The following is a 144,179-nucleotide window of genomic DNA, read 5'->3' as shown; positions in this document are numbered from 1 at the left end:
GGCCAGGTTTTTTTTTTTGTTAAATCATAGCATTATATCTAGCAACACTGCTAGATATAATCATAACAAAAGCATAAGGACATAAACATATGACGGTGTCCGGAGAGCCTGACGAGGCCGCAGTTGGTGAAATGCATGTCGAGGCTCACACACACCATCTGGATGCTCCTGTGCTTCTCGTGAGACATGGTACTGGTGCACATACTTTATGACTGATTATCTTCGGGCTCTCCTGATACCATCATATGTTTATGTCTTTATGCTCTTGTTATGATTATATCTACCAGGGTTAATTGGCTTCATTATTTTCACCTGCACCCCATATTGGGGATTAGCATCTACTGCGGCCATCTCGTCTTTTGACCAACTTCTGATTATTATATAGATATTGCAGGGGTATTATACAGGCAAAGTTTAAAGTTTTGCCTTCCTGCTCTCTACTATGTATTTATTTAACTGACTGCAATGCACGCCACTTATAAGACACTAGTGCTGTAGAACATCAGGGTTGCTTCACCTATATTTTGCGTACTGTTAAAACGTATTATAAACATCGAGCCTTTTTTCCGGGTTCTTATTAAAACTACGGCCACTCACAATTGATCAGCTAAACTCTCTGATATTTATACCTTATATAATTGTCAGTTAGCTGTGAGGTTTTAGTATTTAATTTATTTAATTATACCGGATTATATGCTTGCATATTCTACTTGTTAGTATACTTCTTTTGCAGGTATATTCATATTTTTTCCTGTTTTTTATAGACTATTCATCATATTTCTTAGTCTCGCAGTTTGCAGTAATTACTAGCCCACCTTAATTGTGTTTGCCCCTAGAACTCTAGAGCATTTTTCATCTCACAGGAGCTCCTCATTATCTGGTTCTATCCTTATATTCAGGGATTGTTTCCATCCTCCCTGTTTTTTAATTGTACTTCTCCCCCTTACCTTGTATTGTTGTATTATTGGTATTATATTTATAATTGATGTACAATAAAATGGTTTATATATTTAACAAACCTTTGTTTTCGTTTGGGTCTCCGTCTCCTCCATATTTATTAACATTATATATATTGAGCGGTATTTGACTAGGATTCCCTTCTTTTTGGTTTTGATATCTTCTTAGGGGTACAACACACTTCTCTTTAGTGATATCTCTTATGTAGGTTTACATGTGTAGATACAGGTCTGGTGACGAATTCTGTGTTGCTCTGTAAGTGTGCTGCAGTAATACAGTGGGTACGGAAAGTATTCAGACCCCTTTACATTTTTCACTCTTTGTTTCATTGCAGCCATTTGGTAAATTCTAAATAGTTCATATTTTACTCATTAAAGTACACTCTGCACACCATCTTGACTGAAAAAAACAGAAATGTAGACATTTTTGCAAGTTTATTAAAAAAGAAAAACTGAAATATCACATGGTCATAAGTATTCAGAATCTTTGCTCAGTACTGAGTAGAAGCACCCTTTTGAATTAGTACAGCCATGAGTCTTCTTCGGAATGGTGCAACAAGTTTTTCACTCCTGGATTTGGGGATCCTCTGCCATTCTTCCTTGCAGATCCTCTCAAGTTCCGTCAGGTTGGATGCTGAACGTTGGTGGACAGCCATTTTCAGGTCTTTCCAGAGACGCTCAATTGGGTTTAGGTTAGGGCTCTGACTGGGCTAGTCAAGAATGGTCACAGAGTGGTTCTCAAACCCCTCCTTTGTTATTTTAGCTGTGTGCTTAGGGTCATTGTCTTGTTGGAAGGTGAACCTTTGGCCAAGTCTGAGGTCAAGAGCACTCTGGAAGAGGTTTTCATCTAGGATATCTCTGTACTTGGCCACATTCATGTTTCCTTCAATTGCAACCAGTCATCCTGTCCCTGCAGCTGAAAAACACCCCCATAGCAATGCTGCCACCACCATGTTTCACTGTTGGGATTGTATTGGGCAGGTAATGAGCAGTGCCTGGTTTTCTCCACAAATACTGCTTAGAATTATCACCAAAAAGTTCTATCTTCATCTCATCAAACCAGAGAATCTTATTTCTCATAGTCTGGGAGTCCTTGACTGGTGGAGGACTGCAGTGATAGTTGACTTTATGGAACTTTCTCCCATCTCCCTACTGCATCTCTGGAGCTCAGCCACAGTGATCTTGGGGTTCTTCTTTACCTCTCTCACCAAGTCTCTTCTCCCATGATTGCTCAGTTTGGCTGGATGGCCAGGTCTAGGAAGACTTCTGGTGGTCCCAAACTTCTTCCATTTAAGGATTATGGAGGCCACTGTGCCCTTAGGAACATTGAGTAATACAGAAATTCTTTTGTAACCTTGGCCAGATCTGTGCCTTGCCACAATTTTGTCTCTGAGCTCCTTGGGCAGTTCCTTTGATTCTCATTTGGTCTGACAAGCACTGTGAGCTGTTAGGTCTTATATAGACAGGGGTGTGCCTTTACAAATCAAGTCTTATCAGTTAATTAAACACAGCTGGACTCCAATGAAGGAGTAGAACCATCTCAAGGAGGATTACAAGGAAATGGACAGCATGTGACTTTAATATGAGTGTCTGAGCAAAGGGTCTGAATACTTATGACCATGTGATATTTAAATTTTTCTTTTTAATAAATTTGCAAAAATTTCTATATTTCTGTTTTTTTTTCAGTCAAGATGGGGTGCAGAGTGTACTCTAATGAGTAAAATATGAACTATTTAGAATTTACCAAATGGCTGCAATGAAACAAAGAGTGAAAAATTTAAAGGGGTCTGAATACTTTCCGTACCCACTGTATACCAGGAATAAACCAGAAGGGAACAGTAAGCACTGCTTATTACATGTACCTAGCTTTTCTTTTAACCTACTCCTACTCCTTCAACATGCTTACATATGCTCACAGTTTTGGCTCCACTAATCCTCAGTCTCCTTCGCTATCCCCAAACCTCAGCACCCTCTAACCAAATAATTATCTCTCCTTCCCTCTTATCTCCACACCTGTCCTCATCTGCCATACTGCTCTTCAACCTCAGATCTATCCTACTAAAACATGAAAAAACAGTCACTCTCCTTCTCCCACCTGCTCTACCTCTCTCTGCTTCTCCTCACTGCAGGCGACATATCTTCCAATCCTGTTCCCCCCACATCCAGGGCCGGTTTTAGCCAAAGTGGGGCCCTGGGCAAAAGTTTAAAGTGGGGCACCAAACGCTCATATATTGTACCATCACACAGAAACATTTCAGTTGCATTTACATGCACAGAGTTCAGGCCGTTAAGCGAGTGCAATTGTCAAGTCGTTCTGTGCTTGATATTGGCGTCTTTAGACAGGCTGACTAACAATGATGAGCGCATGATGAACAGTGATGAACAATTACTAGTGATGTGCTGCTGAGAATAATGATTTTTGTTCTGCCATAAACAATCCAATCACCCGATGAATGAGCAGCATTTTGCTCATTCATTGGGCAATTGCCAATCTTTACACTTATTAACTTTTGTCTGTGCTGCCGGGATTTATAACTGTGGATGCTACATACACATAGTTCAGTTTTTCTATTATATCAAATACTTATTTCAAGCAATAATATACAAATTAATTATGTAAAAATGTAAAAATCATACAGTCTGATTTTCTAGATTACTTTTTATATTCTGTCTCTCACAGTTGAAGAGTACCCGCGATAAAAATTACAGACCTCTTCATTCTTTGTAGGTGGGAAAACTTGCAAAATCAGCAATGTATCAAATACTTATTTTCCCCACTGTATATATGAGCACATAGATATAGACTTGTGTTTATATATATATATATATTTATTAAGCACATATATATACAGTACAGACCAAAAGTTTGGAAACACTTTCTCATTTAAAGATTTTTCTGTATTTTCATGACTATGAAAATTGTCCATTCACACTGAAGGCATCAAAACTATGAATTAACACATGTGGAATTATATACTTAACAAAAAGTGTGAAACAACTGAAAATATGTCTTATATTCCAGGTTCTTCAAAGTAGCCACCTTTTGCTTTGATGACTGCTTTACACACTCTTGGCATTCTCTTGATGAGCTTCAAGAGGTTATCACTGGAAATGGTCTTCCAACAATGGTTTTCACTTCACAGGTGTGCCCTGTCAGGTTTAATAAGTGGGATTTCTTGCCTTATGATTGTGGTTGGGACCATCAGTTGTGTTGTGCAGAAGTCTGGTGGATACACAGCTGATAATCCTACTGAATAGACTGTTAGAATTTGTATTATGGCAAGAAAAAAGCAGCTAAGTAAAGAAAAACGAGTTGCCATCATTACTTTAAGAAATGAAGGTCAGTCAGTGCGAAAAATTGGGAAAACTTTGAAAGTGTCCCCAAGTGCAGTTGCAAAAACCAGCAAGTGCTACAAAGAAACTGGCTCACATGAGGACCGCCCCAGGAAAGGAAGACCAAGAGTCACCTCTGCTTCTGAGGATAAGTTTATCCGAGTCACCAGCCTCAGAAATCGCAGGTTAACAGCAGCTCAGATTAGAGACCAGGTCAGTGCCACACACCGTTCTAGCAGCAGACACATCGTTTCCACAACTATTAAGAGGAGACTTTGTGCAGCAGGCCTTCATGGTAAAATAGCTGCTAGGAAACCACTGCTAAGGACAGGCAACAAGCAGAATAGACTTGTTTGGGCTAAAGAACAGACGAAATGGACATTAGACCAGTGGAAATCTGTGCTTTGCTCTGATGAGTCCAAATTTAAGATCTTTGGTTCCAACCACCGTGTCTTTGTGCGACGCAGAAAAGGTGAACGGATGGACTCTACATGCCTGGTTTCCACCGTGAAGCATGGAGGAGGAGGTGTGATGGTGTGGGGGTGCTTTGCTGATGACACTGTTGGGGATTTATTCAAAATTGAAGGCATACTGAACCAGTATGGCTACCACAGCATCTTGCAGCGGCATGCTATTTCATCCGGTTTGCGTTTAGTTGGACCATCACTTATTTTTCAACAGGACAATGACCCCAAACACACCTCCAGGCTGTGTAAGGGCTATTTGACCAAGATGGAGAGTGATGGGGTGCTACGCCAGATAACCTAGCCTCCACAGTCACTAGACCTGAACCCAATCGAGATTGTTTGGGGTGAGCTGGACCGCAGAGTGAAGGCAAAAGGGCCAACAAGTGCTAAGCATCTCTGGGAACTCCTTCAAGATTGTTGGAAGACCATTTCCGGTGACTACCTCTTGAAGCTCATCAAGAGAATGCCAAGAGTGTGCAAAGCAGTCATCAAAGCAAAAGGTGGCTGCTTTGAAGAACCTAGAATATAAGACATATTTTCAGTTGTTTCACACTTTTTTGTTAAGTATATAATTCCATATGTGTTAATTCATAGTTTTGATGCCTTCAGTGTGAATGTACAATTTTCATAGTCATGAAAATACAGAAAAATCTTTAAATGAGAAGGTGTGTCCAAACTTTTGTTCTGTACTGTATATATGCACAATACTTACCAGTCTGTCTCTTCCTCTTCACTTCTTCTAAACTCCTGCACAGTACAGGACCTGTGATGATATCATGGTTACGACTGTGGTGTCATCAAAGATCCTTAAGCAGTCCCAACAACTGTATTGATAACGCAGAGCTATTATGTAGTTTTTGCGGTAGATGTTTGGTGTCAGTGGTGTAACTTGGGCTGCTCTGTTGCCAGGATGTGACTGTCAACATCATGCTAATTGAGAGACGGCTCCCCGCAATGAGGCAGCGAGGAGCTGGCTGTCAGCATGACATCAGCAGTTACACCCTGGCTACAGAGCGGAAGAGAAGCTGTTGCGACAATGTGACGTCAGCGGAAATCTCAGAATGATCGTCAGGAATGGTCTGTGACCACTCTGTGCTAGGAGAGATCTGCGCTGGGTAGAATAGGCAGGTAGTTAGTAACCACCTGCCTGTCAGCACTTATGCCCATAGTAAAAAATTAATATAATTCTAGATAAACCCTTTGAGAGGGGGTTCCCTAGTAGTTGACAACCCCTTTAAATCCATTACCTGAGGTTGAATATGACACAACAAAATACTAAACTTTTCTTTGTGCACCTTTGAGAAATGCTGCAAATGGCTGGTCTCCTTTCTGCACAGTGGTTCTGCGCTCCTCCCCTCACCCTCTACAGCAACTATTGGTTGCTCAAGTCAAGTCAGCTGGGTATTGTAAAGAGAGCCTGTCACCAGAAAAAAACGCTATTAATCTGCAGATATAGGCTTAATCTGCAGGTTAATAGTGTTACTAACCTGCCCGGTGCCCACACATATCAGAACGCTATGGGGAGAAAATGTCCTTTATTCACTCCAGCAACGTTCAGTTTCAGTCATGGGGGCACAGGATCAGTCACCGATCTGAGTTTACAGTACCGTGCCCCTGGCCTTGACTGACAGCCGGCCCCAATGCAGAGCGACTGTCAGTCAGGGCCGGGGGCGCAGTTACAGCCACTGCTCTGTATTTTCAGACCGGTGACTGAAACCGCGCCGGCACCGCCCCGTGACTGAAACTGGAACACTGCTGGAAGGAATGAAGTTCATTTTCTCCTCGCAGCGTTCAGCTAAGTGCAGGCACCAGGCAGGTTAGTAACGCTATTACCCTGATGATTGACCCCATATCTGCAGGTTAATAGTGCTTTTTCTGGTGACAGGTTCCCTTTAAAGCTCCCGCCCAGGACTTATCAAATCTTCTTATTGTGTAATAAGCACAGTAAACAGGACCTCTTCAACAAATTTGAACTGCTCCAGATGCTCCCCCTGTCATCACACACTTGATGTGATTCTGCAGGCTGACAACCAGGGTCGGACTGGGGTGGCTAGGGCCCACCAGGGGAACTGACTCTAGGGGCCCACACTACAGCCCACCATAAATGGTTTTATTACTTGTTATGCTTTTCTATAATGTTCTATAATTACATGATTGGCCGCGCTGTGGAGCACCAAGTTGCAGGACTATATTCGAACAGTCATTCCGTACTGCCAGAGTCCCTTTAATGGTAACTTGTCACCTTGAAAAACGCTATTTATCTGCAGATAAAAGGGTAATCTGCAGGTAAATAGGGTGTAAAGCCTGGTTAGACGGCTTATTGGAAAAGCATTGGCTACACAGAGAAAATTACATTTTATTCTCCCTGCCGCCACTCGCTTCCTGTTATTGGGTCGGTGCAAGGAGGGAGACATTACAGTCACCACGAACTACAAAGTGAGGGTGCTGCAATAACGTCCGGCACCTTGATTGTGACATCTTCTATGGAGCCCAACCTCAGGCTGAGCTTCATTGAATGACTAACATGGAAGCAACACCAGGCAACTAGTGCTGAGTGAGTGTGGTCGGATAAGGTGTGATCCCAGCATGTTCAGGTGTTATCTGAGTATCTTGTAGTGCTCTGCTAATATGCTCGAGTCCCCGGGGTAGCATGTTTTGCGGCAGTAGACAGACGCAACACATGCAGGAATTGCCTGTTTGTTAGGTAATCCCTGCATGTGTTGCTTCTGTCTACCGCCGCAAAACATGCTACCCCGGGGACTCGAGCATATTAGCAGAGCACTACAAGATACTCAGATAACACCTGAGCATGCTGGGATCACACCTTATCCAACCACACTCACTCAGCACTAGTTGCCAGGTGTTGCTGCCATGATAGTCATTCAATAACGCTCAGCCTGAGGTTGGGCTCCATGGAAGTGTCACAATTAAGGTGCCTGACGTTATTGCAGCACTTTGTAGCTCGCGGTGACTGTAATGTCTCTTATCCGACCACGCGCACTCAGCACTACTGGCAACCCATCAGCAACCTGCAACTGCGTCACAGGGGGCTGAAGGGAACAGGTGACTGCATATGACGCGCCCCCTGGGCCATATTCTTTAGGGGAATACCCAGAGCCGGATCAGATGGGGGTTGTAGTCTCCGAGTGGCTGTGACCCGGTCCGTGCCCAGGGTGTCAAGCTCAGTGTGTGGCAGTCCTACAGATGTTATTAAAGTTCTTTATGTTGACTACGCCACCCGTTGATGTGCGGTCAATACGGCCGCCGCTGCAGCAGGGTCCGCTGAGGCTGGTGGTGTTTGTGCAGCTCTGGTATTATAACCCCCAACGGGAGGGGTATAGCCTCAGGGGGTCAGGTGCAGAGGATGGTGGTTGTGGAGGTGCAGTGAGGATGGTAATGAGAGACAGAGTCGGGTTCTGCAGTTCAGGGTTTTTACTTACTGCTGTTGTTCCGGTCACTCCGGCCTTGAGTGACCACCCGAGCCGTGCTGCGTCCACCAGGTCCTGGACTCGGCCAACCCCCAAGTAGTTCTGGAGCGTGGTTCTGAGCTCCCTTTCTGTCCTGTCCTCGTCTCTGGCCGTCCCCACCAGGGATCCACCTATGTCCGGCTCCCTCGGGCCTTTTGGTGGTAAACCCTTGTCTCTGGGTTCCCTGACCCTATTCTTGGTCTGCCTTCCGGGTGGATTTAGTGGGTGGTCGTGGCAGATGCTGCCCACGACCTCCGGTCTCTGGCTGAGGTGTGCTGTAGCCTCCACCAGCTTGGGATCCGGTACCCTGTTGCCAACTCTTCACCCTCTGGTCTAATTTGGGCTCTCAGAGTTCCTTCTTTCTCCCCCTCTGGGTCCTTCGTTCTCCTCTCTCTCTCTCTGGGCCTTGGAGTTGCTCCGCTTCTCTGCTCTGCTCCTCAAGTTACACTCTGACAGACTGACTGACCGACTGACCAGCCTTCTACAAAGGCTCCTCTGCAAAGACCCTGTTCTAAGATGGTTCCCACCTTATATACTCCCTCTATGTGTGAGCTCAGGTGACCAGCACCCAATGAGCTCCTAGCATTACCCAGACTGCTCCCCCTATCTGCCCCTACACTACTGGGATGTTCCACCCCCCCTCCCACTCCAGCCAGGAACAGACACTGTCGTACCTGCACATTTCTCTAGTGGGAGTACCATCGGTCTGTTCCCCGGAAATGGGATGTATGTAGTGCATGCAGCTAACTGAGCTCAGTCCCACACTCCATCCTTACCCGGGAGTGGAATATCACACCTCTGGGTTGAGGTGCAATACCCCTGTAGCAGCCGAATCCTCAGGGTGCTACATTCCCCCCTGGTAAATCACAGCACGTCCTCGGGCTGAAAGACAATAAAAACATAAAACATACAAAATTTTTTCATAAACATCAACATATAAACATATAAAACATCATACATATATCAGCAATAAAACTTTTTCATAAATAACATTCTTCTTGTTTCTGGTTCCTCCGGTCACGGTGCGACTTGTGACCGGGAAAAGTGCAACAGTTTCTTTAAGAAAATGGTTTTCCTATAAAACCGGTAGGGGGCGCTTTAGGAAGTGCAACTATATACAAAAGGGAAGGTGGCCGCTCTCAGTCCTCGGCCAGGTATTAGGAAATAGGGTCACACGGGTAACAGTTCAATTCGCTGGTCCCAACGGGGACTATAATAGCAGCAACAGTTTTTGGTACCCCGACGGGTAACTATATACAGTTTCTTCTCTACCGTACTCAACGACGGCGTCCTCCTGCTCTTTCTTTGTGGACAGTTTCAGTTTCAGACCCGTCCGGGTCCTCTTGCTCCTCCTCACACCGCAGCTCCTCCTCCGTCAGGCGATGCACATGGAGGGCGTAGGGTCCTTTGGCACACTTGTGCCGGGTGAAGGTGACCTCGTCCCCTATATAAAGGTCACGACCTCTGTGTCCCTCCGGTAGGTGGGACTCAACGTCTCTCCTGGTCACGAAGACGTCGCCTGGGGTGCGGTGATCCCTGATGAAACCCCACCCATGCTGCAGATTAAACTTTATCACAGTCCCAATGGTACGGGGACCATGCGCTGCACGGGGGTCTCTCCTGGTCCGGCTCTTCTGCTCCGCGCTCCTTACTTGGGCTTGCTGTTCCCGGACCCGCCTCTCTCTCCGCTCCCTCTCGAAGACCTCAAGCTGCTGCCGGCAGCACTCGGCACGCTCCGCTGCGGCTGCCCGAGTCTCCTGAGTGAACCCCATGAGATCTTCTCCGGTGGGGTCCCACTTAAACTGGGTCTCTTCTAGCGGGGGCGAGATCCTTTTTACGGGCTTTGGAGCCGGGATCAGGGGTTCGCACATGGCCCTTGCTTTTTGCAGCTCCAGCTGGATGTATTCCTGGGGCCATACGAAGGGCTGCCCATCCGGGCACGTATGTTGGGCGAACAGGTCTTCACCCAGGTGCGGCACTCTTGATGTTGAGGGCGCGTTGATGGTAGCGGCACCCGGGTTGCCCAGGCCTTGCGACCAGGCTTGGGGCACTTTGAAAGTAAAGGGCACCGTAAGGACGGCGGCGCCCTGTGTTACTTGGCCCTGCGACCAGGCCGGTGGCTCCGCGGAGGTAGGGGGCGCTGTTGGTATTGCGGCGCCCGGGGGTACTAGGCCTTGCGACCAGGCCGATGGTACTTCCTGCTTGGTCACGCTCGAGGTCGAGGCGTGTGACGTCACAGGGGTCGCGGCTTCTGTTTGAGGCCTAGTCTGCGGCGGTGACGTTGCAGCGACGGGCACGGCAGGGGATACTTCGGGCTCTGCGACGGGGAGCTGGGGCAGGTACGCGGTTTCCCGGCTTGGGGTAGAGACGTCCCCTTTACCTGCCTCCTTTCGTTCGGCTCCCTTCTCGGCGCCGTCTCCGGCCTTCAGTCCTCCTGCGCCATCCTCAGAGGCGGTCTGTCTCCTCGTCTCGGGTGGCGTGCTCCGCTGACGGGTCTCGGTCTGCTGGGCCATCTCACGGCTCCATTCTGCTAACGTCTCTCGCTGCACCCGGGCCATCCTCCGTGCGAGGCCCTCCAGCGCAGTCTGTGCACACTCCCGATCTCGGGGGAGCTGTGCTAGAATCTCCAGCAGGCCTTCTGGAGTGGCGACCGGCAACAGGCTCCTGACCACTGGGTCGGTGCTGCCTGGAGTGGCGGCCCGCATCAGGCTCCTGACCACTGGGTCGGTGCTGCCTGGCTCTCCCTCCATCTCCGGGTAGGCTTTCTCTGGACTCTGCTCCAGGCTTCTTGTCTCCGGGTGTGCTCTTTCTGGACTGCTCCAGGCGACACCCATCTTTGCTCTCTTGTTCTCAGTCCTCCCACTTCGAGGGCGGTCCCGGGGCAACTTGGTGATTGTCAGCTCCAGGGGCAGTTCTTTCACGCTGACAGACACCTCTAGCATCACAGTCTCTGTTGGTGGGGGCGGTTTCCACTTTTGGCGCCATTTTCGGTCCTGGCCCACGATGGGAGGCGGCCTCTTGCCATCCTCTGGCACGCCCATAATGGCGTCCGCTCTGGCAAGGCGGGAAACCTTTGGAAATGGCGGGAATCGTCTCCCAGTGGCGGGAAACTCTGCAGATGGCGGGAAAAGGCTGTTAATGGCGGACAACCGGTGGGAATCGATCTGTGATGGAGTCCGATGTCGGGGACCCTCCGGGACCGGCGGGAGACTTCTTTTTGAGGTAAACTTGTTCTTTTCTTCAGGCACGCAGTACCCGGGTGTTGCGGGCACGTGATCCTGCCGACTACGCCAAAGTTGACGCGCCCCCTGGGCCATATTCTTTAGGGGAATACCCGGAGCCGGATCAGATGGGGGTTGTAGTCTCCGAGTGGCTGTGACCCGGTCCGTGCCCAGGGTGTCAAGCTCAGTGTGTGGCAGTCCTACAGATGTTATTAAAGTTCTTTATGTCGACTACGCCACCCATTGATGTGCGGTCAATACGGCCGCCGCTGCAGCAGGGTCCGCTGAGGCTGGTGGTGTTTGTGCAGCTCTGGTATTATAACCCCCAACGGGAGGGGTATAGCCTCAGGGGGTCAGATGCAGAGGATGGTGGTTGTGGAGGTGCAGTGAGGATGGTAATGAGAGACAGAGTCGGGTTCTGCAGTTCAGGGTTTTTACTTACTGCTGTTGTTCCGGTCACTCCGGCCTTGAGTGACCAACCGAGCCGTGCTGCGTCCACCAGGTCCTGGACTCGGCCAACCCCCAAGTAGTTCTGGAGCGTGGTTCTGAGCTCCCTTTCTGTCCTGTCCTCGTCTCTGGCCGTCCCCACCAGGGATCCACCTATGTCCGGCTCCCTCGGGCCTTTTGGTGGTAAACCCTTGTCTCTGGGTTCCCTGACCCTATTCTTGGTCTGCCTTCCGGGTGGATTTAGTGGGTGGTCGTGGCAGATGCTGCCCACGACCTCCGGTCTCTGGCTGAGGTGTGCTGTAGCCTCCACCAGCTTGGGATCCGGTACCCTGTTGCCAACTCTTCACCCTCTGGTCTAATTTGGGCTCTCAGAGTTCCTTCTTTCTCCCCCTCTGGGTCCTTCGTTCTCCTCTCTCTCTCTCTGGGCCTTGGAGTTGCTCCGCTTCTCTGCTCTGCTCCTCAAGTTACACTCTGACAGACTGACTGACCGACTGACCAGCCTTCTACAAAGGCTCCTCTGCAAAGACCCTGTTCTAAGATGGTTCCCACCTTATATACTCCCTCTATGTGTGAGCTCAGGTGACCAGCACCCAATGAGCTCCTAGCATTACCCAGACTGCTCCCCCTATCTGCCCCTACACTACTGGGATGTTCCACCCCCCCTCCCACTCCAGCCAGGAACAGACACTGTCGTACCTGCACATTTCTCTAGTGGGAGTACCATCGGTCTGTTTCCCGGAAATGGGATGTATGTAGTGCATGCAGCTAACTGAGCTCAGTCCCACACTCCATCCTTACCCGGGAGTGGAATATCACACCTCTGGGTTGAGGTGCAATACCCCTGTAGCAGCCGAATCCTCAGGGTGCTACACATGCACCGGCCATTGTGCTATCTAAATGCCGCTGTCAGTGATTGACAAGGGCACTTAAATACTCAAAACAGCAGCAATCAAGGCGAGCTCTGATCACTGCTGTTACAGGCAGACGCCGGCTATGTAACACAGCCGACATCTGCCCAGTATGGAGCAGGCTCAGCTCCTGAACCCGTGTCCATACAAGCACATCCCTATGGTGACAGTTTTGTCAGGGTTAGCATATTTCACTTGTCTGTTCCTAAATGTGGAAAGACAAATGGAATTCCCTAACACATGTGAGTGAGTCCTAACAGATTTAGTAAAGGTGCCTCAAGCATATGAATGTTATTACACACCACAATGCACAGTTACATACACGCATCTTACAAAAATACATATTATTCCAGATACGCAGACGCGCACAAACACGCAGACGCGCACATACACATCAGTACACGAATACATCATCTGAACCACCATCAATTGTAATGTCAGGTCAGACCCATATATCTTTGTATCGCATAAACCTACAACTCCCAGTATGTAATTAACAATAGAGATACTGGGAGTTATCAGTCATCATCAGACTGCAGACCATACAGGAACCACATTACTGATGAGACACAGGCAGGATCACAAATGAACATTTACATGCAGGTATCTTACCTGAGACGGCTTCTCTGATTAGAGTCGTTCTCTTTCTGTTCTTCCTCTTGTCCAGACTCCATGATGAGTTCCACAGCTCGTCTCTGCAGACTTCCATCTTCTCCGGTCTTCTGCAGCACATCCCCACACGATGCCCTTAAAGATAGCAGTGTCATTATGATGCTCCTGAATAAAAATATCTACACTGAGCCCCTAAATAAACCTAACTCTTACAATGCTCCCTGCACAAAATATGACATACACTCTACCACTCTTATGGTACATGCTCTCCACACTGTCCTCTCCTTACCATACTGGGCCCCCTCTTCACACTGTCCTCTCACACTGTGTCCCCCCTATACTACCCAGTCTCTATACTGTGCCCCTTCATCACACTCCCCCTCCTCAGCATACTGTTACCTCCTTTCTGTGCCCTCACACTGTTTCCCCTATACTGCCGCATCTCTATACCTTCCCCCTCACTACCTAGTCTCTGTGCTGTGTCACATCACACTTTTCTCTCTCCATACTATCTCCTCACACTATTCCCCCACTCTCCATACTGTTTCCTTATACATCCCCCTTCCCCATTCTGTTCCTGCACTCATTCCCACCCCTCCTCTAGTTCACCATACCGTTTCTTCACACATCTCCCCATTTTGTCTCCTAAAATTTCTCTCCCCAAATATAATAAATCATCGGAAGACCACACAGACATGCAGAAGCGCGCTTACACACACGAAAACAAGCGCACACAGACACATACTAAGGGCTCTTTCACACGTCAGTACATGCGGTGACAGTTTCCTCATGTACCACAGACACTGGTACACGTAGACCCATTCAAATGAATGTGCACACGTCAGTGTGTTTCCACTTTCCACAGACCATGTGGTGTCCATGGGCAAAACACGCTGACATGTCTGTTTTTTACCTGCTGCACAGGCCGCAAAACGTCCCGCACACTGATGACAGTTAGTGCTCTTCCCAAGCACTGGGTGCTGAGCGCTGCCCTCATCATAGATCCCTGCTGGCGCTGCGATCAGCAGCAGCAGGGTCAATGATGAGAGTAGTAGTCTACTCCAGCAGTGTCCAACTGTAAAAATAGGAATAAAATAAAAAAAATCCTTATACTCACCTCTCCTAAGAGTCACCCGCTGTAATCCGTGCGAGCACTCACGCCGAGGAGAATGACTCCTGCAGCGAGTGGACCCCGGAGCTGCGCTCAACAAGCGGTGCCCTGTCAATCACTGAGTGCAGCTCCGAGGCCCGCTCGCTGCAGAAGTCATTCTCTTCGGCGTGAGCGCTCGCACAGATTACAGCGGGTGACACTTAGGAGAGGTGAGTACAAGGATTTTTTAATTTTATTCCTATTTTTACAGTTGGACACGGCGGGAGTTGACTACTACTCTCATCATTGACCCTGCTGCTGCTGATCGCAGTGCCGGCAGGGATCCATGATGAGGGCAAGCGCTCAGCACCCGGCTCTTGGGAACAGCGTTAACTGTACACTGATTCCCAAGCACTGGTATGTGTCACACGGATGACACACAGGTGGACACATATCTCCAGTCCCGTAAATATCAGGACATGTGAAAGAGCCCTAATATACACACGCAGATACACATACCCACAGAAATGGGGACACGTACACACGCAGGCAAGCACACACAGAAATGCACACGCAATCATGCACAGACACACTCAGACAATCACACACAAAAATGCAGACAAGCAGGGAAGCACGCACAAACGTGTGAAGACACATATACACGTAGGCATGCAGGCACTCAAATACATACACATGCTGGCATATACACACACACACACGCAGGCATATACACACACACATGCAGGCATATACACACACACACATGCAGGCATACATACACACACACACAAGCAGGCATATACACACACACACACACATATATGCAGGCATATACACACACACACATGCAGGCATACACAAACACACATACATGCAGGCATATACACACACACACATGCAGGCATATACACACACACACATGCAGGCATACATACACACACACAAGCAGGCATATACACACACACACACATGCAGGCATACACACACACACATGCAGGCATATACACACACATGCAGGTATATATACACACACACATGCAGGCATATACACACACACTGTACACACATGCAGGCATACACACACACACATGAAGGCAGGCATATACACACACTGTACACACACAGGCATATACACACACAAATGCAGGCATATACACACACACAGGAATATACACACACGCAGGCATATACACATACAGTCATGGCCAAAAGTATTGAGAATGAGACAAATAGTAATTTTTCCAAAGTTTACTGCTTCATTTTTTGTAATGGCAATTTGCATATACTCCTGAATGTCAAAGATTGATCAGCTTAACAGCAATTACTGTACTTGCAAAGTCAATATTTGCCCAGAAAATGAACTTTAACCCCCAAAACACATTTTAACATCATTGCAGTCCTGCCTTAAAAGGAGCAGCTAACATCGTTTTAGTGATTGATCCATTAACTCAGGTGTGGGTGTTGATGAGGACAGGGCTGGCGATCAATCAGTCATGATTAAGTAAGAATGACATCACTGGACACTTTAAAAGGAGGCTGGTTCTTGGTATCATTGTTTCTCTTCAGTTAACCGTGGTTATCTCTAAAGAAACATGTGCAGCCATCATTGCAATGCCCAAAAATGGCCTAACAGGGAAGAGTATCGCAGCTACAAAGATTGCACCTCAGTCAACAATCTATCGCATCATCAAGAACTTCAAGGAGAAGCATGTCAAAAAGGCTCCAGGGCACCCAAGAAAGACCAGCAAGCACCAGGACCGTATCTTAAAACTGTTTCAGCTGCGGGATCGGACTACCAGCAGTGCCGAGCTTGCTCAGGAATGGCAGCAGGCTGATGTGAGTGCTTCTGCACGCACTGTGAGGCGGAGACTCTTTGAGCAAGGGCTGGTTTCAAGGAGGGCAGCAAAGAAGCCACTTCTCTCCAGAAAAAACATCAGGGACCGACTGATATTCTGCAAAAGGTACAGGGAGTGGACTGCTGAGGACTGGGGCAAAGTCATTTTCTCTGATGAATCCCCTTTTCGATTGTTTGGGACATCTGGAAAACAGCTTATTCGGAGAAGAAGAGGTGAGCGCTACCACCAGTCTTGTCTCATGCCAACTGTAAAGCATCCTGAAACCATTCATGTGTGGGGTTGCTTCTCAGCCAAGGGAATCGGCTCACTCACAGTCTTGCCTAAAAACACAGCCATGAATAAAGAATGGTACCAGAATGTCCTCCAAGAGCAACTTCTCCCAACCGTCCAAGAGCAGTTTGGCGCCCAAAAATGCCTTTTCCAGCATGATGGAGCACCTTGCCATAAAGCAAAGGTGATAACAAAATGGCTTATGGAACAAAACATAGAGATTTTGGGTCCATGGCCTGGAAACTCCCCAGATCTTAATCCCATTGAGAACTTGTGGTCAATCATCAAGAGACGGGTGGACAAACAAAAACCAACAAATTCTGGCAAAATGCAAGCATTGATTATGCAAGAATGGACTGCTATCAGTCAGCATTTGGTCCAAAAGTTGATTGAGAGCATGCCAGGGAGAATTACAGAGGTCTTGAAGAAGAAGGGGCAACACTGCAAATATTGACTTGCTGCATTAACTCATTCTAACTGTCAATATAACCTATTGGTACTCATAATATGATTGCAATTATATTTCTGTATGTGATATAAACATCAGACAAACACTAATAAAAACCAGAGGCCAGCAGATCATGTGAAAATATAATTTTGGTGTCATTCTCAAAACTTTTGGCAATGACTGTACACACAGGCATATACACATACACAGGGATATATACACACACACACACACACAGGCATATACACACACAGGCAGGCAGCATATACATAAAAATTCATACAAACACACACTATATTACACAATCTGTACAGTACAGAAGCGCTCCTAAGGCGGAAGACTGCAGTGCAGGGCGCGCTGTGACGTCACTTTCAGCAGACGTGCGGCCCTGTCTGCTAAATGTGACGCTGCAGTACAGCCCCTGCTCTGCTCTTCGGCTCTCCTGCTCCCAGGCCACTCCCGCTACTGTTCTGGGCATCGCGGCGGCGGTGAGGGTGTGTGCGCGCGCCCTTAAAGGGCCCGCGACCACTTTTTTTTTCCTTTTTTTTTTTTAAATTCTCCTCTGCCTTCTCTGCAGGGGGCCGGGGCCCACCGGGAAATTTCCTGGCACCCCGCCAGGCCTGTCCGAGCCTGCTGACAACCCCCCACTCTCCTATCTCCCAGCCTCCCTCATCCCCGCTCCATCAGCTACTAGTTACCAAAGTGTTTTCTGCTTGGTGAGCTCAGCTGACATCAGTCTGACAGTTTCCACTAAGATATATTGCAGAAAAGGCAGCCCACCGCACAGCCTGGAATGCCGGCTGCACTTTTCAGTAAGATATCTTGCTGTTGTCCATAATAGCATGGAACATTAAAAGATAAGCTTCAAGTCACGGACCATGAGCTGGGAGTCAGAGGGAACAGACAGAGGCTGCAGTGCTGGGACGAGGCACAGGTTTTGCCTCACACACTTGTACGTGTCAGCGCCTCACCTGATTCCTTCAGCATCCTGTCACATGCGCAGAAAAAACTAGCTCAGTCTCAGACCAAAGTCACTGGCAGGGGCTGGAGGGGATGGAGCGCTGCCTGGCCGTTTCTATTGAGAGTGCAGGAACGACGTAGCTCCTGTCTCATTGATAATTGGAAAGGAGCCCCCAACACAGCCCCCAGTGTGACCGCAACCATTATGCCCCCACTGGGGGCCCCTGAGGGAGTGGGGGCCCCAGGCATTTGCTTTGTTTGCCTCCCCATAATGTCAGCCTGCCCACATCTGATACTTCCCATTTATTCCCCCTCTTATCGCTCTCATCCTAATATGAATTACCGCAATCTCTCCTATGTAAAACCTGTGTCCTTGACGACCACCCCTCTGCTCCCTCTCTCTGGAGCACTCTGAAATGCCCACTCTGTCTGTAATAAGCTCCATGTGATTCATGACCTCCTTACCTCTCACAATTTCTCCTTCCTGGGCCTCACCGAAACATGGCTGACACCCTCCAACACTGCCTCCCTTGCTCCGCTGTGTTATGATGGCCTCCACTTTGCCCACACTCTTCTCCTTGGCAACATACATGGCGGAGGAGTGGGTCTTCTTCTTTCTACCAACTGCACCTTTAATCCAATCCCACCTCTAACCTCCCTTATCTTCTCTTTTGAAGTCCACTCTGTCCGCATCTATTCTACCTCCAAGTGGCCGTCATATACCGACCTCCGGGCCCGGCCACTACCTATATTGACTAATTCTCCACCTGGCTTCTTCACTTTCTTTCCGCTGACATTCCCACTATCATAATGGGTGACTTCAGCATCCCTACTGACACCCTCCAGTCAGCAGCCTCCAAACTCCTGTGTCTTACTTTATCTTTTGAACTTACTCAATGTTCCTCCTCAGCCACCCACACAGACGGAAATACATTAGACCTTATCTTCACCCGTCTCTGCTCCCTATCTAACTTCACAACCTCCCCTCTCCCCCTACCTCATCACCATCTACTCACTTTCTGTTAGCAGAGGATTAATCCGCGTGACATCCAGAGTTTAGAACACAGAATGTAGGTTTATTCATATCCAGCATAGGCACAGCATGGAGTCTGGTGTTACTGCAGCATGAGGAAATCAAATCAGATATATAACAACAACACAGGAAGAGAAGGAGGGGGCATCCTGTCTGTGGGAGTTTTTTTTTTTTTTTAACTAAACTTTGTTAACAACCTCACAATATGCACAACATATGAAACAGCACAGTAGTTGTTGCAATACACATACAGATTAATATGTATTATTCCAACACCCCCACTCAACAACTACTTATCCTCTTAGTCCCATTGTGGTTCTCAATTCTTTTAACCTAGCTCGTGGCAATGGCTTTGTCATAATGTCAGCTACCATCTTATCAGTTTCACAATAGACAAAGTGAATTATCCCACGATCTATCAAATCACGTAGATGATGATGTCTGACGTCAATGTGCTTGGTTCTATCACTGATTTTTTCACTGCATGCAAGTTTAATGCATCCTTGGTTGTCCTCATAAATCACCGTCGGCTGAGTTGTCGGTTTGCCAAGATCGTCCATCAATTGTCTTAGCCAAACAACCTCCTGGCTTGCATAGGCTGCGGACACATACTCCGCTTCTGTAGATGACAAGGCAACAGACACTTGTTTCCTACTAGACCAGGAGATTGAACTTTCTCCAACTTTAAACAAGTATCCACTTGCGGATTTATGATCACGCGAATCACCAGCCCTATCCACATCTACATAGCCGGTAAGTTCTAGATCTCCTGCTGCAGATAGTTTTAAATTTACATCTTGCGTTTCTTTCAAATATCGGAGAAGTCTCTTAACAGCATTCCAGTCTCTTTGGCGCGGTTTTTCCACATATCTGCAAAGGATTCCAACTGTTGTTGTGATATCCGGTCGAGTCATAGTTGATATGTATAGAAGTGTCCCCACTGCCTGACGATATTTCTCATTGTTAGGCAACAGGTCATCTTCTCCTTCCAGCTTCAGGTAGGATGGTTCCATTGGGGTTGATATACCTTTGACCTCCGACATTTTAAACTGATTCAGAATCAAATTAATTTTTGCACTTTGGTTTAGAAGAAAACTTCCATCTTCCTCTCTCTGGATTTGGATTCCTAGATAATATGTCACACTTCCAAGGTCTTTTGATTCAAAGTGCTGATTCAGAATTTCAGTCATTTTTCCAATTTCTGCGTCGTCTTGATGAACAACAATCACGTCGTCCACATATAAGACAATATACATCCACTTTCCATCTGTATATTTTGTCTTCCAACAAGACTTTATTCATCTTGGTGTTCCATGCTCTTGCTGATTGCTTAAGACCTATAGAGAGATTTTTGTAGTTTGCAAACAAGATTCTCTTGACCTCTTTTTACATAACCTTCAGGTTGAGTCATGTATAAGTCCTCCTCAATGTCACCATTTAAAAAGGCAGTTTTTATATCCAAATGTCTGACATACATGTTGTGCACAGCAACTAGAGCTAACAAAGCTCTGAACGTGGTCTGTTTAGTGACTGGAGCAAATGTAGCATCGTAATCTTCGCCATACTTTTGAGAATATCCTTTTGCGACCAACCTTGCTTTGAATCTGTGGACTTTACCTTCTGAGTCATATTTGGTTTTGAAGACCCACTTGCACTTGATTGCCTTTTTGCCCTGTGGTAGCTTGGTGAGTTTCCAAGTTTGGAGTTGATGAAGCGATTTGATTTCCTCATTAGCGGCATCGATCCACTTTGTTCTTTCATGGACAGGTAGTGCTTGCATTTCATCCCATGACTGCGGCTCTGACTCAGGTAGTGTCTTGACAATGTAGGATAGACGTTTAGCTGGTATACCTTTGCTTGATCTTGACGATCTCCTGATTTCAGATTCACCTGATTTTTCTGTTGTTCCTTCATTAGTTGAAGAATCCAGCCAGACCTCTACATCCTCCTTGTTGCTGTCTTGTAATTGTGACTTCAGCTGGACTACTGGCGTGATGTCACAAAACTTGGGTGATACAAAGTTCTCATCAATCACTACATCTCTACTTATTGTGATCTAGTTTGTTTCTGGGTGTAGAATCAAAATGCAGCAGCAGGGGTTTTAGAAATAACTACACAAAAAAATAAATGTAAACACAAGCAGGTGTAGTGCTATAGAAATGTAAAACTTAACATTTATTACCACTAGATAAAATATGTGCAAAATACAAGGACCTAAAAACACAGATGTACTGTCTGTGATATTAGATAGCCAAAATACTTCCATGTATTGTTGCGTCCAAAGATATACCGTATATTCCGGCGTATAAGACGACCTGGTGTATAAGACGACCCCCCTACTTTCCTGTTAAAATATAGAGTTTAGGATATATTCACCGTATAAGACTACCCCTTTTCCAACGCATACCAAACACCGGTAAAAATTAAAAAAAAACAGATTTGAATTTAACATGGTCCTTTTTTAATTTAAATTCTTATGACATGCAGGTATATAGCAGGAAAACTGTCACTCATAAACATATTAAAATAGGGGGGACCCCACGTCATTTTTTGGGGGGGTCCCCCATTCTAATAGCTAGTAAAGGCTATGTATTCAGCTGGGGGCTGATATTAGTAGCCTGGGAAGCTCCGTGGGTATTACCCCCCTTCCCAGACTTCAAACATCTGCCCCAGCCGTCTGCTTAACCTCCGCTAGAGACTATAATGATGGTGGATCCCACGCCAATTTTCTTTTTAAAAAATCCTTTATTTTAAAACTAAATGACAATTGAGGGGTTAATAAAGATGCAGTCCCTAAATTATTATTAATTTTGTAATTAATTTTTCCCAAAAATGTTGACGTGGGCTTCGCCATATTTTTGTGTCCAGCCAGGTACAGCAGGCAGGAACGGGCTGCCCCCAACCACCAGCTGCCTATTTGTACCTGGCCGGACACAACAATATAGGGAAGCCCTTTTTTTTTTAATTATTTCATGAAATAATTAAAAAAAAAAGACGTGGGGCTTCGCCCTATTTTTGTGTCCAGCCAGGTACAACTAGGCAGCTGGGGGCTGGAATCTGCAGCGCAGGGAGACCCAAGCTTTCTGGGCCCCCCCCGCTGCAAATTGCAGTCCGCAGCCACCCCGGAAAATGGCGCGTTCATAGAAGCGCCATCTTCTGGCGCTGTACCCAACTCATCCAGGGCCCTGGTGCGGTGGCTCACTGGGTAATAAAGGGGTTAGGGCCAGCTTGGCATTATCAGCTGGCCCTAAGCCCGAAATTCATGGGGTCACGCCAATATTAGACATGACCGCCATGAATTTCTAGTAAAGTAATTAAAAAAAACACAACACCCAGAATAAAGTCCTTTAATTGAAATAAAGACACAATTTTTTAATGTTCTAAATTAAACCATACTTACCATCACGCCCATTCCAGCTGAAGCCAACGATCTCCTGCAATAAAAGTAAAATAATAAAGCAACCTCATCCTTACCTCTCCATGGTTCCCAGGACCGGTCCAGCTCTGCTACATTCACATGACAGGCTGCACCGCAGCAGAACGCTGCCGTTCAGCTTGCCATGCGGCAGACACTGAGAAGCGCAGGCATGCTTGTGCTCCTCAGTGTCTGACTGTGACGGCATCCAGATGAGCCGAGATCATGTCCAATGAACTCGGCTCACCTCATGCACGTCACTGACAGCGTGGGAAAATTCTCCTGCTCCCCGCATGCGCAGTAGAAGTTTCCCACGCTGTCAGTGACGGACGTCCAGGAGGTGAGCTGAGTTCATTGTCGGCTCATCTGGATGCCGTCACAGCCAGACACTGCAGAGCGCAAGCAAGCCTGCGCTTCTCAGTGTCTGCGGGATGAGAGGCTGGATGGCAGCGTTCTGCTGCGGTCCAGCCTGTCATCTCGATGTAGCAGAGCTGGACCGGTCCTGGGAGCCATGGAAAGGTAAGGATGAGGTTGGTTTATTATTTTTCTTTTATTGCAGGAGATCGTTGGCTTCAGCTGGAATGGGCGTGACGGTAAGTATGGTTTAATTTAGAACAATAAAGAATTGTGTCTTTATTTCAATTAAAGGACTTTATTCTGGGTGTTTGTGTTTTTTTTAACTTTGACTATGGGGTTAGTAATGGGGGTGTCTTATAGACGCCTCTCCATTACTAACCTGGGCTTGATGTCAGCTGGCATTATAAGCTGACATCAACCCCAACCCTATTACCCCCTGCCACCGCTACAGGGCAGCGTGGAAGAGCGAGGCTAAGTGCCAGAATTGGCGCATCCTATGGATGCGCCATTTCTGGGGCGGCTGACGGCTGGTGTTTCTAGCCTGGGAGGGGGCCAATATTCATGGCTCCCTTCCTGGGCTATTAATATCAGCCCCCAGCTGTCTGCCTAGCCTTTGCTAGCTATTAAATTAGGGGGGACCCCACGTCATTTTTTTGGGGGGGTCCCCCATTTTAATAGTTAGTAAAGGCTAGGTATTCAGCTGGGGGCTGATATTAGTAGCCTGGGAAGCTCCGTGGGTATTACCCCCTTCCCAGGCTTCAAACATCTGCCCCAGCCGTCTGCTTAACCTCCGCTAGAGCCTAAAATTAAGGGGAACCCCACGCCAATTTTTTTAATAATAAATCCTTTATTTTAATACTAAATGACAAGTACAGTAACCAACACTGTCACTGTACTTCATATATATGTGACTGACATGTTTCTATCTATCTAATCTATGTGTGATGCTCTATTCTGTCTGTTATAAATTGTCGGGTACCGATGCTGAATTGCCGGCCGGCTTTTTTAAAGAGACGGTGCATGAAAACACTATTATTTGTTTTAATAAATCCTTTACACTAAATGACAAGTACAGTAAGCAATACTGTCACTGTACTTCATATATATGTGACTGACATGTTTCTATCTATCTAATCTATGTGTGAAGCTCTATTCTTTCTATTCTAAATTGTCGGGTGCCGGCTTATGCCGCTGCTGAATTGCCGGCTTTTCATATATTGTCACAGAAGCGATGCGAACTTCCCTGCTCCGGACACAGCGCAGCGCTTCTGTGACAAGTGAAAGCTGTCGGCACAGAAGCCCTGCGCTGTGTCCGGAGCTGGGAATACGCAGCGATGTGTCCGTTTCAGCACAGAAGCGCTGACTGTCTGGACCTACCGCCGCCGTATTTTAACTCCCTCCACCTTATATTAACTCCGACATGGCAGGGATACGGCCACGGCAGCTTATTAACACCCCCAGAGTATCCCCGCATGTCAATTTCTGAAAGTTTAAAAGCATTACCGGCGTATAAGACGACCCCAGACTAGACAGAAGATTTTTCAGTCTTCAAAAGTCGTCTTATACGCCGGAATATACGGTAGATATATGTCATATAAGCATATTGTATCTCTGACGCAACCAAGAAAGTGTGGCAAAAAGAAAATGATGGAGCCTACGGGACACTATAACAACTTATTGTGTCTCAATATGTGAGAACGCAGAAACATTAACCCTATCAATGGTAACCATTTAACCTTGCTATATATAGAAATGGAACATCCTCACCAATTTTGATATCCGTTCCTGCTCTCAGACTTCAAGATAGCTCCATATGATGGGGGCAGACCAAGTCTCATAGGGTCACCAGCCCATCACAATATACCGCTCCCGACGCGTTTCTTTGCCTTAGCTAGTCATCAGGGGGAAAAAAGAGAAGACATGCGGTATGCACGCTGCCCACAATCGCGCAGCTCATTCACCAGACAGCGCCATTTGACACTCTGATAAGTCCTCTTTTAAATCCTAGTCGCGCTATACTCGCGATCGTGTCACTTCCGGTTCCGGTCAGCTGACATCCGGTATGTGGAACGCAGGTGCCGGGCGTGACACGCAAGCGTCACATCCGGTGTGCGCATCACAGACAAGGAAAAACCGCACACTACGGAGCGACGATTAAGGGGCACACAAGGTAACCAACTGACATCTTGTGTTGGATGGTGACATGAAGCCCTCCCATCCATAAGTACCCCAGGCCAGGGCAAATGTCCAAGTTATACAGTAGCTGACACCCATCCAGGCACATACCGTATGTACCGCGGTATATACTAACCGCGTATATTCTGCCCCAATGGTTCATGAGCTGGAAATACCTCATAGGTCAAAACCGCACAGTGGTGCCACGGCCCAGGTCGAGAGCGCACTTAAAGCCCAAACAAAAAATTATTATGAAAATAAAAATGGAAATAAAGGTGAAATTATGAAAAAAAAAAAAAAAAAAAAAGGGGAATATGAAGAAATATGAAGAAATATGAAGAAAATATCTTTGGACGCAACAATACATGGAAGTATTTTGGCTATCTAATATCACAGACAGTACATCTGTGTTTTTAGGTCCTTGTATTTTGCACATATTTTATCTGGGTGTAGAATCCTATAACCTTTCTGGGTTTCGCTGTAGCCTACCAGGATACCTTCCTTAGCGTGAGATTCCCACTTAGTTCGCTTTTCTTTGGGAACATGTACAAATGCTTTACTTCCGAATATTCTTATGTGATGTAGTTTTGGCTTTCTGCTATTCCATTGCTCAAATGGAGTTTTGTCTGTAGCTTTACCTGGTAGTCTGTTCTGAAGATAGCAAGCTGTCATGATTGCTTCACCCCAATATACTGTGGGCAGATTTGCATCAAATAACATGCTTCTTCCACTTTCACATAGTGTTCGGTTCCTTCTTTCCGCGACACCATTTTGCTCTGGGTTGTACGGTACAGTGGTCTGAAATAGGATTCCATTTTTCTTTAAAATGCTCTGTGTCTCATTACTTGTATATTCAGTCCCATTATCTGCACGTAGAATCTTTGACATTCTTCCAAATTTATTATATACTTCAGCTGGTATATTTCAAGTTTCTCTGGAACTTCCTTCTTGCTGTGAAGCAGGTGGACAACTGTAGATCTTGAATGATCATCAATAAATGTGAGAAAATATCTCTTCTTCCCTGGGGTCAGAGTGCTCATTGGACCACAGACATCTGTGTGTATTAAATCTAGTGGCTGTGCTGTTGTTGTACTAATTCTCTTAGGAAAAGCTTTCCTAGACATTTTCCCTTTGATGCAGCTAGTACACTTCATTGTCTGGTTACATAGATCAATTGTAATATCCTCAGCTAGTTGCTTTTGGACTAACTTTCTTATTGCTTCTGGGTCTTTGTGTGCCAGACGCATATGCCACACATGAATACAGTTTTTATGCTCTTCTTGTTGCGCTGTATACACACACTCTTTGCATTTCAGCTGATAAAGTTCATCTGTGATGTTTCCCTCTACTAGTGTGTGACCTTCCTTTGACATGATGCAGCTATCATGCTTAAATGTAACTTCATTTCCTTGTTTTGTGAGTTTCTTCACAGATAGTAGATTACTTTCAAGACTAGGCACATACAGCACATCCTTTACTGGGATCTTCCTGCTTTGTGTTGGTGAGATTTGACAATCAATATAACCATCTCCTATGCCTTCTGAAGTCATGTACTGACCATTAGCCATAATCACTTTCTCTGATTTACTTTGGTTAAGCTTAGAAAAGAAGTCTCTGTTATTAGTCATGTGACTAGCTGCTCCAGAGTCTATACACCATGCATGCTTTGATGTATTTGCACTGACAGTAAATGCAGTTTCAGTATTCACAGAATCATTTTCTCCAGATACAGCACTTTTAACCCTTTGATGACTGCTTTGCTTTTTCAGCTGATTCATTCTAGCTTTCCAGACTCTGCAGTCAGCTTTCAAATGTCCTGATTTCTTGCAAACAAAACATTCACGTGTTTCTTTTATGTGCTTCCTGTTATCAGTTAGGTTTTGTGTCTGTAAAGCAGATTCTGTGTTGCATGTCCTACTGTTTACACCTTCTGCCTTTCGCTTATATTCATTTATGAGCTTCCCCCTGACATAATCCAGTGTAAGCTCATCATCTGGACGCGCATCTAGTGCGGTTACAAGCGTATCATACCTCTCTGAAAGGCCACTAAGCAGTAATGCGGCCACATGAAAGTCCTTTAGATCTTCCCCAATGACTCTCAGGCGTTCTACAACTTCCAGAACACTTCTTATGTAATCCTGCATATCCTGGCCTTTCTGTAGCTTAGACTGGTACAGCTTTCTCATGAGATAGAGCTTATTGCTTAAATTTATCCTCTCATGTACCTTTTGCAACTGCTCCCACATTTCCTTTGCAGTATTACATTTACACACATGCACAATCTGGTCATCATCTATACTGAGTGATATGGTACTTTGTGCTTTCTGATCCATCTCTGTCCACTCCTGTGGCACTGGGTCAGGTTTAGGCTCCTGTGTGTATTTCCACGTACCTTCTCTTATTAGCAGCATTTTCACTTTGAATTTCCAGGATTGATAATTCTGGTTAGTGAGACTTGGCACTGTAAATTTCATGGAGCTGCTGCTGGTGGCCATCTTTGCTTCTTCTCAGTTTGCTGTCTTTCTTTCTTTTCTTTCCTCTGTGTTCTGGGGATCTGTGACTCTGGGACTCTGGTACATCTGGGCCCATAACCTGTTAGCAGAGGATTAATCCGCGTGACATCCAGAGTTTAGAACACAGAATGTAGGTTTATTTATATCCAGCACAGGCACAGCATGATGTTACTGCAGCATGAGGAAATCAAATCAGATATATAACAACAACACAGGAAGAGAAGGAGGGGGCATCCTGTCTGTGGGAGTTTTTTTTTTTTTAACTAAACTTTGTTAACAACCTCACAATATGCACAACATATGAAACAGCACAGTAGTTGTTGCAATACACATACAGATTAATATGTATTATTCCAACACTTTCTCATCTCTGTCCTCCTCACCTGTCACCCATGTCAGCAAATAGCACACCCCTGAAGAAACCTTGCATGTCTCCACACTCACACACTCTCTAATTCTATTCTACCACTGACATCCATATCTTCACTCCACGACACAGACAGTGTCACTGCCTTCTACAATGCCACTCTAGCATAGCACCAGCTATTGACTCGGTTACCCCTCTCATGCATGACAGAGTGTGACGAATCAATAGACAAAACTGGCACAATAGCATCACTAAAAAGCTTTGGCAAGTGTCCAGGGACGTGCAGGGCTGCTGCTAGGAATTTCGGTGCCCCATACTGGCAAAATTTTGGGGCCCCCTTGAAACTCCACCCAGGCTTCACCCCAGCTCCGCCTCCACTCCTCAAACCTTCCACAGTCCCACCGACCACTCTTGGAAAAACTCTACTTTCTGCCACACTGTGACCACACCACATATTACCACCACATAGTGACTGAATAATACCACATACAAGAGACAAATACTGTCACACCATGACCAGATCAAGTCTATGAGAGCATCGTTCAGGCTTTCAGACTTGCATTGAGAGATTGTGACATAGCTTCTGACTTCCAGTCAGTCAGAAGCTGCGTTCACAAGATGGCGCCGCAAGACCGAAGCAGTGCTGAAAATTGATGAAGACGCCAGAAGATGAGTATGACTTATGTTTAAAGGGACTCTGTCAGCACAGGATGACTGTTCAAATAAAGTCCCACCACTCGGTACTTCACGGCAGAGCCAACCCTTTAAATTCACCTGCCCACCTGTTTGTTCTCCCTCTATCTCCACACCCCCCCTTCTGGCTGGGAGTCTGCATTTCACATCCTTGAAGCCAAGTGATTGCCATTCCTGGCTCTGACACCAGCGAATCCTCACAGTGCTTACGATGTGTGGATTCACAAGTCTTCAGTCAGTGACACAGAGGGACTGCTGGCTTGTGGATTTAGACTGGACAACCCCTTTAAGGCTCCTTCAGCCATCAGTGAATATCGGTCTGTGCTCGGACCGCAATGCATGGACTTGCCGCGGGTCTCCTGACCTCAACTCAGCAGCCTCACAGCATGTATGAGCATGCGGGTCAGCATGATTGGTGCCCAGTCCAAGCACTGCAGACTGAGAGCAGAACGATTTCTCACTTCCAGTATTTACACTGTCATAATAATAAAGATGTTTCCCAATCATATACAGTGCATTGTGAAAGTATTTGGCCCCCTTGAACTTTTCTACCTTTTGCCACATTTCTGGCTTCAAACATAAAGATATAAAATTCAATCTTTTTGGTAAGAATCAACAACAAGTGGGACACAATCGTGAAGTGGAACGAAATTTATTGGATATTTTAAACTTTTTTAACAAATTAAAAACTGAAAAGTGGGGCGTGCAATATTATTCGGCCCCTTTACTTTCACTCCAGAAGTTCAGTGAGGATCTCTGAATGATCCAATGTTGTCCTAAATGACTGGTAATGATAAATAGAATCCACCTGTGTGTAATCAAGTCTCCGTATAAATGCACCTGCTCTGTGATAGTCTCAGGGTTCTGTTTCAAGTGCAGAGAGCATCATGAAGACCAAGGATCACACCAGGCAGGTCCGAGATACTGTTGTGGTGAAGTTTAAAGCCGGATTTGGATACAAAAAGATTTCCCAAGTTTTTAACATCTCGAGGAGCACTGTACAAGCGATCATATTGAAATGGAAGGATTATCAGACCACTGCAAATCTATCAAGACCCAGCCGTCCCTCTAAACTTTCATCTCGAACAAGGAGAAGACTGATCAGAGATGCAGCCAAAAGGCCCATGATCACTCTGGTTGAACTGCAGAGATCTACAGCTGAGGTGGGAGAGTCTGTCCATAGGACAACAATCAGTCATACACTGCACAAATCTGGCCTTTATGGAAGAGTGGCAAGAAGAAAGCCATTTTTCAAAGATATCCATAAAAAGTCTCATTTGAAGTTTGCCACAAGCCACCTGGGAGACACACCAAACATGTGGAATAAGGTGCTCTGGTCAGATGAAACCATTATCAAACTTTTTGGCCACAATGCAAAACGATATCTTTGGCGTAAAAGCAACACAGCTCATCACCCTCAAAACACTATCCCCACTGTCAAACATGGTGGTGGCAGCATCATGGTTTGGGCCTGCTTTTCTTCAGCAGGGACAGGGAAGATGGTTAATATTGATGGGAAGATGGACGGAGCCAAATACAGGACCATTCTGGAAGAAAACCTGTTGGAGTCTGCAAAAGACCTGAGACTGGGACGGAGATTTATCTTCCAACAAGACAATGATCCCAAACATAAAGCAAAATCTACAATAAAATGGTTCAAAAATAAACGTATCCAGGTGTTAGAATGGCAAAGTCAAAGTCCAGACCTGAATCCAATCGAGAATCTGTGGAAAGAGCTGAAAACTGCTGTTCACAAACGCCCTCCATCCAACCTCAATGAGCTCGAACTGTTTTGCAAGGAAGAATGGGCAAGAATTTCAGCCTCTCGATGTGCAAAGCTGATAGTGACATACCCCAAGCGACTTTCAGCTGTAATCGCAGCAAAAGATGGCGATTATTAACTCAAGAGGGCCGAATAATATTGCACGCCCCACTTTTCAGTTTTTAATTTGTTAAAAAAGTTTAACATTTCCAATAAATTTCGTTCCACTTCACGATTGTGTCCCACTTGTTGTTGATTCTTTCCAAAAAATTTGAATTTTATATCTTTATGTTTGAAGCCAGAAATGTGGCAAAAGGTAGAAAAGTTCAAGGGGGCCAAATACTTTCACAATGCACTGTATATGATTGGGAAACATCTTTATTATTATGACAGTGTAAATACTGGAAGTGAGAAATCGTTCTGCTCTCAGTCTGCAGTGCTTGGACTGGGCACCAATCATGCTGACCCGCATCCTCATACATGCTGTGAGGCTGCTGAGTTGAGGTCAGGAGACCCGCGGCAAGTCCATGCATTGCGGTCCGAGCACAGACCGATATTCACTGATGGCTGAAGGAGCCTTAAAGGGGTTGTCCAGTCTAAATCCACAAGCCAGCAGTCCCACAGTTTTTAATTTGTTAAAAAAGTTTAACATTTCCAATAAATTTCGTTCCACTTCACGATTGTGTCCCACTTGTTTTTGATTCTTCCCCCAAAAATAGAATTTTATATCTTTATGTTTGAAGCCAGAAATGTGGCAAAAGTTAGAAAAGTTCAAGGGGACCAAATACTTTCACAATGCACTGTATACACTTATATCAATCATTCCCTCCCCTCCCCCCTTTCAGGAGCAGAGGGAATGATTGTATCATATAATCATGTACTGAGATGGTGGACAAATTAATACATGAACTTAAAGGGGTTTTCCCACGAACAAAAGTTAATTTTAATCAATAGATCTTTGAATAATGTAATGGCTGTGTCTGACCGTGTACAGAACACGGTCTGATCATACCATGACGCGCCCTCTGGGCCGTGGGGTACCCGGTGCCGGGCCGGTAAATGCTGGGGGATGTCACAGTAGCGGTGACCCGGTCCGTGACCCAGGGGTTATTGATAGGGGATTTATGGTGATTGTATAAAGTTTGTGACGCCACCTGTGGTATGCGGCTAGGGGAGCCGCCGCTGCGGAGCAGGTCCTCTGGAGCTGATGTTACTGCAGCAGGGATAGTGTGGCTCTCCACAGGTAGAACTTAGCTCCAGGGCAGTGTAGATGTTATGGGTCATGCTGGACGTTGTAGTGCAGGGGTTGATGGCGCAGCAATAATCAACAACTCAATGGCGGTTTCCTCTTATCTTTACTGGTGGTGATTAGACAAGCCGGGACTAGGGTGCTGGCTAGAAGTGGAAGTCCGGGCATCCTGGAAGCAAGTAAAGAATCCTCCTTGCCAGGTGAAATTGGAGGCCTTCCCTTTACACTAAACTCTTTGGCCCTGCTGCTTGTAGCTGTGCGCGGCCCTCGTCCCTGAGTGCAATGTTTCTGTGCTCACCCGTATGGCAGGCAGCTCGGGCCTTGCTGGTGCGTCGCTCTCACGTGGCGGTGCTGAACCCTGCGGTGCTGCTGAGCCTTTGGGCGTCTGATGGGGCCAGGAGACCTGCAGTCTCCTGCCCTCCGGTTTCTACTGCTGGGCCTTCGGTGCCCCACAGCCTCGGACTCCGGTGTCCGGTTCTTCTGTGCTGGTTCTTCTGGGGTGAGCTGCCGCGCAGCTCCAGTCCCCAGCTCCTCTCTCCTCGATGTCCTGACTTCAACTCCTCACACACTAAGTCTCACTAACCACGCCCCCAGATCCCAGTTGCCAAGAGGAGGGACTCCCCTTGCTGGTCTGGAGCCAGGAAAGTGTTGCATGCTTAGTAAAACCTGATTAGGGGACTCCTGCTTGCTTCCAGGCATGGCATCAACTCTTGTGAGTGAGGCAATGCCACTGTGGCAACCTGACCCCTGGGGTGCCACAACCACATCTCATGCTAAGGGGAAGAAACAAAAGAGTATACAGACATTTCAGCATGGGATCCCAACTGTTTCTTTCTTTGAAGTAAAACATTGTTTAAAAACAGGCAGTGAAATGTTTTACCTCACAGAAAGAATCAGCTGTGATCCCCTGCTGTAATGTCTGTATATTCTTTTTCTTCCTCCCCTGCCCAGGAGATGTGGTATGATCAGACCATGTTCCTGCACGGTCAGACACAGCCATTACACAGTACACAGCAGGGGCACATGTATAAGATTATCTCAGCACAGGAACATTTTATTTAAACACATCCAATTGTGGAAGTTATTATTATTCCAAGGTCTATTGATCACCCTATTTGTCAACTACTCTTGTTCCTCCTACCTGTCCACAGAGGTTGGCATCATCTTGATATGCAATTGGCATATCCTTGTCGACTAGCCCTGGTCGTCCTCGCCACCGCCTCCTCAGCCTCTCGCTGCCGGTCGCAGCCTTCCCTCAGCACCAGCCTCACCCTGCCGGACGCAGCCTCCCCTCAGAAACAGGCCCCCCTCAGCACCAGCAACAGCCTCAACTCAGAACCACCAGCAGCCTCCCCTCAATACCAGCAGCAGCCTCCCCCCAGCAGCAGCCTCCCCTCACCACCACCAGCAGACTCCCCTCACCACCACTTGCAGCCTCCTCTCACCACCGCCAGCCGCCTCCCCTCATCACCACCAGCCTCCCCTCATCACAACCACCAGCAGCCTCCCCTCATCACCAGCCTCCCCTCATCACCAGCAGCAGCCTCCCCATCAGCCTCCCCTCAGCACCAGCAGTAGCCTCTCCTCGGCACCAGCCACCACTCAGCACCAACCTCCTCTCATCACCAGCAGCAGCCTCCCCTCATCACCAGCAGCAACCTCCCCTCATCATCAGCAGCCTCGCCTCACCACCACCAGTAGTCTCCCCTCACCAACATCAGCAGCCTTCCCTCACCACCTCAGCAGCCTCTCCTCAGCACCAGCAGCTGCCTCCCCTCAGCAGCTGCAGCAGCAGCCTCCCCTCATCACCAGCAGCAACCTCCCCTCTCCACCACCAGCCTTCCCTCACCTCCAGCCTCCTCTCACCACCAGCAACAGCCTCCCCTCAGCACCAGCAGCAGCCTCCCCTCAGCACCAGCATCAGCCTCACCACAAGCCTCCCCTCAGCACCAGCAGCCTCTCCTCTGCACCAGCAGCAGCCTCTCCTCGGTACCAGCAGCAGCCTCCCCTCGACACCAGCACCAGCCTCCCCTCGGCACCAGCACCAGCCTCTCCTCGGCACAAGCAGCAGCCTCCCCTCGGAACCAGCACCAGCCTCCCATCGGCACCAGCACCAGCCTCCTCCCAGCAGCAGTTTCCCCTTGGCACCAGTAGCAGCCTCCCCTCAGCACCAGCAGCAACCTCCACACAAGCCTCCCCTCAGCACCAGCAGCCTCTACTCAGCACCAGCACCAGCCTCCCCTCAGCACAAGCCTCCCCTCAGCACCAGCAGCCTCTCCTTAGCACCAGCAGCAGCCTACCCTTGGCACCAGCACCAGCCTCCCCTCAGCACAAGCCTCCCCTCAGCACCAGCAGCCTCTCCTCAGCACCAGCAGCAGCCTCCCCTTGGCAACAGCACCAGCCTCCCCTCAGCACCAGCAGCAGCTTCTCCTCAGCACCAGCAGCAGCCTCCCCTCAGAACCAGCAGCAGCCTCCCCTCACCACCAGCAGCAGCAGCCTCCCCTTGGCAATAGCACCAGCCTCCCCTCAGCACCAGCCTCCCCTCAGCACCAGCAGCAGCTTCTCCTCAGCACCAGCAGCAGCCTCCCCTCAGAACCAGCAGCAGCCTCCCCTCACCACCAGAAGCAGCAGCCTCCCCACATCACCATTAGCAGGCCCCCCCACCGTCATCAGCAGGCCCCCCCACCACAATCAGCAGGCCCCCGCATCACCAGCAGCAGGCCGCCCATCACTAGCAGCAGGTCCTGCCATCACCAGGCCCCCCACAACCATCAGCAGGCCCCGCATAACCATCAGCAGGCCCCCTCATCACCATCAGCAGGCCCCTCTGAGCACCACCAGGCCCCACTCACCACCAAACTCAGCAGCAGCTTCCTCCTCCTGCTACTCACACACTAGCCACCGCCTCCGAGACATGCTGCTCTGCTCAGGAATGAAGATGAGCATGCAGTGTGTCAGGAGATTGGAGTCAGGACCATGATGCACCTTGCCGCTGCTTAAAGGTAAAGCACCCATTTCCGTCTGCCGGGTGCATCGGGCATTTAACTGTTACCCCTGAGGCCCGGTAAGAAGAAGCAAAGAGAGGGGCCCCGGGCTGCCAGCGTGCCTGCCCCCCCTTCTTGCTTCTTTTCACCGGGCCCCATACAGTAGTAAGGGTAGTAATGCCCTGATGGCGGCCCTGGGGTCATGGAGCGGCATTGGAAGAAAACACATTCGCAAGATGACTTCTCGGCATTCAAACAAGCAACACTCGCTTTCAAATCAGCCCTTACCTCTGCTAAACAGGCTTACTTCACAACCCTCGTATCTTCCTTATCCAGGGTCACACTGGGGTGTCTGGGGCCCACAGGGGAAATTGACCCTAGGGGCCCACCCTACAGCTATATGCACATACTTGTTAGCCGTTATCCCTGTTATTGTTAGAACCTTGCTGTTAGGTTTTTTTTCCTTTGCTGGTCACATGACCTTGTTGGCCTATTTAATCCTGCTCCGCCCTTCTGGCTTTGCTGGACTTCATTGTATATCTACTTTCTAGCTAGCCTGTGCTCTGTATCTAACTCTGTTAGTTTGCTTGGTCTACGGACCTCTATGTTCTATCTATTTTGTTTGTTCGTCTGTCTGCTACTATTTCTGTTAGGAGGTGTCCCATATTCCTCCCAGTCCTTAGTACTTGTAGGGATTCCCTCCCCACATCTATAGGTCTCCGTACAGACTAGATTAGGACTTTAGCAGGTCTGATCGCAGGATCAGGTTCCCTGTTACATCGTAGGGATTCAGCTGAGTCCTATAGTAGGGACAGATCTCCTCTCTTTCCTTAGCTTTGGTAGCAGAACATAACAGTAAGTCCAGCCTGCAAATTCTCTAAGGAAAGAGTTTTTTTTTTTGTTCCATCATGGTGTCGGTTCAGGATTTGGCTAAACACCTGCAGGGACTCTCTCTGGAAGTGGCCGAGCTCCGTCAGCACGTGAGTAACTGTCCTGGAGCATATTTCTTGGAGCCTAAGGTATGTTTGCCGGATTTATTTTTTGGTGAACATCGAGAATTTTTTTCATTTAAAAATGCTTGCTTATTGTATTTTCGTTTGAGACCCAAGTCCTCTGGGGATGAATCCCAGCGCGTAGGGTTCATAATGTCACTTTTGCGCAAAGAGCCTCAGGAGTGGGCCTTTTCTTTGCAACCTAGTGATACATGCTTCAGATCAGTGGATAGTTTTTTTTCTGCTTTAGGACTATTATATGATGATCCTGACCGTGTGGCATCAGCTGAGACTGAGTTGAGACGTTTAAAACAAGGATCAGGTAATGTGGAAAAATATTGTACTCATTTTCGTCGTTGGTCCACTCAAACAGGGTGGAACGATTCTGCTCTGAAAAGTCTATTTCTTGCTGGGCTCAGTGAAAGGGTTAAAGACCTGCTAATTGCTTATCCTACACCTGAGGATTTGCAACAGGCTATGCAATTAGCTATACGGGTGGATAGAAGACTGCGTGCTAGGGTTAATGAGAGCAAATCCTCTGCTATGTCAGTTTCTGGTTATGATAATGTGTGTACTAACAGTGGTGAACCGATGGAGATTGGATCGGTGGCACCTCGCTCTCAAGAAAAAGACCGTCGTTTTTCGGAAGGCTTGTGTTTCTATTGCGGAAAATCTGGTCATTTGATTAAAGGCTGTGAGCTTCGTATGAAGAAAGAAAAAAAAAATGGTCAGTCACGCCCGTATTGCCTGTTTAAATTCCAAGGGTATATTCTTAGCTGCTTCCACGATTGCTCAGGAAAAATTAATGGAATTTCGGGTGTTTGTTGATTGCGGGTCTACACTGAATGTAATTGATGGGGGATTCGTGGAAAAACTCAATTTAAAACCTGAACCTTTATCATCCCCCATTGCTGTGGTTTCTGTGGATGGCTCCCCTTTGAAGAATATTACTCTCAAGGTCAGTGAATTTCCTCTCACTATTAATGGTGTTCACCATGAGAAATTGGATTTGGTAGTGTTGAATAACTTGCCTTCTCCAGTAATATTGGGTTTGCCCTGGTTAAAATTTCACAATCCTGTACTGGATTGGTCTACCAGTGAAATTAAATCCTGGAGCCATAAATGTTATGACAAGTGTTGTAACGGGCGTATTGCAGCTTTGGATAGGGGAGAATTGCCTGTTCCTATTCAGGATTTTTGGAGACTTTTTTCTGAGAAAGAATCGCAGGTTTTGCCTCCCCATAGAGACTATGATTGTTCTATTGAATTTGTCCCTGGAGCGACTCTTCCTAAAAGTCGTTTATTTAACCTTACTATTCCTGAGAGGAAGGCTTTGGAGGAATACATACAGACAAGTTTGGCCGCCGGTCACATTAGGCCCTCTAAGTCTCCTGTGGCGGTTGGATTTTTTTTTGTAAAAAAAAGGACGGCGGTTTACGTCCTTGTCTGGATTTTCGTGAGATTAACAAAATTACGGTACGCAATCCTTACCCACTGCCATTGATTCCTGATCTGTTTAACCAGTTATTGGGGGCCAAGTGGTTCTCTAAAATTGACCTTAAGGGGGCATACAATCTGTTGCGCATGAAGGAGGGTGATGAATGGAAGACTGCTTTTAACACTCCTGTGGGTCATTTTGAGAATCTGGTTATGCCTTTTGGTCTTACTAATGCTCCTGCATTTTTTCAGAATCTGATTAATGACATCCTTAGACCTTTGATCGGTAAAAATGTGGTTGTGTATTTGGATGACATTTTGATTTATTCGCCAGATCTGGAGTCTCATTGGCGGAGAGTGCGTGAGGTATTACAGTTATTAATGGACAATTCGCTTTTTGCTAAGCTGGAGAAATGTGAGTTCGCTGTACAGAGAATTAGTTTTTTGGGCTACATTATCTCCAGCAAAGGTTTTGAGATGGATCCGGTTAAGGTTCAGGCTGTGCAGGAATGGCCTAGGCCTATTGGTTTGAAATCGATACAGAGGTTTTTGGGTTTCGCCAATTACTATAGAAAATTCATAAAAAATTTTTCTAGTATTGTCAAACCTCTGACTGATCTCACCAGGAAAGGTGCTGATGCGGTTCAGTGGTCTTCTGAGGCCATTGAAGCTTTTGTGTATCTCAAGGAGAGGTTCACCTCTGCTCCCATCCTTATGCAGCCTGATGTTACTAGGCCGTTTTTGGTTGAGGTTGATGCTTCCTCTGTGGGGGTTGGCGCAGTATTGTCTCAGGATAACGGGGATGGATTACATCCCTGTGCCTTTTTTTCAAAAAAATTTTCGGAGACTGAATTGAATTACGATATTGGTAATCGGGAATTATTGGCTATTAAACTCGCATTTGAACACTGGCGCCACTTCTTGGAAGGTGCGGAATTTCCCGTTCAGGTTCTTACGGATCATAAAAATCTGATATATCTTGATGCTGCCAAGCGCCTGAATGCCCGTCAGGCTAGGTGGGCACTGTTTTTCTCGCGGTTTAATTTCTCCGTTACTTACATCCCTGGTACTAAGAATGTTAAGGCGGATGCCTTGTCTCGCAGTTTTTCTCCCATAGTCGGTGCTGAGAAAGAGGAAAACATTTTACAAGAAGGTGTTGTGATAGCTGCTTTAGACTCCGTTTTGGAAGATGAGATTCTTAAAGCTCAGGAGAATGCCCCATCTAACACTCCTCATGGGAGGTTGTTTGTGCCTGGGACCTTTAGGAGAGATTTGTTTGTTGAGTGTCACGAATCTCGGTTGGCAGGTCATCCCGGAATCTCTGAGACCAAGAGACTGGTGGGTCGCAGTTTTTGGTGGCCTGGATGGCAGAAGGAAGTCATTAAGTGGGTGCGCCAATGTACTATATGTGCTAGATCTAAGTCCTCACATACTCCTGCTGCGGGGTTGCTTTGTCCTTTGGAGGTCCCCAGTGCTCCTTGGACACATTTGGCTATGGACTTTATAACTGACCTTCCCCCCTCTGAGGGTTTTACTGTCATCTGGGTGGTCGTGGACCGTTTTAGCAAGGTGTGTCACTTGGTTCCCTTCGTCAAACTGCCCTGCGCTAAAACTCTCGCTAAGGCCTTTGTCAAGGAAATTGTCAGACTTCATGGCGTTCCTACTGACATTGTTTCTGATAGGGGTCCTCAGTTCATGGCTCGTTTTTGGCGTGCCTTTTGTGACAGGTTGGGAATTCATTTGTCGTTTTCGTCCGGATATCATCCTGAATCTAATGGCCAGACAGAAAGGAAAAACCAGGATGTTGAGCAGTTCTTGCGTTGTTTTGTGGCAGACAATCAAGAGGGGTGGTCTGAGTTTCTGCCACTTGCCGAATTTGCTCTGAACAATCATACATCTTCTTCTGCTGGTTGTTCGCCTTTTTTTTGTTGTTCTGGGAAACATCCGTCGTTTGGGTCGTTCTCCAAGTTGGGATCTGCCGTGCCTGAGGAGGAGAATTTTTCCGGTGATTTGGAAAGAGTTTGGACGGATGTGCGTGGTAATCTTCAGGAGGCCAACAGAAAATCTAAAGACTACTTTGATAGGAAACGACAGGAGGTTTTGTTCGCTGTTGGTGACATGGTTTGGTTGTCCTCTAGGAATCTGCGGTTGAGGATTCCTTCTAAGAAATTGGGTCCCAAGTTTGTAGGGCCCTTTAAGGTGCTTCAGGTTGTCAACCAATCTGCTGTTAGGTTGGAGGTTCCTACCTCCTGGAGAATTAATCCGGTCTTTCATGTCTCTCTGTTAAAAAAAGCTGTTGTGTCGGATGGTGACGCCTCTGCCTCTGTTCCTCCGGTGGTGGAGGACGGGGAATATGAAATTTCTCGCATCCTTGACTCTAGACGGTATAGAGGTAGTTTGCAGTATCTTGTGGCCTGGAAAGGTTTCGGACCCGAGGATAACTCTTGGGTGAGGTCAGATGATGTTTCCGCGTCCAGACTTATCAGAGCGTTTCACAGGAGATTTCCTGATAAGCCTGGTCCTAGGGGATCCGGAGGATCCTCTTAGAAGGGGGGGTACTGTTAGAACCTTGCTGTTAGGTTTTTTTTCCTTTGCTGGTCACATGACCTTGTTGGCCTATTTAATCCTGCTCCGCCCTTCTGGCTTTGCTGGACTTCATTGTATATCTACTTTCTAGCTAGCCTGTGCTCTGTATCTAACTCTGTTAGTTTGCTTGGTCTACGGACCTCTATGTTCTATCTATTTTGTTTGTTCGTCTGTCTGCTACTATTTCTGTTAGGAGGTGTCCCATATTCCTCCCAGTCCTTAGTACTTGTAGGGATTCCCTCCCCACATCTATAGGTCTCCGTACAGACTAGATTAGGACTTTAGCAGGTCTGATCGCAGGATCAGGTTCCCTGTTACATCGTAGGGATTCAGCTGAGTCCTATAGTAGGGACAGATCTCCTCTCTTTCCTTAGCTTTGGTAGCAGAACATAACAGTTATAGTGGAGCGTCGACTGTAAATCACAGGCGGCTCCTGCACATCTACTGTGCGCCACCATAACTGGGATGTACAATTGCTGTAGTCTTGACAAAGAACGCATCTTTAGCGTTCGAAACGCGTTGCCCTGGCTACACTATGTGACTATGGAATCTGTTTTTAAAGAGCTTTTGTCACAATAAAGAAACCTATTTTTTGAACTATTCATGAAGCTGGTAATCCTTTCTCCTTATGCATTGCAAACCGCACTGATTGAAAGAATGGGGAACTTTTATCCCTGACAGGACACTTTTATCCCCATTTTAAAATGGAGCGGCATGTGGTATGTCTGACCGTAGCTCCATTCATCCTCTTTGGGGGCTTCCAGAAAAAGCCAAGTGCAGCCCCTTAGGGAATAAATGGATCAGTGGTCGAGTCGTACTTGCCGCTCCATACTAATGGGGATAAAGGTTGCACATTCTCCAGGTCACAGCATTCAATAACTTATTTATCCTTTGGCCACGTTCACACGATCAGCATTTGGTCAGTATTTTACATCAGTATTTGTGAGGAACAATCAGAGGAAAAGTAAAGTAGAAAGATGTCACCACTTCTGCATTTTTCACCCACTCCTGGTTTTGTCTTACAAATACTGATGTAAAATACTGACCATATGCTGAACATGTGAACATGGCCTTAGGAGAGGTGATTACTTGTTTTCACCGTAGAACCCCTGTAAGTGCATATTTGCTACTGTGCAATAGCCACAGGACAGGGAGGCGTTAAACATCCAAGTATTTAATCTCCATTGGAAATCAAGAATCTTCCCCTTATTGATATCAAAGGGAACAAGTGACCTCCATACACAACACAATCCACTATACCAAGACCAATACCACCACATACAAGAGATAAATACCGCCACACCATGACCAGACCACATATTGACCAAATACCACATACAGGCAATTAATACAGTCACACCATGACCAGACCACATATTACCTCCACATAGTGACTGAATAATACTGTCACACCATGACCAGAGCATGTATTACTACCACATAGTGACCGAATAATACCACATACTGTACAAGGAACAAATACCTCCACACCATGACCAGATCATATATTACCACCTCAGTGAACGAATAATACAATACTGATCATTAATAAAAAACACAATACTAATAACATTAATATTACCACTGGTGACATAATACACAGGAGCTCTGTATATAGTGTCGGTGTACAGGTAATACAGTGATCACCAGAGACATTACAGCATATACAGAATACCTATATATGCTGTAATACAGAAATATACAGGTAATACAGTGACCACCTCCATACAGAATTATGGGCCCCATGTAATGCTGCTCCATAGAGTATACTGGCCCAATGTAATGCTGCTCCATACAGTATATTTTCCCCATATGATGCTGCTCTATACAGTATATTGGCCCCATGTAATGCTGCTCCATACTGTATATTGGTGCCATATGATGCTGCTCCATACAGTGTATTGGCCCCATATGATGCTGCTCCATACAGCATATTGGCCACATGTCATGCTGCTCCATACAGTATATTGGCGCCATATCATGCTGCTCCATACAGTATATTGGCCCCATATGATGCTGCTCCATACAGTATATTGGCCCCATGTAATGCTGCTCCATACAGTATATTGGCCCCATGTAATGCTGCTCCACACAGTATATTGGCCCCATATGATGCTGCTCCATACAGTGTATTGGCCCCATATGATGCTGCTCCATACAGTATATTGGCCCCATGTCATGCTGCTCCATACAGTATATTGGCCCCATATGATGCTGTTCCATACAGTATATTGGCCCCCTGTCATGCTGCTCCATACAGTATATTTTCCCCATATGATGCTGGTCCATACAGTATATTGGCTCCATGTAATGCTGCTCCATACAGTATATTGTCTCCATATGATGCTGGTCCATGCAGTATATTGGCTCCATGTAATGCTGCTCCATACAGTATATTGGCCCCATATGATGCTGCTCCATACAGTATATTGACCCCATATAATGCTGCTCCATACAGTATATTGGCCCCATGTAATGCTGCTCCATACAGTATATTGGCCCCATGTAATGCTGCTCCATACAGTATATTGGCCCCATGTAATGCTGCTCCATACAGTATATTGGCCCCATATGATGCTGCTCCATACAGTATATTGACCCCATATAATGCTGCTCCATACAGTATATTGGCCCCATGTAATGCTGCTCCATACAGTATATTGGCCCCATATGATGCTGCTCTATACAGTATATTGGCCCCATGTAATGCTGCTCCATACAGTATATTGGCCCCATGTAATGCTGCTCCATACAGTATATTGGCCCAATGTAATGCTGCTCCATACAGTATATTGACCCCATATAATGCTGCTCCATACAGTATATTGGCCCCATATGATGCTGCTCCATACAGTATATTGGCCCCATATGATGCTGCTCCATACAGTATATTGGCCCAATGTAATGCTGCTCCATACAGTATATTGACCCCATATAATGCTGCTCCATACAGTATATTGGCCCCATGTAATGCTGCTCCATACAGTGTATTGACCCCCATGATGCTGCTCCATACATTGTATCGGCCCCCATGATGCTGCTCCATACAGTTTGTGGGCCCCCACGATGCTGCTCCATACTGTATGTGGGCCCCCATGATGCTGTTCCATACAGTATACTGGCCCACATGATGCTGCTCCATACAGTATATGAAGAACAAATAAAGTAGCACACTGTAACACTGAGTATATAGATATGAAATATGAAATATGAATAACATAACTGCTGTAGAAAATAGAAATAAATGAAAAAATTTTTGAAAATTTATTTTTAGCGCATGTAAATATGAAGTATGAAAAATGAATAGCATTACTGCTGTAAATAAATGAGAAATCTTAGCGTATAAATTGGCCAATTCATGTGTCCCTGACAGCCGCGGTAAGGCGTTTCTCGATGTCAGGACCTACCAATGTGAATACCTCTCTAAGAGACCTCTGTCTGATTATGTGTACCTCTTAGAGAGGTATTCACATTGGTAGGTCCTGACATCGAGAAACGCCTTACCGCGGCTATCAGGGACACATGAATTGGCCAATTTATGTGCTAAGATTTCTCATTTACTTACAGCAGTAATGCTATTCATTTTTCATACTTCATATTTACATGCGCTAAAAAAAAATTTCCAAAATTTTTTTCATTTATTTCTATTTTCTACAGCAGTTATGTTATTCATATTTCATATTTCATATCTATATACTCAGTGTTATTTGTTCATTATATATGGAGGTAGCTGCTCTTAGTAAGCACCTGTTCACACCTATTTTTTGTAGTGGAAGTGCCGTCATTTTCTTTGTTGTCCATACAGTATATGGGCCTCCATGATGCTGCTCCATACAGTATATGGGCCCCCATGATGCTGCTCTATACAATATATTGGACCCCATGATGCTGCTCCATACAGTATTTGGCCCCCATGATGCTGCTCCATACAATATATGGGCCCCCATGATGCTGCTCCTTACATTATATGGGCCCCCATGATGCTGGTACATACAGTATATGGGCCCCCATGATGCTGCTCCATACAGTATATGGGCCTCCATGATGCTGCTCCATACAGTATATGGGCCTCCATGCTGCTGCTTCATACAGTATATGGGCCTCCATGCTGCTGCTTCATACAGTATATGGGCCCCCATGATGCTGGTCCATACAGTATATGGGCCCCCATGATGCTGCTCCATACAGTATATGGGCCTCCATGATGCTGCTCCATACAGTATATGGGCCTCCATGATGCTGCTCCATACAGTATATGGGCCCACATGATGCTGCTCCATACAGTATATGGGCCCCCATGATGCTGCATACATAAAAAAAATCAAATACCTCTCCCGTTCCCTGCAGGTTTGGTGTACTCAGCACGTCGTCTTCTGACTCTGCAGTGCTCAGAGCAGAGTGCGGTAGTGATGTCACCTCGCCCTCTGCCCTGAGACGTCAGAATCAGAAGACGCTAACATCACTGGAGCTGCAGGGAACGAGGAGGATAGGTAAGTATTTGAGGAGGAGAGGTGGGGGCGGGGGCTCTCCCTCCTGAAGGGGGCGCTCCCCCTCTCCGTAGGGGGCTCTCCCTCCCCCGACTCATAGGCCCAGTAGCGTGCCGGTGTCCCTCAACCCCGGGGCCCCAACACTTACTTGGGTGCGCCTAGTGGCGGTGACGCCGGCCATGGTCATCACGGCGGGTCAGGTCTGCATGCGCGTTCTCCTGCCACCCGCACTTTTAAAAGGCCCATGTCCTTACAAAAAAAGTTTTTTTTCCTCTCCTTCTGTGGGGCCCACCTGGCATTTCACCGGCATTCCGCCAGGCCAGTCCGACCCTGTCCTTATTTTTCAAGTCCAAATGGTTATTTAATACTTTTAACTCCTTCCTCTGCCCACCACTGCCCCCTCCAACCCCCTCATCTCTGCCGAGGACAAGACAAATGGGCAAGGCACGTGGCAAGGGACGGGGAACTGGACGTGATGGTGATGGTGCATGCAGAGGCCGAGGACAAGGCCGTGGGCAAGCTGAAATTGTGCCACAACAAACACCCACATCTTCTCGCCCGACCTTACTGTCCCAACTGCTAGGGGACCGCAGCACACCACTATTGAACCCAGAGCAGTGTCAAAAGGTTGTTGGTTGGATAGCGGATAATGCTTCCAGTCACTTAGCCGCCACCACCACCCTGTCTTCCACACGGTCAAGTCTCAGTAGCCGTGAGTCTGGACCGCATATTCCTCACCCTGATCCTCCTTCCTCCCACCATGCCAAGCGCCCAGAGACAACTGATCCCACACATGGACACTCTGAAGAGCTGTTCACTTTTACATTCATAGATTCGGGCCTCTCACCCGGTCCACTTGAAGCGGGGCAAGATGCATACCAGGATGGGGGTTCAGAGGGTGCCATGCATACCAGGATGGGGGCTCAAGGGGTGCCATGCATACCAGGATGGGGGCTCAAGGGTTGCCATGCATACCAGGATGGGGGCTCAAGGGGTGTCATGCATACCAGGATGGTGTATAAAGGGGTGCCATGCATACCAGGATGGGGGATAAAGGGGTGCCATGCATACCAGGATGGGATGGGGGCCACTTATACCAGGAAGGAGAGGCCATACATACCAGGATAGAGGATATTAACAGAATTGAGGGACATTACCCCAATGCCAGTGTCACCAGCAGACCCCCTCCCCCATAACAGGGCATCAGGACCACATTTTTTGCTTACATTTTTTCTTCCTATTTTCCTCCTTTAAAACCTAGGTGCGTCTTATGGTCCGGTGCGTCTTATAGTCCGAAAAATATGGTAGTTAAAAATGCCATTGCATCTTACTGGAAAAAAACGGATGTACCTATCTTTTCAGTTATTAAAGAAAAAATGGCTCTACATAAATTATATGAATACTGATTTGCAAACTCTAATAATAACCTTAACAAATATTTCAAAAAATGAACAAAGTGGCCTGAAATATATTCCTGATTGTTACTTAAATTATTAATACATATACTTATTAGATTTAATTGGATATCTATTATATTACGACTAAGTTGTTCTATAACCAAATTTTGATTTTCATCTTAATTTACTTGTTGTAATACTATATATTCTACTGTTTATTCAATTTTGAGTTCTCCTTCCCCTTATCCATTTTCCCACACTTATCCATTACTCTCCCGTCCCCCATATATTCCTCTATTCCCTAACCATATCCCTACCCCTTGAACTGTTATAAAATATTAATAAAAATGATTGAAAACAAACATAGTGTCACAGGGACAACTGTAAATCAATGTACAAGGTAAAAAATCCTACGATGTGCCACGTCATATCCTTCACAACACTGAAGGTTTAAATCATGTGATATCTAGCCTCCGTCAACCATTGGTACAGTGATCACTTAAAAGGTCCAGCGTCCCTCTCCTCTGACACGGCCCTGAGGAAGTGTGGACAAAATGCGCGTCGGGGAAGAGGGATGCAGGACAAACCCTGTCTCACACTCCACTGTGTAAGTGGCACAATGCTATTAGCAATACATTTTACCAGGGGCGTACATAGGATTCATGGGGCCCCATAGCAGAAGTTCAAATTGGGCCCCCCCCCAAAAAAAATGTAAATAATTGTCGGTGTCACAGAAGAGCAGATCACACAACCTTCCAGCCTTTACATAGTAATTTTCCTCCTGCTGACGTCCTAGACCCCTCTTTCATTGTCCCACGAAGTGTGATACCAACAAAAGTGTCCCCCAAACACAGTATGATACCCCCATGGTGAATTCTTCCACATGCGCAGTATAATGACCCTACTGTACCTCACCTCAACTACCAGGGCAAAGTTTGCTGATCCCAACACAGTATGATCCCCCAATTGTGAGCTCTAGAACTAGAGAGGATGGTAGGTAAAAAGGGAGGGTGTTATATATAATAAAAGATGAAACTATATAACTAAGGACGGCGCTATACATAATAAGCGAGTACACTATATACTAAGGGCGTATGCTATACATAATAAGTGATTACACTATGTACTAAGGGACTGTGCTATACATAATACGGCTATATTCCTGCATTTGTGTGCAGTGTCAGTGTGCTACCCTGTTTTACAGACGCATTGAGCATGTCCTATTGTAATCCTCAAAATCGGATCAGAACAGGACATTCTCTGATCCTCACAGATCTCATTCTCAGATCCGTGATCCGTGATCTATAAAACTCTACAAGTCCGTGGACCATCCGATAAAAAAATCTGACATTTTACACAAATGTGAGAATGCAGCCTAAGGGATTTTACATGTAACATTATCACTCCAAGTCATACAGCGCAGATACAGAATAATATTTACATCCAGGCACTTACCGCTGACGTCTCGCCTGATCAGAGTCGGTTTCTGCTGCTTCTTCTCCATCTGGTCAGACCTTCATGTCGACATCTCCCAGTCACGATTCGTCTTGTCATGATGATCTCCAGCCTAGATAATAACAAGGTCACATATATTGTATATATACATGTGTCTCTCCTGCACTGCGCCCCTGAATACAGGTCTGTTATCCCCCATTAATATACTAGGGGTAGCCACTTAGTAATCAAAATATAAAGTGATAAGCAGCACTGTGCCCCCCATTAACTATAATCTCCACCTGCCAATAATATAAATTATTCAGTCTCTGTGACTCTCCCCAATTAACTGTAAGGCTATGTGCACACGGAAAATATACAAGCGCCCCCATCATTGCTCTGTCCCAGCACCTCCATCATTGCTCTCTCCCAACACCCCCAACATTGCTCTGTCCCAGCACCCCAGTCATTGCTCTCCCAGCACCCTTGTAATTGCTCTCTCCCAGCACCCCCATCATTGCTCTCTCCCTGCACCCCCGTCATTGCTCTCTCCCTGCACCCCATCATTGTTGTCTCCCAGCATCCCCGTCATTGCGCTCTCCGAGCACCCCCATTATTGCTCTGTCCCAGCACCACTATCATTGCTCTCTCCCAGCACCCCCATCATTGCTCTCTCCCAGCACCCCCGTCATTGCTCTCTCCCAGCACCCCCGTCATTGTTCTCTCCCTGCACCCCGTCATTGCTCTCTCCGAGCACCCCTATCATTGTTCTCTCCCAGCAACCCCCGTCATTACTCTCCCAGCACCTCCATCATTGCTCTCTCCCAGCAACCCATCATTGCTCTCCCCATCCCCGTCATTGGTCTACTAATCCCCATCATTGCTCTCCCCGCCCCATCAGTCCCATCACTGCTCTTCCCAGCCCCACCATTGCTCTCCCCAGACCCATCAGCGCTCTCCCCAGCCCCATCAGCCCCACCATTGCTCTCCCCAGCCCCACCATTGCTCTCCCCAGCCCCATCAGCCCTACCATTGCTCTCACCAGCCCCATCAGCCCCACTTTTGCTCTCTCCAGCCCAGTCATAACCATTATTGCTCTCCCCAGCGTTTCAGTAAAAATAAAAAAAAAAACACTTACCCCTCTGCCCGTTCCCCCGCAAGCTGCATCATCACTGCTCTTCCCAGCCCCACCATTGTTATCCCCAGCCGCACCAGCCCCACCATTGCTCTACCCAGCCCCATCAGCCCCCTTATTGCGCTCTCCAGCTCCATCAGCCCCATTATTGATCTCACCAGCGTTTCAGTAAAAAAAACAAAAAAAAAAACACTTACCTCTCTGCCCCCACAGGCCGCTGCAATTTCCTCCCTCACACAGGCCCGCGCTGCATGATGATGTCATCAAGGAGCGCGTGCCTGTGTAAGGGAGGAAGCGGCGGGCAGGAAGCAGAGGATGGATCTCTGCAGCTCCGCTGCCATTCTGTCCTGTCAGCAGCGGGGATGCAGGGATCGCTCCCTGCCCGCCACGAGCAGGGAGACGCTGCACCGGCGGGCCCCCCGGCACAGCTGCACCAGCAGCGATATGTCCGCCCCTGGACTGCTATGGGGCCCCCCAGCTCACGGGCCCCATAGCAGTCGTGTGGTCTGCCTCCATTAGTGGTACACCACTGCATTTTACCTATTTTTGATTGCATCTAGCAGGGCTTTTGTACGTCAGAGGCAGTCCATGTTTTCCAGGCGTGCGGTATTGCATGTATAGCCATACATGTTGTGAGTTTCTAACAAGCATATAAACTGCTTTTCACCTCGACTCTTTCGCTTCTGTGAACACTAAGTTATATACATGCTCTGTAGTAGCCCTGTCATTTCCAGACATTGGTGTATTATAATTCTGTGCATTATAATTCTCCATACACATGCACTTTAAGGGTTTATTATGTATTTATCTCTTGATTGGTGACTTTGAAGCAGGGTTTATTTTGTTTTTGTTTAACCACTGGACCACCCCAATTAATGAACAATTTCCTTCTTTGACATGCACATGCACTTTGGATAGTTTCAATCCTTGGAATCGTTGGATTATGTAATGGTATAGGTTACTCTGCAGTGACTATCTCTGCTAGGTTGTTCTATGCTATTTTGTGGGGTGCACCAGGAGATAATATTCATGCATACTGGGTTGGCATTTCTTACCATCCCTCAAACAAGAGGCATCTGTTTTTATTTTATGTATGTGTTTGGTAATGTCTATGATATTGTTCAGTAAAATCATTTGTTTTTTATACACACTAACTTGAAGTGCTCACTTTTGTCTACTTGGTCTCCTTGATGTAAGGATTTTTACCTAGTGGTACAGATTGATTTACACATATTCATTATATATCTGCAAACTTTCTCATAAAATTCAAACCTGATAAATGCTTCTTGCACGAGTATTCAAACTCTACAGACTAGTATATGGCAGAGGCACATTCTGTAGCGATTCTAGCTTTATGTTTATTGAAGAAAAATAATTACAGGCACATATAAATCCCCCTATTAATAATCATTTATTACACATAAAAAAATTACAATCAGTAATATGATACCATGGGGACCCCGTGCAAGAAATATTGATAATCAAGATAAAATATAACATACTGTAGAAATGTCAGTGATTCCCATATACAGCACTAGGAATGAATGTGTGAACTGCCGTTACATTAAAGATGGGACAATTGCAGAAATACACTTGCATTTTTTTGTTGGGTGCATTTTAAGGTGTGAAAGTGAAGGAGTTATAGATTTAATTCAGTGCCCATGTTCAAAGCAATATATTGGCAGGACTCTGAGACCTCTTAAAAAAGGAGAGGAGAACAGATTAATAAGAATAGAAATTTTTTTTTGTTAAACATGCACTTTCAATCATTTCAAAACATTTCATAACAGCAATTCAAATGGCTATATCTATATACGAGTATAGGAGGAAATAATCTATCACAAATGTCCGGAGCTGAATCTAGAAAGAAATTAGGCTTTAAAACACTAGCGCCGAAAAAAGGGAGTTGGTATTGCTGGAAGCTGCTGATAGATTAGCGGGTCCTGTGTGAAAACCCGTAAGGAAGAATGGCTACTAGATAAAGGATTGATACTATCACGCTAAACAGCGGCTGAACAGAGCAGGATGAATGAAAGGAATAACAGACATAGAAATAATGTTTCACCAAAATGAGTTGAATGTCCCCCTTTCTTGGTATGTAAATTTGTCTTAAGATTACCGGATAATGATTTGCAGCTATGAAAGTTAATAGATGATTCCCTGGGTTGCGATGATCTTTGGATAATTGGTCGGGTGGTACCTAGCTTCTGGTACAGATAGAGGCAGCTAGTGATTGGACGTTTTCCATCTATATATCCTCCTCTTACCATTTTTTTTCACCCTTCCATTGACACGACAACATTATTACTGAACACATAAGCTCTATCCTTTATATATACAGTATATAATTGCAAGGGAAAATGCTTTTTAAAAAAAGGTTTTAAAAAATTAATTATTAATTTAATTTAATCTTTTTTTATTTTTTATATTCTATATATATTTAAATTTTTAATGATTTATTGTACTACAGTGCTGCTCACCATTCTTGTCACGCCTTCATTTTTTCGTAGACTGTACAATATCTTCAGAAATAAATGGAAATGTACCAAAGTTATATCCTCAGGATTTGTGGTCCAAAGTAATACAACAATACAATATTGTTTTTCAACTTCAATGTTGCAATATCAAAGAAAAAACTGAATGTGCCACAATAATGGCACCCCTAATTAATACTTGGTTGCACACCCTTTGTCATTGCTGACAGCCTCCAGACATTTCTTGTAGCCATCTGTAAGCTTCTTGCACTTCTCAGCTGGAATTTTCTCCCACTCTTCCTTTGCAGTTTGTTCAAGCTCTTGAATGTTTGCAGGGTTCTTTTTCCCAATGGCAGATTTCAGCTCACCCCTAAGATTTTCAATGGGATTGAGGTCAGGACTAGTATTGAGGGATACCTTCCGATATCAGGAAATATCGGATCGGATTGGATCGGGCCGATACCCAAAAAGTATCGGATATCGCCGATTCCGATACCGGAAACCAATGCAAATCAATGGGACACAAATATCGGAATGAAAATAAACCCTTTCTTTCCTTGTAGGTTAATTCTACATGAAGGAAAACAACTAACAATAATGTAGAATGTATTGGTGGAGGTGGTTGCCCAAATCGATGGGAACAGTGCTCACAGTGAAACATGAAAAGCCGGCAATTCATCAGTGGCATACACCGGTACCCGACAATTTAGAACAGAAAGAATAGAGCTTCACACAATGATTAGATAGAAACATGTCAGTCACATATATATGAAGTACAGTGACAGTGTTGCTTACTGTACTTGTCATTTAGTGTAAAGGATTTATTTAAAAAAATATTAGTGTTTTAATGCACCGTCTCTTTAAAAAAGCCGGCCGGCAATTTAGCAGCGGTACCCGACAATTTATAACAGAAAGAAAGAGCATCACACATAGATTTGATACATAGAAACATGTCAGTCACATATATAAGAAGTGCAGTGACAGTGTTGCTTACTGTACTTGTCATTTAGTGTAAAGGATTTATTTAAAAAAATCTTAGTGTTTTCATGCACCGTCTCTTTAAAAAAGCCGGCCGGCAATTCAGCAGCGGTACCCGACAATTTACAACAGAAATAATAGAGCATCACACATAGATTAGATAGATAGAAACATGTCAGTCACATATATAATAAGTACAGTGATAGTGTTGGTTCCTGTACTTGTCATTTAGTGTTAAAATAAAGGATTTATTAAAAAAAAAATTGGCGTGGGGCTCCCCGTAATTTTAGTCTCTAGCGGAGGTTAAGCAGACAGCTAGGGCAGATGTTTGAAGCCTGGGAAGAGGGTAATACCCACGGAGCTTCCCAGGCTACTAATATCAGCCCCCAGCTGAATACCTAGCCTTTACTAGCTATTAAGATGGGGGACCCCCCCAAAAAATGACGTGGGGTCCCCCCTATTTTAATAGCTAGCAAAGGCTAGGCAGACAGCTGGGGGCTGATATTAATAGCCCAGGAAGGGTGCCATGAATATTGGCCCCCTCCCAGGCTAGAAACACCAGCCGTCAGCCACCCCAGAAATGGCGCATCCATAGGATGCGCCAATTCTGGCACTTAGCCTCGCTCTTCCCACTGCCCTGTAGCGGTGGCAGTGGGGTAATAGGGTTGGAGTTGATGTCAGCTTATAATGCCAGCTGACATCAAGCCCAGGTTAGTAATGGAGAGGCGTCTATAAGACACCCCCATTACTAACCCCATAGTCAAAGTTAAAAAAAAAACACAAACACCCAGAATAAAGTCCTTTAATTGAAATAAAGACACAATTCTTTATTGTTCTAAATTAAACCTTACTTACCATCACGCCCATTCCAGCTGAAGCCAACGATCTCCTGCAATAAAAGAAAAATAATAAAGCAACATCATCCTTACCTTTCGATGGCTCCCAGGACAGCTCCAGCTCTGCTACATGGAGATGACAGGCTGGATCGCAGCAGAAAGCTGCCATCCAGCATGTCATCCCGCAGACACTGAGAAGCACAGGCATGCTTGCGCTCCTCAGTGTCTGACTGTGACGGCATCCCGATGAGCCAACAATGAACTCAGCTCACCTCATGCACGTCACTGATAGCGTGGGAGAATTCTCCTGCGCATGCGGTGAGCGTGAGAGACTCGGCTCATCGGGATGCCGTCACAGCCTGATACTGAGGAGCGCAAGCATGCCTGCGCTTCTCAGTGTCTGCGGGATGACAGGCTGGATGGCAGCTTTCTCCTGCGGTCCAGCCTGTCATCTCGATGTAGCAGAGCTGGAGCTGTCCTGGGAACCATCGAAAGGTAAGAATGATGTTGCTTTATTATTTTTCTTTTATTGCAGGAGATCGTTGGCTTCAGCTGGAATGGGCGTGATGGTAAGTATGGTTTAATTTAGAACAATAAAGAATTGTGTCTTTATTTCAATTAAAGGACTTTATTCTGGGTGTTTGTGTTTTTTTTTAAATACTTTACTAGAAATTCATGGCGGTCATGTCTAATATTGGCGTGACCCCATGAATTTCGGGCTTAGGGCCAGCTGATAATGCCAAGCTGGCCCTAACCCCTTTATTACCCAGTGAGCCACCGCACCAGGGCCCTGGATGAGTTGGGTACAGCGCCAGAAGATGGCGCTTCTATGAACGCGCCATTTTCTGGGGTGGCTGTGGACTGCAATTTGCAGCGGGTGGGGCCCAGAAAGCTTGGGCCTCCCTGCGCTGCAGATTCCAGTCCCCAGCTGCCTAGTTGTACCTGGCTGGACACAAAAATAGGGCGAAGCCCCACGTATTTTTTTTTTAATTTTTTCATGAAATTCATGAAATAATTAAGAAAAAAAGGGCTTCCCTATATTGTTGTGTCCGGCCAGGTACAAATAGGCAGCTGGAGGTTGGGGTCAGCCCGTTCCTGTCTGCTGTACCTGGCTGGACACAAATATAGTGCGAAACCCCACATCAATTTTTTTTTAATTATTTCATGAATTTCCTGAAATAATTAAAAAAAAATTGCCTATTTGTACCTGGCTGGACACAAAAATAGGGTGAAGCCCCACGTATTTTTCTTTTTTAAACTTATTTCATGAAATTCATGAAATAATAAAAAAAAAGGGCTTCCCTATATTGTGTCCGGCCAGGTACAAATAGGCAGCTGGGAGTTGGGGGCAGCCCGTTCCTGGATTCTGTACCTGGCTCGCATACAAAAATATGGCAAAGCCCACGTCAAAATTTTTGGGAAAAATTAATTAAAAAATAAATATTAATTTAGGGACTGCATCTTTATTAACCCCTCAAGTGTCATTTAGTGTTAAAATAAAGGATTTATTAAAAAAAAATTGACGTGGGATCCCCCATAATTTTAGTCTCTATCGGAGGTTAAGCAGACAGCTGGGGCAGATGTTTGAAGCCTGGGAAGGGGGTAATACCCATGGAGCTTCCCCGGCTACTAATATCAGCCCCCAGCTGAATACCTAGCCTTTACTAACTATTAAAATGGGAGACCCACCCAAAAAAATGACGTGGGGTCCCCCCTATTTTAATAGCTAGCAAAGGCTGGACAGACAGCTGGGGGCTGATACTAATAGCCCAGGAAGGGTGCCATGAATATTGGCCCCCTCCCAGGCTAGAAACACCAGCCGTCAGCCACCCCAGAAATGGCGCATCCATAGGATGCGCCAATTCTGGCACTTAGCCTCGCTCTTCCACGCTGCCCTGGTGCGGTGGCAGGGGGTAATAGGGTTGGTTTTCATGTCAGCGCCAGCTGCCATGAAGCCCAGGTTAGTAATGATGGGCGTCTATAAGACACCCCCATTACTAACCTGAAACATTTAAGTGTGACAAAGATGCAAAAGAATAAGAAATCAGGAAGGGGGCAAACACTTTTTCACACCACTGTATGTGTGAAGTGTAAAGTAAATTCTACAAGGTTTTCTATATATTGAGAAAATATAAATCTGATAACTGTGACTTGCATTTGTATTTATCCCTCCGGAGTAAATAGTCTGTAGGACCACCTTTCGCTGCAATTACTGCTGCAAGTCTTTTCAGGTATGTCTCTACCAGCTTTGCATCTAGAAGTGACATTTTCTCCCATTCTTCTTTGTAAATGCTCTATCTCAGTGAGATTGGATGGAGACGTCTGTGAACAGCAATTTCAAGTCTTGCCACAGATCCTCAATGGGATTTCGGTCTGGCCTTTGGGCCATTCACACTCATGAATCTGCGGTGAGGGGTTCAGCATGAGGCTGCGGTATGTGCATTGCATTACACACATCTATTGCCTGGTACATTCTCATACTTACCACAATGCTCTTCAATTCTAGAAAATGTCAATCTGACATTTACAGAGTCACTTTTATCCCAAGTTTCAGAGCTACAACTAGAAGATGATTCCAAAAGTATAGTATCCAGAATATTAGTAATATACAGTGAACAGAAAAATAAGATTATCCCAAGATAATAGGACAAAACGCCAACATAAAGTGTCATGCAGTGCTCCATCATTAGTGGCAAATGCTGCCCATGTCAGTAATGTCGTACAGAGCCCATAAGAATATATTCACCACCAATATTATAAACCCAGGTATGACAATAGTCATTATGGCACATTATACCGATACATGTGTAGGCTCCGCATGGTGCTGGAATTCAGAAGTTCAAAGTGCACATTTCTTATAGCTCCTATATTGTACATATGGCAACTATATGGCACAGTTGAATGGCATTACCCATATGGGCAGTTCATGGCACTAGTTATATTCACAGTATATGGTAACAGAATTGTATCCACCTGTATTTTATATTTAATGTGCTGTCTATAAAAGGATAGTTTTTTACATCAGTCAGATTAATTACATTATTAAAAGGCTATACGCAATTTCTTAATTGGGTAAAATTGCAAAGTGCTTGTAAAAATAGGGAACTTTGCAAATAACCCCTTTTTAAAAATTCTCTTCATTTCTCATGAGAGGAGGTATTTTGAATTCTAGAATTTGCTTGTTGCCTAGGTCAGCCACCATTCTGTCTGTCAGAGTTGACTGTTCTCCCAAACAAGGAGGACAGCGCTTACAACTTGTTTCCCATGGAGCTTGTGAGTGCTGCTGAGAAGCTGTCTAGATACCAGGATTCAGCCACCTTCAGGGTCCTTGAGCTCCTCCAATGCCTCATGCCACATCCAAGCACTGATTTTACAATACATACTGCTTATAGTATTATATATTATTATGCAAATCTGTTAGCCCAGATGAGGCTGGTGTACTTGTCAGCATATGCATAAGGATGGCTGTATAATCCTTTGTGAAACTTTTCCTTTATCACATTAAAATAAGGATAAAACGCTCCTCTTAACATCAGGATTGCACAGCCATCCTGATGTGAATTTTCAGAGTACGTACATCAGCCCCATCTGGTCCGAGATCTGATTAATAGTATTTTTACAGTTTGCTTTGTGAAACCTGGTCATATAACTGCTTGAACGTGTGAGTGCTGTTCTGTAAGAGGACGGACACCGAGACAGCTTGAGATACTGCGGAGGAGCCTTCCAGCAGGTGGTGTAAAGTTTGGAAAGTGGAAGCCCAGCGTAAATGTTTTTGCCAGTCATCTATCTGTGGTGAAGCTGTTCCCCTATTTAAGAGTATTTGTAGTTATGAAGCATGTTGGCGTCTCGGAGACTCTGTGACCAGTAAGCTTGTTGCCTCTTTTCAGTAACATTATCCTAAACTGTCACCAGTATGTGCCTGAATTACTTCTGCCGTCCTTTAGTGGTGACACCAGATACCAGTCTGCCACCAATGTCATTGTATCCTAAAGAAATGTCCTAAAGCATTCCCACCCCATAATCACACTGTGCCTTACAGGCATTTAGTGTTCATAGAGAAGGTCGTCTGCTCTGGAGCAATGGACATCATGAAGCTTCACTAGAAGAGCATCTATCCCTTCTGTAGTAAGCCCAATTATTCTATGCATTACAGCTATTTAGTTACACAGCAAATATGTAATTCTACATTGAAAGCTCAGGCCAGAAGTGGCATGCTGGGTCATTTAATAAGGGTCTGTGTTATTGAAGCAAATTGTTTCCATTAAAATTGTACTAAGTATTATTTTTAAGTCAAAGTAAAATGTATAATACAAAAGCGTCAACATGATCTTTATCAAACATTCACTGTGAAAAATAATAATGTGACATAAGAAAAAAATATGAAGAACTTCCAATATACATCTAAGACAAAATGTATAATCTAGAATATAGTGAATAAGCGAATACTATTGAGAAGCGAATATCAAGTATAAGCAAATAATCCTCATTAGGGTTTAGCAAAAAATTACAAAAACATGCTAATATGCCGAGACACTAGCAATGACTAATCTAGAATTCAGCAGAAAGAACAATCTGTGTGCACCAAATATGGAATTAAATTACAAATAACTTCAGTCCATATATTGATAATACAATTTATCACAGGAAAATAGTTATATGTGAAAAAAGTATGTAGTATAGTGTAAAAAATATAACCCACCAATATTATTACTATTGGCAAATAAAATCCTTGTGTCCGGTCTAGGAGGGCTGTATTTCCCTATTTACACTAATAAAAAGCGCGATCATTGCCTTGTCATTTCCTATAGTATTAACACCAGAATGAGTATCCACAGCGGCATCTCAAGTTCAGACTTACACTATTTTTGATGGACTAGAAGCCAAGGGCATGTTCACATGTTGCATTTTTGCCGTATTTTCAAAAGTTATTTCCGCACGTTCTTTGCATGAAAAAACGCAGTGTTTTAATGTACTAGCAAAGTCAATGAGATTTATGGAATCTCATGTACATTCTGCTTATTTTTTCCTTGCAGATTTGAAGAAGTTTCATATCTTCTGCATGTCAATTCTTGAAGCGTTTTTGCACATATTTTAGGCAGCATTTTACCCGCCAACACTCTAGTATTTCTTTTCCTCTACAAATAATAACCGTGTGCACATCCCCTAAATGCTGCAAAACAGCGTCAGAAGGAAAATGGTGGCAAAGAGCGTTCTGCAAAACAGCAAACTCACACATGTGGGTTTTCTAAGAAGCCATTATAGTAACTAGAAATTATTCTTTAGAAACCTATAGTTGTCATTACGTGTAAATATTACTATCGAGATTGCTGCAAAGTATATTCAAGTCTTAACCTGAAAATGTGAAAAAGATCTGGATATTTGAGTCTTTCTATAGGAAAAAAGGCAGCAGAAAAGCTAAAATAAACCTCTATCTGTGAGCTTGGCCTAATACTATGTGATATGATGAGAATAAAATAGAAAAACACCAATATCTGATAACTCATATATATGACTGCTTATGGTCAATTCCTATCACATGACCAGTGAGCACATTGGAATGTTGCCGGTTGGCAGTTGGAGAGTTGCGGTTGGCTTGCATGCGGATGAGGAGGAGCTGCCTTCAGCAAAGCGACATTATGGAGATTAAAGAGGAGGACTTTAGGATGAGAGGGAAGAAAAGGAGAAGAAATGTTTTGGACTCATCGGATGATGAGAAGCCGTCCATCAAGAAGAGCCATAGGAGAGGAGAGAAGAGAAATGGCTCAGAGTTGGAGATCGTCTCTCAGAAGATTGATCACCAAGGCCAGAAAGAAGAACAGGAATGTCATCAGGAGGTCCTAGCTAGAAGAAGTGGAGCCAAGAGGAGAAGACAAATCTTTGGCTCATCACATGAAAGCTCTTCAATCAAGAAAGAAGAAGAAGGGCAGAAGACCACCAAGGGCACAGGTAATACTATACATCAGCTTACCACAGGGAGCACCATGACATGTAGCTTCTCATGCCCACACTTACAGATCAGGGCAATGTTGTCACTTTACACAAGTTACACATCTTTTAAATCTGACAGGTGGAGGATGTGATACATGAGCAAGATCTGAAGCTGGAGGGTTGTAGAACTGTTCCCCAGTCCATTTATATATATGTATATATTCAGTACTTTGTTAAACCCCTACATGATCAGGCCATTTTTCCCCATTCTTGCCAAGGCACATTTTTTTCTTATTTTCATACATATGGTTTAAAAAACTGTAAAAAATTGTAATGTTTGGATATTTAAATATTTTTTTGTGAAACATCGAGTCTAAATTTTACAATATTTTAATATTATTTTATTTTTTTTCTGGTAATATCTGTAGTAAATAAAGGATTTCTGTGCTTGTGTTATTTTTATATATTAGTTACATGGTTTTTTGTTAGGGATGGGGCTTGTAAATGCAATTTGGATAGTCATTGTTTTTTTATTTATTTTTTCCTGTTTTTTTTGCTCTTTATTTCAATGATTTTACACAGGTGTTGTCTTAACTTTTGAAACATTTGATTTTTTTCTTGCTTGAATGGATAAAAAAAATTGCAATATGGTTTCATTAAAATAAAATTGAGTCGTTTGCCTCCTATAGTCTTTGTGTTGCGCTGTCTATTGCTGGCTGCAGAATTAGTTAATGAGGTTGACCATTTTATCTTTACTTTAACAGATGTGTTGGGGACATGATTTTGTGGCATTTACTATGATATACTGTAGGTATGTCAGATTCTCCTCCTGCTCTTGTTACTGCAGCTTTCCTTACAGACTGCCCAGCTCTCTAGTCTATAATATGGCTGCTGGTGGAGGAGCAGTGACCAGACCTGTCCGTCAGTCTACTTCACTATAAAAGCATCTTTCTCATGGGAGGTTCTCAATAGGACAAGGCTGATGGAGTGGTCTGGTTACATGCTCCTCCATCAGTGACCATTGTATGGACTGGAGAGCTGTGCAGTATGTGAGGAAAGCTGAACTAACAAGTGCAGGAGGAGAACCTGCCATACTTATATAATAGTAATTGTTAATAAACCTGTGTCCCAAACACATCTGCTGGTATATTGATCCTAGTTACAGGGGACATTCAACCTACTGCCTATATAGCAGGGTTGACTGGGTCTCCTAGGACCCAGAAGCTCTTGCTCTTTCTCTACACCCGGCCATCACATGATCTCTGGGTCTGGAGCAGGAAGCGCTATCTGCGCTTACCATACTGAATACACAGCACTTGTTCAGAGCTGTGTACACAGTAATTGAAAAGGCAGAGACGGTAATAAATCCTCTCTACCTTCTCTATAGGGAGTATCCAAAAAGAAAAGAGTCGGCCCCTATAAATGCTCTTCCATAACTATATAACCCAAAAAGAGAAAAATGGAAACAGGAGCAAATCCAATAAAAGTTACATTTTTATTGCAAAAATGTAAGTAAAATCAGACATAATCAAAAGAGATAAAAAATCCAAGGGAAAGAGGTGACAACAAAGTGCCACGGAACCACAGGAATAAACCAATGTAAGGCAAGAGACAATATATCTACTGTATATATATGTATATATATATATATGTATATATACAGTGCTGGCCAAAAGTATTGGCACCCCTGCAATTCTGTCAGATAATACTCAGTTTCTTCCTGAAAATGATTGCAATCACAAATTCTTTGGTATTATTCTCTTCATTTAATTTGCTTGCAAGGAAAAACACAAAAGAGAATGAAGCAAAAATCAAATCATTGATCATTTTACACAAAACTCCAAAAAAGGGCCGGACAAAAGTATTGGCACCCTCAGCCTAATACTTGGTTGCACAACCTTTAGCCAAAATAACTGCGAACAACCGCTTCTGGTAACCATCAATGAGTTTCTTACAATGCTCTGCTGGAATTGTAGACCATTCTTCTTTGGCAAACTGCTCCAGGTCCCTAATATTTGAAGGGTGCCTTCTCCAAACTGCCATTTTGAGATCTCTCCACAGGTGTTCTATGGGATTCAGGTCTGGACTCATTGCTGGCCATCATAGAAGTCTCCAGTGTTTTCTCTCAAACCATTTTATAGTGCTTTTGGAAGTGTGTTTTGGGTCATTGTCCTGCTGGAAGACCCATGACCTCTGAGGGAGACCCAGCTTTCTCACACTGGGCCCTACATTATGCTGCAAAATTTGTTGGTAGTCTTCAGACTTCATAATGCCATGCACACAGTCAAGCAGTCCAGTGCCAGAGGCAGCAAAGCGACCCCAAAACATCAGGGAACCTCCGCCATGTTTGACTGTAGGGACAGTGTTCTTTTCTTTGAATGCCTCTTTTTTTTTCCTGTACACTCTATGTTGATGGTTTTTCCCAAAAAGCTCTACTTTTGTCTCATCTGACCAGAGAACATTCTTCCAAAACGTTTTAGGCTTTCTCAGGTAAGTTTTGGCAAACTCCAGCCTGGCTTTTTTATGTCTCGGGGTAAGAAGCGGGGTCTTCCTGGGTATCCTACCATACAGTCCTTTTTCATTCAGATGTCGACGGATAGTACGGGTTGACACTGTTGCACCCTCGGACTGCAGGGCAGCTTGAACTTGTTTGGATGTTAGTCGAGGTTCTTTATCCACCATCCGCACAATCTTGCGTTGAAATCTCTCGTCAATTTTTCTTTTCCGTCCACATCTAGGGAAGTTAGCCACAGTGCCATGGGTTTTAAACTTCTTGATGACACTATGCACGGAAGACACAGGAACATTCAGGTCTTTGGAGATGGACTTGTAGCCTTGAGATTGCTCATGCTTCCTCACAATTTGGTTTCTCAAGTCCTCAGACAGTTCTTTGGTCTTCTTTCTTTTCTCCATGCTCAATGTGGTACACACAAGGACACAGGACAGAGGTTGAGTCAACTTTAATCCATGTTAACTGGCTGCAAGTGTGATTTAATTATTGCCAACACCTGTTAGGTGCCACAGGTAAGTTACAGGTGCTGTTAATTACACGAATTAGAGAAGCATCACATGATTTTTCAAAGGGTGCCAATACTTTTGTCCACCCCCTTTTTTAGATTTGGTGTGGAATTATATACAATTTGGCTTTAGGACAATTCTTTTTGTGTTTTTTTCATTGAAGACAAATTAAATGAAGAGAATAATACCAAAGAATTTGTGATTGCAATCATTTTCAGGAAGAAACTGAGTATTATCTGACAGAATTGCAGGGGTGCCAATACTTTTGGCCAGCACTGTATATATATATATATATATATATATATATATATATATATATATATATATATATATAGGGTGGGCCATTTATATGGATACACCTAAGTGATATCAACTTCCTGTTTGTGGCCCATTAGTATATGGGAGGGGGAAAACTTTTCCAGATGGGTGGTGACCATAGCGGCCATTTAGAAGTCGGCCATTTTGGGTCCAACTTTATTTTTTTCAATGGGAAGAGGGTAATGTGAAACATCAAACTTATTGAGAACTTCATAAGAAAAACAATAGTGTGCTTGGTTTTAACGTAACTTTATTCTTTCATGAGTTTTTTACAAGTTTATGATCACTTATAAAATGTGTTCAAAGTGCTGCCCATTGTGTTGGATTGTCAATGCAACCCTTTTCTCCCACTCTTGACACACTGACAGCAATGCCGCAGAAGAAATGCTAGCACAGGCTTCCAGTATCCATTGTTTCAGTTGCTGCACATCTCGTATCTTTATGGTATGGTGTGGTATATGGAGTACAAAGATAGTGGGGCCATTCTTCATCAATGGAAACCTCAATGCCACTGGATATCTGAAACTGCTACATGTTGATGTGTTGCCCTCTTTATGCACTGAAGATGGCACGTTCCCTGAGTTTTTCCAACAAGATGGTGCACGATCACATTATGGGTGTCAGATCAGAGCATTCCTACATGAACTGTTTCCTGGAAAGTGGATTGGTCGTCGTGGGCTAGTTGAATGGCCACCAAGGTCTCCTGATCTGACCCCCTTAGACTTTTATCTTTGGGGTCATCTGAAGGCAATTGTCTATGCTGTGAAGATATGAGATGTGCAACATCTGAAACAACGGATACTGGAAGCCTGTGCTAGCATTTCTTCTGCGGTGTTGCTATCAGTGTGTCAAGAGTGGGAGAAGAGGGTTGCATTGACAATCCAACACAATGGGCAGCACTTTGAACACATTTTATAAGTGGTCATAAACTTGTAAAAAACTCATGAAAGAATAAAGTTACGTTAAAACCAAGCACACCATTGTTTTTCTTATGAAATTGTCAATAAGTTTGATGTGTCACATGACCCTCTTCCCATTGAAAAAAATAAAGTTAGATTCAAAATGGCCGACTTCAAAATGGCCACCATGGTCACCATCCATCTGGAAACGTTTTCCCCCTCCCATATACTAATGTGCCACAAACAGGAAGTTGATGTCACCAACCATTCCCATTTAATTTAGGTGAATCCATATAAATGGCCCACCCTGTGTATACATTTATGTATATATATATATATATATATATATATATACAGTATATATATATATATATATATATATATATATATATATATATATATATATATAGAAAGAAAGAAAGAATATCAAGAGGCAGCACTCCAAAAATATTATAGAAAAATGGACTTTAATGAGCCCAAAGGCAACGTTTCGGTTCACAGAATCTTTCTCAAGCAGAGTTCAAGTGCATATAGTGCAATATATATAGTTACAAACAGTGATTCCATAATTATAATTAATTGATACAAAACCATGATTACATAAGAAAAGTGCAGTAGTGCATATCACAAAATATTATTCAGTTACATACATAGTGATAAAATTTTAGACAGATATATTATTATCATCAATTACAGTATCCATAACTCTCATAAAGTGATAAGTGCTTTGATTAGTATTTATCAGTGCCAGGTGTACATTATAAATCATAATATATTTGAGGTTGCGACTCACACTGCAGCAATCATGCATGACCACGTTTCTTACTTCCTCCACGCTGTCCTCGGCGTCTCAAAATCCCATCTGCGCATGTCTCCCAGGAAATCCCCATTATCTCGTCACATGATCGGGGCAAACCTGGTCCGCCCGCTTCGTGACGTCACCGGGCATGCGCATTACACTTCTAATGCTACGATCGCCATCTTTTAAATTGGCAAGCCCCACCAAAAGCTTTTCTTCAAATGTAAACAACGTATGTGCTTTAATGATTTCTCTTATCCCCTATTTACAATAAAAGCGCACTATTTCTCATTATTAGGGACAACATTCTGTTAGCAGTTTCCCAATATATTTGCATTGCAATGACAGTATTCAAATAGTGATTCCTGTGTCCATAAGGCTATGTGCCCACGATGCAGAAATGAAGCAGAAAATTTCTGCAGCATTTCTGCATCTCCCTGGCAGAAAAAACGCATGCAGATTGTACATGCAGATTGTACATGCGTTTTTCCTGCAGAATACATGCGGATCCACATGCAGATTCACATGCGTTTCCGCATGCAGATTGACAAGCGCTTTCCAGGCGATTAGCATCACTTGGAAAGTGCTTGACAACTAGGTCACACTGTATAAATCCATGCAAACAGCATGGATTTATATAGTGTGAACCGTAAAAATTAAAACAAATAAAGCTATACTCACCCCCGAGGCCCCGGTGTGGCTGCAGCGCTGCTTCCTGGCTGGTTCCCGGCTGCCAGCATATCGCGAGACAGAGCGGTGAAGGGCCTGCGGTCACATGACTGTGACGTCACCGCAGGTCCTCAAGCGATGCCGGCATTCAGAGAGAAGACGCCGTACAGGTGAATATAACTTTATTTGTTATTTTATTCTTTTTTTACAGGTACAATGGTACCCAGGTCTGGAGGAGAGTCTCCTCTCCTCCAGAACTGGGTACCATCCGCACATAGAGACGCATAGAATCCGCTTGTACAAATGTACAGTCGCGGTTTCTATGCATTTCAATGCAAGTCAATGGCGGGAGTTCCGCTGCGCTTCCGCAAAATTAAATGACATGCTGCGGATTTTTGTACGCAGCATAAACGCTGTGGAAAAATCCGCAGCATGTGCATAGAACATGCGGAATCCCCTTGGGGACCATGGGGGGCGGATTACCTAGCGTTTAACAAGCGTTTATGCTGCGGAAATTCCGCAGCATAAACGCTTGAAAAACGCTACGTGGGCACTCAGCCTCAATGAACTGAGGGATAATATTTATTACATAACCCAAACACCCTTCCATGGAATTCCCTATTCCTAGGTTCATCCATGGAGTGAGATTAATAGGTCAGAGGAGGAACCCTCAACAGGTCTCCACCTCCTTCCCAATCTCAGGTGTTTAATTGGGAATACATTACAATCCAATTCCCTCCATAAGTAGGAATACCATTTCATAATGTAAAAATATATATCTATAACTTTTTATATATATATATATATATATATACATACAGTTAAGTGTCTATAAAGAAGGAATAATCAACAAGTGTTATTAAGGCATGATTCGTCCCAAGGGAGGCAGAGAAAAATCAATAAATACGTTCAATTGATTCATTAACATACTTACTGCATCCCATGCACAAAGGTTAATGATACATTAAATTAGGGATAAGACATAGAGCAACTGGAAAAGAATGTATCAGAGTCCAGATCACAAGTAAAGCATATAAAGTACGAGTGCACAGCAGGAACTAATTATACAGTACAAGTTGCTAATATCCAAATAAGGAGAAGAATCATGCCTATGACACAGATGTCACAACATAAGTATATCTTCTAGTGAGAGTAATACACAGTGACACATATAGAAAGTTATGGTCCCACATAAAATGAGAGTACAGCCTAGTTACAACCTGTAGATGGCATGAAAGCAGCCCTGACGCGCGTTTCAAGTCCTGCTTCTCCAGGGGGCGATTGTGTATGGGTGACAGGCAGGGGGTATATATATCCAAAGTATTTTGGCACGTGTAGCAGGGGTACAGCGACGCTTCCAGTGGCGGAAGCCAGCGCCGGAAGCCAGGGAGTCAGTGTCCAACGCAGCAGGTGCCCGCCTCCCGCTAACACGTCAGTAAGGAGGGCCCGAAGTGCCGCGTCATAGGGACACATATTCATGGCAACCAGGTGCTTCTTGCCGGCTGGCAGAATGTGCACAATCATCAGGATGCCAAGAGATGCAGACATACTTAGAGGGAGAGAAAGAAATTGCGGAGAACATTACCGGCCCATACCTGGTGTAAGTTAATCATGACTTTCTATGTATATATATATACTAGCTATTGAAGCCGTTCTATGCCCAGGTGGTGAGCATTTTTATTGGTATATGGTCTCCCATGCTGGTATGTGTGGTATGTGCTGCCCCCCTCCTGGTATTTGTGCTGCCCCCATCCTGTCCGCACCATCCTATCCTGGCATGCATGGCACTCCTCATCCCTATCCTGGTATGCATGGCCCCTCATCCGAATCCCGGTATGCGTGGCACCCCTCATCCCCAATCCCGGCATGCGTGGCACCCCTCATTCCCAATCCCGGTATGCGTGGCAACCCTCATCCCCAATCCCGGTATGCGTAGCACCCCTCATCCCCAATCCCGGTATGCGTGACACCCCTCATCCCCAATCCCGGTATGCGTGGCACCCCTCATCCCCAATCCCGGTATGCGTGGCTCCCCTCATCCCCAATCCTGGTATGCGTGATACCCCTCACCCCACAATCCTGGTATATGCATGGTCCCCTCACCCCACAATCCTGATATGTGTGGCCCCCTCATCCATTTCACACTGTACACACATAGAAAAAAAAATAAAGAGTTATACTCACCTTTGTTCTCTGTGCTCCAGCGCTGCTGCGTCCTCTTCTGCCGGAGGCCAGGGGAGGAGAGCAGCGCCGGGGCACTGCGCTGTCCGGCGCCATTTTGCTGAAGACACACTGTAAATGTGTCTTCAGTAAAATGGCAAAGGATAGCGCTATGTGCACGCGCCGATCCGACGCCTCACTCCTGCCCCCGGTCTCCGGCCAGAAGAGAGGTGCCGTGGCAACGCTCCTCCCGGTCAGGTAAGTATGCAAGTATGGCGCCGGAGAACGCGGTATGCGTTCAGTGTCTACGCATACCGCGATCTCCGGCGCCATACACCTCCTCTTACCTGTAACGGCTGGATGCATGATTCTGTCTGAAGCCAGACTGTGCGTCGCGCATGCGCAGTCTATCGAGGCTTCAGACAGAGGGATGCATCCCCGGTTATATTATATATATATATATATATATATATATATATATATATATATATACAGGGTGGTCCGAAAGTAGGTGGACAGAAAGTGTAATAAGGTTATGAAGGGGGAGATTTATCAAACATGGTGTAAAGTAAAACTGGCTCAGTTGCCCTTAGCAACCAATCAGATTCCACTTTTCATTCCTCACAGACTCTTTGAAAAAAAAAGTCTATTTTCAACAAGTTGGGGCCCCTCCACATTATTCAAGAGTAATCCGCGAGTATCCTGATGAAACATTTCCTAATAAATGGATTGGCCGAAGAGGCCCACTTGATTGGCCGGTACGTTCACCAGACTTGACCCCAATGGATTTTTTCTTTTGGGAGTACTCAAGGATAAAGTTTATAGTCGAAAACCAAAAAGTGTCAGTGACTTGAAAAATGACATAAGAGATGCACTTCAAGAAATTAATACCCAAAGAGACTTGTGCAAAAAAGTTTGTTGAAGCGCAAGAGGCGACTTCAAAGCTGTGCAAATTGTAATGGAAAACAGTTTGAGCCCCTGCATTGATAACATTTAAGGGCTTTTGTGTTATTGTTCAGAATAAAATGTAATTGTCAATGTTATGCTTGTGTTAGTAAATATAATTTTATATATAAATCAAAATAAATGTTATTATTTTCTGTCCACCTACTTTTGGACCACTATATATATATATATATATATATATATATATATATATATATATAAATACACAAAGATACAAAGATGTAGATAAAAGAGGGAAAATAATATATGAAAACACACAATCAGGAATAGACATCATATTGTGAGAATTATATACAACATATGTGTATAAAGTATAATGTCCACCAAGTAATACCCAAAGTATCATTATTAAATATAAAGGAGTATATATAGAGAGAGTCATGAGACAATATAATATAATATGTACTCAATATGGTACAGAGAATATGGGAATACCATGAGTATCAACAGAACAAAGTTATAAATTGTGCATAAATGTGCAAAACTAATGGTGGTAAAAAAGAGGGGAGGGAAGGGAAAGGGAAAAGGAAGAAAAAATGAAGATGTGACAAGTGAATGAAAACATGGAAACAATAATAAACAGAGAGTGCACGAATTGTGTGAATATTTTTTATTATTATTTCGTGACCAAGCCCATGTGGTGCAGATGTCGGATGCATCCAATGGCAACCAGAATCACAGCAACGTGAAAAACCACATATGTTACGTGAAAGTGTTACACTAGTGAGTAGTGATGAGCGAGCACGTTCGTTACTCGAGATTTATGAGCATGCTCGAGTGTTTTCCGAGCATCTTCAGTGTACTTGAATATCATGTTTGAGTCACTGTGTGTGCATGATTTGCGACTGTTTGACAGCTTTAACACATGTGAGGAATGCCTGTTTGTTAGGCTTTCCTCACATGTATTAAAGCTGTCAGTCGCAAATCATGCACACACAATAACTCAAACATAACACCTCAGCACGCTGAAGATACTGGGCGAGCACCCGAGCATGCTCGCTGAAAGGGTTAACAAACCACGCTCGCCCATCACTACAAGTGAGACCAATCACAGGTAAAATAAATATAATAAATAACAATAGTATGAAGAGATAGTTAATGTCACAATACAAATGTATGTGTGCCCTTCACATACGAGTGAGCATAGACATGTGTTATATAGTAACATAGCTACTGACATCAGTATAATGGAAAATGTACAATAAAAAAATCAGAAAATTATAAGCCACAATGGGCAAGAGGAATCGAAAAAATAAAATAAAAAATATACAAGTGATAGGAATACTGACGTGTCAGTGTGACACAGGAAGTGCATCTTAAAGTGCCCTTTTTTGTGCATCCAAAATCACAGATTTAAAGCAACAATAAACAAAGAGTAAAAGCCGATGAATAACAATAGTGAGTAAAATGTTTTATAAAAAATGCTTATAGCGGATGGAATCAATTAGTGGCACACCGCACAGGAAATAGACAGGTCCGAAAAAGAGAGAGCAGCAGGGCGGGATGCTGCTGAAAGGTGAGTACATATCCATAAAAAGGGAGACGCGTGGAGCGCTGGCCCGCAAGGACGATCAGGCACCCGGTCCCCGAGGGGGGCAGAAAAAGGGAGGGAGGGAAGGGAGAAGAAGATCCTCCAAGTGAGTGGTGGTCCAGCATCTGTCTCACAGTAGAGTGTACAAAAATACTGGATACCCTGCATGTAAATAAAAAAGTGAGAAGTTATAAACAGCATAAAACATAAGTAAAACCTAAACACAATAGCACATTACAAGAAAGGGACAAAACTGAGGACCTCGTTGAGGCCTTTGGGGCATATGCAATCAATTTTCATAATCCACCAACGGTCTTTCTCCAATCCCCCCCCCCCAGTCAATTAATATCCGGTCAATACCCCGAATTTGGAGGAGGCTAGCATCACACCCATGTTTTAACTTGAAATGCCTTGGGATAGGCTTCAATACAGTATCGGCAAGAGATTCTGATGCATTCTTAATATCTTGCACGTGCTCCCTCACACGCACTCTCAGTTGGCGAAAAGTAAGACCCACATAGATGAGGCCACATGGACACAAGGCGTGGTTGATTACGCCTTCTGTATTGCAAGATGTATGCTGTGTGATTTGAAACTCCTTATGACCATCACTTGATGGGAAGGATGTACACCGCACCAGATTTACACAGGCCGCACAGTTCTTGCATGGATAGAAGCCCCATCTGGGGCCTTTTGAGCTGAAGGCTTTCTCTGGTCCCGGATCTTTATGGTAACTATGTACCAGCAAGTCCCTCAGGTTCATCGCCCTTCTATAGGTGGTGGAAGGGACTGGTGTAGTACATTTGGAAAGGACTAGGTCTTGCTTCAAAATGGGCCAATATTTCCCCAATGCATTTCTAACATCTATCACAGTAATTGAAAAGCCAGAGATGGTAATAAATCCTCTCTACCTTCTCTATAGGGAGTCCGACTGTGACTGCCGGTAGGCTCGGGGCTGAGGTAACTGCACAATCTGGTGCAGGTGTTATACAATGTAGTGTTGTTTTAGAACAGACCTGCACAACAAACAGCTCATGTACCGCATGCAGCCCACCAAAGTTTTGCTGCAGCCCATGGAGCCGTCCAGGATATGGAGCTCCCATCTTCTTATATTCAAATGTTTCAGACGCAAACATATTTGAACACTGTCATCGGGACTAGGGTAAAACAGCGCTCGTCAGTCCCAGCCTCGACATGCTGCTGCTCGGCACGCTGCTGACGTCATCACACTATTGTCGGCACCCAAACACCTCAGAGGAGAAGAGATGGCGCAGCCAATAGTAAGTCAAGGAGCCAAAGATTAAATTAATTATATCATTGTGGATGAGGAAGGAAGGGGCTAATGTTACAGTGAGGGCACATAATGAGGGTGACAATTGTCAAAGGGGGCACAATTGTGGTGGGGGTTCCTTCATTCAATCGGGCAATGTACAGGGGAATATTTTGGAGAGGGACAGTATGTGGGCATACAGTGGGTACAGAAAGTATTCAGACCCCTTTAAATTTTTCACTCTTTGTTTCATTGCAGCCATTTGGTAAATTCTAAAAATTTCATTTTTTTTCTCATTAACGTACACTCTGCATCCCATCTTGACTGAAAAAAAACAGAAATGTAGAAATTTTTGCAAATTTATTAAAAAAAAACCCTGAAATATCACATGGTCATAAGAATTCAGACCCTTGGCTCAGTATTGAGTAGAAGCACCCTTTCTATTTCAAGTGTTTATTTCTGTTAATGTTGATGACTATGGCTTACAGCCAATGAAAACACAAAAGTCATTGTCTCAGTAAATTAGAATAATTAACAAAAAACACCTCCAAAGGCTTCCTAAGCATTTAAAAAGTCCCTTAGTCTGTTTCAGTAGGCTCCACAATCATGGGGAAGACTTCTGACTTGACAGATGTCCAGAAGGCAGTCATTGACACACCCCACAAGGTCCCAGAGTTCCAATTTTCATTTGGAAATCAAGGTCCCAGAGTCTGGAGGAAGAGTGGAGAGGCCACAATCCAAGCTGCTTGAGGTCTAGTGTGAAGTTTCCACAATCAGTGATGGTTTGGGGAGTCATGTCATCTGCTGGTGTAGGTCCATTGTGTTTTTTCCAGGCCAAAGTCAGCGCAGCCGTCTACCAGGAAATTTTACAGCACTTCATGCTTCCCTCTGCTAACAAGCTTTTTGGAGATGGAAATTTCATTCTCCAGCAGGACTTGGCACCTGTCCACACTGCCAAAAGTACCAATACCTGGTTTAAAACCAACAGTATCACTGTGCTTGATTGGCCAGTAAACTCGCCTGACCTTAACCCCATAGATAATCTATGGGGTATTGTCAAGAGGAAGATGAGAGACACCAGACCCAACAATGCAGACGAGCTGAAGGCTGCTATCAAAGCAACCTGGGCTTTCATAACACCTCAGCAGTGCCACAGGCTGATCGCCTCCATGCCACATTGCCGCATTGATGCAGTAATTGATGCACGAGGAGCCCTGACCAAGTATTGAGTGCATTTACTGAACATACATTTCAGTAGGCCAACATTTCAGATTTTAAAAACATTTTTCAAGCTGTTGTTATAAAGTATTCTAATTTACTGAGATAATGACGCTTGTGTTTTCATTGGCTGTTAGCCATAATCATCTACATTAACAGAAATAAACACTTGAAATAGATCACTCTGCTTGTAATGACTCTATATAATATGTGAGTTTCACTTTTTGTATTGAATAACTGAAATAAATAAACTTTTTGATAATATTCTAATTTAGTGAGATGCATGTGTATGTAGCCTCTATTTCTTTAGTGTGGTAAGTACCATTTTGAGGGTATGTACCATTATTATTCATTGTAGCAAAATGGGAAACAAAAAATCCACTACTGTTGTTGCAGATTCATGGTTTTGCATAGCATTTGCTCTCCTGCACTGATTATGGGGGCAGAAACCTCAGGGTGAAGATCTTTTATCTTGCACCATTTATACTCAAAAAACACATTTCCAACAAATGCATATAAAATTCCCCTCCTTGCTATTTTTTTTTCTTAAAGATTACAAATAGTTTATTAAATAGTAATATGTTGCAATAATCTCATTTATTTTAATGCAGTTATAGTACTTCACATATAACATTTATTTATATTCTCTCATATACAATAAATATCCATACGCTTCAATCATCTGTTTAAGAAAAACAAAATGGAACAAATATTAACCCTTCCATATTATTCCATCATCCCTCCTCCCTTGAATCAAAACAAACCCCACCTGCACCCCCAAACTGAAGGGGAGGATACAAGGAAAACCCTTCACCCCATAACTAGCATTGCTCTACACCTGTCCATTCTTCCCAGATATGCTCATAAACAGTTGTCTGATTTTTATTATCGTAGACCACTTTCTCTTTTTTCGCTTATCAATTAATTTAATTCAGGTTGTTCTTTTACCTTCCATTTCCTCATAACTGCAAACAGAGTTTGAGACAAAATACGTATTAATAAGATCTTATTACTACTTCTTTTAAGACTCAAATATCTACATCTAATAAAGAATTTTTAGGGTCATTTTATAAATGCACTTAAACATTATTTAATACACTATTGAATTACCATACAATATCTTACTATTTGTTTTCTTAAATTCTGTGTCAGTGGCTAATCTAAGGGTTTTTGAGATGTAAATAGAGAGATATTCTCCCTTACAATTGATTATGGAAGATTCATTTATTTAAGGCAGGTTAGTTGGAGGGTGGGTGGATGTCTGGTTGAGGAGTTCTCTAAGAACTCGTTCACACTGCTGTATGACATAGTAGAGTGCTCTCTGATGTTTTATCAGACAGCACTCAGCCCAATATTATACTATGGGGCAGTGCAGATCTGAAATGTTTTTGCTCATGACGATTCGGCATGGGAAAACAATTGCAGCACGCTGAGAGTGGCTCAGCAAATCGGATCACATGCACCCATACAAGTCTATGGGTGCGTGTAAAACCTTGGCCCAGACTTGGATTTCATCCCAGTGCAGTTTGATTTATGCAGACACAGACGATGGAAAAGTTGGAGAAACGAAGTTCTCCATCTTCTCCGCACCTGTAATATGATTGTCTCAAACAAGAGAAACGGATCCCAGTAAACTGACACTCGGCTCAAACTCTGGTCAGAGCTTGAGCCTAGTGTCATTAGCATAAATGATCCAATTCTCTCACATGAGAGAATCAACACTTGTGTGACCCGGCCTAACGTGTAGTTGGGGAGCTAAGAGTGGGAGATGGTTTGAAGGGGTGAAGTGGAAGGTGGAGTGGGGGAGGTATCAGAAGAGGAGGGATATTTTAACTTAATTATTATTTTAATATGGTGAAAGTTATCTAATTTAATGTTAGAAGGGTTTAAGATAAGTTGAAATGGTATTTCTTTGCTTGGATGAGAAGAGATCTGATGTCTCTGATATGTCTTCAAAAGACACATTCAGATAGTGATTCAAGAAAGTAGCTAAAAGTGGGTTGTCAAGTACATGTATATCATGCTGTACATAATATCTACTCACGAGGGTCTTTATCCTTGTTCAAAAGGGGTGTAAATATAAGTATGTATTACACAGGGTAGAAGTAAGATATATATATATAAATATATATATATATATATATATATATATATATAAACTGTTGAAATGTAAAATTAACAACATAAGGTTAGAAATTGCAAACACCTGTATTCCTCTCCCATATAAATCTGAGCTTCACTATGAAGAAAGTGAAAACTTGCAATATCCGATTTTGATTGTAGGAGATTTTAATACTGTAATTGACTTTACCTGTAATAGAAAATCATGTAGACGTGCGTCAAAGTCTAGTGATACAACATCTTTTCCAATCCTCTGGAAGAATTTTTTGGGGAAGAGGCTTATTAATCCCAAGGATTATCAGGATTCATGTTACTCTAAGACTTAGCAATCCTGATTCCCTATTGATATGGTTTTTGGCAATGGAGAAATTTTGTATAAACTCCTTTAAGTGGGTTGATACTCACTCAGCAGCTTTTACGGGGATCTCCCTGGGCAACCCAGGCTTGCACCGACTTTGGAAGGGAGTGGATGAACCTGTCCATGATGACCTTTTCCACCATCTGTACTGGGGAGGAAGATTGAGGTTACAACCACTTTGAACCAAGTGTAGGAGGTCGAACATTTGGGACCTGGGAGGTTTGTCACTGCAATAGGCCCAGTGGTGCACCCGTTGCACCCTAACAGTCAGAGTCACTCCCAAGCGCGCCAAAATTTCTGTTTTTAATTTGGCGCACTCCTTTGCGTCCTGCAGGGCCAAACAAGTCATAATGGGCTTTCTGAGGCTGGCCCATTAAATATGGCACCAGCACCTCCGCCCACTGCTCTGGAGGCAATCTCTCCCGCTCCGCCACCCTCCCAAAGAACGTTAGGACCTCGACGTCATCACCCGGAGTAATCTTTTGCAATGCTCTTCTTACCGTCTTCCTGACGTGTGAATCATTACCTGGAGTTGAGGGAGGGACGGCCTCTCTGCTCCGAACTTTCCCCGCTAGAAGTTCCATCTGCCGTTGTTGCTGCTGAATCTGCTGCATCAGAAGTTTATTAGTCTCTTGCTGCATCTGTTGCTGCTCCCGGTGCTGCTGTTGCAGGCTCTGCTGGCTCTGCAAGTGCTGCCGGTGCTGCTGTTGTTGGCTTTGCAGCAGGTGTTTGAGTGGCTCTTTCATGGTGCCGGACATCTCTGGCTGGCTGGCGGCCTTTACCCAGGACATCCATCGATCTCTGTGGCAGGTACACGTTTTCCTGGAATCTTGCCCACATTCTCCACTAATTGTAACTGGGTTGGTACTCACTCAGCCACTTTTAAGATAGTCACAGGAGTCAGTTTCTTTAAAAATGTCCAAGGTGGGTTTATTCGGACTTCATAAACTGCACTCTCCAGGTAAATTAAACATTTTCTCGGTAATTATTTTGATTCTAGGCTACATATATACCGGGACACGAGGATATGTACTTTAAATGCCCCTGATGAAGCCACCGTGTGTGGCGACACGCACTGGGCACTGAGGTCCCATTTGCACCTTCCCATTTACAGGCTGATTTGATTGAGTATTTGCTTTCTATGATCATATTGTTTAATTGGCTCTACTATTATTTTTTGCTGGGGCAGCACGGGTGGCCACAATTGAGTGTATGTGATGGAGTGGTTATGGAGTAGTCATCTCCAGTGTGAGGTGAAAGGGTCTATTGGCAATCGCCAGTTTACAATTATACTGTTCTATAGACCTATTACCCTGTATACAGGGACACCATATTGATTTTCACACAGATACCTGTTGTTGCACTTTATATACATATTGTTTTTTATGTATTCTCTATTTATATAGAATACTTTGGGCTTGTGCAATATTGACCATCATAGATATTCTATACAGCCTGTTAGAGTTCATCTATTTGACTGCACTTTATTGTATTTTCTGTCATTATAATATGGGAAGGTCTCTAAAGTAGTGGGTTCCTCAAGCAGTGGATTCCTCCACTATTTTTAATGGTGTTTTAAAATAATTTTTTTTGTGCGTATTCTTATATATGTGTCAGGAGATACTGTAATAAATTGATGTAATTTATATTCAAATATTCCGTGATTATTTCTTCAGGTGATCACCGCTTAGGTGCATGTCTTCTTTTCTTTTTGAAATTCGTATGATGTTGTATGACATGTGGCAGGTAGATCCCAGTTATTAGATGGTGCCCTCCTAAAGTAGTAGGTGCATGGGGTTATGTCCCAGCTTTTTGTCCTTTTTATGGGCACAAGACATGGATTTCCTAATCCAAGCTGCTCTTTGCCCTACTTATTGACCATATATAAGGCTATGTGCCCACGATGCAGAAATGCTCAGGATTTTTTCCTGAGCGTTTCTGCATCTCCCTGGCAGAAAAAAACGCATGCGGATTGTACATGCGGATTGTACATGCGTTTTCCTGCCAGGGACATGCGGAAATGGAGCTTTATTCACTGACATTTCCGCATGCGGATTGACAAGCGCTTTCCAAGCGATTAGCATCACTTGGAAAGTGCTTGTGACAACTAGGTCACACTATATAAATTCATGCAAATTGCATGGATTTATATAGTGTGACCCGAGAGAGTGGTAAAAATAAAAAAATAAATGTATACTTACCCTCCGATGGCCCCCGGTGTCCTGCTTTACACTCCGTTCTCCCTTGCCGGCAACAGTGAATTGAAAGACCTGCCGACGTCAGCATCGCGTGACCCGTCACATGACTCTGACGTCAGCGCAGGTCCTTCAATTCATTGCAAAGTGCCGGGAAGCAAGTAGGAGCGCAGCGCGGGCCGACAGAAGGTAAGTAGACAGTTATTTTTTATTTTATTCTTTTTTTACAGATTTTTTAATGGTACCTGGGTGTGGAGGAGACTCTCCTCTCATCTACACCCGGGTACCATCTGCACATTGGAACGCGTGGATTACGCATCTACATATACAGTGATGCGTAATCCATGTGATCTAAAGCAAGTCAATGGCGGCGAAGACGCAGCACTTCTGCAAAATAATTGGTAGCGCTGCGTTTTTTTCCGCAGCGGAAATTTTCGCAGCATGTGCACAGCACATGCGGATTATCATTGGGGAACATTGCTGCCCTTCTACCATGCGTTTTTAATGCGTTTCAGCAGCTATAAAAACGCTGCGGAAACGCATTAAAAACGCATTGTGGGCACACAGCCTAAGGTTGTAAAGGAATAAGGGGTTCTCAGTTTTGGACTCAGGAGGAAATATTAGCGATGTACACAGGTGATTTGTTATTATTTTAATAAATGTAAAGGAAGATCTAAGGACAGATATTACATTGGTGAATGGATTTGGTATTTTTTCTGGATTGAAGATTAATTGGAATAAGTCAGATATCATTATTGGACAAGAATTTCCAAATTACAGATGGTGATATACTTATTATCCAAGAGGGCAACAGTTTGAAATATTTGGCATTAAATATATCACATAAGATGGTGGACTATATAGAAGTGAATGTCATACCGGTGTTGAGTCGTTTTAGCAGAATGGCAAAAATATGGAGGAACAAGGAAGAATCAATCTGATTAAAATGTATTTGTTTTTTTATGTATATTTAATAAATTCCCCTCTTTGCAACTTAGTGACTGAGTATAGGAAAAAATGTATATTAAAGCAACCTTATACCCTGAGACTGAAAAGTTACTACACTTTGTAAATATACAGTCATCCTTCCTGACGCCCTTCTTTTGCCTCCCGCTACCTCCATTGCTTAGATCTGTGTTCTGTTCCTACTACCTCCAAGATGGCCACCAGTTTGGTAAGTCTAAACCACATCTTCCCTGTCTTTTCTGTGCTGTGGGATGGGAAAGGAAAGGCAGGAGAGGTGAGGTTTAGATTTACCAGTGTACTCCATGCTGCTATGACCGTCATCTTGGAAGCAGGAGGAAAGGAACGCCTATCCCAGCAGAGGAGGCATCGGGGAGCTAATGGAGGGCTTCAGGTAGAGTGCCTATACATGCGAAACGTATACCCACTTCTCAGTCCCAGGGGAAGGGGCCCTTTAACACTGTTGCAGGACAATATTAGCGTTGAGCTGTAATTGTTTTCTAAGGCAGTACACTTAATATAGGACAATCACTGTGCTACCAGTATTATTCCGCACATAAATGATACTGATTCTCCATTTTGTAATAACATAATTAACCCTTTGTGCTAAACTGAATAGTAAATTATAGTCTGTTTTTCAATTAACAGCATAAAGCAATATGTTTACAAAGATGAATACTCCAATGCTGACCAAAACTGAATTCTCTGCTAAGGTTACAAAATAACCAACACTTTATACATGGACAGTAAATTCTTTTTCTAATTTCTCGTCTTATTTCTGTTTGCCATTTTAGGAGACAGTGGTGTGCGGCCATCTCTCCCCGGCAGCACAATCTCTGACAACATCAAGAGACTAGATTTTCATCAAGTGCTTGGCCGGGGGAGTTTTGGAAAGGTAAGAACCTATAACATTACGAGCCCAGATCGTATATTGTTTGCTATACAATATAAGATCATGAATGAAGTAGAGAATAACACTGTTAATAACCATCTTAGATCCCCAAATTCAGGTGTTTCTGACAAAGGCAGATGCAGGGCGGTTTCCAAATGTGTTGCTACCTATATATGTGTAATAGTGTTTTCTGATAGTCTACAGTGGGTTAAAGTATTTTTCTGGTGCCTCTAACTTCTGCACTAGGAAGTTGCAGGTGCTGCTGTTTTCCCCACATGCCTGCACCTTGGAATCTTGGATGGCCAGCAGATAACAACATCTATTTTTCAATACAGGTGCACGATCCTGTTGGCTGTGCAAGTGTGGGCCAGACACCTGTATAGACAACATCATGCAGAAGTGACAGCTGCCGTAGAAACTCTACATGCAAATATGTGACCAGAGCACTTTCATCCACCTTTATCCATGCTAGCTGTGTCACCCACATAGAATGTGGAAGAATGTGCTCTGGTCAGATGAGACCAATAATTTAAATTTTTTGCTAAATGAAAAACACTAAGTGTGGAGGAAAACTAACACTGCAGATCACCCTGAAAACACCATCCCCACCGTCAAACATGGTGGTGGAATCATCATGCTGTGGGGATGCTTTTCTTTAACAGGGACGCTCGTCAGAGTTGATTAGAAGATGGATGGAGCTAAATACAAGACAATCTTGTAGGAAAAACCTGTTAGAGGCTGGAAAAACTTGAAACAGAGATGAAGGTTCACCTTCCCGCAGGACAACGACTCTAAACATACTTCCAGAGCTACAATAAGATGGTTTAAATAAAAACATACTCGTGTGTTTATATAGCCCAGTTAAAGTCCAGACATAAATCTCATTGAGAATTTGTGGCAAGGCTTAAAAATTGTTGTTCACAAACGCTCTCTATCCAATCTCACAGCTAGTTTGCAAAGAAGAGTGGGCAAAAATTTCAACCTATAGTGCAAAGCTGGTAGAAAAATACCTTGCAGCAGTAATTGCAGCAAAAGGTGGTCCTACAAAGTGTTGACTCAGAGGGGCTGAATACAAATGCACGTCACAATTTTCAGATTTACATTTTTAAAATATTCAGAAAAACATGTATCATTTCCTTTACACTTCACAAATACTTGTACTCTGTGTTGGTATATCACATAAAATTCCAATAAAATACATTTAAGTTTTTGCATGTAACTTGAAAAAATGTGGAAAAGTTCACAGGATGTGAATACTTTTTCAAGGCACTACATTGTACATCTGCATGTACGTAGCTACATAAATATGAGTAAATATATGTGTGTGTACTGAGAATGACATTTATTAAAGATATTGTCCACAGTTAAAAAGTAATAATTCAAAAAATTCCGTGTCAGCAGTGGTGACGTCTCATACATTCTCCTGATTGCTAACCAATGACTCGTCTCAATGGTTTTGTCCAATAAATAGAGACATCCTCAATGAGACCAGTGATTGTCTGCAGCAAGGTAAACAAGTGCAGGTTTGGACTACTGTGCCAGGCTCTGGAATAGCAAAGGATTTATCAGGGTAGTATCGTTTTATTTTTTTAATCATACTACTCCCTGAAGTTAGGACAAAAATCGAATTGAGGACAAGCCTCCTAATACTATTACAGACAACTCTCTGATTTTTTAGGACATTCCTGGGAAAAGGAGAGAGCTCCTTGATTACCAGAGAAGCCAGCAAATATCCCAAAGCATACTCTTCACAATATATTCACCTCTCGTGTTTTCTGCAATTCTTATAAGGCTGGGTGCCCACGTAGCGTTTTTCAAGCGTTTATGATGCGGAATTTCCGCAGCGGAAACGCTTGTGAAACACTAGGTAATCCGCACCCCATGGTCCCCAAGGGGATTCCGCATGTTCTATGCACATGCTGCGCATTTTTCCGCAGCGTTTATGCTGCGTACAAAAATCCGCAGCATGTCATTTAATTTTGCGGAAGCGCAGCGGAAGCCCCGCTATTGACTTGCATTGAGACGCATAGAATGCGCGTCTGTACATTTCTACAAGTGAATTCTATGCGTCTCTATGTACGGATGGTACCCAGTTCAGGAGGAGAGAAGACTCTCATCCAGACCTGGGTACCATTCTTCCTGTAAAAAAAAGAATAAAATAATAAATAAAGTTAATACTCACCTTTCCGAAGGCTTCTCTGCATGCCGGCATCGCTGAAGGACCTTCGGTGACGTCACAGTCATGTGACCGCAGGCCCTTCACCGCTCTGTCTCACGATATGCCGGCAGCCGGGAACTAGACAGGAAGGAGCGCTGCAGCCACGCCGGGGCATCGGGGGTGAGTATAGCTTTATTTTATTTTATTTTTACGTTTCACACTGTATAAATCCATGCTGTTTGCATGGATTTATACAGTGTGACCTAGTTGTCAAGCACTTTCCAAGTGATGCTATCGCCTGGAAAGCGCTTGTCAATCTGCATGCGGAAACGCATGTGAATCCGCATGTGGATCCGCATGTATTCTGCAGGAAAAAAGCATGCACAATCTGCATGTACAATCTGCATGCGTTTTTTCTGCCAGGGAGATGCAGAAATGCTGCAGAAATTTTCTGCTTCATTTCTGCATCGTGGGCACATAGCCTAACTCCTGGCATCACTGCAACATAAAACCTGACACCAGAGGTGCTGTGGAGTGAAAAGGAGTTTAGGATCAGGACAAAGTGTCTGCAAATGTAGTCTCAGGTCTGTGCTGCAGATTAAGGTGCATTCACACTGCGCAGTTATCGGAAACCAGTGGAAACAGGCTGACGTTCGCCCGACAAACAAGCAAAGTGGTCTTTCATAGGGTAAAATGATCTTTTGTTTTGCTTAAATCTTTATCGATCTTGAAATAACCTATACAAAAAACTATGAGCAATAGCCAAGGTAGCATAAAAGGTATATATTTTATTAGTACAATTTAGACACATGATAAAATCTGATGAAAAAAGAGAAAATCAGATAAGGCTAAAAACACAGGCAAACCCCATGGTGCATAACAAAAGAATATGCAGCAATATTAAGTAATGTATACATAATAGGCTATTAGAAAAAGGTATGTTGGGTGGAAATAATTCCTACACACATATAAAGTGTAATAGACGCCAAATGTGATAAAGTATATATGCTGCACAAAATAACCCTAGTATAGATAGGCATACATTTGCAGCATGGTCTTTGATGCCAGCATCTATGTACAGCTGAGCTCTGCACCCCAACACAGTCTGTTTATATTGATTCTCATCTCAGCTTTTCATGGCTGACACAGGAATAATGCCGACCAGCTCTGGAGTTGTAGTTATTCCTGTCTCAATCATGCATGGTTAAGACTGAAGTAATCCTTTAACCTCCTAGCTTTAATGGGTAATTCTAGTGGGGTTATTTCCTAGTGCCCATGTTTATAGCTATTAGATCTCCTGTATGTAAGCTAGTAAGAAACTGTAGAAATATAAAATAATTATTAAAGAAATAGCAATGGTGTCACTTTCCTGCTCCCCTCCACACTTATTTCAATGAGTTGTTCGGCCTTAGGGTACAAGTCTGCAGTAACTATGTGACTACAGACTTGTGAGTCCTCACAGTGTGCAGTGTGTGTGCTGTTGAGGTTCTCCAGTGCCGGTGCCAGGAATGGGCAGGAGCATAACTGCAGGTATGCAATTTGCATACATGTGGTCATGTGCCGACGAGACATGTGCAGCTGTCCATGTCGCCCTGGCACTTTACAGAAAAATTGTGTGCCAGTTCAAATGTGCTGTTGCGTGTAGGGTGCGTTACACTCACTTGTAGGCCACAGGCCCCAGCTGTCTCCAGGTCTTCAACTTAAGGAGCTGCCGCACATAGATTAGGGAACACTCAGTTCGTTTCAACACACAGAAGTTTACTCGACAGTTCAATTGCATCAGATTGTAATACACAGTATCGGGCACAACATTCTCCATTTCTTATTTCCATAGTACAGAACATTTTCAGCATTTATTTACGTTCTAACTGGACTATCCCTACGTTCACTGATCCTGTCAGCCCCAGGATTTCCCAGTTGAGTTCCACAATACACCCGAGATCTGTTACATTTCCCATACACAATTGCACGTCCATCTTCCTCTGTATGTAAAGGGGTGAGGTGCTTGCCATAGCACCTGAATCGAGCCCTGATCTCCGGACATTGCAGGAATGTCTGCAGTGAATTTTTGTAAGGCCTCATATCACCCAGAACAATATGTACTCACTCTTGATATCAGCCCCAACTGCCCTTGAATTTGATCTTATATCACTCACGAACGCTCTACAAACAGGAAGCAGTCTCCTTTAACTGGCACTTTTCCCTCCCACTATGAGCTAGTCCTAAACATGAACACTTTCTTACACTATTCTCATCCTACCTATGTCAACTCCTAAGTCCTAAACTATGTCTTATCTTGCGCAATCCTATGCTGTACACTATACATTATACATATGACCATATCACACTCTATATTACAATTCACATAATATGACATACTGTAACTATGTAATTACACCATATATACTGAAAACTGCAGGACATCGTTTACACTACAATACAACACGATTGGTGTCTTCAGGGGTATGAATGCGACGGTCCAGTCAACACCCCCTTACACAGGCTCGCTCAATACAAGGGAATTGAGTGAGGCCGGATAAATGACCATCTGCTCCCATCACTGGAGAATCCTCATGAGTCTACACTCACATAAAGTGTCTGCAGACTTGTACCCCAAGGCCAGACAACACCTTTAATGAAGATCATCAACTAATGACCATTTTTTTCTAGGTGGTGCTGGCGGAAGATAGATATACCCGCCAGCAATTTGCTGTAAAAGTCATCACAAAGAGGAACCTGCTAGCTGAAGGAGAGGAGCGCGCGTTGGTGGAGCGGCGTGTGTTACAACTTGCATCTGGCAGCCCCTTCCTTCTTCATGGCACATTCGCCTTTCAGACCAAGGTAAAATTGTGACCTGTTCATTAATATTGGATAAAGAATAAAGTGCACTCATCTATATGCACAGGATATGTCCACGTTTATATCTGGTGTTTGTTAACATTTCAGCATTGGAAACATTTTCATGTCCTGCTCCTTGTATGTGTAGCTGTCACCTACTGTGGGAACACTGGACAAACCCTGGGAACCAGGCAATGTGCCTAGAAATATGATGCTGACGGTTAACTTTTGGGGTTTCTCTATTGAAGTCTATGGAAAGTCTTGGAGTGGTTCAACTGGCTCCCAATATCTGAAGTCATTTGTCCACCCCTATGGATGTCATTCTTAATGAGTACTTCATAATGGTGAGAAATGCAGAAGGCAACATTACAGTGAAAAGTAATGCTGTACATTTAGCACATCACATTCTACATATGTAGATATATCTTCTATATGTATATACTTAGAATAACTAATAAACACATAGTAAAAGAAGAAAGTATCATTACTGCTATTATTATGCAACTATATCTCCACGAGTAAGTGGAACAGAGATTAATCACAGAAGAAATCGCAGAAGAAATCACTGATTATTGAGTGTTAGTAAATGTATGACTGCTACAATGACTTTATCATACGACTGATTTCTACGTCTTGTCTGACAGGAGCTTGTGCTTCTTGGGATGGAGTATGTCACCTGTGGCGAATTCCACCATCTCCTGATGAGGAAGGGGTGTCTTGACATCCCCAGTGCACGGTACAGTATTCACAGTCTAAGCCATACAGCTATGTATTTTCTAAATGAGACTGACTAGATTGATTCGATTGTTAGCCCTAACGTTCACGTAAATTCATATCTCCCATTCACAGGGATGTTATTAGGGAAACACTTAGAAAAATACAGCTCTAATTTTTATTTCCAAAAATAGCACCGCACCTGTCCACAGGTTGTGTGAGGCATCGCAGTTCATCCTCATTCACATTAGTCATGTGGCGTTATTTTTTAAAGAAAGACACCATGTTTTTCTGATCCTGGATAATCCTTTAACACCATATGAATATACATTGTAATAGTAGCAATTGTGTATCCCTATAGGCAAGAAGGAACTTAAAGAGGTTATCCACTACTTTAACATTGATGTCCTATACTTAGGATGAGCAGGTCCAGGTGCCTTATAATCAATACGATATGTGCGACTGCCCTTCTAGACCATTATAATAATATAAATACTTGTATATAATAACCAGAAATATAAAATCCTGATAAGTCCTGCCTGTCTAGTCTTTTGGGCAATATATATTTCTGAGTTTCTGATTCACTAAAAACTATTTTCTCCTCTTTTCTTTCGGCCAGATTCTACGCCGCAGAACTTGTGTGTGGAATTCAACACCTGCATTCTAAGGGCATCATCCACCGGTAACTAGAAATACATCTAATCCTCCACCACCAGTGATGCCTATAACTATACACAGCAATACTGAGAATTATACAGCGGACACTGATAAGAATCCATTTGTCTTCTTCACAGAGATCTCAAGCCTTCTAACATCTTGGTGGCTGCGACGGGCCATATAAAGATTGCCGACTTCGGTCTGGCACTTGAGAACATCTATGGAGACCGGACAGCCACCGAATACGCTGGGACACCAGGCTTCATGGCTCCTGAGATGCTGGCTGCGGAGGAGTACAATGCTGGGGTAGACTGGTATGCATTTGGCATCATTTTGAACATCATGATTACCAGCAGGTCCAAATACCATCGAGGACTATTCAACGCTTCCAGCAAGGAGGCGAAGAACATCATTAAAAAGGTCAGTACATGATATAAGTTGTATTACTTTTATATTATTGTGTGATTTATTGTGATGTTAGCAGTAATTTACTATTATATTCAGCTCCATTGGTGGGAGTGGAATCTCATGTTAGGTCAAGTGTTTACGTGTTCAATATAACACGTAAACACTTGTAGGGGTGACGTGATGGTATATATTACCTGTCATGTATTATTGAAGATGTCAGAAAAAAAACACTAATATTAGGCTTTTTTTTTTCATAAATATATATAATATTTATTTATTTTAGTTACATTTTATTTATGAAGCTGTTATATAAATATAAACATTTTTTTTTCTTCTTTTGCAGCTCCTCCGGGAAGATCCTGCCAGGCGCCTCGGAGTCCATGGTAACATCAGAGCCCATAGGTTTTTCCAGCGTATTGACTGGGACTCGGTGGAAGCCCTTAGAATGTGTCCCCCACATGTTCCTGTGCCAGTAAGTATTAGAGGAGATGTTTTATACAGACTCATTTATGAATAGTTTCACATAGCTTTAATCACTTTTTCCAAATTCGTCAGATTACTAATAACAGTGAAGGTCGCTGATTTGTCAGTGGTGAGATTGTAAGCCCCCATACATGTTAAATGATCAGCAGATAGTGACAAAATCTGCCGATCATTGGTTGACATATGTAGAGAGCCTTTAGCTTTCCTGAACTTTACTATATACTGTTCTTATGTAATCACCTTCTTGTGTTTTCTTTTTCTCTTATAGCCAAGTAACATCCAGCGCGGCTCCAGACCATTCAATCTTCAAATTCTGGAAGCAGCAGAGGCTAACAACTCAGCCCTCTCAGCAGACCACCAGGCCTTGTTCACGGGGTTTTCATTTACCAACATCAGCTGGAAAACCCCAAACCATCCACCGGCTCTTTAATATCATCAGAGCAAGCTGTCTTCCTAAACCCCAAGAAGAACATCAAAATAAGAAGATCCGGAAGGGCAAGCAGGACCTGGACAAGCAAGAAATAAGCGTGTCAGGACTCAAGCCAGGATCAGGACCCCAGAAGAACACAGAAGATATTCCTGTTCAAAAGGATGGCCATAAAGATGGATGAGGCAAGGGAGGTAAGTGCCCAGTAGGGACTTTTATGTGTGGCATTATGGTGTGCCTGGGAATACCATGCACACTACATGCCCCTGACAATAAGAGCCTTATGATACTATATGTATAGTGTTACGCTATGTATATAGTACATAAGAGAAAAAATATTCTAGTTATATTTACCGGTGACTACCGGTGACTATAATTACAATTTTCCCCTTCCTCCATAACAACTCATTGAGCTGTCCTGGGCGACGGGGAAATAAGGTGTGAGATGGCTGGCTATTAAGGGGTGGAAGGAGGCCAGTTTTTTTTTTTTCATAAATCATAGCATTTAAAGCTATATTGCTTTGCTATGTAAAATAATTATATTTACCGGTGACTACCGGTGACTATAGTTACACTTTTCCCCCTCCTCCATAACAACTCATTGAGCTGTCCTGGGCGACGGGGAAATAAGGTGTGAGATGGCTGGCTATTAAGGGGTGGAAGGAGGCCAGTTTTTTTTTTTTGGTTTGTTTTTTTAAATCATAGCATTGAAAGCTATATTGCTTTGCTATGTAAAATAATTATATTAACCGGTGACTACCGGTGACTATAGTTACACTTTTCCCCCTCCTCCATAACAACTCATTGAGCTGTCCAGGGCGACGGGGAAATAAGGTGTGAGATGGCTGGCTATTAAGGGGTGGAAGGAGGCCAGTTTTTTTTTTTTTTTTTTTTTTTTAATCATTGCATTTAAAGCTATATTGCTTTGCTATGTAAAATAATTATATTTACCGGTGACTACCGGTGACTATAATTACACTTTTCCCCTTCCTCCATAACAACTCATTGAGCTGTCCTGGGCGACGGGGAAATAAGGTGTGAGATGGCTGGCTATTAAGGGGTGGAAGGAGGCCAGTTTTTTTTTTTTTTTTTTTAAATCATAGCATTTAAAGCTATATTGCTTTGCTGTGTGAAATAATTATATTTACCGGTGGCTACCGGTGACTATAGTTACACTTTTCCCCCTCCTCTATAACAACTCATTGAGCTGTCCTGGGCGACGGGGAAATAAGGTGTGTGATGGCTGGCTATTAAGGGGTGGAAGGAGGCCAGTTTTTTTTTTTTTTTTAAATCATAGCATTTAAAGCTATATTGCATTGCTATGTAAAAAAATATATATTTACCGGTGACTACTGGTGACTATAGTTACACTTTTCCCCTTCCTCCATAACAACTCATTGAGCTGTCCTGGGCGACGGGGAAATAAGGTGTGAGATGGCTGGCTATTAAGGGGTGGAAGGAGGCCAGTTTTTTTTTTTTTTTTTAAATCATAGCATTTAAAGCTATATTGCTTTGCTGTGTGAAATAATTATATTTACCGGTGGCTATAGTTACACTTTTCCCCCTCCTCCATAACAACTCATTGAGCTGTACTGGGCGACGGGGGAAATAAGGTGTGTGATGGCTGGCTATTAAGGGGTGGAGGAGGCCAGGTTTTTTTTTTTGTTAAATCATAGCATTATATCTAGCAACACTGCTAGATATAATCATAACAAAAGCATAAGGACATAAACATATGACGGTGTCCGGAGAGCCTGACGAGGCCGCAGTTGGTGAAATGCATGTCGAGGCTCACACACACCATCTGGATGCTCCTGTGCTTCTCGTGAGACATGGTACTGGTGCACATACTTTATGACTGATTATCTTCGGGCTCTCCTGATACCATCATATGTTTATGTCTTTATGCTCTTGTTATGATTATATCTACCAGGGTTAATTGGCTTCATTATTTTCACCTGCACCCCATATTGGGGATTAGCATCTACTGCGGCCATCTCGTCTTTTGACCAACTTCTGATTATTATATAGATATTGCAGGGGTATTATACAGGCAAAGTTTAAAGTTTTGCCTTCCTGCTCTCTACTATGTATTTATTTAACTGACTGCAATGCACGCCACTTATAAGACACTAGTGCTGTAGAACATCAGGGTTGCTTCACCTATATTTTGCGTACTGTTAAAACGTATTATAAACATCGAGCCTTTTTTCCGGGTTCTTATTAAAACTACGGCCACTCACAATTGATCAGCTAAACTCTCTGATATTTATACCTTATATAATTGTCAGTTAGCTGTGAGGTTTTAGTATTTAATTTATTTAATTATACCGGATTATATGCTTGCATATTCTACTTGTTAGTATACTTCTTTTGCAGGTATATTCATATTTTTTCCTGTTTTTTATAGACTATTCATCATATTTCTTAGTCTCGCAGTTTGCAGTAATTACTAGCCCACCTTAATTGTGTTTGCCCGTAGAACTCTAGAGCATTTTTCATCTCACAGGAGCTCCTCATTATCTGGTTCTATCCTTATATTCAGGGATTGTTTCCATCCTCCCTGTTTTTTAATTGTACTTCTCCCCCTTACCTTGTATTGTTGTATTATTGGTATTATATTTATAATTGATGTACAATAAAATGGTTTATATATTTAACAAACCTTTGTTTTCGTTTGGGTCTCCGTCTCCTCCATATTTATTAACATTATATATATTGAGCGGTATTTGACTAGGATTCCCTTCTTTTTGGTTTTGATATCTTCTTAGGGGTACAACACACTTCTCTTTAGTGATATCTCTTATGTAGGTTTACATGTGTAGATACACGTCTGGTGACGAATTCTGTGTTGCTCTGTAAGTGTGCTGCAGTAATACAGTGGGTACGGAAAGTATTCAGACCCCTTTACATTTTTCACTCTTTGTTTCATTGCAGCCATTTGGTAAATTCTAAATAGTTCATATTTTACTCATTAAAGTACACTCTGCACACCATCTTGACTGAAAAAAACAGAAATGTAGACATTTTTGCAAGTTTATTAAAAAAGAAAAACTGAAATATCACATGGTCATAAGTATTCAGAATCTTTGCTCAGTACTGAGTAGAAGCACCCTTTTGAATTAGTACAGCCATGAGTCTTCTTCGGAATGGTGCAACAAGTTTTTCACTCCTGGATTTGGGGATCCTCTGCCATTCTTCCTTGCAGATCCTCTCAAGTTCCGTCAGGTTGGATGCTGAACGTTGGTGGACAGCCATTTTCAGGTCTTTCCAGAGACGCTCAATTGGGTTTAGGTTAGGGCTCTGACTGGGCTAGTCAAGAATGGTCACAGAGTGGTTCTCAAACCCCTCCTTTGTTATTTTAGCTGTGTGCTTAGGGTCATTGTCTTGTTGGAAGGTGAACCTTTGGCCAAGTCTGAGGTCAAGAGCACTCTGGAAGAGGTTTTCATCCAGGATATCTCTGTACTTGGCCACATTCATGTTTCCTTCAATTGCAACCAGTCATCCTGTCCCTGCAGCTGAAAAACACCCCCATAGCAATGCTGCCACCACCATGTTTCACTGTTGGGATTGTATTGGGCAGGTAATGAGCAGTGCCTGGTTTTCTCCACAAATACTGCTTAGAATTATCACCAAAAAGTTCTATCTTCATCTCATCAAACCAGAGAATCTTATTTCTCATAGTCTGGGAGTCCTTGACTGGTGGAGGACTGCAGTGATAGTTGACTTTATGGAACTTTCTCCCATCTCCCTACTGCATCTCTGGAGCTCAGCCACAGTGATCTTGGGGTTCTTCTTTACCTCTCTCACCAAGTCTCTTCTCCCATGATTGCTCAGTTTGGCTGGATGGCCAGGTCTAGGAAGACTTCTGGTGGTCCCAAACTTCTTCCATTTAAGGATTATGGAGGCCACTGTGCCCTTAGGAACATTGAGTAATACAGAAATTCTTTTGTAACCTTGGCCAGATCTGTGCCTTGCCACAATTTTGTCTCTGAGCTCCTTGGGCAGTTCCTTTGATTCTCATTTGGTCTGACAAGCACTGTGAGCTGTTAGGTCTTATATAGACAGGGGTGTGCCTTTACAAATCAAGTCTTATCAGTTAATTAAACACAGCTGGACTCCAATGAAGGAGTAGAACCATCTCAAGGAGGATTACAAGGAAATGGACAGCATGTGACTTTAATATGAGTGTCTGAGCAAAGGGTCTGAATACTTATGACCATGTGATATTTAAATTTTTCTTTTTAATAAATTTGCAAAAATTTCTATATTTCTGTTTTTTTTCAGTCAAGATGGGGTGCAGAGTGTACTCTAATGAGTAAAATATGAACTATTTAGAATTTACCAAATGGCTGCAATGAAACAAAGAGTGAAAATTTTAAAGGGGTCTGAATACTTTCCGTACCCACTGTATACCAGGAATAAACCAGAAGGGAACAGTAAGCACTGCTTATTACATGTACCTAGCTTTTCTTTTAACCTACTCCTACTCCTTCAACATGCTTACATATGCTCACAGTTTTGGCTCCACTAATCCTCAGTCTCCTTCGCTATCCCCAAACCTCAGCACCCTCTAACCAAATAATTATCTCTCCTTCCCTCTTATCTCCACACCTGTCCTCATCTGCCATACTGCTCTTCAACCTCAGATCTATCCTACTAAAACATGAAAAAACAGTCACTCTCCTTCTCCCACCTGCTCTACCTCTCTCTGCTTCTCCTCACTGCAGGCGACATATCTTCCAATCCTGTTCCCCCCACATCCAGGGCCGGTTTTAGCCAAAGTGGGGCCCTGGGCAAAAGTTTAAAGTGGGGCACCAAACGCTCATATATTGTACCATCACACAGAAACATTTCAGTTGCATTTACATGCACAGAGTTCAGGCCGTTAAGCGAGTGCAATTGTCAAGTCGTTCTGTGCTTGATATTGGCGTCTTTAGACAGGCTGACTAACAATGATGAGCGCATGATGAACAGTGATGAACAATTACTAGTGAGGTGCTGCTGAGAATAATGATTTTTGTTCTGCCATAAACAATCCAATCACCCGATGAATGAGCAGCATTTTGCTCATTCATTGGGCAATTGCCAATCTTTACACTTATTAACTTTTGTCTGTGCTGCCGGGATTTATAACTGTGGATGCTACATACACATAGTTCAGTTTTTCTATTATATCAAATACTTATTTCAAGCAATAATATACAAATTAATTATGTAAAAATGTAAAAATCATACAGTCTGATTTTCTAGATTACTTTTTATATTCTGTCTCTCACAGTTGAAGTGTACCCGCGATAAAAATTACAGACCTCTTCATTCTTTGTAGGTGGGAAAACTTGCAAAATCAGCAATGTATCAAATACTTATTTTCCCCACTGTATATATGAGCACATAGATATAGACTTGTGTTTATATATATATATATATATTTATTAAGCACATATATATACAGTACAGACCAAAAGTTTGGAAACACCTTCTCATTTAAAGATTTTTCTGTATTTTCATGACTATGAAAATTGTCCATTCACACTGAAGGCATCAAAACTATGAATTAACACATGTGGAATTATATACTTAACAAAAAGTGTGAAACAACTGAAAATATGTCTTATATTCCAGGTTCTTCAAAGTAGCCACCTTTTGCTTTGATGACTGCTTTACACACTCTTGGCATTCTCTTGATGAGCTTCAAGAGGTTATCACTGGAAATGGTCTTCCAACAATGGTTTTCACTTCACAGGTGTGCCCTGTCAGGTTTAATAAGTGGGATTTCTTGCCTTATGATTGTGGTTGGGACCATCAGTTGTGTTGTGCAGAAGTCTGGTGGATACACAGCTGATAATCCTACTGAATAGACTGTTAGAATTTGTATTATGGCAAGAAAAAAGCAGCTAAGTAAAGAAAAACGAGTTGCCATCATTACTTTAAGAAATGAAGGTCAGTCAGTGCGAAAAATTGGGAAAACTTTGAAAGTGTCCCCAAGTGCAGTTGCAAAAACCATCAAGTGCTACAAAGAAACTGGCTCACATGAGGACCGCCCCAGGAAAGGAAGACCAAGAGTCACCTCTGCTTCTGAGGATAAGTTTATCCGAGTCACCAGCCTCAGAAATCGCAGGTTAACAGCAGCTCAGATTAGAGACCAGGTCAGTGCCACACACAGTTCTAGCAGCAGACACATCGTTTCCACAACTATTAAGAGGAGACTTTGTGCAGCAGGCCTTCATGGTAAAATAGCTGCTAGGAAACCACTGCTAAGGACAGGCAACAAGCAGAATAGACTTGTTTGGGCTAAAGAACAGACAAAATGGACATTAGACCAGTGGAAATCTGTGCTTTGCTCTGATGAGTCCAAATTTAAGATCTTTGGTTCCAACCACCGTGTCTTTGTGCGACGCAGAAAAGGTGAACGGATGGACTCTACATGCCTGGTTTCCACCGTGAAGCATGGAGGAGGAGGTGTGATGGTGTGGGGGTGCTTTGCTGATGACACTGTTGGGGATTTATTCAAAATTGAAGGCATACTGAACCAGTATGGCTACCACAGCATCTTGCAGCGGCATGCTTTTTCATCCGGTTTGCGTTTAGTTGGACCATCACTTATTTTTCAACAGGACAATGACCCCAAACACACCTCCAGGCTGTGTACGGGCTATTTGACCAAGATGGAGAGTGATGGGGTGCTACGCCAGATAACCTAGCCTCCACAGTCACTAGACCTGAACCCAATCGAGATTGTTTGGGGTGAGCTGGACCGCAGAGTGAAGGCAAAAGGGCCAACAAGTGCTAAGCATCTCTGGGAACTCCTTCAAGATTGTTGGAAGACCATTTCCGGTGACTACCTCTTGAAGCTCATCAAGAGAATGCCAAGAGTGTGCAAAGCAGTCATCAAAGCAAAAGGTGGCTGCTTTGAAGAACCTAGAATATAAGACATATTTTCAGTTGTTTCACACTTTTTTGTTAAGTATATAATTCCATATGTGTTAATTCATAGTTTTGATGCCTTCAGTGTGAATGTACAATTTTCATAGTCATGAAAATACAGAAAAATCTTTAAATGAGAAGGTGTGTCCAAACTTTTGGTCTGTACTGTATATATGCACAATACTTACCAGTCTGTCTCTTCCTCTTCACTTCTTCTAAACTCCTGCACAGTACAGGACCTGTGATGATATCATGGTTACGACTGTGGTGTCATCAAAGATCCTTAAGCAGTCCCAACAACTGTATTGATAACGCAGAGCTATTATGTAGTTTTTGCGGTAGATGTTTGGTGTCAGTGGTGTAACTTGGGCTGCTCTGTTGCCAGGATGTGACTGTCAACATCATGCTAATTGAGAGACGGCTCCCCGCAATGAGGCAGCGAGGAGCTGGCTGTCAGCATGACATCAGCAGTTACACCCTGGCTACAGAGCGGAAGAGAAGCTGTTGCGACAATGTGACGTCAGCGGAAGTCTCAGAATGATCGTCAGGAATGGTCTGTGACCACTCTGTGCTAGGAGAGATCTGCGCTGGGTAGAATAGGCAGGTAGTTAGTAACCACCTGCCTGTCAGCACTTATGCCCATAGTAAAAAATTAATATAATTCTAGATAAACCCTTTGAGAGGGGGTTCCCTAGTAGTTGACAACCCCTTTAAATCCATTACCTGAGGTTGAATATGACACAACAAAATACTAAACTTTTCTTTGTGCACCTTTGAGAAATGCTGCCAATGGCTGGTCTCCTTTCTGCACAGTGGTTCTGCGCTCCTCCCCTCACCCTCTACAGCAACTATTGGTTGCTCAAGTCAAGTCAGCTGGGTATTGTAAAGAGAGCCTGTCACCAGAAAAAAACGCTATTAATCTGCAGATATAGGCTTAATCTGCAGGTTAATAGCGTTACTAACCTGCCCGGTGCCCACACATATCAGAACGCTATGGGGAGAAAATGTCCTTTATTCACTCCAGCAACGTTCAGTTTCAGTCATGGGGGCACAGGATCAGTCACCGATCTGAGTTTACAGTACCGTGCCCCTGGCCTTGACTGACAGCCGGCCCCAATGCAGAGCGACTGTCAGTCAGGGCCGGGGGCGCAGTTACAGCCACTGCTCTGTATTTTCAGACCGGTGACTGAAACCGCGCCGGCACCGCCCCGTGACTGAAACTGGAACACTGCTGGAAGGAATGAAGTTCATTTTCTCCTCGCAGCGTTCAGCTAAGTGCAGGCACCAGGCAGGTTAGTAACGCTATTACCCTGATGATTGACCCCATATCTGCAGGTTAATAGTGCTTTTTCTGGTGACAGGTTCCCTTTAAAGCTCAAGCCCAGGACTTATCAAATCTTCTTATTGTGTAATAAGCACAGTAAACAGGACCTCTTCAACAAATTTGAACTGCTCCAGATGCTCCCCCTGTCATCACACACTTGATGTGATTCTGCAGGCTGACAACCAGGGTCGGACTGGGGTGGCTAGGGCCCACCAGGGGAACTGACTCTAGGGGCCCACACTACAGCCCACCATAAACGGTTTTATTACTTGTTATGCTTTTCTATAATGTTCTATAATTACATGATTGGCCGCGCTGTGGAGCACCAAGTTGCAGGACTATATTCGAACAGTCATTCCGTACTGCCAGAGTCCCTTTAATGGTAACTTGTCACCTTGAAAAACGCTATTTATCTGCAGATAAAAGGGTAATCTGCAGGTAAATAGGGTGTAAAGCCTGGTTAGACGGCTTATTGGAAAAGCATTGGCTACACAGAGAAAATTACATTTTATTCTCCCTGCCGCCACTCGCTTCCTGTTATTGGGTCGGTGCAAGGAGGGAGACATTACAGTCACCACGAACTACAAAGTGAGGGTGCTGCAATAACGTCCGGCACCTTGATTGTGACATCTTCTATGGAGCCCAACCTCAGGCTGAGCTTCATTGAATGACTAACATGGAAGCAACACCAGGCAACTAGTGCTGAGTGAGTGTGGTCGGATAAGGTGTGATCCCAGCATGTTCAGGTGTTATCTGAGTATCTTGTAGTGCTCTGCTAATATGCTCGAGTCCCCGGGGTAGCATGTTTTGCGGCAGTAGACAGACGCAACACATGCAGGAATTGCCTGTTTGTTAGGTAATCCCTGCATGTGTTGCTTCTGTCTACCGCCGCAAAACATGCTACCCCGGGGACTCGAGCATATTAGCAGAGCACTACAAGATACTCAGATAACACCTGAGCATGCTGGGATCACACCTTATCCAACCACACTCACTCAGCACTAGTTGCCAGGTGTTGCTGCCATGTTAGTCATTCAATAACGCTCAGCCTGAGGTTGGGCTCCATGGAAGTGTCACAATTAAGGTGCCTGACGTTATTGCAGCACTTTGTAGCTCGCGGTGACTGTAATGTCTCTTATCCGACCACGCGCACTCAGCACTACTGGCAACCCATCAGCAACCTGCAACTGCGTCAGAGGGGGCTGAAGGGAACAGGTGACTGCATGCACCGGCCATTGTGCTATCTAAATGCCGCTGTCAGTGATTGACAAGGGCACTTAAATACTCAAAACAGCAGCAATCAAGGCGAGCTCTGATCACTGCTGTTACAGGCAGACGCCGGCTATGTAACACAGCCGACATCTGCCCAGTATGGAGCAGGCTCAGCTCCTGAACCCGTGTCCATACAAGCACATCCCTATGGTGACAGTTTTGTCAGGGTTAGCATATTTCACTTGTCTGTTCCTAAATGTGGAAAGACAAATGGAATTCCCTAACACATGTGAGTGAGTCCTAACAGATTTAGTAAAGGTGCCTCAAGCATATGAATGTTATTACACACCACAATGCACAGTTACATACACGCATCTTACAAAAATACATATTATTCCAGATACGCAGACGCGCACAAACACGCAGACGCGCACAAACACATCAGTACACGAATACATCATCTGAACCACCATCAATTGTAATGTCAGGTCAGACCCATATATCTTTGTATCGCATAAACCTACAACTCCCAGTATGTAATTAACAATAGAGATACTGGGAGTTATCAGTCATCATCAGACTGCAGACCATACAGGAACCACATTACTGATGAGACACAGGCAGGATCACAAATGAACATTTACATGCAGGTATCTTACCTGAGACGGCTTCTCTGATTAGAGTCGTTCTCTTTCTGTTCTTCCTCTTGTCCAGACTCCATGATGAGTTCCACAGCTCGTCTCTGCAGACTTCCATCTTCTCCGGTCTTCTGCAGCACATCCCCACATGATGCCCTTAAAGATAGCAGTGTCATTATGATGCTCCTGAATAAAAATATCTACACTGAGCCCCTAAATAAACCTAACTCTTACAATGCTCCCTGCACAAAATATGACATACACTCTACCACTGTTAGGGTACATGCTCTCCACACTGTCCTCTCCTTACCATACTGGGCCCCCTCTTCACACTGTCCTCTCACACTGTGTCCCCCCTATACTACCCAGTCTCTATACTGTGCCCCTTCATCACACTCCACCTCCTCAGCATACTGTTACCTCCTTTCTGTGCCCTCACACTGTTTCCCCCATACTGCCGCATCTCTATACCTTCCCCCTCACTACCTAGTCTCTGTGCTGTGTCACCTCACACTTTTCTCTCTCCATACTATCTCCTCACACTATTCCCCCACTCTCCATACTGTTTCCTTATACATCCCCCTTCCCCATTCTGTTCCTGCACTCATTCCCACCCCTCCTCTAGTTCACCATACCGTTTCTTCACACATCTCCCCATTTTGTCTCCTAAAATTTCTCTCCCCAAATATAATAAATCATCGGAAGACCACACAGACATGCAGAAGCGCGCTTACACACACGAAAACAAGCGCACACAGACACATACTAAGGACTCTTTCACACGTCAGTACATGCGGTGACAGTTTCCTCATGTACCACAGACACTGGTACACGTAGACCCATTCAAATGAATGTGCACACGTCAGTGTGTTTCCACTTTCCACAGACCATGTGGTGTCCATGGGCAAAACACGCTGACATGTCTGTTTTTTACCTGCTGCACAGGCCGCAAAACGTCACGCACACTGATGACAGTTAGTGCTCTTCCCAAGCACTGGGTGCTGAGCGCTGCCCTCATCATAGATCCCTGCTGGCGCTGCGATCAGCAGCAGCAGGGTCAATGATGAGAGTAGTAGTCTACTCCAGCAGTGTCCAACTGTAAAAATAGGAATAAAATAAAAAAAATCCTTATACTCACCTCTCCTAAGAGTCACCCGCTGTAATCCGTGCGAGCACTCACGCCGAGGAGAATGACTCCTGCAGCGAGTGGACCCCGGAGCTGCGCTCAACAAGCGGTGCCTTGTCAATCACTGAGTGCACCTCCGAGGCCCGCTCGCTGCAGAAGTCATTCTCTTCGGCGTGAGCGCTCGCACAGATTACAGCGGGTGACACTTAGGAGAGGTGAGTACAAGGATTTTTTAATTTTATTCCTATTTTTACAGTTGGACACGGCGGGAGTTGACTACTACTCTCATCATTGACCCTGCTGCTGCTGATCGCAGTGCCGGCAGGGATCCATGATGAGGGCAAGCGCTCAGCACCCGGCTCTTGGGAACAGCGTTAACTGTACACTGATTCCCAAGCACTGGTATGTGTCACACGGATGACACACAGGTGGACACATATCTCCAGTCCCGTAAATATCAGGACATGTGAAAGAGCCCTAATATACACACGCAGATACACATACCCACAGAAATGGGGACACGTACACACGCAGGCAAGCACACACAGAAATGCACACGCAATCATGCACAGACACACTCAGACAATCACACACAAAAATGCAGACAAGCAGGGAAGCACGCACAAACGTGTGAAGACACATATACACGTAGGCATGCAGGCACTCAAATACATACACATGCTGGCATATACACACACACACACGCAGGCATATACACACACACATGCAGGCATATACACACACACACATGCAGGCATACATACACACACACACAAGCAGGCATATACACACACACACACACACATATATGCAGGCATATACACACACACACATGCAGGCATACACAAACACACATACATGCAGGCATATACACACACACACACATGCAGGCATATACACACACACACATGCAGGCATACATACACACACACAAGCAGGCATATACACACACACACACATGCAGGCATACACACACACACATGCAGGCATATACACACACATGCAGGTATATATACACACACACATGCAGGCATATACACACACACTGTACACACATGCAGGCATACACACACACACATGAAGGCAGGCATATACACACACTGTACACACACAGGCATATACACACACAAATGCAGGCATATACACACACACAGGAATATACACACACGCAGGCATATACACATACAGTCATGGCCAAAAGTATTGAGAATGAGACAAATAGTAATTTTTCCAAAGTTTACTGCTTCATTTTTTGTAATGGCAATTTGCATATACTCCTGAATGTCAAAGATTGATCAGCTTAACAGCAATTACTGTACTTGCAAAGTCAATATTTGCCCAGAAAATGAACTTTAACCCCCAAAACACATTTTAACATCATTGCAGTCCTGCCTTAAAAGGAGCAGCTAACATCGTTTTAGTGATTGATCCATTAACTCAGGTGTGGGTGTTGATGAGGACAGGGCTGGCGATCAATCAGTCATGATTAAGTAAGAATGACATCACTGGACACTTTAAAAGGAGGCTGGTTCTTGGTATCATTGTTTCTCTTCAGTTAACCATGGTTATCTCTAAAGAAACATGTGCAGCCATCATTGCAATGCCCAAAAATGGCCTAACAGGGAAGAGTATCGCAGCTACAAAGATTGCACCTCAGTCAACAATCTATCGCATCATCAAGAACTTCAAGGAGAAGCATGTCAAAAAGGCTCCAGGGCACCCAAGAAAGACCAGCAAGCACCAGGACCGTATCTTAAAACTGTTTCAGCTGCGGGATCGGACTACCAGCAGTGCCGAGCTTGCTCAGGAATGGCAGCAGGCTGATGTGAGTGCTTCTGCACGCACTGTGAGGCGGAGACTCTTTGAGCAAGGGCTGGTTTCAAGGAGGGCAGCAAAGAAGCCACTTCTCTCCAGAAAAAACATCAGGGACCGACTGATATTCTGCAAAAGGTACAGGGAGTGGACTGCTGAGGACTGGGGCAAAGTCATTTTCTCTGATGAATCCCCTTTTCGATTGTTTGGGACATCTGGAAAACAGCTTATTCGGAGAAGAAGAGGTGAGCGCTACCACCAGTCTTGTCTCATGCCAACTGTAAAGCATCCTGAAACCATTCATGTGTGGGGTTGCTTCTCAGCCAAGGGAATCGGCTCACTCACAGTCTTGCCTAAAAACACAGCCATGAATAAAGAATGGTACCAGAATGTCCTCCAAGAGCAACTTCTCCCAACCGTCCAAGAGCAGTTTGGCGCCCAAAAATGCCTTTTCCAGCATGATGGAGCACCTTGCCATAAAGCAAAGGTGATAACAAAATGGCTTATGGAACAAAACATAGAGATTTTGGGTCCATGGCCTGGAAACTCCCCAGATCTTAATCCCATTGAGAACTTGTGGTCAATCATCAAGAGACGGGTGGACAAACAAAAACCAACAAATTCTGGCAAAATGCAAGCATTGATTATGCAAGAATGGACTGCTATCAGTCAGGATTTGGTCCAAAAGTTGATTGAGAGCATGCCAGGGAGAATTACAGAGGTCTTGAAGAAGAAGGGGCAACACTGCAAATATTGACTTGCTGCATTAACTCATTCTAACTGTCAATATAACCTATTTGTACTCATAATATGATTGCAATTATATTTCTGTATGTGATATAAACATCAGACAAACACTAATAAAAACCAGAGGCCAGCAGATCATGTGAAAATATAATTTTGGTGTCATTCTCAAAACTTTTGGCCATGACTGTACACACAGGCATATACACATACACAGGGATATATACACACACACACACAGGCATATACACACACAGGCAGGCAGCATATTCAGAAAAATTCATACAAACACACACTATATTACACAATCTGTACAGTACAGAAGCGCTCCTAAGGCGGAAGACTGCAGTGCAGGGCGCGCTGTGACGTCACTTTCAGCAGACGTGTGGCCCTGTCTGCTAAATGTGACGCTGCAGTACAGCCCCTGCTCTGCTCTTCGGCTCTCCTGCTCCCAGGCCACTCCCGCTACTGTTCTGGGCATCGCGGCGGCGGTGAGAGTGTGTGCGCGCGCCCTTAAAGGGCCCGCGACCACTTTTTTTTTCCTTTTTTTTTTTTTAAATTCTCCTCTGCCTTCTCTGCAGGGGGCCGGGGCCCACCGGGAAATTTCCTGGCACCCCGCCAGGCCTGTCCGAGCCTGCTGACAACCCCCCACTCTCCTATCTCCCAGCCTCCCTCATCCCCGCTCCATCAGCTACTAGTTACCAAAGTGTTTTCTGCTTGGTGAGCTCAGCTGACATCAGTCTGACAGTTTCCACTAAGATATATTGCAGAAAAGGCAGCCCACCGCACAGCCTGGAATGCCGGCTGCACTTTTCAGTAAGATATCTTGCTGTTGTCCATAATAGCATGGAACATTAAAAGATAAGCTTCAAGTCACGGACCATGAGCTGGGAGTCAGAGGGAACAGACAGAGGCTGCAGTGCTGGGACGAGGCACAGGTTTTGCCTCACACACTTGTACGTGTCAGCGCCTCACCTGATTCCTTCAGCATCCTGTCACATGCGCAGAAAAAACTAGCTCAGTCTCAGACCAAAGTCACTGGCAGGGGCTGGAGGGGATGGAGCGCTGCCTGGCCGTTTCTATTGAGAGTGCAGGAACGACGTAGCTCCTGTCTCATTGATAATTGGAAAGGAGCCCCCAACACAGCCCCCAGTGTGACCGCAACCATTATGCCCCAACTGGGGGCCCCTGAGGGAGTGGGGGCCCCAGGCATTTGCTTTGTTTGCCTCCCCATAATGTCAGCCTGCCCACATCTGATACTTCCCATTTATTCCCCCTCTTATCGCTCTCATCCTAATATGAATTACCGCAATCTCTCCTATGTAAAACCTGTGTCCTTGACGACCACCCCTCTGCTCCCTCTCTCTGGAGCACTCTGAAATGCCCACTCTGTCTGTAATAAGCTCCATGTGATTCATGACCTCCTTACCTCTCACAATTTCTCCTTCCTGGGCCTCACCGAAACATGGCTGACACCCTCCAACACTGCCTCCCTTGCTCCGCTGTGTTATGATGGCCTCCACTTTGCCCACACTCTTCTCCTTGGCAACATACATGGCGGAGGAGTGGGTCTTCTTCTTTCTACCAACTGCACCTTTAATCCAATCCCACCTCTAACCTGCCTTATCTTCTCTTTTGAAGTCCACTCTGTCCGCATCTATTCTACCTCCAAGTGGCCGTCATATACCGACCTCCGGGCCCGGCCACTACCTATATTGACTAATTCTCCACCTGGCTTCTTCACTTTCTTTCCGCTGACATTCCCACTATCATAATGGGTGACTTCAGCATCCCTACTGACACCCTCCAGTCAGCAGCCTCCAAACTCCTGTGTCTTACTTTATCTTTTGAACTTACTCAATGTTCCTCCTCAGCCACCCACACAGACGGAAATACATTAGACCTTATCTTCACCCGTCTCTGCTCCCTATCTAACTTCACAACCTCCCCTCTCCCCCTACCTCATCACCATCTACTCACTTTCTGTTAGTAGAGGATTAATCCGCGTGACATCCAGAGTTTAGAACACAGAATGTAGGTTTATTCATATCCAGCATAGGCACAGCATGGAGTCTGGTGTTACTGCAGCATGAGGAAATCAAATCAGATATATAACAACAACACAGGAAGAGAAGGAGGGGGCATCCTGTCTGTGGGAGTTTTTTTTTTTTTTTAACTAAACTTTGTTAACAACCTCACAATATGCACAACATATGAAACAGCACAGTAGTTGTTGCAATACACATACAGATTAATATGTATTATTCCAACACCCCCACTCAACAACTACTTATCCTCTTAGTCCCATTGTGGTTCTCAATTCTTTTAACCTAGCTCGTGGCAATGGCTTTGTCATAATGTCAGCTACCATCTTATCAGTTTCACAATAGACAAAGTGAATTATCCCACGATCTATCAAATCACGTAGATGATGATGTCTGACGTCAATGTGCTTGGTTCTAGCACTGATTTTTTCACTGCATGCAAGTTTAATGCATCCTTGGTTGTCCTCATAAATCACCGTCGGCTGAGTTGTCGGTTTGCCAAGATCGTCCATCAATTGTCTTAGCCAAACAACCTCCTGGCTTGCATAGGCTGCGGACACATACTCCGCTTCTGTAGATGACAAGGCAACAGACACTTGTTTCCTACTAGACCAGGAGATTGAACTTTCTCCAACTTTAAACAAGTATCCACTTGTGGATTTATGATCACGCGAATCACCAGCCCTATCCACATCTACATAGCCGGTAAGTTCTAGATCTCCTGCTGCAGATAGTTTTAAATTTACATCTTGCGTTTCTTTCAAATATCGGAGAAGTCTCTTAACAGCATTCCAGTCTCTTTGGCGCGGTTTTTCCACATATCTGCAAAGGATTCCAACTGTTGTTGTGATATCCGGTCGAGTCATAGTTGATATGTATAGAAGTGTCCCCACTGCCTGACGATATTTCTCATTGTTAGGCAACAGGTCATCTTCTCCTTCCAGCTTCAGGTAGGATGGTTCCATTGGGGTTGATATACCTTTGACCTCCGACATTTTAAACTGATTCAGAATCAAATTAATTTTTGCAATTTGGTTTAGAAGAAAACTTCCATCTTCCTCTCTCTGGATTTGGATTCCTAGATAATATGTCACACTTCCAAGGTCTTTTGATTCAAAGTGCTGATTCAGAATTTCAGTCATTTTTCCAATTTCTGCGTCGTCTTGATGAACAACAATCACGTCGTCCACATATAAGAGAATATACATCCACTTTCCATCTGTATATTTTGTCTTCCAACAAGACTTTATTCATCTTGGTGTTCCATGCTCTTGCTGATTGCTTAAGACCATAGAGAGATTTTTGTAGTTTGCAAACAAGATTCTCTTGACCTCTTTTTACATAACCTTCAGGTTGAGTCATGTATAAGTCCTCCTCAATGTCACCATTTAAAAAGGCAGTTTTTATATCCAAATGTCTGACATACATCTTTTGTACAGCAACTACAGCTAACAAAGCTCTGAACGTGGTCTGTTTAGTGACTGGAGCAAATGTAGCATCGTAATCTTCGCCATACTTTTGAGAATATCCTTTTGCGACCAACCTTGCTTTGAATCTGTGGACTTTACCTTCTGAGTCATATTTGGTTTTGAAGACCCACTTGCACTTGATTGCCTTTTTGCCCTGTGGTAGCTTGGTGAGTTTCCAAGTTTGGAGTTGATGAAGCGATTTGATTTCCTCATTAGCGGCATCGATCCACTTTGTTCTTTCATGGACAGGTAGTGCTTGCATTTCATCCCATGACTGCGGCTCTGACTCAGGTAGTGTCTTGACAATGTAGGATAGACGTTTAGCTGGTATACCTTTGCTTGATCTTGACGATCTCCTGATTTCAGATTCACCTGATTTTTCTGTTGTTCCTTCATTAGTTGAAGAATCCAGCCAGACCTCTACATCCTCCTTGTTGCTGTCTTGTAATTGTGACTTCAGCTGGACTACTGGCGTGATGTCACAAAACTTGGGTGATACAAAGTTCTCATCAATCACTACATCTCTACTTATTGTGATCTAGTTTGTTTCTGGGTGTAGAATCAAAATGCAGCAGCAGGGGTTTTAGAAATAACTACACAAAAAAATAAATGTAAACACAAGCAGGTGTAGTGCTATAGAAATGTAAAACTTAACATTTATTACCACTAGATAAAATATGTGCAAAATACAAGGACCTAAAAACACAGATGTACTGTCTGTGATATTAGATAGCCAAAATACTTCCATGTATTGTTGCGTCCAAAGATATAGATATATGTCATATAAGCATATTGTATCTCTGACGCAACCAAGAAAGTGTGGCAAAAAGAAAATGATGGAGCCTACGGGACACTATAACAACTTATTGTGTCTCAATATGTGAGAACGCAGAAACATTAACCCTATCAATGGTAACCATTTAACCTTGCTATATATAGAAATGGAACATCCTCACCAATTTTGATATCCGTTCCTGCTCTCAGACTTCAAGATAGCTCCATATGATGGGGGCAGACCAAGTCTCATAGGGTCACCAGCCCATCACAATATACCGCTCCCGACGCGTTTCTTTGCCTTAGCTAGTCATCAGGGGAAAAAAAGAGAAGACATGCGGTATGCACGCTGCCCACAATCGCGCAGCTCATTCACCAGACAGCGCCATTTGACACTCTGATAAGTCCTCTTTTAAATCCTAGTCGCGCTATACTCGCGATCGTGTCACTTCCGGTTCCGGTCAGCTGACATCCGGTATGTGGAACGCAGGTGCCGGGCGTGACACGCAAGCGTCACATCCGGTGTGCGCATCACAGACAAGGAAAAACCGCACACTACGGAGCGACGATTAAGGGGCACACAAGGTAACCAACTGACATCTTGTGTTGGATGGTGACATGAAGCCCTCCCATCCATAAGTACCCCAGGCCAGGGCAAATGTCCAAGTTATACAGTAGCTGACACCCATCCAGGCACATACCGTATGTACCGCGGTATATACTAACCGCGTATATTCTGCCCCAATGGTTCATGAGCTGGAAATACCTCATAGGTCAAAACCGCACAGTGGTGCCACGGCCCAGGTCGAGAGCGCACTTAAAGCCCAAACAAAAAATTATTATGAAAATAAAAATGGAAATAAAGGTGAAATTATGAAAAAAAAAAAAAGGGGAATATGAAGAAATATGAAGAAATATGAAGAAAATATCTTTGGACGCAACAATACATGGAAGTATTTTGGCTATCTAATATCACAGACAGTACATCTGTGTTTTTAGGTCCTTGTATTTTGCACATATTTTATCTGGGTGTAGAATCCTATAACCTTTCTGGGTTTCGCTGTAGCCTACCAGGATACCTTCCTTAGCGTGAGATTCCCACTTAGTTCGCTTTTCTTTGGGAACATGTACAAATGCTTTACTTCCGAATATTCTTATGTGATGTAGTTTTGGCTTTCTGCTATTCCATTGCTCAAATGGAGTTTTGTCTGTAGCTTTACCTGGCAGTCTGTTCTGAAGATAGCAAGCTGTCATGATTGCTTCACCCCAATATACTGTGGGCAGATTTGCATCAAATAACATGCTTCTTCCACTTTCACATAGTGTTCGGTTCCTTCTTTCCGCGACACCATTTTGCTCTGGGTTGTACGGTACAGTGGTCTGAAATAGGATTCCATTTTTCTTTAAAATGCTCTGTGTCTCATTACTTGTATATTCAGTCCCATTATCTGCACGTAGAATCTTTGACATTCTTCCAAATTTATTATATACTTCAGCTAGGTATATTTCAAGTTTCTCTGGAACTTCCTTCTTGCTGTAAAGCAGGTGGACAACTGTATATCTTGAATGATCATCAATAAATGTGAGAAAATATCTCTTCTTCCCTGGGGTCAGAGTGCTCATTGGACCACAGACATCTGTGTGTATTAAATCTAGTGGCTGTGCTGTTGTTGTACTAATTCTCTTAGGAAAAGCTTTCCTAGACATTTTCCCTTTGATGCAGCTAGTACACTTCATTGTCTGGTTACATAGATCAATTGTAATATCCTCAGCTAGTTGCTTTTGGACTAACTTTCTTATTGCTTCTGGATCTCTGTGTGCCAGACGCATATGCCACACATGAATACAGTTTTTATGCTCTTCTTGTTGCGCTGTATACACACACTCTTTGCATTTCAGCTGATAAAGTTCATCTGTGATGTTTCCCTCTACTAGTGTGTGACCTTCCTTTGAGATGATGCAGCTATCATGCTTAAATGTAACTTCATTTCCTTGTTTTGTGAGTTTCTTCACAGATAGTAGATTACTTTCAAGACTAGGCACATACAGCACATCCTTTAACTGGGATCTTCCTGCTTTGTGTTGGTGAGATTTGACAATCAATATAACCATCTCCTATGCCTTCTGAAGTCATGTACTGACCATTAGCCATAATCAATTTCTCTGATTTACTTTGGTTAAGCTTAGAAAAGAAGTCTCTGTTATTAGTCATGTGACTAGCTGCTCCAGAGTCTATACACCATGCATGCTTTGATGTATTTGCACTGACAGTAAATGCAGTTTCAGTATTCACAGAATCATTTTCTCCAGATACAGCACTTTTAACCCTTTGATGACTGCTTTGCTTTTTCAGCTGATTCATTCTAGCTTTCCAGACTCTGCAGTCAGCTTTCAAATGTCCTGATTTCTTGCAAACAAAACATTCACGTGTTTCTTTTATGTGCTTCCTGTTATCAGTTAGGTTTTGTGTCTGTAAAGCAGATTCTGTGTTGCATGTCCTACTGTTTACACCTTCTGCCTTTCGCTTATATTCATTTATGAGCTTCCCCCTGACATAATCCAGTGTAAGCTCATCATCTGGACGCGCATCTAGTGCGGTTACAAGCGTATCATACCTCTCTGAAAGGCCACTAAGCAGTAATGCGGCCACATGAAAGTCCTTTAGATCTTCCCCAATGACTCTCAGGCGTTCTACAACTTCCAGAACACTTCTTATGTAATCCTGCATATCCTGGCCTTTCTGTAGCTTAGACTGGTACAGCTTTCTCATGAGATAGAGCTTATTGCTTAAATTTATCCTCTCATGTACCTTTTGCAACTGCTCCCACATTTCCTTTGCAGTATTACATTTACACACATGCACAATCTGGTCATCATCTATACTGAGTGATATGGTACTTTGTGCTTTCTGATCCATCTCTGTCCACTCCTGTGGCACTGGGTCAGGTTTAGGCTCCTGTGTGTATTTCCACGTACCTTCTCTTATTAGCAGCATTTTCACTTTGAATTTCCAGGATTGATAATTCTGGTTAGTGAGACTTGGCACTGTAAATTTCATGGAGCTGCTGCTGGTGGCCATCTTTGCTTCTTCTCAGTTTGCTGTCTTTCTTTTCTTTCCTCTGTGTTCTGGGGATCTGTGACTCTGGGACTCTGGTACATCTGGGCCCATAACCTGTTAGCAGAGGATTAATCCGCGTGACATCCAGAGTTTAGAACACAGAATGTAGGTTTATTTATATCCAGCACAGGCACAGCATGATGTTACTGCAGCATGAGGAAATCAAATCAGATATATAACAACAACACAGGAAGAGAAGGAGGGGGCATCCTGTCTGTGGGAGTTTTTTTTTTTTTTTTTTTAACCAAACTTTGTTAACAACCTCACAATATGCACAACATATGAAACAGCACAGTAGTTGTTGCAATACACATACAGATTAATATGTATTATTCCAACACTTTCTCATCTCTGTCCTCCTCACCTGTCACCCATGTCAGCAAATAGCACACCCCTGAAGAAACCTTGCATGTCTCCACACTCACACACTCTCTAATTCTATTCTACCACTGACATCCATATCTTCACTCCACGACACAGACAGTGTCACTGCCTTCTACAATGCCACTCTAGCATAGCACCAGCTATTGACTCGGTTACCCCTCTCATGCATGACAGAGTGTGACGAATCAATAGACAAAACTGGCACAATAGCATCACTAAAAAGCTTTGGCAAGTGTCCAGGGTCGTGCAGGGCTGCTGCTAGGAATTTCGGTGCCCCATACTGGCAAAATTTTGGGGCCCCCTTGAAACTCCACCCAGGCTTCACCCCAGCTCCGCCTCCACTCCTCAAACCTTCCACAGTCCCACCGACCACTCTTGGAAAAACTCTACTTTCTGCCACACTGTGACCACACCACATATTACCACCACATAGTGACTGAATAATACCACATACAAGAGACAAATACTGTCACACCATGACCAGATCAAGTCTATGAGAGCATCGTTCAGGCTTTCAGACTTGCATTGAGAGATTGTGACATAGCTTCTGACTTCCAGTCAGTCAGAAGCTGTGTTCACAAGATGGCGCCGCAAGACCGAAGCAGTGCTGAAAATTGATGAAGACGCCAGAAGGTGAGTATGACTTATGTTTAAAGGGACTCTGTCAGCACAGGATGACTGTTCAAATAAAGTCCCACCACTCGGTACTTCACGGCAGAGCCAACCCTTTAAATTCACCTGCCCACCTGTTTGTTCTCCTTCTATCTCCACACCCCCCCTTCTGGCTGGGAGTCTGCATTTCACATCCTTGAAGCCAAGTGATTGCCATTCCTGGCTCTGACACCAGCGAATCCTCACAGTGCTTACGATGTGTGGATTCACAAGTCTTCAGTCAGTGACACAGAGGGACTGCTGGCTTGTGGATTTAGACTGGACAACCCCTTTAAGGCTCCTTCAGCCATCAGTGAATATCGGTCTGTGCTCGGACCGCAATGCATGGACTTGCCGCGGGTCTCCTGACCTCAACTCAGCAGCCTCACAGCATGTATGAGGATGCGGGTCAGCATGATTGGTGCCCAGTCCAAGCACTGCAGACTGAGAGCAGAACGATTTCTCACTTCCAGTATTTACACTGTCATAATAATAAAGATGTTTCCCAATCATATACAGTGCATTGTGAAAGTATTTGGCCCCCTTGAACTTTTCTACCTTTTGCCACATTTCTGGCTTCAAACATAAAGATATAAAATTCAATTTTTTTGGAAAGAATCAACAACAAGTGGGACACAATCGTGAAGTGGAACGAAATTTATTGGATATTTTAAACTTTTTTAACAAATTAAAAACTGAAAAGTGGGACGTGCAATATTATTCGGCCCTCTTGAGTTAATAATCGCCATCTTTTGCTGCGATTACAGCTGAAAGTCGCTTGGGGTATGTCACTATCAGCTTTGCACATCGAGAGGCTGAAATTCTTGCCCATTCTTCCTTGCAAAACAGTTCGAGCTCATTGAGGTTGGATGGAGGGCATTTGTGAACAGCAGTTTTCAGCTCTTTCCACAGATTCTCGATTGGATTCAGGTCTGGACTTTGACTTTGCCATTCTAACACCTGGATACGTTTATTTTTGAACCATTTTATTGTAGATTTTGCTTTATGTTTGGGATCATTGTCTTGTTGGAAGATAAATCTCCGTCCCAGTCTCAGGTCTTTTGCAGACTCCAACAGGTTTTCTTCCAGAATGGTCCTGTATTTGGCTCCGTCCATCTTCCAATCAATATTAACCATCTTCCCTGTCCCTGCTGAAGAAAATGAGATAATGACGCTTGTGTTTTCATTGGCTGTTAGCCATAATCATCTACATTAACAGAAATAAACACTTGAAATAGATCACTCTGCTTGTAATGACTCTATATAATATGTGAGTTTCACTTTTTGTATTGAATAACTGAAATAAATAAACTTTTTGATAATATTCTAATTTAGTGAGATGCATGTGTATGTAGCCTCTATTTCTTTAGTGTGGTAAGTACCATTTTGAGGGTATGTACCATTATTATTCATTGTAGCAAAATGGGAAACAGAAAATCCACTACTGTTGTTGCAGATTCATGGTTTTGCATAGCATTTGCTCTCCTGCACTGATTATGGGGGCAGAAACCTCAGGGTGAAGATCTTTTATCTTGCACCATTTATACTCAAAAAACACATTTCCAACAAATGCATATAAAATTCCCCTCCTTGCTATTTTTTTTTCTTAAAGATTACAAATAGTTTATTAAATAGTAATATGTTGCAATAATCTCATTTATTTTAATGCAGTTATAGTACTTCACATATAACATTTATTTATATTCTCTCATATACAATAAATATCCATACGCTTCAATCATCTGTTTAAGAAAAACAAAATGGAACAAATATTAACCCTTCCATATTATTCCATCATCCCTCCTCCCTTGAATCAAAACAAACCCCACCTGCACCCCCAAACTGAAGGGGAGGATACAAGGAAAACCCTTCACCCCATAACTAGCATTGCTCTACACCTGTCCATTCTTCCCAGATATGCTCATAAACAGTTGTCTGATTTTTATTATCGTAGACCACTTTCTCTTTTTTCGCTTATCAATTAATTTAATTCAGGTTGTTCTTTTACCTTCCATTTCCTCATAACTGCAAACAGAGTTTGAGACAAAATACGTATTAATAAGATCTTATTACTACTTCTTTTAAGACTCAAATATCTACATCTAATAAAGAATTTTTAGGGTCATTTTATAAATGCACTTAAACATTATTTAATACACTATTGAATTACCATACAATATCTTACTATTTGTTTTCTTAAATTCTGTGTCAGTGGCTAATCTAAGGGTTTTTGAGATGTAAATAGAGAGATATTCTCCCTTACAATTGATTATGGAAGATTCATTTATTTAAGGCAGGTTAGTTGGAGGGTGGGTGGATGTCTGGTTGAGGAGTTCTCTAAGAACTCGTTCACACTGCTGTATGACATAGTAGAGTGCTCTCTGATGTTTTATCAGACAGCACTCAGCCCAATATTATACTATGGGGCAGTGCAGATCTGAAATGTTTTTGCTCATGACGATTCGGCATGGGAAAACAATTGCAGCACGCTGAGAGTGGCTCAGCAAATCGGATCACATGCACCCATACAAGTCTATGGGTGCGTGTAAAACCTTGGCCCAGACTTGGATTTCATCCCAGTGCAGTTTGATTTATGCAGACACAGACGATGGAAAAGTTGGAGAAACGAAGTTCTCCATCTTCTCCGCACCTGTAATATGATTGTCTCAAACAAGAGAAACGGATCCCAGTAAACTGACACTCGGCTCAAACTCTGGTCAGAGCTTGAGCCTAGTGTCATTAGCATAAATGATCCAATTCTCTCACATGAGAGAATCAACACTTGTGTGACCCGGCCTAACGTGTAGTTGGGGAGCTAAGAGTGGGAGATGGTTTGAAGGGGTGAAGTGGAAGGTGGAGTGGGGGAGGTATCAGAAGAGGAGGGATATTTTAACTTAATTATTATTTTAATATGGTGAAAGTTATCTAATTTAATGTTAGAAGGGTTTAAGATAAGTTGAAATGGTATTTCTTTGCTTGGATGAGAAGAGATCTGATGTCTCTGATATGTCTTCAAAAGACACATTCAGATAGTGATTCAAGAAAGTAGCTAAAAGTGGGTTGTCAAGTACATGTATATCATGCTGTACATAATATCTACTCACGAGGGTCTTTATCCTTGTTCAAAGGGGTGTAAATATAAGTATGTATTACACAGGGTAGAAGTAAGATATATATATATATAAATATATATATATATATATATATAAACTGTTGAAATGTAAAATTAACAACATAAGGTTAGAAATTGCAAACACCTGTATTCCTCTCCCATATAAATCTGAGCTTCACTATGAAGAAAGTGAAAACTTGCAATATCCGATTTTGATTGTAGGAGATTTTAATACTGTAATTGACTTTACCTGTAATAGAAAATCATGTAGACGTGCGTCAAAGTCTAGTGATACAACATCTTTTCCAATCCTCTGGAAGAATTTTTTGGGGAAGAGGCTTATTAATCCCAAGGATTATCAGGATTCATGTTACTCTAAGACTTAGCAATCCTGATTCCCTATTGATATGGTTTTTGGCAATGGAGAAATTTTGTATAAACTCCTTTAAGGGGGTTGATACTCACTCAGCAGCTTTTACGGGGATCTCCCTGGGCAACCCAGGCTTGCACCGACTTTGGAAGGGAGTGGATGAACCTGTCCATGATGACCTTTTCCACCATCTGTACTGGGGAGGAAGATTGAGGTTACAACCACTTTGAACCAAGTGTAGGAGGTCGAACATTTGGGACCTGGGAGGTTTGTCACTGCAATAGGCCCAGTGGTGCACCCGTTGCACCCTAACAGTCAGAGTCACTCCCAAGCGCGCCAAAATTTCTGTTTTTAATTTGGCGCACTCCTTTGCGTCCTGCAGGGCCAAACAAGTCATAATGGGCTTTCTGAGGCTGGCCCATTAAATATGGCACCAGCACCTCCGCCCACTGCTCTGGAGGCAATCTCTCCCGCTCCGCCACCCTCCCAAAGAACGTTAGGACCTCGACGTCATCACCCGGAGTAATCTTTTGCAATGCTCTTCTTACCGTCTTCCTGACGTGTGAATCATTACCTGGAGTTGAGGGAGGGACGGCCTCTCTGCTGCGAACTTTCCCCGCTAGAAGTTCCATCTGCCGTTGTTGCTGCTGAATCTGCTGCATCAGAAGTTTATTAGTCTCTTGCTGCATCTGTTGCTGCTCCCGGTGCTGCTGTTGCAGGCTCTGCTGGCTCTGCAAGTGCTGCCGGTGCTGCTGTTGTTGGCTTTGCAGCAGGTGTTTGAGTGGCTCTTTCATGGTGCCGGACATCTCTGGCTGGCTGGCGGCCTTTACCCAGGACATCCATCGATCTCTGTGGCAGGTACACGTTTTCCTGGAATCTTGCCCACATTCTCCACTAATTGTAACTGGGTTGGTACTCACTCAGCCACTTTTAAGATAGTCACAGGAGTCAGTTTCTTTAAAAATGTCCAAGGTGGGTTTATTCGGACTTCATAAACTGCACTCTCCAGGTAAATTAAACATTTTCTCGGTAATTATTTTGATTCTAGGCTACATATATACCGGGACACGAGGATATGTACTTTAAATGCCCCTGATGAAGCCACCGTGTGTGGCGACACGCACTGGGCACTGAGGTCCCATTTGCACCTTCCCATTTACAGGCTGATTTGATTGAGTATTTGCTTTCTATGATCATATTGTTTAATTGGCTCTACTATTATTTTTTGCTGGGGCAGCACGGGTGGCCACAATTGAGTGTATGTGATGGAGTGGTTATGGAGTAGTCATCTCCAGTGTGAGGTGAAAGGGTCTATTGGCAATCGCCAGTTTACAATTATACTGTTCTATAGACCTATTACCCTGTATACAGGGACACCATATTGATTTTCACACAGATACCTGTTGTTGCACTTTATATACATATTGTTTTTTGTGTATTCTCTATTTATATAGAATACTTTGGGCTTGTGCAATATTGACCATCATAGATATTCTATACAGCCTGTTAGAGTTCATCTATTTGACTGCACTTTATTGTATTTTCTGTCATTATAATATGGGAAGGTCTCTAAAGTAGTGGGTTCCTCAAGCAGTGGATTCCTCCACTATTTTTAATGGTGTTTTAAAATAATTTTTTTTGTGCGTATTCTTATATATGTGTCAGGAGATACTGTAATAAATTGATGTAATTTATATTCAAATATTCCGTGATTATTTCTTCAGGTGATCACCGCTTAGGTGCATGTCTTCTTTTCTTTTTGAAATTCGTATGATGTTGTATGACATGTGGCAGGTAGATCCCAGTTATTAGATGGTGCCCTCCTAAAGTAGTAGGTGCATGGGGTTATGTCCCAGCTTTTTGTCCTTTTTATGGGCACAAGACATGGATTTCCTAATCCAAGCTGCTCTTTGCCCTACTTATTGACCATATATAAGGCTATGTGCCCACGATGCAGAAATGCTCAGGATTTTTTCCTGAGCGTTTCTGCATCTCCCTGGCAGAAAAAAACGCATGCGGATTGTACATGTGGATTGTACATGCGGATTGTACATGCGGATTGTACATGCGGATTGTACATGCGTTTTCCTGCCAGGGACATGCGGAAATGGAGCTTTATTCACTGACATTTCCGCATGCGGATTGACAAGCGCTTTCCAAGCGATTAGCATCACTTGGAAAGTGCTTGTGACAACTAGGTCACACTATATAAATTCATGCAAATTGCATGGATTTATATAGTGTGACCCGAGAGAGTGGTAAAAATAAAAAAATAAATGTATACTTACCCTCCGATGGCCCCCGGTGTCCTGCTTTACACTCCGTTCTCCCTTGCCGGCAACAGTGAATTGAAAGACCTGCCGACGTCAGCATCGCGTGACCCGTCACATGACTCTGACGTCAGCGCAGGTCCTTCAATTCATTGCAAAGTGCCGGGAAGCAAGTAGGAGCGCAGCGCGGGCCGACAGAAGGTAAGTAGACAGTTATTTTTTATTTTATTCTTTTTTTACAGATTTTTTAATGGTACCTGGGTGTGGAGGAGACTCTCCTCTCATCTACACCCGGGTACCATCTGCACATTGGAACGCGTGGATTACGCATCTACATATACAGTGATGCGTAATCCATGTGATCTAAAGCAAGTCAATGGCGGCGAAGACGCAGCACTTCTGCAAAATAATTGGTAGCGCTGCGTTTTTTTCCGCAGCGGAAATTTTCGCAGCATGTGCACAGCACATGCGGATTATCATTGGGGAACATTGCTGCCCTTCTACCATGCGTTTTTAATGCGTTTCAGCAGCTATAAAAACGCTGCGGAAACGCATTAAAAACGCATTGTGGGCACACAGCCTAAGGTTGTAAAGGAATAAGGGGTTCTCAGTTTTGGACTCAGGAGGAAATATTAGCGATGTACACAGGTGATTTGTTATTATTTTAATAAATGTAAAGGAAGATCTAAGGACAGATATTACATTGGTGAATGGATTTGGTATTTTTTCTGGATTGAAGATTAATTGGAATAAGTCAGATATCATTATTGGACAAGAATTTCCAAATTACAGATGGTGATATACTTATTATCCAAGAGGGCAACAGTTTGAAATATTTGGCATTAAATATATCACATAAGATGGTGGACTATATAGAAGTGAATGTCATACCGGTGTTGAGTCGTTTTAGCAGAATGGCAAAAATATGGAGGAACAAGGAAGAATCAATCTGATTAAAATGTATTTGTTTTTTTATGTATATTTAATAAATTCCCCTCTTTGCAACTTAGTGACTGAGTATAGGAAAAAATGTATATTAAAGCAACCTTATACCCTGAGACTGAAAAGTTACTACACTTTGTAAATATACAGTCATCCTTCCTGACGCCCTTCTTTTGCCTCCCGCTACCTCCATTGCTTAGATCTGTGTTCTGTTCCTACTACCTCCAAGATGGCCACCAGTTTGGTAAGTCTAAACCACATCTTCCCTGTCTTTTCTGTGCTGTGGGATGGGAAAGGAAAGGCAGGAGAGGTGAGGTTTAGATTTACCAGTGTACTCCATGCTGCTATGACCGTCATCTTGGAAGCAGGAGGAAAGGAACGCCTATCCCAGCAGAGGAGGCATCGGGGAGCTAATGGAGGGCTTCAGGTAGAGTGCCTATACATGCGAAACGTATACCCACTTCTCAGTCCCAGGGGAAGGGGCCCTTTAACACTGTTGCAGGACAATATTAGCGTTGAGCTGTAATTGTTTTCTAAGGCAGTACACTTAATATAGGACAATCACTGTGCTACCAGTATTATTCCGCACATAAATGATACTGATTCTCCATTTTGTAATAACATAATTAACCCTTTGTGCTAAACTGAATAGTAAATTATAGTCTGTTTTTCAATTAACAGCATAAAGCAATATGTTTACAAAGATGAATACTCCAATGCTGACCAAAACTGAATTCTCTGCTAAGGTTACAAAATAACCAACACTTTATACATGGACAGTAAATTCTTTTTCTAATTTCTCGTCTTATTTCTGTTTGCCATTTTAGGAGACAGTGGTGTGCGGCCATCTCTCCCCGGCAGCACAATCTCTGACAACATCAAGAGACTAGATTTTCATCAAGTGCTTGGCCGGGGGAGTTTTGGAAAGGTAAGAACCTATAACATTACGAGCCCAGATTGTATATTGTTTGCTATACAATATAAGATCATGAATGAAGTAGAGAATAACACTGTTAATAACCATCTTAGATCCCCAAATTCAGGTGTTTCTGACAAAGGCAGATGCAGGGCGGTTTCCAAATGTGTTGCTACCTATATATGTGTAATAGTGTTTTCTGATAGTCTACAGTGGGTTAAAGTATTTTTCTGGTGCCTCTAACTTCTGCACTAGGAAGTTGCAGGTGCTGCTGTTTTCCCCACATGCCTGCACCTTGGAATCTTGGATGGCCAGCAGATAACAACATCTATTTTTCAATACAGGTGCACGATCCTGTTGGCTGTGCAAGTGTGGGCCAGACACCTGTATAGACAACATCATGCAGAAGTGACAGCTGCCGTAGAAACTCTACATGCAAATATGTGACCAGAGCACTTTCATCCACCTTTATCCATGCTAGCTGTGTCACCCACATAGAATGTGGAAGAATGTGCTCTGGTCAGATGAGACCAATAATTTAAATTTTTTGCTAAATGAAAAACACTAAGTGTGGAGGAAAACTAACACTGCAGATCACCCTGAAAACACCATCCCCACCGTCAAACATGGTGGTGGAATCATCATGCTGTGGGGATGCTTTTCTTTAACAGGGACGCTCGTCAGAGTTGATTAGAAGATGGATGGAGCTAAATACAAGACAATCTTGTAGGAAAAACCTGTTAGAGGCTGGAAAAACTTGAAACAGAGATGAAGGTTCACCTTCCCGCAGGACAACGACTCTAAACATACTTCCAGAGCTACAATAAGATGGTTTAAATAAAAACATACTCGTGTGTTTATATAGCCCAGTTAAAGTCCAGACATAAATCTCATTGAGAATTTGTGGCAAGGCTTAAAAATTGTTGTTCACAAACGCTCTCTATCCAATCTCACAGCTAGTTTGCAAAGAAGAGTGGGCAAAAATTTCAACCTATAGTGCAAAGCTGGTAGAAAAATACCTTGCAGCAGTAATTGCAGCAAAAGGTGGTCCTACAAAGTGTTGACTCAGAGGGGCTGAATACAAATGCACGTCACAATTTTCAGATTTACATTTTTAAAATATTCAGAAAAACATGTATCATTTCCTTTACACTTCACAAATACTTGTACTCTGTGTTGGTATATCACATAAAATTCCAATAAAATACATTTAAGTTTTTGCATGTAACTTGAAAAAATGTGGAAAAGTTCACAGGATGTGAATACTTTTTCAAGGCACTACATTGTACATCTGCATGTACGTAGCTACATAAGTATGAGTAAATATATGTGTGTGTACTGAGAATGACATTTATTAAAGATATTGTCCACAGTTAAAAAGTAATAATTCAAAAAATTCCGTGTCAGCAGTGGTGACGTCTCATACATTCTCCTGATTGCTAACCAATGACTCGTCTCAATGGTTTTGTCCAATAAATAGAGACATCCTCAATGAGACCAGTGATTGTCTGCAGCAAGGTAAACAAGTGCAGGTTTGGACTACTGTGCCAGGCTCTGGAATAGCAAAGGATTTATCAGGGTAGTATCGTTTTATTTTTTTAATCATACTACTCCCTGAAGTTAGGACAAAAATCGAATTGAGGACAAGCCTCCTAATACTATTACAGACAACTCTCTGATTTTTTAGGACATTCCTGGGAAAAGGAGAGAGCTCCTTGATTACCAGAGAAGCCAGCAAATATCCCAAAGCATACTCTTCACAATATATTCACCTCTCGTGTTTTCTGCAATTCTTATAAGGCTGGGTGCCCACGTAGCGTTTTTCAAGCGTTTATGATGCGGAATTTCCGCAGCGGAAACGCTTGTGAAACACTAGGTAATCCGCACCCCATGGTCCCCAAGGGGATTCCGCATGTTCTATGCACATGCTGCGCATTTTTCCGCAGCGTTTATGCTGCGTACAAAAATCTGCAGCATGTCATTTAATTTTGCGGAAGCGCAGCGGAAGCCCCGCTATTGACTTGCATTGAGACGCATAGAATGCGCGTCTGTACATTTCTACAAGTGAATTCTATGCGTCTCTATGTGCGGATGGTACCCAGTTCAGGAGGAGAGAAGACTCTCATCCAGACCTGGGTACCATTGTTCCTGTAAAAAAAAGAATAAAATAATAAATAAAGTTAATACTCACCTTTCCGAAGGCTTCTCTGCATGCCGGCATCGCTGAAGGACCTTCGGTGACGTCACAGTCATGTGACCGCAGGCCCTTCACCGCTCTGTCTCACGATATGCCGGCAGCCGGGAACTAGACAGGAAGGAGCGCTGCAGCCACGCCGGGGCATCGGGGGTGAGTATAGCTTTATTTTATTTTATTTTTACGTTTCACACTGTATAAATCCATGCTGTTTGCATGGATTTATACAGTGTGACCTAGTTGTCAAGCACTTTCCAAGTGATGCTATCGCCTGGAAAGCGCTTGTCAATCTGCATGCGGAAACGCATGTGAATCCGCATGTGGATCCGCATGTATTCTGCAGGAAAAAAGCATGCACAATCTGCATGTACAATCTGCATGCGTTTTTTCTGCCAGGGAGATGCAAAAATGCTGCAGAAATTTTCTGCTTCATTTCTGCATCGTGGGCACATAGCCTAACTCCTGGCATCACTGCAACATAAAACCTGACACCAGAGGTGCTGTGGAGTGAAAAGGAGTTTAGGATCAGGACAAAGTGTCTGCAAATGTAGTCTCAGGTCTGTGCTGCAGATTAAGGTGCATTCACACTGCGCAGTTATCGGAAACCAGTAGAAACAGGCTGACGTTCGCCCGACAAACAAGCAAAGTGGTCTTTCATAGGGTAAAATGATCTTTTGTTTTGCTTAAATCTTTATCGATCTTGAAATAACCTATACAAAAAACTATGAGCAATAGCCAAGGTAGCATAAAAGGTATATATTTTATTAGTACAATAGACACATGATAAAATCTGATGAAAAAAGAGAAAATCAGATAAGGCTAAAAACACAGGCAAACCCCATGGTGCATAACAAAAGAATATGCAGCAATATTAAGTAATGTATACATAATAGGCTATTAGAAAAAGGTATGTTGGGTGGAAATAAATCCTACACACATATAAAGTGTAATAGACGCCAAATGTGATAAAGTATATATGCTGCACAAAATAACCCTAGTATAGATAGGCATACATTTGCAGCATGGTCTTTGATGCCAGCATCTATGTACAGCTGAGCTCTGCACCCCAACACAGTCTGTTTATATTGATTCTCATCTCAGCTTTTCATGGCTGACACAGGAATAATGCCAACCAGCTCTGGAGTTGTAGTTATTCCTGTCTCAATCATGCATGGCTAAGACTGAAGTAATCCTTTAACCTCCTAGCTTTAATGGGTAATTCTAGTGGGGTTATTGCCTAGTGCCCATGTTTATAGCTATTAGATCTCCTGTATGTAAGCTAGTAAGAAACTGTAGAAATATAAAATAAATATTAAAGAAATAGCAATGGTGTCACTTTCCTGCTCCCCTCCACACTTATTTCAATGAGTTGTTCGGCCTTAGGGTACAAGTCTGCAGTAACTATGTGACTACAGACTTGTGAGTCCTCACAGTGTGCAGTGTGTGTGCTGTTGAGGTTCTCCAGTGCCGGTGCCAGGAATGGGCAGGAGCATAACTGCAGGTATGCAATTTGCATACATGTGGTCATGTGCCGACGAGACATGTGCAGCTGTCCATGTCGCCCTGGCACTTTACAGAAAAATTGTGTGCCAGTTCAAATGTGCTGTTGCGTGTAGGGTGCGTTACACTCACTTGTAGGCCACAGGCCCCAGCTGTCTCCAGGTCTTCAACTTAAGGAGCTGCCGCACATAGATTAGGGAACACTCAGTTCGTTTCAACACACAGAAGTTTACTCGACAGTTCAATTGCATCAGATTGTAATACACAGTATCGGGCACAACATTCTCCATTTCTTATTTCCATAGTACAGAACATTTTCAGCATTTATTTACGTTCTAACTGGACTATCCCTACGTTCACTGATCCTGTCAGCCCCAGGATTTCCCAGTTCAGTTCCACAATACACCCGAGATCTGTTACATTTCCCATACACAATTGCACGTCCATCTTCCTCTGTATGTAAAGGGGTGAGGTGCTTGCCATAGCACCTGAATCGAGCCCTGATCTCCGGACATTGCAGGAATGTCTGCAGTGAATTTTTGTAAGGCCTCATATCACCCAGAACAATATGTACTCACTCTTGATATCAGCCCCAACTGCCCTTGAATTTGATCTTATATCACTCACGAACGCTCTACAAACAGGAAGCAGTCTCCTTTAACTGGCACTTTTCCCTCCCACTATGAGCTAGTCCTAAACATGAACACTTTCTTACACTATTCTCATCCTACCTATGTCAACTCCTAAGTCCTAAACTATGTCTTATCTTGCGCAATCCTATGCTGTACACTATACATTATACATATGACCATATCACACTCTATATTACAATTCACATAATATGACATACTGTAACTATGTAATTACACCATATATACTGAAAACTGCACTACAATACAACACGATTGGTGTCTTCAGGGGTATGAATGCGACGGTCCAGTCAACACCCCCTTACACAGGCTCGCTCAATACAAGGGAATTGAGTGAGGCCGGATAAATGACCATCTGCTCCCATCACTGGAGAATCCTCATGAGTCTACACTCACATAAAGTGTCTGCAGACTTGTACCCCAAGGCCAGACAACACCTTTAATGAAGATCATCAACTAATGACCATTTTTTTCTAGGTGGTGCTGGCGGAAGATAGATATACCCGCCAGCAATTTGCTGTAAAAGTCATCACAAAGAGGAACCTGCTAGCTGAAGGAGAGGAGCGCGCGTTGGTGGAGCGGCGTGTGTTACAACTTGCATCTGGCAGCCCCTTCCTTCTTCATGGCACATTCGCCTTTCAGACCAAGGTAAAATTGTGACCTGTTCATTAATATTGGATAAAGAATAAAGTGCACTCATCTATATGCACAGGATATGTCCACGTTTATATCTGGTGTTTGTTAACATTTCAGCATTGGAAACATTTTCATGTCCTGCTCCTTGTATGTGTAGCTGTCACCTACTGTGGGAACACTGGACAAACCCTGGGAACCAGGCAATGTGCCTAGAAATATGATGCTGACGGTTAACTTTTGGGGTTTCTCTATTGAAGTCTATGGAAAGTCTTGGAGTGGTTCAACTGGCTCCCAATATCTGAAGTCATTTGTCCACCCCTATGGATGTCATTCTTAATGAGTACTTCATAATGGTGAGAAATGCAGAAGGCAACATTACAGTGAAAAGTAATGCTGTACATTTAGCACATCACATTCTACATATGTAGATATATCTTCTATATGTATATACTTAGAATAACTAATAAACACATAGTAAAAGAAGAAAGTATCATTACTGCTATTATTATGCAACTATATCTCCACGAGTAAGTGGAACAGAGATTAATCACAGAAGAAATCGCAGAAGAAATCACTGATTATTGAGTGTTAGTAAATGTATGACTGCTACAATGACTTTATCATACGACTGATTTCTACGTCTTGTCTGACAGGAGCTTGTGCTTCTTGGGATGGAGTATGTCACCTGTGGCGAATTCCACCATCTCCTGATGAGGAAGGGGTGTCTTGACATCCCCAGTGCACGGTACAGTATTCACAGTCTAAGCCATACAGCTATGTATTTTCTAAATGAGACTGACTAGATTGATTCGATTGTTAGCCCTAACGTTCACGTAAATTCATATCTCCCATTCACAGGGATGTTATTAGGGAAACACTTAGAAAAATACAGCTCTAATTTTTATTTCCAAAAATAGCACCGCACCTGTCCACAGGTTGTGTGAGGCATCGCAGTTCATCCTCATTCACATTAGTCATGTGGCGTTATTTTTTAAAGAAAGACACCATGTTTTTCTGATCCTGGATAATCCTTTAACACCATATGAATATACATTGTAATAGTAGCAATTGTGTATCCCTATAGGCAAGAAGGAACTTAAAGAGGTTATCCACTACTTTAACATTGATGTCCTATACTTAGGATGAGCAGGTCCAGGTGCCTTATAATCAATACGATATGTGCGACTGCCCTTCTAGACCATTATAATAATATAAATACTTGTATATAATAACCAGAAATATAAAATCCTGATAAGTCCTGCCTGTCTAGTCTTTTGGGCAATATATATTTCTGAGTTTCTGATTCACTAAAAACTATTTTCTCCTCTTTTCTTTCGGCCAGATTCTACGCCGCAGAACTTGTGTGTGGAATTCAACACCTGCATTCTAAGGGCATCATCCACCGGTAACTAGAAATACATCTAATCCTCCACCACCAGTGATGCCTATAACTATACACAGCAATACTGAGAATTATACAGCGGACACTGATAAGAATCCATTTGTCTTCTTCACAGAGATCTCAAGCCTTCTAACATCTTGGTGGCTGCGACGGGCCATATAAAGATTGCCGACTTCGGTCTGGCACTTGAGAACATCTATGGAGACCGGACAGCCACCGAATACGCTGGGACACCAGGCTTCATGGCTCCTGAGATGCTGGCTGCGGAGGAGTACAATGCTGGGGTAGACTGGTATGCATTTGGCATCATTTTGAACATCATGATTACCAGCAGGTCCAAATACCATCGAGGACTATTCAACGCTTCCAGCAAGGAGGCGAAGAACATCATTAAAAAGGTCAGTACATGATATAAGTTGTATTACTTTTATATTATTGTGTGATTTATTGTGATGTTAGCGGTAATTTACTATTATATTCAGCTCCATTGGTGGGAGTGGAATCTCATGTTAGGTCAAGTGTTTACGTGTTCAATATAACACGTAAACACTTGTAGGGGTGACGTGATGGTATATATTACCTGTCATGTATTATTGAAGATGTCAGAAAAAAAACACTAATATTAGGCTTTTTTTTTTCATAAATATATATAATATTTATTTATTTTAGTTAAATTTTATTTATGAAGCTGTTATATAAATATAAACATTTTTTTTTCTTCTTTTGTAGCTCCTCCGGGAAGATCCTGCCAGGCGCCTCGGAGTCCATGGTAACATCAGAGCCCATAGGTTTTTCCAGCGTATTGACTGGGACTCGGTGGAAGCCCTTAGAATGTGTCCCCCACATGTTCCTGTGCCAGTAAGTATTAGAGGAGATGTTTTATACAGACTCATTTATGAATAGTTTCACATAGCTTTAATCACTTTTTCCAAATTCGTCAGATTACTAATAACAGTGAAGGTCGCTGATTTGTCAGTGGTGAGATTGTAAGCCCCCATACATGTTAAATGATCAGCAGATAGTGACAAAATCTGCCGATCATTGGTTGACATATGTAGAGAGCCTCTAGCTTTCCTGAACTTTACTGAACTTTACTACTGTTCTTATGTAATCACCTTCTTGTGTTTTCTTTTTCTCTTATAGCCAAGTAACATCCAGCGCGGCTCCAGACCATTCAATCTTCAAATTCTGGAAGCAGCAGAGGCTAACAACTCAGCCCTCTCAGCAGACCACCAGGCCTTGTTCACGGGGTTTTCATTTACCAACATCAGCTGGAAAACCCCAAACCATCCACCGGCTCTTTAATATCATCAGAGCAAGCTGTCTTCCTAAACCCCAAGAAGAACATCAAAATAAGAAGATCCGGAAGGGCAAGCAGGACCTGGACAAGCAAGAAATAAGCGTGTCAGGACTCAAGCCAGGATCAGGACCCCAGAAGAACACAGAAGATATTCCTGTTCAAAAGGATGGCCATAAAGATGGATGAGGCAAGGGAGGTAAGTGCCCAGTAGGGACTTTTATGTGTGGCATTATGGTGTGCCTGGGAATACCATGCACACTACATGCCCCTGACAATAAGAGCCTTATGATACTATATGTATAGTGTTACGCTATGTATATAGTACATAAGAGAAAAAATATTCTAGTTATATTTACCGGTGACTACCGGTGACTATAATTACAATTTTCCCCTTCCTCCATAACAACTCATTGAGCTGTCCTGGGCGACGGGGAAATAAGGTGTGAGATGGCTGGCTATTAAGGGGTGGAAGGAGGCCAGTTTTTTTTTTTTTATAAATCATAGCATTTAAAGCTATATTGCTTTGCTATGTAAAATAATTATATTTACCGGTGACTACCGGTGACTATAGTTACACTTTTCCCCCTCCTCCATAACAACTCATTGAGCTGTCCTGGGCGACGGGGAAATAAGGTGTGAGATGGCTGGCTATTAAGGGGTGGAAGGAGGCCAGTTTTTTTTTTTTGGTTTGTTTTTTTAAATCATAGCATTGAAAGCTATATTGCTTTGCTATGTAAAATAATTATATTTACCGGTGACTACCGGTGACTATAGTTACACTTTTCCCCCTCCTCCATAACAACTCATTGAGCTGTCCAGGGCGACGGGGAAATAAGGTGTGAGATGGCTGGCTATTAAGGGGTGGAAGGAGGCCAGTTTTTTTTTTTTTTTTTTTAATCATTGCATTTAAAGCTATATTGCTTTGCTATGTAAAATAATTATATTTACCGGTGACTACCGGTGACTATAATTACACTTTTCCCCTTCCTCCATAACAACTCATTGAGCTGTCCTGGGCGACGGGGAAATAAGGTGTGAGATGGCTGGCTATTAAGGGGTGGAAGGAGGCCAGTTTTTTTTTTTTTTTTAAATCATAGCATTTAAAGCTATATTGCTTTGCTGTGTGAAATAATTATATTTACCGGTGGCTACCGGTGACTATAGTTACACTTTTCCCCCTCCTCTATAACAACTCATTGAGCTGTCCTGGGCGACGGGGAAATAAGGTGTGTGATGGCTGGCTATTAAGGGGTGGAAGGAGGCCAGTTTTTTTTTTTTTTTAAATCATAGCATTTAAAGCTATATTGCATTGCTATGTAAAAAAAATTATATTTACCGGTGACTACTGGTGACTATAGTTACACTTTTCCCCCTCCTCTATATCAACTCATTGAGCTGTCCTGGGCGACGGAGAAATAAGGTGTGTGATGGCTGGCTATTAAGGGGTGGAAGAAGGCCAGATTTTTTTTTTTAAATCATAGCATTTAAAGCTGTATTGCTTTGCTATGTAAAATAATTACATTTACCTGTGACTATAGTTACACTTTTCCCCCTCCTCCATAACAACTCATTGAGCTGTACTGGGCGACGGGGGAAATAAGGTGTGTGATGGCTGGCTATTAAGGGGTGGAGGAGGCCAGGTTTTTTTTTTTGTTAAATCATAGCATTATATCTAGCAACACTGCTAGATATAATGATAACAAAAGCATAAGGACATAAACATATGACGGTGTCCGGAGAGCCTGACGAGGCCGCAGTTGGTGAAATGCATGTCGAGGCTCACACACACCATCTGGATGCTCCTGTGCTTCTCGTGAGACATGGTACTGGTGCACATACTTTATGACTGATTATCTTCGGGCTCTCCTGATACCATCATATGTTTATCTCTTTATGCTCTTGTTATGATTATATCTACCAGGGTTAATTGGCTTCATTATTTTCACCTGCACCCCATATTGGGGATTAGCATCTACTGCGGCCATCTCGTCTTTTGACCAACTTCTGATTATTATATAGATATTGCAGGGGTATTATACAGGCAAAGTTTAAAGTTTTGCCTTCCTGCTCTCTACTATGTATTTATTTAACTGACTGCAATGCACGCCACTTATAAGACACTAGTGCTGTAGAACATCAGGGTTGCTTCACCTATATTTTGCGTACTGTTAAAACGTATTATAAACATCGAGCCTTTTTTCCGGGTTCTTATTAAAACTACGGCCACTCACAATTGATCAGCTAAACTCTCTGATATTTATACCTTATATAATTGTCAGTTAGCTGTGAGGTTTTAGTATTTAATTTATTTAATTATACCGGATTATATGCTTGCATATTCTACTTGTTAGTATACTTCTTTTGCAGGTATATTCATATTTTTTCCTGTTTTTTATAGACTATTCATCATATTTCTTAGTCTCGCAGTTTGCAGTAATTACTAGCCCGCCCTAATTGTGTTTGCCCCTAGAACTCTAGAGCATTTTTCATCTCACAGGAGCTCCTCATTATGTGGTTCTATCCTTATATTCAGGGATTGTTTCCATCCTCCCTGTTTTTTAATTGCACTTCTCCCCCTTACCTTGTATTGTTGTATTATTGGTATTATATTTATAATTGATGTACAATAAAATGGTTTATATATTTAACAAACCTTTGTTTTCGTTTGGGTCTCCGTCTCCTCCATATTTATTAACATTATATATATTGAGCGGTATTTGACTAGGATTCCCTTCTTTTTGGTTTTGATATCTTCTTAGGGGTACAACACACTTCTCTTTAGTGATATCTCTTATGTAGGTTTACATGTGTAGATACAGGTCTGGTGACGAATTCTGTGTTGCTCTGTAAGTGTGCTGCAGTAATACAGTGGGTACGGAAAGTATTCAGACCCCTTTACATTTTTCACTCTTTGTTTCATTGCAGCCATTTGGTAAATTCTAAATAGTTCATATTTTACTCATTAAAGTACACTCTGCACACCATCTTGACTGAAAAAAACAGAAATGTAGACATTTTTGCAAGTTTATTAAAAAAGAAAAACTGAAATATCACATGGTCATAAGTATTCAGAATCTTTGCTCAGTACTGAGTAGAAGCACCCTTTTGAATTAGTACAGCCATGAGTCTTCTTCGGAATGGTGCAACAAGTTTTTCACTCCTGGATTTGGGGATCCTCTGCCATTCTTCCTTGCAGATCCTCTCAAGTTCCGTCAGGTTGGATGCTGAACGTTGGTGGACAGCCATTTTCAGGTCTTTCCAGAGACGCTCAATTGGGTTTAGGTTAGGGCTCTGACTGGGCTAGTCAAGAATGGTCACAGAGTGGTTCTCAAACCCCTCCTTTGTTATTTTAGCTGTGTGCTTAGGGTCATTGTCTTGTTGGAAGGTGAACCTTTGGCCAAGTCTGAGGTCAAGAGCACTCTGGAAGAGGTTTTCATCCAGGATATCTCTGTACTTGGCCACATTCATGTTTCCTTCAATTGCAACCAGTCATCCTGTCCCTGCAGCTGAAAAACACCCCCATAGCAATGCTGCCACCACCATGTTTCACTGTTGGGATTGTATTGGGCAGGTAATGAGCAGTGCCTGGTTTTCTCCACAAATACTGCTTAGAATTATCACCAAAAAGTTTTATCTTCATCTCATCAAACCAGAGAATCTTATTTCTCATAGCCTGGGAGTCCTTGACTGGTGGAGGACTGCAGTGATAGTTGACTTTATGGAACTTTCTCCCATCTCCCTACTGCATCTCTGGAGCTCAGCCACAGTGATCTTGGGGTTCTTCTTTACCTCTCTCACCAAGTCTCTTCTCCCATGATTGCTCAGTTTGGCTGGATGGCCAGGTCTAGGAAGACTTCTGGTGGTCCCAAACTTCTTCCATTTAAGGATTATGGAGGCCACTGTGCCCTTAGGAACATTGAGTAATACAGAAATTCTTTTGTAACCTTGGCCAGATCTGTGCCTTGCCACAATTTTGTCTCTGAGCTCCTTGGGCAGTTCCTTTGATTCTCATTTGGTCTGACAAGCACTGTGAGCTGTTAGGTCTTATATAGACAGGGGTGTGCCTTTACAAATCAAGTCTTATCAGTTAATTAAACACAGCTGGACTCCAATGAAGGAGTAGAACCATCTCAAGGAGGATTACAAGGAAATGGACAGCATGTGACTTTAATATGAGTGTCTGAGCAAAGGGTCTGAATACTTATGACCATGTGATATTTAAATTTTTCTTTTTAATAAATTTGCAAAAATTTCTATATTTCTGTTTTTTTTCAGTCAAGATGGGGTGCAGAGTGTACTCTAATGAGTAAAATATGAACTATTTAGAATTTACCAAATGGCTGCAATGAAACAAAGAGTGAAAAATTTAAAGGGGTCTGAATACTTTCCGTACCCACTGTATACCAGGAATAAACCAGAAGGGAACAGTAAGCACTGCTTATTACATGTACCTAGCTTTTCTTTTAACCTACTCCTACTCCTTCAACATGCTTACATATGCTCACAGTTTTGGCTCCACTAATCCTCAGTCTCCTTCGCTATCCCCAAACCTCAGCACCCTCTAACCAAATAATTATCTCTCCTTCCCTCTTATCTCCACACCTGTCCTCATCTGCCATACTGCTCTTCAACCTCAGATCTATCCTACTAAAACATGAAAAAACAGTCACTCTCCTTCTCCCACCTGCTCTACCTCTCTCTGCTTCTCCTCACTGCAGGCGACATATCTTCCAATCCTGTTCCCCCCACATCCAGGGCCGGTTTTAGCCAAAGTGGGGCCCTGGGCAAAAGTTTAAAGTGGGGCACCAAACGCTCATATATTGTACCATCACACAGAAACATTTCAGTTGCATTTACATGCACAGAGTTCAGGCCGTTAAGCGAGTGCAATTGTCAAGTCGTTCTGTGCTTGATATTGGCGTCTTTAGACAGGCTGACTAACAATGATGAGCGCATGATGAACAGTGATGAACAATTACTAGTGATGTGCTGCTGAGAATAATGATTTTTGTTCTGCCATAAACAATCCAATCACCCGATGAATGAGCAGCATTTTGCTCATTCATTGGGCAATTGCCAATCTTTACACTTATTAACTTTTGTCTGTGCTGCCGGGATTTATAACTGTGGATGCTACATACACATAGTTCAGTTTTTCTATTATATCAAATACTTATTTCAAGCAATAATATACAAATTAATTATGTAAAAATGTAAAAATCATACAGTCTGATTTTCTAGATTACTTTTTATATTCTGTCTCTCACAGTTGAAGTGTACCCGCGATAAAAATTACAGACCTCTTCATTCTTTGTAGGTGGGAAAACTTGCAAAATCAGCAATGTATCAAATACTTATTTTCCCCACTGTATATATGAGCACATAGATATAGACTTGTGTTTATATATATATATATATTTATTAAGCACATATATATACAGTACAGACCAAAAGTTTGGAAACACCTTCTCATTTAAAGATTTTTCTGTATTTTCATGACTATGAAAATTGTCCATTCACACTGAAGGCATCAAAACTATGAATTAACACATGTGGAATTATATACTTAACAAAAAGTGTGAAACAACTGAAAATATGTCTTATATTCCAGGTTCTTCAAAGTAGCCACCTTTTGCTTTGATGACTGCTTTACACACTCTTGGCATTCTCTTGATGAGCTTCAAGAGGTTATCACTGGAAATGGTCTTCCAACAATGGTTTTCACTTCACAGGTGTGCCCTGTCAGGTTTAATAAGTGGGATTTCTTGCCTTATGATTGTGGTTGGGACCATCAGTTGTGTTGTGCAGAAGTCTGGTGGATACACAGCTGATAATCCTACTGAATAGACTGTTAGAATTTGTATTATGGCAAGAAAAAAGCAGCTAAGTAAAGAAAAACGAGTTGCCATCATTACTTTAAGAAATGAAGGTCAGTCAGTGCGAAAAATTGGGAAAACTTTGAAAGTGTCCCCAAGTGCAGTTGCAAAAACCATCAAGTGCTACAAAGAAACTGGCTCACATGAGGACCGCCCCAGGAAAGGAAGACCAAGAGTCACCTCTGCTTCTGAGGATAAGTTTATCCGAGTCACCAGCCTCAGAAATCGCAGGTTAACAGCAGCTCAGATTAGAGACCAGGTCAGTGCCACACACAGTTCTAGCAGCAGACACATCGTTTCCACAACTATTAAGAGGAGACTTTGTGCAGCAGGCCTTCATGGTAAAATAGCTGCTAGGAAACCACTGCTAAGGACAGGCAACAAGCAGAATAGACTTGTTTGGGCTAAAGAACAGACGAAATGGACATTAGACCAGTGGAAATCTGTGCTTTGCTCTGATGAGTCCAAATTTAAGATCTTTGGTTCCAACCACCGTGTCTTTGTGCGACGCAGAAAAGGTGAACGGATGGACTCTACATGCCTGGTTTCCACCGTGAAGCATGGAGGAGGAGGTGTGATGGTGTGGGGGTGCTTTGCTGATGACACTGTTGGGGATTTATTCAAAATTGAAGGCATACTGAACCAGTATGGCTACCACAGCATCTTGCAGCGGCATGCTTTTTCATCCGGTTTGCGTTTAGTTGGACCATCACTTATTTTTCAACAGGACAATGACCCCAAACACACCTCCAGGCTGTGTAAGGGCTATTTGACCAAGATGGAGAGTGATGGGGTGCTACGCCAGATAACCTAGCCTCCACAGTCACTAGACCTTAACCCAATCGAGATTGTTTGGGGTGAGCTGGACCGCAGAGTGAAGGCAAAAGGGCCAACAAGTGCTAAGCATCTCTGGGAACTCCTTCAAGATTGTTGGAAGACCATTTCCGGTGACTACCTCTTGAAGCTCATCAAGAGAATGCCAAGAGTGTGCAAAGCAGTCATCAAAGCAAAAGGTGGCTGCTTTGAAGAACCTAGAATATAAGACATATTTTCAGTTGTTTCACACTTTTTTGTTAAGTATATAATTCCATATGTGTTAATTCATAGTTTTGATGCCTTCAGTGTGAATGTACAATTTTCATAGTCATGAAAATACAGAAAAATCTTTAAATGAGAAGGTGTGTCCAAACTTTTGGTCTGTACTGTATATATGCACAATACTTACCAGTCTGTCTCTTCCTCTTCACTTCTTCTAAACTCCTGCACAGTACAGGACCTGTGATGATATCATGGTTACGACTGTGGTGTCATCAAAGATCCTTAAGCAGTCCCAACAACTGTATTGATAACGCAGAGCTATTATGTAGTTTTTGCGGTAGATGTTTGGTGTCAGTGGTGTAACTTGGGCTGCTCTGTTGCCAGGATGTGACTGTCAACATTATGCTAATTGAGAGACGGCTCCCCGCAATGAGGCAGCGAGGAGCTGGCTGTCAGCATGACATCAGCAGTTACACCCTGGCTACAGAGCGGAAGAGAAGCTGTTGCGACAATGTGACGTCAGCGGAAGTCTCAGAATGATCGTCAGGAATGGTCTGTGACCACTCTGTGCTAGGAGAGATCTGCGCTGGGTAGAATAGGCAGGTAGTTAGTAACCACCTGCCTGTCAGCACTTATGCCCATAGTAAAAAATTAATATAATTCTAGATAAACCCTTTGAGAGGGGGTTCCCTAGTAGTTGACAACCCCTTTAAATCCATTACCTGAGGTTGAATATGACACAACAAAATACTAAACTTTTCTTTGTGCACCTTTGAGAAATGCTGCCAATGGCTGGTCTCCTTTCTGCACAGTGGTTCTGCGCTCCTCCCCTCACCCTCTAGAGCAACTATTGGTTGCTCAAGTCAAGTCAGCTGGGTATTGTAAAGAGAGCGTGTCACCAGAAAAAAACGCTATTAATCTGCAGATATAGGCTTAATCTGCAGGTTAATAGCGTTACTAACCTGCCCGGTGCCCACACATATCAGAACGCTATGGGGAGAAAATGTCCTTTATTCACTCCAGCAACGTTCAGTTTCAGTCATGGGGGCACAGGATCAGTCACCGATCTGAGTTTACAGTACCGTGCCCCTGGCCTTGACTGACAGCCGGCCCCAATGCAGAGCGACTGTCAGTCAGGGCCGGGGGCGCAGTTACAGCCACTGCTCTGTATTTTCAGACCGGTGACTGAAACCGCGCCGGCACCGCCCCGTGACTGAAACTGGAACACTGCTGGAAGGAATGAAGTTCATTTTCTCCTCGCAGCGTTCAGCTAAGTGCAGGCACCAGGCAGGTTAGTAACGCTATTACCCTGATGATTGACCCCATATCTGCAGGTTAATAGTGCTTTTTCTGGTGACAGGTTCCCTTTAAAGCTCAAGCCCAGGACTTATCAAATCTTCTTATTGTGTAATAAGCACAGTAAACAGGACCTCTTCAACAAATTTGAACTGCTCCAGATGCTCCCCCTGTCATCACACACTTGATGTGATTCTGCAGGCTGACAACCAGGGTCGGACTGGGGTGGCTAGGGCCCACCAGGGGAACTGACTCTAGGGGCCCACACTACAGCCCACCATAAACGGTTTTATTACTTGTTATGCTTTTCTATAATGTTCTATAATTACATGATTGGCCGCGCTGTGGAGCACCAAGTTGCAGGACTATATTCGAACAGTCATTCCGTACTGCCAGAGTCCCTTTAATGGTAACTTGTCACCTTGAAAAACGCTATTTATCTGCAGATAAAAGGGTAATCTGCAGGTAAATAGGGTGTAAAGCCTGGTTAGACGGCTTATTGGAAAAGCATTGGCTACACAGAGAAAATTACATTTTATTCTCCCTGCCGCCACTCGCTTCCTGTTATTGGGTCGGTGCAAGGAGGGAGACATTACAGTCACCACGAACTACAAAGTGAGGGTGCTGCAATAACGTCCGGCACCTTGATTGTGACATCTTCTATGGAGCCCAACCTCAGGCTGAGCTTCATTGAATGACTAACATGGCAGCAACACCTGGCAACTAGTGCTGAGTGAGTGTGGTCGGATAAGGTGTGATCCCAGCATGTTCAAGTGTTATCTGAGTATCTTGTAGTGCTCTGCTAATATGCTCGAGTGCCCGGGGTAGCATGTTTTGCGGCAGTAGACAGACGCAACACATGCAGGAATTGCCTGTTTGTTAGGTAATCCCTGCATGTGTTGCTTCTGTCTACCGCCGCAAAACATGCTACCCCGGGGACTCGAGCATATTAGCAGAGCACTACAAGATACTCAGATAACACCTGAGCATGCTGGGATCACACCTTATCCAACCACACTCACTCAGCACTAGTTGCCAGGTGTTGCTGCCATGTTAGTCATTCAATAACGCTCAGCCTGAGGTTGGGCTCCATGGAAGTGTCACAATTAAGGTGCCTGACGTTATTGCAGCACTTTGTAGCTCGCGGTGACTGTAATGTCTCTTATCCGACCACGCGCACTCAGCACTACTGGCAACCCATCAGCAACCTGCAACTGCGTCACAGGGGGCTGAAGGGAACAGGTGACTGCATGCACCGGCCATTGTGCTATCTAAATGCCGCTGTCAGTGATTGACAAGGGCACTTAAATACTCAAAACAGCAGCAATCAAGGCGAGCTCTGATCACTGCTGTTACATGCAAACGCCGGCTATGTAACACAGCCGACATCTGCCCAGTATGGAGCAGGCTCAGCTCCTGAACCCGTGTCCATAAAGCACATCCCTATGGTGACAGTTTTGTCAGGGTTAGCATATTTCACTTGTCTGTTCCTAAATGTGGAAAGACAAATGGAATTCCCTAACACATGTGAGTGAGTCCTAACAGATTTAGTAAAGGTGCCTCAAGCATATGAATGTTATTACACACCACAATGCACAGTTACATACACGCATCTTACAAAAATACATATTATTCCAGATACGCAGACGCGCACAAACACATCAGTACACGAATACATCATCTGAACCACCATCAATTGTAATGTCAGGTCAGACCCATATATCTTTGTATCGCATAAACCTACAACTCCCAGTATGCAATTAACAATAGAGATACTGGGAGTTATCAGTCATCATCAGACTGCAGACCATACAGGAACCACATTACTGATGAGACACAGGCAGGATCACAAATGAACATTTACATGCAGGTATCTTACCTGAGACGGCTTCTCTGATTAGAGTCGTTCTCTTTCTGTTCTTCCTCTTGTCCAGACTCCATGATGAGTTCCACAGCTCGTCTCTGCAGACTTCCATCTTCTCCGGTCTTCTGCAGCACATCCCCACATGATGCCCTTAAAGATAGCAGTGTCATTATGATGCTCCTGAATAAAAATATCTACACTGAGCCCCTAAATAAACCTAACTCTTACAATGCTCCCTGCACAAAATATGACATACACTCTACCACTCTTATGGTACATGCTCTCCACACTGTCCTCTCCTTACCATACTGGGCCCCCTCTTCACACTGTCCTCTCACACTGTGTCCCCCCTATACTACCCAGTCTCTATACTGTGCCCCTTCATCACACTCCACCTCCTCAGCATACTGTTACCTCCTTTCTGTGCCCTCACACTGTTTCCCCTATACTGCCGCATCTCTATACCTTCCCCCTCACTACCTAGTCTCTGTGCTGTGTCACATCACACTTTTCTCTCTCCATACTATCTCCTCACACTATTCCCCCACTCTCCATACTGTTTCCTTATACATCCCCCTTCCCCATTCTGTTCCTGCACTCATTCCCACCCCTCCTCTAGTTCACCATACCGTTTCTTCACACATCTCCCCATTTTGTCTCCTAAAATTTCTCTCCCCAAATATAATAAATCATCGGAAGACCACACAGACATGCAGAAGCGCGCTTACACACACGAAAACAAGCGCACACAGACACATACTAAGGGCTCTTTCACACGTCAGTACATGCGGTGACAGTTTCCTCATGTACCACAGACACTGGTACACGTAGACCCATTCAAATGAATGTGCACACGTCAGTGTGTTTCCACTTTCCACAGACCATGTGGTGTCCATGGGCAAAACACGCTGACATGTCTGTTTTTTACCTGCTGCACAGGCCGCAAAACGTCCCGCACACTGATGACAGTTAGTGCTCTTCCCAAGCACTGGGTGCTGAGCGCTGCCCTCATCATAGATCCCTGCTGGCGCTGCGATCAGCAGCAGCAGGGTCAATGATGAGAGTAGTAGTCTACTCCAGCAGTGTCCAACTGTAAAAATAGGAATAAAATAAAAAAAATCCTTATACTCACCTCTCCTAAGAGTCACCCGCTGTAATCCGTGCGAGCACTCACGCCGAGGAGAATGACTCCTGCAGCGAGTGGACCCCGGAGCTGCGCTCAACAAGCGGTGCCCTGTCAATCACTGAGTGCAGCTCCGAGGCCCGCTCGCTGCAGAAGTCATTCTCTTCGGCGTGAGCGCTCGCACAGATTACAGCGGGTGACACTTAGGAGAGGTGAGTACAAGGATTTTTTAATTTTATTCCTATTTTTACAGTTGGACACGGCGGGAGTTGACTACTACTCTCATCATTGACCCTGCTGCTGCTGATCGCAGTGCCGGCAGGGATCCATGATGAGGGCAAGCGCTCAGCACCCGGCTCTTGGGAACAGCGTTAACTGTACACTGATTCCCAAGCACTGGTATGTGTCACACGGATGACACACAGGTGGACACATATCTCCAGTCCCGTAAATATCAGGACATGTGAAAGAGCCCTAATATACACACGCAGATACACATACCCACAGAAATGGGGACACGTACACACGCAGGCAAGCACACACAGAAATGCACACGCAATCATGCACAGACACACTCAGACAATCACACACAAAAATGCAGACAAGCAGGGAAGCACGCACAAACGTGTGAAGACACATATACACGTAGGCATGCAGGCACTCAAATACATACACATGCTGGCATATACACACACACACACGCAGGCATATACACACACACATGCAGGCATATACACACACACACATGCAGGCATACATACACACACACACAAGCAGGCATATACACACACACACATATATGCAGGCATATACACACACACACATGCAGGCATACACAAACACACATACATGCAGGCATATACACACACACACACATGCAGGCATATACACACACACACATGCAGGCATACATACACACACACAAGCAGGCATATACACACACACACACATGCAGGCATACACACACACACATGCAAGCATATACACACACATGCAGGTATATATACACACACACATGCAGGCATATACACACACACTGTACACACATGCAGGCATACACACACACACATGAAGGCAGGCATATACACACACTGTACACACACAGGCATATACACACACAAATGCAGGCATATACACACACACAGGAATATACACACACGCAGGCATATACACATACAGTCATGGCCAAAAGTATTGAGAATGAGACAAATAGTAATTTTTCCAAAGTTTACTGCTTCATTTTTTGTAATGGCAATTTGCATATACTCCTGAATGTCAAAGATTGATCAGCTTAACAGCAATTACTGTACTTGCAAAGTCAATATTTGCCCAGAAAATGAACTTTAACCCCCAAAACACATTTTAACATCATTGCAGTCCTGCCTTAAAAGGAGCAGCTAACATCGTTTTAGTGATTGATCCATTAACTCAGGTGTGGGTGTTGATGAGGACAGGGCTGGCGATCAATCAGTCATGATTAAGTAAGAATGACATCACTGGACACTTTAAAAGGAGGCTGGTTCTTGGTATCATTGTTTCTCTTCAGTTAACCATGGTTATCTCTAAAGAAACATGTGCAGCCATCATTGCAATGCCCAAAAATGGCCTAACAGGGAAGAGTATCGCAGCTACAAAGATTGCACCTCAGTCAACAATCTATCGCATCATCAAGAACTTCAAGGAGAAGCATGTCAAAAAGGCTCCAGGGCACCCAAGAAAGACCAGCAAGCACCAGGACCGTATCTTAAAACTGTTTCAGCTGCGGGATCGGACTACCAGCAGTGCCGAGCTTGCTCAGGAATGGCAGCAGGCTGATGTGAGTGCTTCTGCACGCACTGTGAGGCGGAGACTCTTTGAGCAAGGGCTGGTTCCAAGGAGGGCAGCAAAGAAGCCACTTCTCTCCAGAAAAAACATCAGGGACCGACTGATATTCTGCAAAAGGTACAGGGAGTGGACTGCTGAGGACTGGGGCAAAGTCATTTTCTCTGATGAATCCCCTTTTCGATTGTTTGGGACATCTGGAAAACAGCTTATTCGGAGAAGAAGAGGTGAGCGCTACCACCAGTCTTGTCTCATGCCAACTGTAAAGCATCCTGAAACCATTCATGTGTGGGGTTGCTTCTCAGCCAAGGGAATCGGCTCACTCACAGTCTTGCCTAAAAACACAGCCATGAATAAAGAATGGTACCAGAATGTCCTCCAAGAGCAACTTCTCCCAACCGTCCAAGAGCAGTTTGGCGCCCAAAAATGCCTTTTCCAGCATGATGGAGCACCTTGCCATAAAGCAAAGGTGATAACAAAATGGCTTATGGAACAAAACATAGAGATTTTGGGTCCATGGCCTGGAAACTCCCCAGATCTTAATCCCATTGAGAACTTGTGGTCAATCATCAAGAGACGGGTGGACAAACAAAAACCAACAAATTCTGGCAAAATGCAAGCATTGATTATGCAAGAATGGACTGCTATCAGTCAGGATTTGGTCCAAAAGTTGATTGAGAGCATGCCAGGGAGAATTACAGAGGTCTTGAAGAAGAAGGGGCAACACTGCAAATATTGACTTGCTGCATTAACTCATTCTAACTGTCAATATAACCTATTTGTACTCATAATATGATTGCAATTATATTTCTGTATGTGATATAAACATCAGACAAACACTAATAAAAACCAGAGGCCAGCAGATCATGGGAAAATATAATTTTGGTGTCATTCTCAAAACTTTTGGCCATGACTGTACACACAGGCATATACACATACACAGGGATATATACACACACACACACACAGGCATATACACACACAGGCAGGCAGCATATACAGAAAAATTCATACAAACACACACTATATTACACAATCTGTACAGTACAGAAGCGCTCCTAAGGCGGGAGACTGCAGTGCAGGGCGCGCTGTGACGTCACTTTCAGCAGACGTGCGGCCCTGTCTGCTAAATGTGACGCTGCAGTACAGCCCCTGCTCTGCTCTTCGGCTCTCCTGCTCCCAGGCCACTCCCGCTACTGTTCTGGGCATCGCGGCGGCGGTGAGAGTGTGTGCGCGCGCCCTTAAAGGGCCCGCGACCACTTTTTTTTTCCTTTTTTTTTTTTTAAATTCTCCTCTGCCTTCTCTGCAGGGGGCCGGGGCCCACCGGGAAATTTCCTGGCACCCCGCCAGGCCTGTCCGAGCCTGCTGACAACCCCCCACTCTCCTATCTCCCAGCCTCCCTCATCCCCGCTCCATCAGCTACTAGTTACCAAAGTGTTTTCTGCTTGGTGAGCTCAGCTGACATCAGTCTGACAGTTTCCACTAAGATATATTGCAGAAAAGGCAGCCCACCGCACAGCCTGGAATGCCGGCTGCACTTTTCAGTAAGATATCTTGCTGTTGTCCATAATAGCATGGAACATTAAAAGATAAGCTTCAAGTCACGGACCATGAGCTGGGAGTCAGAGGGAACAGACAGAGGCTGCAGTGCTGGGACGAGGCACAGGTTTTGCCTCACACACTTGTACGTGTCAGCGCCTCACCTGATTCCTTCAGCATCCTGTCACATGCGCAGAAAAAAATAGCTCAGTCTCAGACCAAAGTCACTGGCAGGGGCTGGAGGGGATGGAGCGCTGCCTGGCCGTTTCTATTGAGAGTGCAGGAACGACGTAGCTCCTGTCTCATTGATAATTGGAAAGGAGCCCCCAACACAGCCCCCAGTGTGACCGCAACCATTATGCCCCCACTGGGGGCCCCTGAGGGAGTGGGGGCCCCAGGCATTTGCTTTGTTTGCCTCCCCATAATGTCAGCCTGCCCACATCTGATACTTCCCATTTATTCCCCCTCTTATCGCTCTCATCCTAATATGAATTACCGCAATCTCTCCTATGTAAAACCTGTGTCCTTGACGACCACCCCTCTGCTCCCTCTCTCTGGAGCACTCTGAAATGCCCACTCTGTCTGTAATAAGCTCCATGTGATTCATGACCTCCTTACCTCTCACAATTTCTCCTTCCTGGGCCTCACCGAAACATGGCTGACACCCTCCAACACTGCCTCCCTTGCTCCGCTGTGTTATGATGGCCTCCACTTTGCCCACACTCTTCTCCTTGGCAACATACATGGCGGAGGAGTGGGTCTTCTTCTTTCTACCAACTGCACCTTTAATCCAATCCCACCTCTAACCTGCCTTATCTTCTCTTTTGAAGTCCACTCTGTCCGCATCTATTCTACCTCCAAGTGGCCGTCATATACCGACCTCCGGGCCCGGCCACTACCTATATTGACTAATTCTCCACCTGGCTTCTTCACTTTCTTTCCGCTGACATTCCCACTATCATAATGGGTGACTTCAGCATCCCTACTGACACCCTCCAGTCAGCAGCCTCCAAACTCCTGTGTCTTACTTTATCTTTTGAACTTACTCAATGTTCCTCCTCAGCCACCCACACAGACGGAAATACATTAGACCTTATCTTCACCCGTCTCTGCTCCCTATCTAACTTCACAACCTCCCCTCTCCCCCTACCTCATCACCATCTACTCACTTTCTGTTAGCAGAGGATTAATCCGCGTGACATCCAGAGTTTAGAACACAGAATGTAGGTTTATTCATATCCAGCATAGGCACAGCATGGAGTCTGGTGTTACTGCAGCATGAGGAAATCAAATCAGATATATAACAACAACACAGGAAGAGAAGGAGGGGGCATCCTGTCTGTGGGAGTTTTTTTTTTTTTTTTAACTAAACTTTGTTAACAACCTCACAATATGCACAACATATGAAACAGCACAGTAGTTGTTGCAATACACATACAGATTAATATGTATTATTCCAACACCCCCACTCAACAACTACTTATCCTCTTAGTCCCATTGTGGTTCTCAATTCTTTTAACCTAGCTCGTGGCAATGGCTTTGTCATAATGTCAGCTACCATCTTATCAGTTTCACAATAGACAAAGTGAATTATCCCACGATCTATCAAATCACGTAGATGATGATGTCTGACGTCAATGTGCTTGGTTCTAGCACTGATTTTTTCACTGCATGCAAGTTTAATGCATCCTTGGTTGTCCTCATAAATCACCGTCGGCTGAGTTGTCGGTTTGCCAAGATCGTCCATCAATTGTCTTAGCCAAACAACCTCCTGGCTTGCATAGGCTGCGGACACATACTCCGCTTCTGTAGATGACAAGGCAACAGACACTTGTTTCCTACTAGACCAGGAGATTGAACTTTCTCCAACTTTAAACAAGTATCCACTTGTGGATTTATGATCACGCGAATCACCAGCCCTATCCACATCTACATAGCCGGTAAGTTCTAGATCTCCTGCTGCAGATAGTTTTAAATTTACATCTTGCGTTTCTTTCAAATATCGGAGAAGTCTCTTAACAGCATTCCAGTCTCTTTGGCGCGGTTTTTCCACATATCTGCAAAGGATTCCAACTGTTGTTGTGATATCCGGTCGAGTCATAGTTGATATGTATAGAAGTGTCCCCACTGCCTGACGATATTTCTCATTGTTAGGCAACAGGTCATCTTCTCCTTCCAGCTTCAGGTAGGATGGTTCCATTGGGGTTGATATACCTTTGACCTCCGACATTTTAAACTGATTCAGAATCAAATTAATTTTTGCACTTTGGTTTAGAAGAAAACTTCCATCTTCCTCTCTCTGGATTTGGATTCCTAGATAATATGTCACACTTCCAAGGTCTTTTGATTCAAAGTGCTGATTCAGAATTTCAGTCATTTTTCCAATTTCTGCGTCGTCTTGATGAACAACAATCACGTCGTCCACATATAAGAGAATATACATCCACTTTCCATCTGTATATTTTGTCTTCCAACAAGACTTTATTCATCTTGGTGTTCCATGCTCTTGCTGATTGCTTAAGACCATAGAGAGATTTTTGTAGTTTGCAAACAAGATTCTCTTGACCTCTTTTTACATAACCTTCAGGTTGAGTCATGTATAAGTCCTCCTCAATGTCACCATTTAAAAAGGCAGTTTTTATATCCAAATGTCTGACATACATCTTTTGTACAGTAACTACAGCTAACAAAGCTCTGAACGTGGTCTGTTTAGTGACTGGAGCAAATGTAGCATCGTAATCTTCGCCATACTTTTGAGAATATCCTTTTGCGACCAACCTTGCTTTGAATCTGTGGACTTTACCTTCTGAGTCATATTTGGTTTTGAAGACCCACTTGCACTTGATTGCCTTTTTGCCCTGTGGTAGCTTGGTGAGTTTCCAAGTTTGGAGTTGATGAAGCGATTTGATTTCCTCATTAGCGGCATCGATCCACTTTGTTCTTTCATGGACAGGTAGTGCTTGCATTTCATCCCATGACTGCGGCTCTGACTCAGGTAGTGTCTTGACAATGTAGGATAGACGTTTAGCTGGTATACCTTTGCTTGATCTTGACGATCTCCTGATTTCAGATTCACCTGATTTTTCTGTTGTTCCTTCATTAGTTGAAGAATCCAGCCAGACCTCTACATCCTCCTTGTTGCTGTCTTGTAATTGTGACTTCAGCTGGACTACTGGCGTGATGTCACAAAACTTGGGTGATACAAAGTTCTCATCAATCACTACATCTCTACTTATTGTGATCTAGTTTGTTTCTGGGTGTAGAATCAAAATGCAGCAGCAGGGGTTTTAGAAATAACTACACAAAAAAATAAATGTAAACACAAGCAGGTGTAGTGCTATAGAAATGTAAAACTTAACATTTATTACCACTAGATAAAATATGTGCAAAATACAAGGACCTAAAAACACAGATGTACTGTCTGTGATATTAGATAGCCAAAATACTTCCATGTATTGTTGCGTCCAAAGATATAGATATATGTCATATAAGCATATTGTATCTCTGACGCAACCAAGAAAGTGTGGCAAAAAGAAAATGATGGAGCCTACGGGACACTATAACAACTTATTGTGTCTCAATATGTGAGAACGCAGAAACATTAACCCTATCAATGGTAACCATTTAACCTTGCTATATATAGAAATGGAACATCCTCACCAATTTTGATATCCGTTCCTGCTCTCAGACTTCAAGATAGCTCCATATGATGGGGGCAGACCAAGTCTCATAGGGTCACCAGCCCATCACAATATACCGCTCCTGACGCGTTTCTTTGCCTTAGCTAGTCATCAGGGGAAAAAAAGAGAAGACATGCGGTATGCACGCTGCCCACAATCGCGCAGCTCATTCACCAGACAGCGCCATTTGACACTCTGATAAGTCCTCTTTTAAATCCTAGTCGCGCTATACTCGCGATCGTGTCACTTCCGGTTCCGGTCAGCTGACATCCGGTATGTGGAACGCAGGTGCCGGGCGTGACACGCAAGCGTCACATCCGGTGTGCGCATCACAGACAAGGAAAAACCGCACACTACGGAGCGACGATTAAGGGGCACACAAGGTAACCAACTGACATCTTGTGTTGGATGGTGACATGAAGCCCTCCCATCCATAAGTACCCCAGGCCAGGGCAAATGTCCAAGTTATACAGTAGCTGACACCCATCCAGGCACATACCGTATGTACCGCGGTATATACTAACCGCGTATATTCTGCCCCAATGGTTCATGAGCTGGAAATACCTCATAGGTCAAAACCGCACAGTGGTGCCACGGCCCAGGTCGAGAGCGCACTTAAAGCCCAAACAAAAAATTATTATGAAAATAAAAATGGAAATAAAGGTGAAATTATGAAAAAAAAAAAAAGGGTAATATGAAGAAATATGAAGAAATATGAAGAAAATATCTTTGGACGCAACAATACATGGAAGTATTTTGGCTATCTAATATCACAGACAGTACATCTGTGTTTTTAGGTCCTTGTATTTTGCACATATTTTATCTGGGTGTAGAATCCTATAACTTTTCTGGGTTTCGCTGTAGCCTTCCAGGATACCTTCCTTAGCGTGAGATTCCCACTTAGTTCGCTTTTCTTTGGGAACATGTACAAATGCTTTACTTCCGAATATTCTTATGTGATGTAGTTTTGGCTTTCTGCTATTCCATTGCTCAAATGGAGTTTTGTCTGTAGCTTTACCTGGTAGTCTGTTCTGAAGATAGCAAGCTGTCATGATTGCTTCACCCCAATATACTGTGGGCAGATTTGCATCAAATAACATGCTTCTTCCACTTTCACATAGTGTTCGGTTCCTTCTTTCCGCGACACCATTTTGCTCTGGGTTGTACGGTACAGTGGTCTGAAATAGGATTCCATTTTTCTTTAAAATGCTCTGTGTCTCATTACTTGTATATTCAGTCCCATTATCTGCACGTAGAATCTTTGACATTCTTCCAAATTTATTATATACTTCAGCTAGGTATATTTCAAGTTTCTCTGGAACTTCCTTCTTGCTGTGAAGCAGGTGGACAACTGTATATCTTGAATGATCATCAATAAATGTGAGAAAATATCTCTTCTTCCCTGGGGTCAGAGTGCTCATTGGACTACAGACATCTGTGTGTATTAAATCTAGTGGCTGTGCTGTTGTTGTACTAATTCTCTTAGGAAAAGCTTTCCTAGACATTTTCCCTTTGATGCAGCTAGTACACTTCATTGTCTGGTTACATAGATCAATTGTAATATCCTCAGCTAGTTGCTTTTGGACTAACTTTCTTATTGCTTCTGGGTCTCTGTGTGCCAGACGCATATGCCACACATGAATACAGTTTTTATGCTCTTCTTGTTGCGCTGTATACACACACTCTTTGCATTTCAGCTGATAAAGTTCATCTGTGATGTTTCCCTCTACTAGTGTGTGACCTTCCTTTGAGATGATGCAGCTATCATGCTTAAATGTAACTTCATTTCCTTGTTTTGTGAGTTTCTTCACAGATAGTAGATTACTTTCAAGACTAGGCACATACAGCACATCCTTTACTGGGATCTTCCTGCTTTGTGTTGGTGAGATTTGACAATCAATATAACCATCTCCTATGCCTTCTGAAGTCATGTACTGACCATTAGCCATAATCACTTTCTCTGATTTACTTTGGTTAAGCTTAGAAAAGAAGTCTCTGTTATTAGTCATGTGACTAGCTGCTCCAGAGTCTATACACCATGCATGCTTTGATGTATTTGCACTGACAGTAAATGCAGTTTCAGTATTCACAGAATCATTTTCTCCAGATACAGCACTTTTAACCCTTTGATGACTGCTTTGCTTTTTCAGCTGATTCATTCTAGCTTTCCAGACTCTGCAGTCAGCTTTCAAATGTCCTGATTTCTTGCAAACAAAACATTCACGTGTTTCTTTTATGTGCTTCCTGTTATCAGTTAGGTTTTGTGTCTGTAAAGCAGATTCTGTGTTGCATGTCCTACTGTTTACACCTTCTGCCTTTCGCTTATATTCATTTATGAGCTTCCCCCTGACATAATCCAGTGTAAGCTCATCATCTGGACGCGCATCTAGTGCGGTTACAAGCGTATCATACCTCTCTGAAAGGCCACTAAGCAGTAATGCGGCCACATGAAAGTCCTTTAGATCTTCCCCAATGACTCTCAGGCGTTCTACAACTTCCAGAACACTTCTTATGTAATCCTGCATATCCTGGCCTTTCTGTAGCTTAGACTGGTACAGCTTTCTCATGAGATAGAGCTTATTGCTTAAATTTATCCTCTCATGTACCTTTTGCAACTGCTCCCACATTTCCTTTGCAGTATTACATTTACACACATGCACAATCTGGTCATCATCTATACTGAGTGATATGGTACTTTGTGCTTTCTGATCCATCTCTGTCCACTCCTGTGGCACTGGGTCAGGTTTAGGCTCCTGTGTGTATTTCCACGTACCTTCTCTTATTAGCAGCATTTTCACTTTGAATTTCCAGGATTGATAATTCTGATTAGTGAGACTTGGCACTGTAAATTTCATGGAGCTGCTGCTGGTGGCCATCTTTGCTTCTTCTCAGTTTGCTGTCTTTCTTTCTTTTCTTTCCTCTGTGTTCTGGGGATCTGTGACTCTGGGACTCTGGTACATCTGGGCCCATAACCTGTTAGCAGAGGATTAATCCGCGTGACATCCAGAGTTTAGAACACAGAATGTAGGTTTATTTATATCCAGCACAGGCACAGCATGATGTTACTGCAGCATGAGGAAATCAAATCAGATATATA

The sequence above is a fragment of the Phyllobates terribilis genome, unplaced genomic scaffold, assembly GCF_046119375.1.
Source record: "Phyllobates terribilis strain yellow unplaced genomic scaffold, ASM4611937v1 Scaffold_36__1_contigs__length_13169755, whole genome shotgun sequence".
Classification (NCBI taxonomy): domain Eukaryota; kingdom Metazoa; phylum Chordata; class Amphibia; order Anura; family Dendrobatidae; genus Phyllobates; species Phyllobates terribilis.
This window is presented reverse-complemented; position numbering follows the sequence as displayed.